We start from the raw sequence: 143329 nt of genomic DNA, 5'->3' as shown, positions 1-143329 counted from the left end.
TATGGCTTGCTTTTCGGACTTTTTTACTTTCAAACGCATTTTCTATTCTCATGATAAGTGAATGAAAATTGAAGTTTGCCTCTCCTACATCAGGTAGGTGATTCATAGCTCTTCGCTGACTTTTCAAGGGCAACTATGATCCCTCAGTGACAAGTGCTAGGGCAGGAGCCATGTCGTGCGGCTCCGTGTTTCTCAGGACTGCTGCACATTAGGCTCACTGTGGGAGACCAAGGAAATAGCAAAGGCCAGATCCCACCCTGACGAGTCAGATCAGAATCCCAGATGGGGCGGGGAAGTGGAGCTGGCTTCCTCCAAGGCATAGGTATTTTTTAAAGCTCCTCCACTGGTATTAAAGGGCAGCCGGGATTGGGAACTCCTAGAATACTGGTTGAGAGTTCAGTCTTGGAAATCAGTCAGACCCGCATGTATTACTCACTGTATAGCGATGGGCAAGTCACTTCAACATTCCTGGACTCTGTTTACTCATCTATAATGCCAATAAGTAGCATAGCACTTCCCATTTTTTTCATGTCACAAAACCCAGAGAAGATAAAAAAACAATTTATAAAGCACTCCCAAATGAGGGAGTACAAACTTCTCGGGTACTCAACCATCCGAAGGGCTGAGGGGATCAGTACCTGTCCATCCTACTTGCCTTTGAAGGCATGCTGGTGGGGGTGCCTTGCGGAGGGAAGCAAGGGGGGGATTTTACCAAGTCATCCCACCATAGACTATTAGAGCTAAAAGGGACCTAAAAAAATGGTCACTGGTTTCAGGGATTGCCTTTGGTCAAAATCCAACACCTGACCAGGATGTGCTTACCCTCCCTTTGATCAGAGGGCAGCTTGGAAACAACAGTACCATCCCTTGTTGGGGGATGTCCCCTACATCACGTGGGATGACACGCTGATTCATGGGCCCCATGCTTTCCTTGCAACCCAAGAGCCCGGCTGGGAAACAGCTACCTTTAATTGTGGCGCCTGTGCGGAATGACAGCCCACAAGCTTCTTTGCTCTTTGTCTTCTCCTCTGCAATCTGAAAAGCTGCAGTCAATGAATGTGTGCAGAATTAGAGCCAGGAGTGTGGGAACAGAGGCCTGATCGGAGAGCCACTCGAGACCGACAAGTCGACCGCTCGGCATGTTGAAGTCATTTGTCTAGCTGGAGGATTGTTTTTCCTCTTTAGGTTTATTTCATTTGCGGAATGGTTGGGGTTTGGGGGAGCTGTTTGGGTCCTGACACTTGAGCTGCTTCTGCACCACTGATTTAGAACAGACTCGTGATTCCAGAAACGCTGGTTGCCCTGTTTGCCTGCCGCCCAGAACTCCCTCCCCCTCCCACCTCCTCCATTCCATTCCCCCTGCTGCATGAAGATGAAAAACCAGAATGTGAAATGTAAAATGTGCTGGTGACAAAGGAAGGCCAAGAAGCCACTGGTTACATGGGCTTGAAAGTGGAAGCCAGGTGCACTCTCTCCAGCATTGCTGCCGATCTTCTCTGAAACAGATGTCCCCCACCCCTCCGCCATTCTCTTTTCGCGAGGGAGGCGCTGAGCTCCAGAATGGGAGACAATAGGCATTAATATCCATCGGAATGACAGCTGTTTATGACTCTCTTTGCACAGAACACGTGTCCCCCAAGCAGAATGATTAGCGCTCCAGCAGAATACGATATTTGCGGGTAATCAAAAGCGAATGGCAAACCATTTGGACTAATGGGAAGCAGGGTCCACATCAGCCTTTCTGGAAGTTCCTACCAAGAATAAATAATAAAGTGAGCTCAGAGCAATAGAGCGGTAGCCTCCCTCCTATTCATAACATGGTGGATTTGCTTAGTGTATCCTGGGAAAACTTACCTGCCTCGCCAGGGTGTTATGAGGATTAATTAATGTTTGTAAAGTGCTTGGAATTCCACTGAAGAAATGTACCTTGTCGATGCAAATTATTATCATTCTATAGTGCCTTTCATCCCAGAATCTCAAAGTGCTTCCCCAACAATTAATTAAGCCTCACTACACCCCTGTGAGAGAGGAAAGCATCATTCTGCCCGCGCTAATACAGCAGAGTTTTTGCACCTGAGTCACAGAGTCTAATGCTCAAGTTGCCCTCCAGGAGGGAGAGAGACCCTATTAACGAGCATCCCTAAGTGCTTCATAATACATGAGTCGCTAACAATGCAAGGCAAAGCACTATACCCGATACCTATGGCCATAAGGACTTGTTTAATTTTGTTTGGTCCCTAATTGTCTGGGCTGCTTGTTTTATTTTTCTCCCTCCCCTGTAAGGCAATAAGGTGCTTGTCAGATGAGAGCCCAATTAGCAGCTGTAACAAGTTACAGTGTTCTGACTGCACCCTCTAATCTTATTCCTTACCATCTGTAATGCCAGAAACAGGTTGCACCCCTCTCCCACCATGTGCATCCCCAAAGAAGTTAACTTACCTTTCACAAAAATTTTAATGGCATTATTAACAGGATGGGCAGTTCGATGCTGTGTTAGCAACCTAGAAGCTGCGCACACGTCTAACATGTGAGCATCCCAAGCATGTACTGTAATTCTTTTTTCATTACAAGTGCAATAATTCATAAGCACAAATCTCTTGTATTGGCTCCTTTTTTAAAAATCCTGGAAATCAAGTGAGCATGTGTAGCATTCCAGTGTGTGCTGGAGACAAATCAGCCTGCAGAGTCCTCACCAAGTGCATTTTGAAACGGAAATTTTTGGCATCGTTTCTGGACAGGTTTAAGACAGGCTCAGGAGGCCAATGTTTTAGTCATGAAAACCTGAAAGGAAAATCACGGTTTCCAACTCTAATCCTATCTCAGGGGTTGAGTCACTGTGCCATCTCAGAAACATCCCCTCGGCTCACCTAAAGCTTCCGATGTCTCTTGTGTTCATCTTAGAGCTGGAAGACCCTGCTTTCGAATTGGGTTGGCCACTTACTGGACAAGCCACTAGCCATTCTGAGGCCCCACTTCCTCATCCATAAAATGGGAATAACAATAGCTACCCTACATACTTTCTGTGTTGCTGTGTGGCTGGAATGAGATCATTTGTATGTGGGAGTGCTTTGTCAACCATGACAGCTAGACAAGGGTAAGTGGCTGCTAATGGCAAGAGATGAGTCATCATAAGAACCCTGCAACTGTAGGAAGATACATTTGTTCGTAGTCATAAATCACACCGAGGTAGCCATCTCTAGGTGTGGCATACCTAGTCATGCCAAGGAACATTGATAAGAGAAACCGAAGAGCTCCAAGTTTTGAAATTCTTAGGTATCCTCAGATGGGTTGTAGAAGTTGTAGTTCTGTGGGTCTAGCTTCTTTACCACTCCTTCACCCTATCCCCATCTCCTAGTCTCCTTGTTCTGGTGATGATTCCACCCCCAACACATGTAGTCATGGTGGGGCTTTCATGTATACAGTCTCATTGGCACCTCACTCTGAGAGTGGGCACACGACCCAGGTTGGTCCATCAGAATACTCCATCCCCTGGACTAAGGGATGGGCACCAACCTGGCCAGTTGGGAGTCTTTTCAATGACTGATGTTCAGATGTTGGGATAGAGAAGTCCTATTTCCACTGAAGTTGTTAAGGGAGGGAGGATGGATGTAAGTTGCCTGCCCCTTGAACAAAGCCTGCCTGGGAATGTCAGAAACATTCTGAGGCAAGAGAGAAATGATTATTTGGGGCACATGTGTTGCTATGGGGCAATGACTTAATGTCTTGACATGATTTGGGTTCCCAGATCTAGCTGTTCCTAGACTTCTGATTTCCTAGGTATATGAGCCAATAAATTCCCTTTCTACCTGAGTTAATTTGGATTGAATGTCTGTTCCTTGTAATAGTAAAAGATTTGGTTAACTGAGGCATGAACTTACCAATGAAGAATAGACAAGATTTATCAGTTCATCTTTGGGGGAAGGTGAGTCACAAAAGTCCAAACCCCATGATTGGATGAAACAGTTGTTTTGTGAATCTCTTCATAATATCTATAACACAGAGAGAAAAGGTAATGTGAAACGACTTATTTTTTTTTTTAAGAGAATATAGTCAACCTCCTTACAAGTCAGTTGGGCGTCATTAGAAATTTGTTGTCCATTCTTTGTGCCTGCTCCTTGTAATGCAAACTGCATTGTCAACCAGTAACTGTTCTCCTGATACGAGGTCCTGTGTTTGGGCTTCCCCTCTCTCTTCTTGCACGGGCCTCATCAGAAACCTTCATTCTCATCTCTTCCTTTCCATTTGCATCCTATTAGTCTCAGCAAGGTCAGTGCTGTTCTGTGGGGAGATTGAAAGCTCTTTGGGGACAAGGTTTGGACCTCTGAAAGTATAGCACACAGCCTGATACATAGTGGGATCTTGAACTTACTAATGGAGATTGGCTGTGACATGCTGCTCCTTAGATTTAAGGGAAAGCCAAGGCACAGAAGAATGACCTGATTTATTCTGAGAGCAACCTGGTCAGGCAATCAAAACATTTAAGTGTAATTGGCATGTGCGCGTATGTGTATGTGTGTATGTTTTAACTCACAGGATGTTTGTTGACTTGTTTGGGGGTATATGCATACTTGCGCGTGCGTGATGACGAGCTCCAGCTCTGGTTCCAGATGGTCTGAGTTCGAATCATGAAACACTGTGTGACCTTGGCCTAATCATTGCCTCTCTGTGTCTCATTCTCCTTATCTGTAAAAATGGGCAAAAAATAAAGTTTCCTCGTTATTGTGAAAATTAAATTGATTGGTGCCAGTAGAGCAGATAGAACAGTGCCCAGATCATAGCAAATACTCAAAAAAACATAAGCTAGTTTTCTTAAGGGTGAAATCTGCCTTATCATATGCATTCAACTCTGGGTGTACAGATACAGAATCCATCCGTCCTACAAGGCTCACTTCAGAGTTTTTCTGATTGTTCCACCTGTGGAATCAGGTGTTGCTTCACCACACTGAATCACCATCCTGTAGGGTTGGGCAGCCTGTGGCTCGCTCATGAAAGCCCATGATGGTGTGTCGCCACCACGGCAAGTCATAGATGGTGTTCTGAGATGCTGTTATGAAAACCAGTGAGAGGAGACCAGGGACACCCATCAAGCTTCAGTTAAGAATCACAGAGCTGTTCTCTTCATTCTTGTCAATGTTTTTTCTGGCTTTTTACCTTCGTGAACATTTATTTTTCTTTATCGTGCCCCAGTGGTAGGTTTTTGCTCTCTCTGTTCGGACATAAGCTTTTACGTTTTCGCTGACTTCCTTCCGCGCTAGCCCTCATCTGATCTATATTTGCATCCCTTTGCTTGCGTGAGAAACATCGTTGTTCATGAGTGTCAAATGGATGAAACTATTTGCATGGTGAGACAAGTTCATAAGTCTTCTGAGGCTCCCATAGGGTAACTTCTGACCTACATGCACTTCATTCATGGAGCTTTGAAATTTGTTCAACTTGCTAACAAGTCAGAGAGTATTTACAGAGGAGGGATGAGTCAAATGGGGAACATGAACAGATGGAGAAGAGCCCGTTGTTATGCTTCAAGAGTGCATTTCCCACATTGGAACGCATCAAAGCCTGGCGGTATATACTGCATGCAAGTCACCCACATAGTATAAAACTGATTTAATTTACTACCAAACGCTTTGTTTTGCCATTACATAATCACAAATGTGCCCCCAAAGAGACAGTATTGGAATGTAAGCCAGGGCAAGGAGCCAGCCAGACATGAGTTCTAGTCCTCATTAGAAAACTCCTTCCACTTTCTTACAAATCCTCTGTGGCCATTCTGACGGAGACATACCTGGACACCACTCTGGTCTGTTGACTTATCTTCCATTTATCTTGCTGCGATGTGCCGTTTCCCAGGCAGATTCTAAAGCATGCTGAAGATACATAAAGGGTAATGGACCTCGTGCCTTGGGGTGTTGAAGTGACGCCCAGCTCCACCGCCCCATATCCTGCCTTCTCCGTTGTGAAATCGCTGCTCTGAAAACAGAACTGAGTGCAGCTAGAGAAGGGCATGGACAGGATGGCTCTCGACACGTGTCCCCACAGGGCCTTGTTGTTAAATCTCCCACAAGCTCTAGGAGCAAACTGTCAGCGACCCACTTAGCCGGCCCTAAACACCTCAGCCGCCTCTACTGGATGAGGGAAATTGCTTTCAGGGATAGATACATCTCAAGAAAGTTGGCTACAAAATGGATTTCTATAAAGAGAATTCCATTTTCTCCTGGCTTCCATTACAAAATTGGAAAATTTGTCACACTGGGTGGGGGGGGGAATCCTCTCAGGAGACAAAATGAACATTTGGGGTGAAAAAGAAATTAACGTAAAGCACGTCTCTTGTTGGAATGCACCAGTGCCTGCTGGGAACCACCTAATGGTTCACTTTTCTTTTGAACCATTTCCAGCATTTTGTAGAAGTGTTGGAACTCATGAAACTTATACACACTGCCAGTCCTTTGCCCCCCTCACCCAAATCTATTAGAATGTTCCCCTTGGTTGAGGGTTCCATTTCTGTGGCCTTGCACCTCTCAAAACTTGCTAGTGCTCACGCCTACTAGCTGAATGTGGCATTAGGCAGCAACCTAACATTTTATTCATTCGTTCACTTGTTTATATCCTGCTTTATTCCTATAAATAATTTGATGTGGCTTACAGGGGTAAAGATGATAAATTGGTATGTTTGCATTTCAGGTTTAATTCTCCTTGTTTGCCCTAAATAAGTTAATTTTGACATTTTAATGTCATAAGTTATAACACTGAATAATAAATATTAATCTGTTTGAGTTGGAAGAGTTTGAGAGGTCAGCTAGTCCTACCTCCCACCCCATAGAGCTTCTGTCATATCCTGTCCAGTGAAATGGCGATTTCTACTTTAGCTCTATCACAAGTTATTAAGAAACCGCACAAAATTCTTTCATGAATTGGTGCCTGAGAAGCCCTCATTGGTGACGTGAAGCTTGGTGAGTGTTCCACTGAGTGGAGGAAAGTTTGAGTCTCTGTGGGAAGACTCTGTCACAGGTAACCCGTTAAGTTCCCACTGCCACTATCTGACAACAGGTTTTTTTTTTTTCTCTTAATAGGAAAACCTGAGGCATTTCTATCTTCTTTTTCAGTTTTCCTCCGTTTTAAGCTTCCTGGAAAAGCAAGAGTCTTTGTTCTCCGAACCCCAGCTCCCTCTCCGCCCACGCCCACCTCCTGATTAAAACTGCTCATCTCATGATCATCCACACTGACTCAGCGGAATTTCCTGCACTCTGTCCATGGAATCCCTCTGCCCCAACTTCCCCTTTTCTGGGTCAGTTCCCCCAGTTATTTCCTCTTTAAAGACTTTGTGAATAAGGCACAGAGTCCTTCACTTGGCCCCACAAGATGTGACTCCCGTGGGGAGAGGAAACATGGGCAGGATCATTGATCTGACAGCTTAACTGGTCAGGTGATTGTCAGAGACCTCCCCTGATCTCCCTACTCATGCTGCAGGGGCAAGGACACACCTCCCTCAGAGTGGTCTAAATTCCATTCCAACTATCATGTTGTCCCAGGATCACAGGGAGCACCCATACAACGTAAAGCGGGTTTGCATAATCCTCGTCCAAGAGATTATGCTGTCACGACCCCAAGGTCGCAGTGACTTACATGGGAAGGTGTGTGTCTCACTCTCGGCACACATCGGCATGGCTCACCTGCAGCTCAGCTCTGCTTTTTGTTTCTCCTCATGCTGGGATCCAGGCTGATGGGGCAGCCCTTGGCTGGCACCTGCCATCCTCATGGGAAAGGCAAAGGCAAAGGGCAACAGCTGAACCTCACGATGGCTCTCCAAGCGTCGGCTTGCAGGTTACACTACATCACTTCTGCTCAGATTCCAAAGGCCAAATCACATCACATGGCCAAGTCTGATGTTGAATGGGTGGAGATGTCCACTGTGCCTTAGAGAAGGCACTGTGCACCACAGAGCAAAGGAAGGATGTATCATTCTTTTGCAGTTAATGGGGTGAAAAATTGGGACCAATAACACAACCCAGCTCAGCGACATTAAGGTTTGGGGAAGAGTCCCACAGAGGAGCTAACCTGCTTATTCCAACTATACATTAAGATGGAGTTCCGCGGGTGCCTGGGTGGCTCAGTTGGTTGAGTGACTGCCTTCGGCTCAGGTCATGATCCCGGAGTCCCGGGATCGAGTCCCGCATCGGGCTCCCTGCTCAGTGGGGAGTCTGCTTCTCCCTCTGACCCTCTTCCCTCTCGTGGTCTCTATCTCTCATTCTCTCTCTCAAATAAATAATCTTTAAAAAAAAAAAAGATGGAGTTCCGCTGTCCAGATCTCTGGGGCAACCCCTCGTTGCTATTTCTTCAGGCGGCACTGAGTGTCCTTCAAGGAATTTCTTATCCCTTCTTTATGCCACACCCTTCACTTCTTACCTCCCTCCTCATCACACACACACACACACACGGTGACTGGGTCTTCCTTGCTCTCTCAAATTCCCTACATCCCCTTCATCCCCAGGCTGCCGTCCTTCCCAAAGCCTCCTCCTATGTGCCTTGGAAATCTTTAAGGGCACGAGGGACAGATGTTCTTTCCTGTTCCCATTTTCTCTGCTTGGTAAGGCAATGGGAAAATTTTCAGTCCTTGTGGTGAGAGAAGGAAAGAAAGACGTAGCCTGGGCTTGACTCTAACAGACAGATGGCTGTTATTTGCTCCCCGAATTACTTCACTTGTGGTCACATTCTAAGTAGATCAGGATTCACACTGCAAGAGTTTATCTTCTGCCTATAGGTTTCCATAAATTTATAGATGAGATTCATATTCTCCCTGCTAGCAAGGCTTTTGTACCTTCTTCGGCTAAAAGGATATCTGCCTCCTTCACAACCTTTGGTTACATACAAATTACTTTTCTGTGGACTTATCCTTGAGAGATGTGCCCCAGGGTGGCACTTTTAAGATGTCTCAGTGTGTGTGTGTGTGTGTGTGTGTGCACGCGCGCACGTGCACACGCGTGTGCTCTGCTTTTTGGCTTTTTGTTTATTTGTTTTCAGCGCTAAGTAGAATCACTTCTGCCACCCAGTCACACGGACCCCAGACGCAGGGCACCATCCACATCCATTGAACAATCGTACCCTCCCACCACCACCACATTTTCTTCTCTCTCCCAACAGTACCGTTATTTCTTTATACTCCTCAGGACCTTCACCTCCTGCCCAGAAGGTGCTATGTACAGATGAGCATTTTCAAAGTCCTCTGTCCACGTGTGCTTCTCCCAGCATCGCAGAATTTCATAGCACTGTTTAATCTCCATACATTTCAGGGAAATAGCCCAAGTTTGCTACCACACACTGACACTTTCAAATTATCTCCAAAACAACACTGATGTGCACCAGAACCTTCACTTTTCAGTTTGCCAAGTTGTCTTTCTATAGTCAAAGAGCTCCAGCCTGAACTCTGCTTCCCCACCCAGTCTCCCCTGATGATGAGCACCTCCACCCAGGGTCGGTAACAGAAAACTCTAGTGGAAAATACCTTGCGACTGGCCCAAAGCCAGACTCTAATGCCACTCAGGTATGCAACTGTCTGGGTTTTTACCCAGAAAGGTCATGACCTTTGACCTTCATGATGTTTGTATTCCTGCCCCTTTGCCTCACCCTGCTGCTTTGGGACAAAGGGCGCTAACCTATAAATGGTCAGGCTCTTTTTTCTGAAGTATGGATGACCATTGGAAATCATGTAAAGCTAACCACCTCTGAAAGAACACACATTGAGAGAGGGCTGTTGATACAAATGTCCGGTGAACTGACACTTCATAGAACCACGGAGTAGAAGAAAGACCACTTCCAGGAAGACCTATCTACCCCCTCATTTCCTAGAGGAAGAAACAGAAACCCAGAGCATTGGGTACAACTTGCTTGCAGAGCTGCTGAATGACAAAAAGTAGACTTCCTATCCCTTAAAAGAATGTTCTTTCTGGGGCGCCTGGGTGGCTCAGTCATTAAGCGTCTGCCTTCAGCTCAGGTCATGGTCCCAGGGTCCTGGGATCGAGTCCCACATCGGGCTCTCTGCTCTGGGGGAAGCCTGCTTCTCCCTCTCCCACTCCCCCTGCTTGTGTTCCCTCTCTCGCTGTGTCTCTATCAAATAAATAAATAAAAATCTTAAAAAAATTTTTAAAAAAGAATGTTCTTTCTGCTTTACCATGCCCCCTCACTGGGCTAAGCACAGTAATTTTTTTTCAAGCACCAATAAACCAACAAAAAGATATTTGAGCTATTCCTCTTTTTGAGAACGTTACATAACCAGTAATGACAACTTGTCCCCATTTGGATAAGAGTCAGTTTATTTAACTTAGTTCCCATCAGAACTAGTAGAAAGAACATTCAGTGGTTCTCCCTCCCTAAGCACAGCCTATATGCTTGTTCCTGGAGAGGTCCTGCCACACCAACAATAAACAAGTTATCACTCAGGAGCAGATATCTTACTATCCAGACACATCATACCTGGATCTTTCCATCTTGAGGACCATCTACCTATGGGATCTGCACTCCCAGATAGGTTGAAGGAGGAGCTGTCTCTCTGCACTGTCCCAACTACCCCCAAAAGCAATGAAGAGTTTAGTAAATGCTATTGCAAGATGACATGTTTTTACTATAGGGGTGATAACTGCTTTTTTTTTAATATGAATTATTAACATCCTCGTGAGAGACCCCAGTTGGACCAGCTGATGCTGATTTGTGGCATATTGTAAGATTTCTCTTTGGGATCTATTACCAAGTTCTTTTGTCGGTGCATGAGTAAACAGACCCTGTGGAGAGGTGGGGAGAGCTGGAGTTTGAAGTCCGAACGTTGCCCTGTAGTAAAAGACAGTACTTGGTTTAGAGTTTAATTTCCTCCTCAGCCAACAACTCTTTGTGTGATAAATAAGCTAACATCCCTGTACCTATAGGCAGAAAGACAATCTGCACAACTCTGGAGCAGGGGAAATCTGTTTAGGTTGCAATTAGCAAAAAGTAAAGGGTCTTGTCTGAAACATTTTGTAAGGCTCCCAGACTTTGGAACTCCTTCCACTGACAGTGGGCATCTGCCTCCTCTTTAAACAATCCTCCTGCCACCACATTTTAAGAGTCTGAGAATTTTTTTTTTTTTATTAACTCTATAACAAACAGCACAGCAGCATTTGTTCAAATGGACTTTTTCAAATTCTTTTCAAGGGATGTGGGGTTTCTCCCACATGTTACTCTTGAAAAGAAAGGATCAAAATACAAAAGCTGTCATAATAATATTTCTGATGGAATTGCCCTGGTGAGTATTTTAAAAATAGCAGCAGAAGATGCTTTGATTTCTTCTCATCATGATGTTGCAAAAGAGCCTAAATACAGCTTTGCATTTGTTTAACTGAAAGCTGCCATTTCTCAGTGTCAGTTGGATGTCGAGTCCCAAAATGATGAGCACAGTTAACTTCAGCTACAAAAAAAAAAAAAAAATTATGAGTCTTAGCATATTTCTACCAGAGTGTCATTGTTAAAATGATTCTATGAGAGATTCTGCAAGAAGAAAATCTACACAAAAACTAGAATTAGAGAAATACATGGGATGGGTGGATTTGATATAGCTCCTATTTGTCAATGCAAAAATATATATATATAAATGTGAATACATTGAATTTCTCTGGCCTGGGCAAATTCATCATTAGTAACAGGAGCAATAATCACAAAAATAATAACACAAATAAAGACCATAAAATTGTGCAAAAGTCTTTCATGGTTTTTATACATTTTGGTCTAAACAGTGGTTTCAGAACTGATTCCAAGCAAATATGCTTTAGTTAGTTCCAGATCAATCTACACCTACAGGGCAGGTCAACCCCGGGATCCTTATTCACTTCAAAAATACATGCTTTCTTCAAACAGTGTCTTCTTTTAGATTATTTATGATATACTTCGACTCACAAAAACGTGATTTTTTTTTTTTTATGTCATAGCTCAAGAGCACATTTTTGCCTGAACCAAGGTGCCCTTAATGGAAGCATAGCCATGACCATCGAGTTGTCCTGCACTGGGCAAGCAGTCGCAATGTGACTGGGCTACCAGGATGCTGATATTTCTTCTTTGTCTGTATGTGTCTGCTTTGCTTTGGGGAAGGCAGGAGGGGATGGATACGGAAGGTTGGGTGTAGCAATCCTAAACTCTGAGTCAATTTGCCTGGCCATGGATTTTCAGGCAATTAAGGAAATGGACTTGAAAATTAACTCATGGGTATGTGCGTTGGGCCTTGAGTGGGGTCCATTGACTCTTGCCCTTCTTAAGGATGATGTATCATTGATTCCTCAATGAGATTGCCTCAGTCTGGTTCTCCCATCCCAATGGACGTCAACAGGGGATCCAGGCAGGGAAGGATGGAAGACTTGGATCATCTATTTCGAATCGAATGTATAATCTTTAAAAATGATTCTGAGACTGAGAAACTTACTTTTTTAAGCCATAACTAAGGGGAAAATCTGTGTGACAGTAAGAATACTACTGCTTTGAAAAAGCTGTCTTAAGAAATGAAACCTCATAAGACCAGTTTTAGGAAGGCAGAATTATCTGGATCCCCAAGGACAAGAAATAGAAAAATTTCCCCACTAATTCTTTTCTTTCTTCACACATTCTAAAGCTTTATTGAATTACAGTTATAAATGAGAAGAAAGCAGTTTACCCTACTTGGGAGAAGAACATGTTAAGCTCTTTTTTTTTTTTTTGAAATCTTAAAGTTTCTGAGAATTCTTAAAAAAGTTCTTAGCATCACAAGGACAATATAATTTTGAATTTGGTTTGTAAGGCTGGCATTTGGGAAATATATAATAAGTTATTTTGATGCTTTGGTAAGTTATTTGGTAATTCGTATTAAGTTGCTGTATTTAAGACCTAGTGCATAAATCTCATGTTTTCATTAATTCAAAAACATTTGTCAAGTATCAATCACATACCTGAAACTGGGTACTAGTACCGGAAACTAGGATTCTCTGATGAGAACAGACAATAAATGGTAGCAATGCTACTGTTTATTCAATAATGAGTAAAATCAGGCAAGAACTATGCTCCATTGAGCCCTTGCTATAAAAATTTAATAGAATCATAGAATTTGAGAGCTTACAAATATTTTAGAGATCATCTAATTCACTACAACCCACAGAAAGAAATATATTTTCTTGTGCCCCAGAACACTTGTGTTTATGTGTATATGAAATATATATAAATGGAAACCAGTTTCATGAACAATATATACTCTGATTTTATTCTGATCTATTGCATTTTTTTTTAATGTTGATCGCAAGCTTCTAAGTTGATTTTGTAACTCACTAAAGGAACTCATTCTCAACTTTGAAAGACACTGATGTAGTACAACCCCCTATCTTAAAGATGAGAAATGGAGCCTGAGTTAGGTCACTTGCTTATTGGCAGAGGCTTGGTTCTTGGAAGGGCTAGCCCAGATTTCCCGTCTGTTGGTTTGTGGGTCCCTATCACGTTATCTTATTCTGTTTTCTTCCTAGAAACTCACTAACACCGTCTGAAATGATCATGCTCATTGTCGACTTGAGTGTTACCTGCCTCTCCCACCAGGAAAACATCCATCTTCACTCATTACTCACTATTATTCCCCCCATGCAAAGTTTGGCTTATAGTATGTGCTCAGTAAATATTTTTTGAATCAGTGAGAGCTCTAAACTGACCCTGCTTTCTATCAAGTGTGGACTCAGCTGAATGGTGTGGTAGGGCCATTGCTTTGGAATAATAACATGCCTTGTGTGAGTGAGGAGACAGCATCACAAAGAGAGAACAGATCTTGTGACACAAGGCACACACAGTGCCAGGGACAAAACTAGAACCAGGAACTAGGTCTCTTGACCCCAGTTCAGGGGCCTGAGTTAGTTCCCTCTGACATGACTGTCTTACATTGTTAACCTAATTGTTAATGTTATCGGGCTAACTTGCCCTAGAATGCTCCTCACCCCTAAAGTGCAACTTTCCCATTTTCTAAGAGCTGGGGGAGCTCAGTGCTAAAGAAGCCTCAGTCTTTGTGAGAATACTGTCAGTTGGGTATTGCCACAGGCACACCTCCAGATGTGCTGAAAGGTCAGAAATTACATTTACTTCTTCTAAATTATGACCAAACCAAATGGGAAGTGTTTTTACATCCTAGCTCCTAGCCAAATTCCAATAAAGAGACAAACTTGCTTTGTACTTTAACTTTGGGGGACTTGTTTAAAGGAAGCAAACTGCTTCTGGTCAGAGAGGGTTTTGTTTGGCCAGATTTCCTGTTTTGATTTTTTAAACTTCTTAGGAACTAAACTCCAGGACTCCATGTTAAAGAAAGGAAGAACAAGAGTGGACTAGAGAGAGCTGGTGACGTTAGGCTACAGAGGAAAGCCAAATTCTGCAAAAATGACCAGGGTTTGGAATAGCTCATATTGCGACTCAAGCGCAATTCATCAAAACTCCAGTACCCACTTGAGAAAGCCCCAGCTTTATCTGGCACGAGGTTTAGCGGGTCCTCATGGCAAGTGTGCCTTGGGCTTTTTCTTTCATAGCCCAGCTTGCCCAAAATGTCCCCTGCCCATCCCGGGCCTTAGTAAATGTAGGAATCTAACAACTGTGATGGAAGATTGAGAGGAAGTGCCTTTGATTCTAAAACAAAAGTTTTCACTGGATTTTGCTCAGTGACGTTGGGTATTGTGCTTGGGGGTATTATTCTGTCCTCTGAATCAGATTTAGCAAATAATAAATACAGGATGGCCAGGCATTTGTACTTTATCTGGTGACCCTAGACCAGGGCTTCCTCAAGTTTCTCCTGTCTAGTTTATAGGAAGTTTGGATTAGAAAGGGAAAAGGAGACTAAGCTAAAAGTGATCATATTTATTGTGCTCTAGAAGCAATTTTCCATTTCATATTATCCCAGCATAAATGTTGCCCCTGCATTCCATTCACAATGTAAAACATCAGGGTACAGAACTCCCATGAGGGCTTGTTTCTGCCTAATGTACCCAGGGGGAAAGCCTAGAAAACATTAAAGCAGTAGCTAGGAGCTTTAATGAAGTTAACCTGCTGAAACCAGGGGAGGTTTGCCTGAACTACACCTGAAAGCACTTTGATTGTGGCATCGGCTTCAAAAGAAACCCATTCCCTCATTTCTGAGCTCAGCTGCATTGAGAAATAGAATTGCACCTTTATATTCAGGCTAATTTTGCTGCCTTGCTGAGGGCTGAAAGCATTCTGAAGCATTCTAAAGATGTAAGGGAGGCGGACTGCTCCTTCCCGTCCCCACACCCCACATCACAAGCCCAAATGGACAGGGTGCTCTCAACCCTCTAGGTCCTAAGAATGTAGAGTCTAGTATGATAAATGCCTTCCAGTTCAGAAAAAGATAACCTCCCACTTTCTGCTAACATTGAGCCAATTCACGCTCTACAGGTTTGCTACAAACAAAACAAAACAAAACACCACCACCACCAACCTCAAACCCTGGCCTTTGCAAATTTCCCCTTCCTTTACACTTATCCTTTCTTTAGCTTTTTAATATAACTTCCTTCTCCATTTCCTTTCACTTTGTAGTGCTCTGCTGTTGTATATTTCTGCTTTCCTTTTCATTTTTTTTTTTTACTTTTGCTGATGTCTCACCTTAGCGTTCCTTTTTCATTTGCTTGCGCATCTCTTCCTCTTGGATTTTAGTTCTGCATGTGCTCCTGCGGTTTTCTTTTCTGGTCCCAGCTGCCCCCTAATGGTTTTCAAGATCATTACTGCTTAGGAGTAGAGAGGGAAGAAAAGAGAGCTGGAGAAAAACATAAAATGTGTTTTTGCTTGTAACTTGGAACATAGTATCAGTAACTCTGGAAGGATATTGACCCCCAGTGGGTATCAATGGGGAGGTGAAATGGAGAGGTAAATTATACAACTGGGGGATAGGGTGGAGGGCAGCTTGGGTTTTCATTGAGTACTTTTTGTGCTGTTTAAATTCTTTTTAATGATTTACACGTTATCAGTTATTCTCTTTTTAATTTAGAAAACAAATAGAATCCCAGGCTGGAGATGCCTCTACAAATTATCTTTCCTTGCAGAAAGCAAGCATCATTCCAACCACCCCCCCAATCAGGGATCCTATCCTGATACTAAGGTTGACTGGCAGCTCAGTAAACTGCGTAGGAGTAAATATGAAGGAGGAGAGTGGGAACTAATGACTAGGGTGGGTGTGAATTAACCCACCCTGAAGTATCCTCAATTGCAAAAGGTCAGCTCCCTGACTCTTGCCTTTCCATCACGACTTTCATGCTCAAATTAGCAGCTATTGCCATCATAATGTAACAATCACCTGACATGTAGATGTCTAATTAAGGCACCATAAGTCACAGGTTACAAATTCAAAAACAGCAATAACCAAAAAGAAAGAAAGAAAGAGAGAGAGAGAGAGAGAGAGAGAGAAAGAAAGAAAGAAAGAAAGAAAGAAAGAAAGAAAGAAAGAAAGAAAGAAAGAAAGAAAGAAAGAAAGAAAGAGAAAAAGAAGAAAGAGAGAGCAAGATCCCTTGTAAATCAATAGGGTTTTGATAGGATAGGTCTGCATAGAACGAAGGAAAAGGATGTGCACACATGGATGGAAGATTCAAGATTCCAAGAATCTTAGTCTATAAATTTAGTGAGAGACAGGGAATTTTCAGTTCAGAATAAGATTTTCCTGAATGGGAGAAAATTTCAGATCATAACCCTAAAATTTCCAGTCACATCACCTATAAATGCCTTGAAATCATAAATAAGTTCTTGGCTTTTGTTTGTGATTGTCAAGTGGAATCTCTTGTTTTGTTTTGGAGGTTTTGTTTGTTTGTTTTATTTTTGTTTGGTTTTCTTGAGGATCTAGAAAAGAGGTTTGTCCCAAAAAATCTCTCTTCTGAAAGCCCTGTCAAGATACCTAACATACTATTACTCACTCTTTGAGAAAAGGTACTCAATGTAAATCCTGTGATAATGGAATATCCAATTAAGCCCCATCCATGCATTAATGTCTTCTTGGGGGATAAATAGCTATTAATTTTAATTACTTAAGGTGGCTATGAAATTAAAACTAAAACAGTTTTAAGTTTATGAATGAGGATGGAGTCAGGAAACATTCCTAGCCAAAATTCAAAACTGTAAAGGGATAGAAGTCATTCAAACTAATCCCTTCATTTCTACAGGTGAGGAAACCGGTCCCAAATTAGTTAACAGACTTTTCAAGGACACTCAAGGGCAGTAGAGACCTCAGGTCCACCTGTCCTGACCTCAGGTTTCTGCTGCCCCAAACTGCTTCTCTATACCGAGGCCTGGAGCTGAGACCAGGAGCCTGGGGAGCACTGTGGAGTATCTGATTCCCAGTGAGTGCTCTGGAAAAGTCGTCCAAGAAAGCACAGATGGAGCATAGGAGGGTAGATAATAATGGGATCCAGCCCTTCTCTCCTTGCCAAATAGACACCAAACATTTTCAAACGATGCTTCTGCCCGTACTAGGATTCCCTTTTTGGTGAACAAGTAAAGTAGCCCGTAGACATGGGTGTGCGTGTCTATGGGCTTCTAGCGGAAATCTCCAGCTCTGATATTTGATTATCTAGAGCTGAGCTGTCCAATGTGGGATCTGTTAAACCACAAATGGAATCTGTATTTTTTGAAGGGATCAGAAACATGTTTAATAAAGTTAAGTACAATTTAAAATTCAGTCCCTCAGTCACACGAGGCACATTTCAAATGCTCATTCGCCATGGGAAAAGCACAGATATGTTCTTCATTGCAGAAAGTCGTTTGGGAGGATCCTGCTCTAAAGAGAAGGGTTGATGGGGACCTCTCTGAGGCACCGATGCGTCAAATGTACAAAAGTCAGTGTGGCTGAGGGAGAGCCACCTCATGCTTGAGCCGAGCAGAGTAGAGGGAGCAATGTACCTCCTTTAGTTTCCTTTGCCAAGGATTCCAGGGATATTTGAATGAATTTCGCACATTTTGCTCATCTTTTTGTTGTTGTTCGTAAGGTTCCTTCCTACCTGATCTAGTGCCCGTGTCCGAGAAAGAGATGAGAGATAGACACGATTTAGAGTAAAGGAGATTTTGATATTTTATGGAAATCTGTAAAGATTCTGGGAACCCACCAAAGGTCAGATCACGTAGAAACGATTAAGTAGTATTCAAATGTATTGAATAAAAGAAAAATGTTGTTTAAGGAGTATGGGAGGAGGGAACCCTACTGACCAGAAACCTGGACTTCACTTCAAAGAAAAGAGAGGATAAAAAATGAGGACTTATTAACTTTTAACTGAAGCTTTGCCACTGAGACAGATGTAGCTAAATATTAACTAGGGCAATGTAGTAAATTACAGATTAAGACGCAATTATGGCTCGTATCTCCCCCTTTCAGGGTGAGAGCTTGTCGATGGTAGTGCTCAGATAAGGGGAAGCACCCTGTGACAGGTGGCATCTATTGCGGAAGCATGAAACTTCTGGAGCCTTTAGATTCCGTATTCCCAGAAGGCAAGACCCAAATGTCTTATTTGCTTGCACACCTCCTGCATAGTCATGCTTCCATGAGCATTTAATAAGTACAATGTGATGAACACAGATGGAAAACCATACCTGAAACAAACCTCTAGTAACAACCAATGGTTAAGTGGGTTGGTGCTGAAAGGGTTGGATCCAGCTCCATAAACCCCATCAGGGGCCCTTGGAACATGTTCCTGCAAACCTCCCACCCCCGAGAGGTAGAGGCTCTTGGTGTTTTCAAAAGGCTCTTTGCTGTTGCTGCTAAATAAATGTCACAAGGTAAAGCTGGGAATGCCACTGCTCTGGCACTGTAAGAAAAGTGCTCTGGGAGGCTTTTCCCAGTGTTTTCCTTGAAACATCTGCCCCCCGTCTGACAACTGCCTGGAGAAAAATTGTGGAGGAATACTTATCCAGGTATCCTTCGCTGGAAGTGCATACATCGAAGGCTATGTGTAAATATAACACCTCAGAACAGAGGTTTCCAATGGCTGGCCTGTTGAGCATTTGCAGCAGAATCACCTAAAATGTGTCTTAAAAATAGAGCTTCCCAGACACCACCCTAGATCCAAGGAACCTGATTGGCAGGAAGATGGTGCCCAGAGATCTGAATTTTTAACACTTGCTCTGGGTGATTCTGATGGGCCCTCGCCCTCGGGTGTGGGGTTGTCTAGCTGGGAACACCCATCTTTCCACTGGGGTGTGGCCAGGTTACAGCTTTCTCTTAGCATCTTTTACAAATCTGTTTTATGTTCCCCACATCCCTTCCTGTCAAAGGAATGGAATGTAGGATGGGATTATCTATTATTATTTCACAATTAAGGATAATGATGTGAAATGTCCCAGGTGAGTCAGTGACGCTGACAGGAATCCCAGCCTCACTAGTTAGCTGTTTTCTGGTTGGTTCCGTGTTTCTGCTAACAAGCCCATCGTTTCTATCCATGCTACTTGTCCTTTAGTAGACAGTGTTTGTGGACTCACAAAATAATGAATAGTATGGAGCCTGGCTCCTCACCCCTGAACCTCTGGTAGAAACTAAACCAACTGCTGCCAAACCCCTGAGATTCTGAGTCTAGACAAAAATGGGCTGGCAGGTCTGAGCCCGTCCCAGTCTGGAGAATTTCCCGAGAGGTTTATTTTCCATCAGGCACATGTGGGATTTGTGTTTAGTTCCCCAGAGTCCTTGGAAGTCCTGGATTAAAGAAATTCTAAGTGCTCCCTGGGCCCGTGGGCTCTTGTTCAGAGTGGGCTGGGGGAGATCTGGTCTCGCTCTGACTCTTCCGTTGTCTGATAAAGGGTTTTGAGCTTCGGGGAGTAAAAGCACCACAGCCAGAAGTGCTCCTGCAGGTAGGATTCGCATTATTTATTGAGTGCTGCCCCCTAGAGGGTTACAAATGGTCTGGCGGCTTGGAGTCCCCAGGGCTCTGAACCAGACTCACCTGCTACCCAACTGCAGGAAATCAGGACTTCACTCAAGTGGATTGATGAGAAAAGTCTTGCAGAAGTTGTACTGAGGACTACCAGGAAATAAGTTAGCTCCCTCTTTAGGACACCTCTGAAAAAATTAAAATCCATAACGCTGGGAATCAGGTCCAGGAACAGAACACTGAAACCGACCCTTCTCCCTACCAAACTGAGACCCTTGAAGCTGCCTGAGGGGGCGCCCCAATCCTAAGATGCCAAGAGCAGGAGCCGAGTTGCCATTCTTATGGTTTCCCAATGGGTTTCAGTGTACTTTCTCTCTCTCTCTCTCTCTCTCTCTCTCTCTCCCCTCTTCCCTAAGCCATTCACCTAAACTCTGGCTGTAATGCTTTCAGAAACAGGATTCTTCCATGTGGGGCACTTGCTAGCATGAATGGCTTGGCACGTCTGGTGAGTGGTGGGGGGAGGTGATACTAAATGATTTTCTTCATCCGGGCTGTGTCACTGGAGATAGTAATGTTAGTTGTCCTTAGGTTAGCATCTTGGCAATGATAGAAGCAGGGATCTCTGCTGAGGTCCCATTAAATGCTGGGGAGGGGCGGTCTTTCTTTATAGTTGATGTTTAAACAGGGGGGAAAAAAAGTAAATCCGAAGTTTTTAATAATGTGGATGTGCTCTCAAGCCAAGGAAAGAAGGAGGGCAAGAAGAAAGAGAGAGGGGTGGGGGTGGGGGATGAAAGGTAGCCTTTAGGCCAGCCAGGGGATATGCTCCCTGGAAGAACTCACTAGGCCTCTGTTAAATGCCCTTTCAAACCAGGCATCTAAGATTAACAGTGTGATATGCGGCCCGTGGATTTACACAGCACTGTAAAATCCCTCCATGGCTTGGCTCAACTATTTGCAAATCACTTCTGATTCAATTTTGTTTTGGTTATCTCAGTGTAAATAACAGTTAAGTGGGAGTTACAGATTTTTCAAACACTAAAAGTGATAAACAAAGCTAATGGCAAGTCCAGATAAGGAGGAAAACCACCCAGAAGAATCCACAAGTACAAGCAAAGAAATAAATGGGATAGTCAGATGTGTGTGTGCTTCTTGTCACCAAAACTTTATTTTTCTTAATCTGCAGAGTGGCAGAGAAGGTATATGCAGAGTGTTATTTAGACTGTTCTTGTTAGAGTCTTTATGATAATGTAGTAATAGGTGCTTAGTGAAGCAAGACAGTTTGGAATCCACAAAGCCATCCTCAGAAACAAAGATACAAGTGTTTCCCCAGCTGTTAGCTTACAACTCCCTCTAAACAGTTTTCACACCTCCATTTAAAAATAGTTGGCATAATGCTGTTTTCTTTGCGCGCTGTGACCACATTTCCATGGGGAAAAGGTGAATAGAAGTAGTTACAGTAGCATTTTGAGGAGAAGCCTTCACGTACCCGTACTTTTGGGGACGGTTGGGGGGTATCCAATTTAATTACCTGAAGAAATGCTTTGCAGAGAGACTCACTCTTCTTCTGGTAGTTACAAGTTAGGTGCGCCGAGAGAACTTAATCCTTACCCAGCGAGGAGAGGAGTATGTTTGGGACACAACAAAGGCCCTGAGGAGTAAACGCACGAGTGTTTGGGGTTTTGTTCAGCCGGGGCTGACCGTGTGTGTCGCCGCCCCGCACTGCTGCCTGTGCGAACGCATGGCTGAGCTGCCGCCTGGTTCCCTACACCGAACACCGTACGCCACCCAACTCCTCTTGTAACGCCCTTGCGCGTGGCATTGTGCTGGCTTCTACGTGTGTGGCCTCGGAGACCGGGAATTTAGGGGGGGAACAGGGATTTCCCCCCCCATTTCCTGCGGAGTCTCCCGCGGGCGGGGACGATGCGGCCAAGGGCAGTGCGCCCCGGAGGTGCCCCGCGGCGCTCCCTCTCCCGGGCATTGCGCACGGGCGGCCGGGCGCAGCCAGGCGCGGAGGAGCCCGGGGTGGGCGGGAGGTGCGGGTGGGAGAGGAGCGACCGGGTGGGAGAAGAGCGGCTGGACGGGAGCCGCCTCAACTTTGATCGGGCCGCGGCTGGTGGGGGGTCGGGGTGGGAGGGAAGCCGCCGCCGCCGCCGCCGCCGCCCCGCCCGAGCCGGGTGCCGCGGCGCTGAGCTGTACGCCGCGCGGCTCCGCGGCTGCCTCTTTAATCAGGAACACAGAAGGGGCGGGCCCTGAGCCGGCGCGTAATCGGATAGCTCTGCCGCGGCTCTGACATCCACATGCTGCTCGGCCTGAAAAGGCTGGGGGGAGCCGGAGGGGAAGCAGAGAAGGCGAGCGAGGCACCAGCCCGCAGCCCGCCCCCGGCACCTCCTCAGACGCGCAGACCTCGGCGAGGCGCTGGGCGAGGTGGAGGTGAGGGCGGGCGCGAGCGAACTCGGAGAGGGGCTCGCCCGCTCCCTGGCGATCCCAGCCGCCGCCGCCCCGCCAGCAGCAGCCGCAAGCAGCAACAGCCGCCTCCGCCGCCGCCGCCGCTTCTTTCCTCTGACTCCCCTCGTCAGGCTGGCCGAGCGGGGGTAGTCGTTGGGGAGGCTCCCGCTAGGGGAACCCGGCGAGGGCAGGAGCTGGGCGGCCGCCTCGCACTCCGGCCGTCCGGCGGTGGGTGCCTCCGCCCGCGTGTCGGTCCCGGGTGCCGGGGGATGTGTGTCGGTTTACGCCTCTGAGATCACACAGCTGCCTGGGGACGTGTGATGCCCAAGGCAAGTCTGGGCTTTTCTTTTTATTATTCTTATTATTTTTTACGCTTGGCTTTCGGGAAATCTTCGTGATGTTGTAGGATAAAGGAAATGATACTTTGAGGAACTGGAGAGGACATAGAAGCGTTTTGTTTTTTAAGAGAGGAAACCCGTCCCCTCTTCCCAGCTTGCTCCCGCTTTGCTGATTTCAGGAGCCACCCTCCTCTTAGTGAGGTGAGAATCCAGCAGGAATAAAGGTGAAGACGGGCCGCCAGGACCCAGGAGGGAAACACTGACCATTAGAAACCTTTGCAGAAGACACCGTAAGGAAGAACGCAAGGGAGAGAAAAACACAAAGACTTAAAATTATACAAGAAATCTACAAACCCAGTTCTGGAGAAAGGCTCCTTCTCCAAAATGGATATGTTTCTTCTCACCTGGGTTTTCTTAGCTCTCTACTTTTCGGGACACGAAGTGAGAGGCCAACCAGGTAAGCCCCTGAAAGTTTTTTCTGTTCATCTCAACATCTTTTTCCCTTTAAAAGCAACGGCTTATACGGGCCGCACGGAATGGCATAGAAGGAGGCTCTCTCTATACTAAATAATTTAAAGAGAGATCCCAGCCGGCCGGCCCTACACCACCACCGCTCCTAAAACCCAACTTTTCTCTCCTGCTAGGAGTGTGTGTGTGTGTGTGTGTGTGTGTGTGTGTGTGTGTGTGTTGAAACATAGAATTTGGCGGTGTTCAGATGTCACATATGGACTGAATCAAAGGTTTAAAAATACTACAAAGCTTTTGCATTACAGTTTTTGGGATTTTTTCCCCCCGTCTTGAAGCAGAACACATCTCCCTTGAGTTTCTTCAACCTAGCCAGTGAAATATAAATCATTTGCATTCTCTCCACTTAGCTACATTGAGCAATGTTAACTGAAGGGCTTGGGAAACACAAGAGTCTAGTTTTGGTTTTCCAATGCTGTGGATTCTTTGCAGAATGTGTGGATACGCCTCAGAATCCTAGGGCGCAGGCTGATGGATCAAGTTGGCCTGCAGCTGAGCTAGGGGCTTGGGGCTGGGCGCTGCTGGCCACCGAGGCGGCTGGTCGCCCCGACTCTCTTTCCTGCATCCATGTGTTTTCTGGGAAAGTAAATGATGTTCTTTTAAAAATTATTATTAGATAAAACAGACTGCATGGCCTTCGAAGGTCTCTTACTCTTGTGAAGTGGTTAGAAACTTTTGAGTGGAATTTGTTCTCAACCACTGCCAAAAAGGGTGTGTGGACAGACTGCAGAGATAAGGACTGCAAGGCCCAGAACAGTCTGAGGCCAGTATTTGGCAGCGGGGAGGAGGGCTGGCAAGGGGCACACGGCCTGAGAAGGGATTTCTGGGTGCAGGGAATCCAGTGGCGCTTGTCCTTCCTTCCCCACACCACTCTCCCCAGAACGAGCCTCTTTCCCTCTGAGAACAGTGTCGGGAATCCGACAAAACTCTTGGAAGCTGCCACAGGTGATTGGAAATGGGGAAACCATCTCTGGAGGAAACAGGGAAAAGAGAAAGAGGAGATAAAGCCTTCGTGAAGTGCCCTTACCGGAAGGCACTTCCCAAGGCTAAGGCCGGCCTGAGGCAGTGGTAGGGCTAACCCCTTGCGGCTTCCCGGGCACCTCCCCTCCATCACAGCGGCCTCGGGGTCCTGTGAGAGCCAAAAGGGGAAGCTGTGCGCCTGGTGCTCTGGCCCTCACCGCCAACACCCCCCATTTAAGCTTGAGTGTTTATTTGAGGGGAAGGAAGACTGAGGAATGCCTTTGCTATCCAAATCCACACGCTTGCTGCCCCTCCTCCTCTACCAGAGCTGGTCTTCAGGGCCGCTGCAAAACGTGTCGGAGAGATGGGCGCAGGTCTCACTTGTCTCCCCATCCCCTCTTGCCTTAATTCTAAGTTCCCAGCTTGAAGCGAAATTAAATTACCTCCCACAGACCTAGATGCTGCATAAATTATGTATGTTTGTGTGATTCGGTGGGTGCGTGTGTGCGCGCGCGCGCGCGCGCGCGGTGAAGATGCCCACGATATATTATGTATTCAGGCACGGACTCTAGTAGGCCCCGGCGAGCGCGCGCACACTGGGGCACACACCGGCGCGCGCGCGCGCTCACATACACACACGCGCGCGCGCGCGCGCACACACACACACACACACACACACACACCCAACTTCAGGTTCCGTGTGCTTTGCGAGCGGGAGGGGTCGTGAAGACTCAGGGGCCATCTCCTACCCCAGATGTTCGCACATCTGTCCCCGAGCGCTGCGCGGAGTGTACGCGTGTGTGCGACACCCGCTCGAACCCACTCCCGCTCTGCCACCTGCCTTTCGCGCTCTCCGCAGAGCCCCCTCCCACCCTAGCCCCGGGCCGCGCTGCGTCACTTCTAGAGAAGCCCCGAGGCGCGGAGCGCGGGGCCGGTCAACCACTACGACGCCTCAGGCAGCCTGGCACCCGGGGTGGGACCTCCTTGTGGGACGCGGAGCTGGGACCCGCCCTGGGTGGATATCCTCTAGCCCCTCGAAAAGGCGATCGCAAACCGCGGGGAACTCCGGCTTCCCGTCGGAGCCCCCAAGTGGCACCCGGGGAGCTGGCAGCGGGTGGCAAAGGGTGAGGCCCTAGTAGACCTCTGACTCACCCGGTGCGCGCCTGCCGGGAGGGGGCCGAGCCCAGCCGGCCGCAGCGGTGGCGGGAACCCGTTCCGAGAAGGAGTCAGGGGAAAAGGAGGGCGGGGAAGGTGCAGGAAGGAGAGCGACTGAGAAAATAACTCGGCGGCAGCCTCTCGCACTGACGGGCGGCAGGGAGGCCGCCTGGGCTGCGCGCACCAGGCTCCCCCACTCTCTGCCCCGCCGCCTGCCTGCCTCCCTCCTGCCTGGGCTCGGGGGCTCGGGGCCGCCCGGCCGGCCCTGCCCTGAGCGCCCCCTCCTGTCTCCCGCGCTCGGCTGTGCGCTGAATTCCCCCCGCGGCCCCTGGAGGGCCGGCGCCGAGGGGCTGAGGCCCGGGGTCGGCGGAGCTGGGGATCCGAGCGCTGGCCGAACTGGGGGGGGTGGGAAGTCGGGGTCGGACTTCAGAACCGAGGGCGGAGAGGGGCGGAAAGGAGCCCTCTCTAGCCTCGGGAATGCGCGCAACTTGCACCGCCTCTAGCAGCGCCCAGCGCTCGCCCGTGCGCCTGAGCAGGTGAAGAGCACGCGGCGCGCGGGCATCCCCGTGGTGGGGCCGTGGTGGCCCCCAAGCCTGCCCCACCCCTCAGCGCCGTCTCTAACACCGCATCGATTTGTTTGGGCTACGCAGCAGAAACAGAGCCGAACGATCCATAAACATTCTATTAGGCACAAATATTCCCAGCGAAAGCAAAACCAAGGTTCAAGCCTGGGAGAAGTTGGCCGCCTCCAACAACTCCAGCCTTGTCCCCTCCTCCTCCTGACTAAGGGCACCCCCAGGGAGAGGCTTGCGGCATTTCCTCCACGCCATCCACTGCCAGAAAGTTAAGTCGCCGCTGCGGTTCTCCGCTTGGGAGGAACCTCTGCAGTCGCCTTCGCGGTCCGCCTCCCCTCCCCCGCCGCCTCGCTTCTTGCTTCTCCACGTGAGAAAGAGAAATATTCACAGCCAATGCTTCATTTTCACTGATTGATTTCTTTTTAATACCAACACAAGTTAATGGAGGCGAGGCGAGCTGTGATTAAACGGCTGCCCCCACCCTTTGCCTCAGGCTCACTGCACCGCAGTTTTTCCTACCGGGTCCCAGGCGCCCGGCTGCTGGGTGGGGGGCACCCTCAGAGCAGAGCCAACGTCCAGGGGCTGGCGGGGACGGGGTCGGGGGTGGTCGAATGAACCGGTCTCTCCTCTGGGAACCGTGGGGGTGGGGTGGGAATCAGTTTTCCTGGCAAGCTTAGGGGATCCGGCTCATCCGTGTCGCAGCTTCTGCGGCTCCGGTTGAATTTCTCTTGAAGGGGAGGGGATCCACGCTCCGGTTTACTGGCGTGTGCTCACCGCTAACCGCCCTCCCTCCGCCCCTCTTCCTTTCGGCTTCAGACAGAGAGGAGAGCCCCCTGGCGCTATCCACTCCTCATCAGCGCCTGGCCAGGAATCTCCCCTTTGCTCGAGTTAATCGTGGTGGGGGGGAGGGGGCAGGGAGGGGGGGGTCTGGGGTTTGCTCAGGAAATTATTCTGGCCCTGACAGTGGGTTTCTTCAGATGGTGGCAACTCCCAGCCCCAACATCTCCACCTATGGGACGTGCCGCTTGGGGCCAAAAGAACCCGGACCCTGTAACCAACAACCTTCCCTCCCACACACACCCCCCTCCCTCGGCCTCCAGAGCTTTGATCTATGCTTGGGTTTAAACACCATTGCCATGGACACGGGCAGACGCGGTCAATCAGCCTTGCGTCTGGAGTGGATGATCAGATAAGAGGTGTAAATTGTCTGTGGGAGACAGGTCTGCGTTCAAACAAATCCTAAAAGAGAAGCAATGACGTTCTAGGCGCCTGATAAGGGTTTCCTTTTTAGCCCCTCTCCCCAAAATGCGGGATGACTATGGGCAGGTGTAATGATTTGCAAGCAAAACTATGAACTCCTAGATTGTACACAGACGGCCTGCTCTAGGCTCTGGGGACTGGTCTCATGCCCGCATTCAATGCATGCCCAGTAAACTTTACCCCATAAGCAGCCACCCGAGGTAGTGAAGCTGTTACCAGTTGCCAACAGAGCACACAGTGCAAAACAGTGGAAAGAAGAGAGCTCCCCAGAGTGCTCCAGGCAAGCACCTTCTTGTCCAAGATGTGCCTGGTAGAATTGTGAGTGCCCGGGCAGCACTGCAGGGTTGGACTTTTATGTCAATCTGCCCTCAGATTAAGTCACAGAGCACCCAACTGGCAAAATGTAAGGTTGGAAGGCTGCAGTGACTGGAACCCCAGGCTATCTAGACAGGACTCCTGCTGTCTACCAAATGGCTCTCATCCCCTGCTGTTGAATGTAAAGTCCACATTCTGCAACCAGAGAGGTCAGCTCCTATCTTCTTTAGGATAGAAAAAGTTAGAGGAGTCCAAATGCCAATTCACATGCAATAAGGCATGAATGTAAACAAGGGCTGGGAGGGGTCTGGGAGCATCTCCGGGGAGAAACACCGGGGGCGCAATGATCGTGAGGCCCCTGCCTGGTGTTGTTCATGTCATTCAACTGCTCATTAAAGTAATCAAGAGAATGAGCTGACTTTGGGTGATCAGAGTGTGGGACAATTCTTGGTTGATAGAATTCAGAGCCAGGTTTATTGGTAAGGGTTTTCAGAATGTATTCCCCAAAAGTCCAGCTGGGAAAGACGAGGAAATAGAGATGAGATTTTCCTTTTTTAGAAGTTGGAGCAGAAGCATGATACCTTTCAATTTCTAGCACTGTTGAGAAAGGACTTAAAACGTGACATCTGGGCAGTAGTTTATGTTGTCATTAACATATTTGAAGTATTTTATCATCTGACCGTTATCTGCCACTCTGTGATCTTTGAGGCACCCTCTTTGAGTGGCAGACATAAATTTGATCCCAGAAGTTAGTCTTTGTACCCTTCCTTCCAGGTAAGGAATTCACTTTTTTTTTTTTTTAATTAACCCATTCCTGGAAGACACTGTGTAAGTTTGTCCTAGAGAGCCTACAGCGTTTTTCAAAGCTTTATCTGCCTTGATGAGAAATGGCTAAGGGGCTTAATGGTTTCATTACATAACAGGATTCAGTGAAGCTGGATTCCTGGACACAGTGGCCTTGTAGCGTGGCTGGCCCTCCAGGAGAAAGCATCTTCTGAAGGTTTAGGAAGCTGTCAAGTTTAGATAAGGCTGAGCTCCGATCCTATGGGACCTTGGTTGTATTAATAAGAAGAAATTAATTTTTAACCACTGGGAACGTTGCCAAATTATGTGACCTTTGGCAGACCAGCTGTGCTATAAAAATAAATCCCCCATTTCTGAAAATGCTGCTCCTATCCAGTAGAACAATAACAATGTGGCATTTAGGATGGGGATGAGTGAGGTTGAGGTGACAGGAGAGAAATGGGAGTTGGCCAGCAAAAAACCCTCCGTATTGTGAGACATGGTTTCAGACCTGAACATCCTATCCACACCACCCTCCCTCCCCCAAAGACACACCTTGGTTTCTGGTACACAGGGAAGAGGGCCAGGATGACAAGGAGCGGGGTGCCAGTGTATGCAGGGAGGGGAGAAGATGTTAAGTGCTTCCAGCCGTCCCCACACCCCAGCCTCGAACACATCTCTCATTGTTCACACGGACAGATTACTGGCACGCGGGAAGAGCACGGGGAGTTTTCTACACAGGGAAAACGTTTGTCTTTCCCTAAATGCCACTAAGTAAGTTTGTCATGTAGGAGTTTTGGGGGGCCCTGCGTTGGGCTTCCCAGCTTCTGAAGCACTGAAGCCCGTCTGCCTAGGTTGAAAATCCAGCTCAGCCATTGGCCAGAACACTCCATCTCTCTGTACCTCAATTTCTTGATCTGTAAAGTGTGTTTGATAGTAATACCTACCCCATCGGGGTTTTCTGTGCTATGGCAGATTACATAGAGTGCTGTTTGGTCCAGTTCTGAAAGCATTTATCTTCAGAAGAACTTCAGTGAGGTTAACTGTATCTCGTGATCATAGAAAGTACATTATAACCATTGTGATAAGTTTATGCTATTTTTATGAGTTTTTGTAATAAGTAAATAATTATCATTCTCAGCTCTTACCCCACTGAACGTTTGTCTGTGTTTTATAAGCTTCAGATGATCTCTCAGCACACTGTTCTTCAGAGAGCAATATTCTTTGCTGGATTTTCATCTTAGATTTACGTCTCCTCGTTGCGTTTCTCTCTCTCTCTCTCTCTCTCTCTCCCCCTCTCCCCTTGTTCTTTTGCTCTCAGTGTTCTCGTCTCTACTTATTTTGTTTTAATCTCTCCCCCTTTCCTTTCCTTATCTCCTCTTCCATCCTTCATCACTGCAAGTGTGCTCAGCAGGGAGCACTGTGCAGAAGGTGCTCCCCGGAATGTGCAATAACTTCTCCTCTGGCATCAAGGCCCCTCAGCAGCTGAACTCAAGAAAGTCATCATAAAGACAGAATAGCTTTTACCCAGCAAGACTCTTAATAATCCCATTTCCCTCTGGGTCTTCATAAAAGAGTCATGATCTAATCCAGGAAGAAGGGAGGGGGCTGGGAATAACAAAAGGAAAGCTCTCCCCAGTAGCACGCAGTGGATGGGGCTGCTAGCCAGCTTACTGCACATATCCAGTGCATCCCTGCTCACCGCCTCCAAAGGTCCCCATAACCAGTGATCTGGGCTCTGGCCAGTCTTTCAGCAAAGAAGATAAAGGGAATTGCAAACTACTGGGCCGAGCACTAGTAGTAATAATTGTTTTGATAAAGGGGAAAAATAAAACAGATGTGCCCCAAAGGCATATTGGGGGCCAGGGGAAGGGAGATGGGGAGGGATAGGTAGAAGGAAGACAGCATCGATTATCAGCAAACAGTTTAGTGATAAGTAGTAGTGCGCCCCTTCCTGGTGCTACTGATAACAATTATCTAGAACTCACCTTTGGGAGGGTGAGAGAGGGAGGGGGTGAAGAAACCCTCAGATAAATTATTTTTACCATCACTAGGATTAAAATGTAAATATCCATTGAACTGCATCATTATTATCCGAGGTTTAGAGTGTCTTTGGAGACCTGGTTCACATAACTCAACCTTGACTTATGACCAGGTATCATGATCCCAAACACGTTAACTGAAACTCTCAGTTCACCACTAAAAAATCTTAGCATTTAATAGCAGCTGTGGGTTGGGACGGGAGGGCAGTACTAGAGAAGCAGCACAGTTTGAATAAGGCTTCCTCAGAGTTTGTGCTAGCTGGCAATACTTTTGGTGTTTAAGTTAGTCGACTCGTAATTGATGAATTCATCAAATCTCACTGAGTCTGACTTGGGCAAGGCTCTGGGCTCGATCCTATAAAGTTCACCAAAGATGAATGAGGAAGGAGTCATGCTTTCAAGTTGCAGTGGTCCAGCGGAATGGTTAAGGCTGTCCCGAGCCCTTGCACAGATTAGAAGACGTTTAAAGAGCTTCTGTCTCGGAGGTTCGAGATACGGAGGCTGGGAGAGTACCCTTGGTGTGGGAGACCAGGGAGGGTGGAGGTGGTATGTGAGCCTTGACTGAGAGGATGGAAGGGCTTTAGAGCTTGAAAGGGTATCAGGGGAAGATGAGAGCAGAGAAATGGACACTGGGTTTATTTGGGGAACACTCAGAAGCTGCAGTTTAGAATGTGTGGAGGGAAATAATTGCAAATAAGGTCAGAAATGATTCATTAGGCTAAATGCAAGGCCCCACTGCTAGGCATCAAGGGGTTTGGATTTCATTCACTAACCAGTGGGGAGCCCCTGACGTTTCACCATAAGCCTTCGGTTCAGTTAATCAAAATAAATGAAAAAAAATTATATTACCTTTTTTTCTCCTTTGGTTTTTGGAGAGACCTCAAAATTATTCTTCCTCTATTTCCTTCCCCAAATGTCTGTTGAAATGGGCAGGAATTGTAATCCCAGATCTCTCATCAATGGCATCAAAATTGCATTTGCAACGAGGGCTGGAAAAGAGTGGACATAAATATAAGCTAATGATATTATATTGGCTGCCCTATTGGAATTGCATTTGTTTATGATATAAGATGACAAATAACAAGGTTACCACAGGTGGCATGATTCGAGGTCAGAGGAGGTAATCACATCAAACTTACGTCTTAACGATTAAATGAAGGTTCATTTTTAGAATCCAGATTAAAGGGAAGTGATTTTCCAAAGGTCCCCTTTCCAGACTCAATTCCCGGTTCTGTCCTCGGTGAATGCGCTGGAGGTGTTTTGGAAGAGGGAGCTTGCCTGGTTCCTTACTCCTTTCTCCATGCTGATGTGCTGCCTACCTCTCTCACCCTCTCTTCCCGTCCTTCCTGCCCTCCCAGAGGTTCTTTTATTCAGATTTTGAACTTTATCACTGCAAAAGTTCACAGGGATTTCCATTTGCTGTGCCTTCAGGAGTGCATCCTTCACTGCCACCCGGGCCCATAAATTGAATAGATTGCATCCCTTCCCAGTTGCCTTAGGAAGTGGTCAAACAGCCGCATTCCTGGGCTGATGGATTGGCTCATTTCTTCCCAGCTTAAGCCAAGATACAGATTTTATGAGACTGTCTTGTGACAGACTGAAGTCGCTTTGAATAAAACAAAATCCAGCCTCAGCTCACAGAAATAACTCTTAAAAAGCAGCTTATCCGGGGTTAGTGAGCAAAATTTAGTTCAAACCCCGAGCAGGGGACTTAGATGATTCAGGCAAGGAATCTGAAGAAACTTTTTGGTCTTCCTTTCTATGCATCAGTGTTGCTCACATGCTCACACACAGAACTACGTATCCACAATATTTATAAATATGCAGCTACAGACTCGGTTAAGGAAAGAAACTCACGTCAGTAGGGCTAATGTGATTAAAAGACATTTGAACTCTCCGTCATGCAAGACAGGCATGCTCATCGGAAAAATCCCAGAGGTTGTTTCAAGGCTTACCAAACAGATGAAACAGGAGTAACACCTTGAATAAACATCTTGTTCTCTAGGAGGGGAGAGAATCTATGGGTTATAGGTATAGGATCTTTTCCCCACCTCATTATATAGGCCTTGAACTTAAGAACTGGACCTGACCTTTAGGATCACTCCTCTCATTTTATGGATGAGAAAACACAGTGTCAGAGATGTTTCCTGACTTACCCAAGGCCACACAGCTTGCCAGTGGTGAGACCATGTTGAAGACAAGGCTTCTTCTTGCTAATGACGTGGCAAGGTGACAACCGTCTCTCTTTTTAAGCAGGAGAAAGAGCTGCTTCTTTACCTTGCTGCTAATAATGAAATGAAAGCAATGCCCTGGAAATAGGAGCAGGATGGGATTATGCTGTGGATAAAGGATAAATTATAGAGGAAATAAAGGCTCTTATTTTCAGGGAAAATGAGACCGACTGCTCTTCTCCACAGGACCCTCAGGGATACACAAGAAATAGATGTCTTCTAATCCTCCTACCCCTTCTCTCTCACAGGGCATTTTAAAGTAACAAGGGAACAGAAGTCTAGTTCAGTGGGTTTCCAACTGTGCTCCCCAAAGCCCAGCAGAGTTGACAAGGGAACTAAGGGGCCCAGAATATACACCCCTTCTCGCCGCCCTACCTCCTGCACCCAAGAGAGCTCCACTTCTTTCTACCTGCTTTGGACATCAGAGTTCTGGGTAGAGTTTTGTTCGAAGAGAAAACAAACACTTCTAAGAAGTTTGAAAACTCCACACTTGATTTAATCCACCCATTGAATTACAGTGTAGGAAGCTGAGACCGAGGAAGGTCAGCAAGTGAAGAATCCACTGCCCTCTTCTTGCTACTCTGGGACCCCCCTCCCCTTCCCTTTCTAGCAACTCGGTCCCGTCATCCCAGGCCTACCTCTGACAACAACCTGACTCTCCAGTCCCACATTCAGCCAGTCCTAAACTTCCCTGTTTGGGCCAAGGACATTCTCCTTCCGTTCAGCTAAGCCCAGTGATGGGACTGTTGTTTTGCTGAGGGACTGCCAGCAGGCTGTTGCCCAGCGTCACCTGGTGCCCTCGCCTGGCCGGGAGTGAGCCATTGTCATTCTAATTATTTAAAAGTAGTCACAGCAGTCAGGGCTTCCTTTCAGTGAACGTTAGTGTCAAGTGCAGGCCATACAGTGTTCCTGTAAAACAACTCCGGTTGAATTTCCTTAGGAGGCAGACCAGAGTTTTAGGTTTTCTTTTACTTCTTCTCATTACTTCCTGAAAATCAGCTATTACGAAGGAACTGGTAGTTTGTCTTCAGCTGGGTTCTGTAGAAGGGTGAGTTCCTTCTGAAGCTGGCAAAGAGCCTCAGAATTGTGAGTGGGTGGATACAAAATTGCTTTACTTGATCCAGAGCCGGGTTACCTCTAGGCCACATCAGATGGTGCTTAGGCCTCCAGCAAAACGAGGGCACTTGAGGAGGAGGGAAAAAAAGAGAGAGAGAGAGAGAACGATATAAATGTCAGAAATAATCTGACATTGACCATGTCCAATAAAAACACCTAAATACTCATCATGGGGGGGAAAATCAGACCTTCTTGACTTTAGGACTTATTATTCCCTTTCTTTCCAATTAGGTCTAGAGGTGTCACTTTAATCCCTTTATTCTTGGGCGTCTGCGGTCTGTATCTGGCCTGAGCTGGCTCATCCCTCAGGCTGCTCTCCCAGATGTAGGAGAAAACTGGCTCTGAACAGCCCGGGGCAGGGTGTGCCTTCTTCTCTTTGGGAAATGAATTTGCCCCAGGTGAAAGGTATTCACAAAATAGCTGGAGAAAGAAGTCCCTTGTCAACTCACCGAACAGGGTCAGTAGGTCCAACTTCCACAGGGTCAACTTCCCTTCTGTATGTGGAGATTGGCCTAAAGGGGTTTGCCCTTGAGTTCAACTTTCTTTTGGCTGGGCTGGACTCCTCTGACACAGGACAGAGGGCATTTATGCTGTTCCTTCTGGGACACAAGCCAGGCCGCCGGAGTAATGGATGGTAGAGCTCTTCAGAAGAAAGTCTAGTTCATTTCTCCTGGGGGCGTGTGTGTTCAAGAGACGAAGCGTCCCCAAACCTGGAACTGAAGCCTCAACGATCAAGAAGAGGTATAGAAGGATGAAGTCTGTTTTCTTTACAAGTTTTACTGATATCTTTCCAGGATTCAGTCTGCTCCAAGAAAAATAGAGGCAGAAACTGTAGTATTTATCTTGGTGGCCATGTGTCTGTGCGAACGATGTGTGATATTTTACGAGTGGGTGTGAAAGTGTGAGGGGCTGAAGTGTGACTTTCTAATATGCGTATGTATCCGACGTCTGCTCGGTATCTATGTGAGTGTGTGCTTCTGAGTGTGAGTGCCATCCAAACAAGAAGGTGAATTTATACATGCTTTGGTATTGAAGGGGTTAACTACACCAAAGCAAAGGCAGAGGTTCTAATGAGTTTTCAAAAATTTTAATAAAGTGCCTTAATTTTCTTCAGATAAAGAAAGGACAGAAAAAAAGAAACGAGTTGCTCTTTTTTCTTTCCGTTAAATTTTGACCATGGAAAACACAGACTATCAGCTATGGATTATATATAATTTCAAATTTTTTTGAGTGGGGAAGTGATTTCTCTTGGTTTGGATGAGAAATGAAACCTTCCTATGAGGAAGTTTCCTGTCTTTATTGCTGATGGTGTGTGCCTGGTCTGATTTCTAAAAGCTTGAACAGGGTGGGGGGCGGAGTTGAGGAGAAGTTCTCCTTTTGGGAGTGGCTGGAGAGAAGAAGAGCAGGGGTAGGAGAAGGAGGGAGAGAGCGTGGATGATGTAGAAACCATCACAATTATTGAACAGGAGCTCTGCTCAGGGTCCCTCTGGTGAGTTCCAAGGCGAACAGTGTGGTTTGGGGGTGAGTGTGAGTCAGGGCTGCAATTTTCACCCAAAGAGCGGGCAGAAAATCCCCTCCCCTGCTAGCCTGGTAAGAGCCGCTGGTGAGCTAAGTCCCCACACCTCTGCCCTCTCAGAGGGTCCTTCTCAGCCCGATCGCATATGCCTGAGCCAGTACCAGCGGGCCACAGTTTGACTTGCTGGAAGGTGCTGGGCGCCCCGCATGGCAGTGGCGTGGGCAAGCCTGCGGGGATTGGCTGCGGAGGGATGGGCGGTCCCGGGCCTCCGCAGGCCTCCTCTCTGTCTGCAGGAGGGCTGGGCCCATTGTCCTGCTGGACTGGGGAGGGTGCAGGGTCATTAGTTAGAGGATGATGTGGGCTCTGCTAGCCAGAGGAAATGGCCTGCTTTTGTTTTCCACCCAGTAGGAAATGGAACCTGAATCCATTAGATTCTGGGCAGTTCAACACGGCACAGTTTGAGCTCTTGGAGGCACGATGCCTAAAAGGCTACTTGTGTGGATTTGTGTGTCCCAACCACCATTGCGCGGCGTGCCCATCTTTTATGCATTTAAAGCCTGTCAGGCTGGTAATCTAAAGCAGAGGTCTGGAAGGCAGTAATGCCAACAGACATGGGGAATAGTAAAGTGCACCTGTAGAGTTAAAAAATGCATGACCCTTTCCCTCAAAGAGCGAACACAGGAGAAAGACCCCGTCCTGTAGGGTGGCTGCTGAGCCATAATACATAATTCACGGGCCCATGCTGCTCCATGCAGATGGCGATATTAAATCGTGATTGATGCTAAGAGAGGCGCACATCTCAGGAAGGTCTCCGGGAGGCTTCTGAATATTTCCAGGTCTCTCGTGCCTTCCCGTCCTCTGTTCTACTGCGGTATTAAGCAAAACCCCCCCCCATTTCCCAGGAACCCCTCCTGGGGATTACAGAACTTCACTCCCAAATATATGAGATTCTTCAAATGTCATCACCCACCTTTTCTGCCTTTGAAGTCGCCCCCTTGCCTCCTGGCCCATAGGAAGCTGTTTACCTCCAGCCAGGCCCTGCTGGGAAGGGGGGGCAACTACGCCCCCTGCAGTAGCCTTTCAAATGGCCGCGTCCTGGTTGCCGCTGGCCAAAGCAGCAGCACACTCTGGTGGTGGTGACGAGGCAGGAGGGACGGCGGGTAGAAAGCAAGGGAAAAAAAACACAAAGCACTTTTGTCGAAGCTCTGAGGTCAGAGCCAGTGAATTCTCCAATGCAGATTTTTTCCACTCGGTGTATAATGAAATAATAAATCAAATTTGTGGTGTATGTGGAATTAAATGTTTGGGGTTTTTGCTTTTTCTTTCTTAAAAAAAAAAAAAAAAAAAGAAAGAAAGAAAGAAGAAGAAACAGCAGCTAAAATCACCCTCCAGGGCCTATTCTGGCCCAAAGCTGAAAATGTTTCCTCCACATCACATGTAATTGTTACCAGGCTCGTTTGTGGGTCGGCACCACAAAACCACTATTGTCAGTTCCCGGAGCTCTTTCTTCTGGCGGCCTGGGCTGGGCTGGGAGACACCCAATGAAATGAAGGATTTATGAGATAAAGATAGAGATGAGAGGTTCGAACAAGAAGATGGACCAAGGAGAGGAGATGAGAAAAGGCAGGGGGCATGTTATGTTTGCCGCTCTCTTGTTTCTTTCATCTCAGGCCATGTAATTGGGAATGTTTATGATCATTTTCTGGAATATTTTGATTTGGGGAGTGTGTGTGATTGTGCACGTGTGTATGTGTGTGTGTGTGTGTTCAGTTGGGTGAGTTGGGGGGGATGAGCTGAAATAATCTCTTCCACTGAATGAGTAAGTAGGTTAGTCTTCTGGACTGCCATAAAAGGTCTGTAAAACAGTTTTAATCAGCCACTGGTAGGGAAGAGAAACAGGGAGAGGGGGGAAAAAAAAGAGGCTGTAGCATATTTGAAGTTCTTTGGGTTCTTTGCCTTCTCTTTCAGACTCACCCTGTGGAGGTCGTTTGAATTCCAAAGATGCTGGCTATATCACCTCCCCAGGTTACCCCCAGGATTACCCATCCCACCAGAACTGCGAGTGGATTGTTTACGCCCCTGAACCCAACCAGAAGATTGTCCTCAACTTCAACCCTCACTTCGAAATTGAGAAGCACGACTGCAAGTAAGCGCCTGATTGTACATCCGTGAGACACACACTCCTACCCGCTGCCACCTAATGGCAGCACCCCTGACCCACCTGCTGGACAGTGGCCCCCAGAGGGAAACCTCAAGATGATGTTCTCTTTCGGGGGAAATAAAGGCCTAGGGGATCCCATAGTATGGAGGAAAAGAGCCTTCTTGAGTGAAGAGTGTAGAGAATAGCGCCCTATCTTCAAAGTGGGCAGTGGAGGAGAATTCCATCTAGGGGCTGGGGGTGGACTGCAATATACCAGCTCTTGACTTTGGAATTTCCTTTCCCCCTGGAGATCTCCCCATTTCCACCACCGCCACCACATGTAGAAACCCCACCAGCTTCCTTAATGAACTAGTAGCCAGATCCCCACGTGGAGACTTCCTCTGCATCCAGCTCTAGAGGATCAGCCTGTTATTTTATGAAGCAGCAGCTGATTTCCTTACAGAAATAGAGTTAAAAATCTGAGTCTACACCGGTAGGTCTAAGATTCGCATTGGTTCTTGATACCTGTGCTGTCTCAAAGCTGATGTTACAGATTTATTTCACCGACACCCTTCTAACTGCTTTACAAATATCGCTCTATCCAGCCCTCACAGTAGCCCTGGGAAGTCGGTGCTGTCAGGACTAACATTTTGCAGATGAGAAAACCAAAGCCCAGAGAGCTTGTCAGTCCCCCGAGGAGGCTCAGCTGGTCTCATAACATCAGTCCTGCCACCTTGGAAATGTGCAGCTTAGGAGATACCAAGTGGGCATTTAGATAGCCATGAGTGCTTTAGAAATGCCTTCTTGACACCAAAGTCCCTTAAATTAAGGTGAAGGAGCAGGTAGCTTTGTAATGTCAAGAACGTGAATGTGCTTTGTACCATCTAGTGGACTCTATCTGAAAGTCTTTGGTCATTGAAACAATAGTGCAAGTTTTCTGTGCAGAAAAGAATGTACCAATGATCATGTCCTGCTCCAAATGTGCCCCTATGATGTGCCTGCCACTGGGTGTTCAGTGTCCCCTTATGATTCCTAAAGAGTCTGGACATTCCTTGTGACCAAGGCGTTGCAAGTACAGAAAAATTAATAAAGGGGCCAGCTGGTGAGAAAGGTGCAAGGGAGCAGGCCTACCTCCGGGCCGGCGCATCCCCGTGGAGGAGACAAGGCCCCCCTTGAACCAGGGCTAGACTGTGAGGCAGTGAATTGATGTCATTGTTATCCTCCTAGGACTACTTCACACCTACATAATGGTTTTCTCCTAGCAAGAGGTAGTCTGCACTGAAAACCAGAGGGTTTCTGGGATGGCTGCCTCATGTGACGAAGAGTCATAAGACGGATTTTCTAATCCCAGATCTACTCTTGACTCAGTGGATGACATAGGGTAACTCACCAGTTCCTCTTTGTCTGAGTTAAACGCACAGCCTGATAGACTCGTACAGCATCTCAGGTCTGCTGAGTCCCTGCAGTGGACTTTAGCAAGAGTTTCTGTTAGAAGAGCTCCTATATTGGATGTTTTTGCTCCCAGTGCCTTTGGCTGGGCTGTAGAAGGTTGGCACAGACAGAAGCGTAATGCACAGAGAGCTTGCATCTGAGCTTAGAGAAATTTTGACTAAGCACCTCTGTCGACTGAGGGCCAGATTCTGTTATGCTTATGCCAGCAAATCTCCCAGGGAAATTGCTAAGAGGTCATCTTATGTATATTAATATTGGCAAGTAGAGGAAGGCCTAGCTTTTGGAAGGAAAAGCTCAGGGAGCCATGTTGGGAAGTTTGCAAGGCCAGGAAAACATGCTCCTGCCCTGTTTGGGGCCACTGGGGCCGCCTTCTCCCCACAGGACTCAGCCCCAAGGGTGGAGAGAACTCAGGTTGCTGGAGTCTCTGGCAGCAAAAGGGGACAAGGATGTTGCCTCTTGCTGGACTTGAAGTAGGGGAAGCAGACAAGTTACAGGTTATCTTCTGGCTTATCATCCTTACTAAGTAGCTTCCTGTTTTTCTCCCCACTCCCCCATGGATGCTTCTAGCTTGAACTGAAAAGATCAGGAAGGTCAGAAAAAAAATCTTTCTGGGGTCTCTTTTCCCCAGTGCCAAGTTGTCAGAAAGGCTCGGCTGGGGTCAAGCCTCCACTACTTAACCTCGTCCTTAATTCTCCCTCCCCCCGCCCCCCCGCCGCCATTTCCCCTCCATTCCCCATTTCTCTGTCATTCTTGTTGATTTTTGTATTTAGAAAGACACATCCGGTTCTCTCAATCTCTCACCCTGCAAGGTATTTTTAACATTCTTCCCCGGCCATTTGCATTCAGAATAAATGAGCTTCTCCTCCCCGACTGCCTTGTTCCACTAGCTGGTGAGAGGAACAATTAACCTAATTGAAGGGTTCGAAGTTCTGTCTGGTTCCTCCTCTCTCCCACTCTGTCCAAGGAAGCTCCTGGTTTTGGAAAGCACTTACTACCAAAGGAAATGAGACTCCTTTCTCTTTTCATTTCCGGTGCATGTTTTGAATTGGCCTTGACTCTCCAGGCCCATAGCGTGGATGGACGCTTACCAAGAGAATGCCGCCTGCACTGTCCTCCCCTTGACAGGGCATAGCAGCAGCACCCCTGCAAAAAGGAAAGTGAATAAGAGCAGCAGGAAAAAGCCAGCCCCACCGTGGTGGAAGGGCCACGGTCAACACCTCTCCATCCTCCCACGTGCAGGAGTAACTGCAGAGGTTGCCCAGAGATCCAGGAGCAGGCTTGGCCTGGTGGCCCCTGGGCCCTTGGCTCTCTGTGCCTTGAAATCCACAACCCAAGGGTTGAGCCCGTTGAAGAATAAGCCCCCGACAGACCTTTTTCCTTTAACGGCCGCTTGTTAATTTTGCTTGGAAACTTTCACTCACAGCCCCAGCTTTGCCTGAGTCAGCCGTCTCAGGCCACTACCATCTGTGAGGAGCTCTCCAACTCCTCCCTCGGGCTATGAGCAGGAATCCAAACCCCCAGCACCCGCAGGCTGCTCTGTGGGCAGAAACCAGAGGCCCCCGTGGCCTGGCCACGCAGACGTGGCCAAAGGACCAAAGGGCAGGACTCAGGGCCCTCTGAGTGAACAGGGAGAAGCCACTCACTCCCTGTGGTGAGGAACAGGGTACTGCTGCTTTTCACCTGAGTCATCCGGCAGTAGGCGGGACACTAAGGCTTTAGAAACATATGTACACAGACTTGAATCTTTTTCCATTTCTGAAATCTAAGATATATGCGTTTTTTAAGAACACCCACCTGCATATGATCCACAGCTTATTCATGAGTCCTCAGACCAGCATGGCATCCCTCCGCATCCCAGAGGCCCAAGTAAAACCAAAACCAAGAGTCTGGGCCCTGTTAAGAATTGGTCATTTCCAGATGGGTGTCTTGGAAAACATGCTTCACAATGTGCACAAACCACTAGGAAGACCTAAAAGAACATTTCTTGGGCTAAAGAACCCACACGAAGTTTATAGGAATGATTTTATGCATGCATTCAGTGCGGCTTCATCTCATTTACCATGGGAGAACCGCACTCCATTCAAGGGAAACGTTTAGATACTCAAACCTACTCCTATTCAGAGTTCCAAAGGTCTTTTTTGAAAGGATTTATGATAAAGAACGTTCTAAATCCTGTGCTACACTTCCCTGTCTTCTTAAACAAAACCAATAGTAAGGAGAGTCAACTTTTCCTTGATGATTCAGGCCTCTAATTTTAAACTTCACTTTTTGAGACCGAGGCCGAGTGATGTCCAGTTCGGATCGGGGAGGTTGAGAGTTGAGTTTTTGTTGACCTTTTAAACTTTCCAGGCCTCAGTTTCCTCGCCTGCAACACTGATACGTACTTTTCAAGATTGCCATGTCTTGTCTATGTGGATACACAATGAATTAGCAACTGCATTAGCATCTTTGTGCTTTGTCACGGGAAATTTTGAGACTTTTTTCTACCAATACTCTTGCTGTCACTTCCTGTTAGGTGTATGCCTGCTTCCTGGAGCCTTCCTCTTCTGACTTGTTTTACTCTTTTATTGTGTTGTACGGATTTTGCTTCTGGAGGTCTTACTGTCCATTGGGAAGTGCTGGTTCTGGGGTCTCGGCTCTGCCCCAAGCCAGTATAACCCCAGGGCCAGCATGTCTGCTCGGCTTCAGTCGGCCAAGCTCATGGCCGAGCAGGCTCTGGGACATACCCTCAGGGACAGAGTGTGAAGAGCATCAGTGCACGGAGTCCCCGGCATCAGCTGAGGTGCTCAAGGTCTTTTCTTCTGAAACCATCCCCCCAAAGCCCACCCATGTTCTAGATATTGGAGGTGTAGGGATATTTGGCCTCGAGCTGTGTCCTGGATGAACAAGGTGCTCTTGTATTTATGGCCAGAGGAGCTCTCTAAATAGTAGTTGTGTCTATTTCTCCCAAAGTAGGGGTGATATCTTAGAGAGCTAGCAGCTTCCCAGGCTGATAAACCGACTCCAGTCAACATAGGGAACAGACCAGACCTCAATAATCTAGCCTCCCCCCACCCAGTCAATAGTGATTTCCTATGCTCAGTGAGCACCCTCCATTCCAGTCAAACAGCCAAAGACAACCTTATATCTGCATGAGCCCCTGTGAGTGCCCAGTGCTTGGACCGGCCTCCCTCTCCCCTCCATAGGGACCAGCTGAACACTCCCCTCCTCCTCCCCTCTGTTTCCTTGATTCTTCCAGTTATGGGTCCCAATGCCGAACTCCCAGAGCATTGTGTATTGCCTTGATTTGCTGGCTTGCCTTTAGTTCATGGGTGGTCAAGGTTGTATTCCGAGCATGTAAATCCTCTTAAGGGCATGGACTACATATTTCATTTCTATACCCCCAGGACACCTGGTCTTGGAGTATTAAGCAGGGGCACACACATGATCGTTTCGGTGGTATTTTTACATTTGAGTTGCCAGGACATAAGTCAACATGGCATGAACCTGCCCTGGAAGCAGACAGAGCTGTCTTCCCTATGCATCCATCTTGTGATGTGATATAATGAGAGCAGGAGGATGAGACACGGGCTTATGGAGCTGACTAAGCTCTCTGTGACTTGGCCTTTCACCAACAAAATGGCAATGGACCATGCATTCATTCGTAGTTACTAAACACCTACTATGTACCACACATAATGATAGCATTGGGAGTACAGTGATGAGTAAATCATATTCTTTGTCTTCATGGAACTAAGAGTTTAGGAGCAAGTTTGGGGCACCTGGGTGGTTCAGTCAGTTAAGCATCTGACTCTTGATTTTGGCTCGAGATCAAGTCCCATGTCAGGCTGAGTATAGAGCCTGCTTAAGATTCTTTCTCTCTCCCTCTGCCCCCCCCCCCCCCCCCGCATCTGGGCACACACACACACACTCTCTAAAAAAAAATAAAATAAAAAATTTTAAAAATATATGGTTATTGATGATAAAGCCACCACATCTAGAGCATTACCTCAAGACCAGCACTTTGCTGAGCGCTTCACATATATCATCTCATTGATCCTTGAATCAAAACAATGCAAAGTCATTGTTACTCTTCCCGCTTTACAGATGAAGAAACTTGTACTTAAAGAATAACTTCTGGCCCCAGGTCCCACCCATGGAAATGGCAGAGAAGGGATTTGAAGCCAGAATGCCCTGCTCTGCAACCTGTGCTCTTTACTCTTATGATCTACTGCCTCCCCCAGCACTGTGCATGTCCACTGCGGATATGCTGCAGGCATGATATGTGAGCCCACGGCACTGAGATCCAGCCTAGGCTGGGGAGATCAGGGACAGCTCCCTGGAAGAAGTGATCCCAAAGAAGTTAGCCAGGCAGAGCAGAGGTGTATATCTCTGGTGGTCCATGTAGAGAGCATCACATCAAAGACAAGACTGGAAACAATCTGATGCCTTAGGGAACCACAGTATTTGAAGGGCCATCCTTGTGACTTGCTGATCAGCAAAACTCCTTTTCAGTGAAGAGGTGCCTGAGCAATGCTATTGAATTTTGTTTCCTGGCCCGGTGACTTCCACCATCTTAGAGAGGGGCTGTGGTCAGGAAGCAGGAAAGACTAAGATTTTAAGAACTCTTTGCTGCTCCCACCCTCCCTGACCAGGCTCTCTACAGTTTCATACCCTATATCCAGGGACAACCCCCCTCCGGCCCCCAGTTTAATGCCCGAACCTGGGGTTTGGCCTGGAAAAATCCAGGTAACACTGGATTAAGCTCCACCTGTCAGTTTACTCCTACACAGGCTCTCTCTGAACACATGTCTCTTTCCTAAGAATAGAGAGCAGGAGGCCGCATTGCCCAAATGGAGGTGTGGCTTCAGCTGGTGTCCACCTGAGTCTCTGGAAATCAAAACAGAGTGTAAGTTCTCTGGTTCAAGAGAGTGTCTTGCACTCAGGAGAGAGCCTCAGGTTGATTACTCATGACGTGGTTATAGATTTACTGCCTGCCCAACCACAGAAATATTCTGATGCCCCCAAGGAGCCAATGAGAGGCAATATTTTTCTGTATTGCAACAACCCTGCTAATGACAGAAACAGATCCCCCTGCAGGTACATGGTGCAATAAAATGGGACGGCCCTGCTGACTGTAGCTTGGCTGGCAGCCGACCCCGGCTCACCAACCTTGACCAAGGACTCCACCCAGCAACTTCGCTTGCTGAAGAAGTGGGGAAGAAACATCACAGATTGTTCTCCTCCTACCAAGGTTAAAGAGCAGTTGGGACAACAGTTATTTTTGGCAGTTTGTTTTTAAATACACGATGTTGCAATCGCAATGCTCCAAGCGCAAGCTTCGCTGTGGATGTCCTTCTTAACGATGCATTTTATCTCCTGATTGAGAAAATCACTTGAGGTTTTCTAATACACAATCCCACTTGTTCTGCCTCTCAACCCTGGCACCTTCTCTGAACCCAGAGGTCCCAGAGGGCCAGCATCTTACCCCATGTAACTGCATGTAATTCTCCCAGCTAATTACACCGCGTGAGAGTCTGTCTTCAGAAATTCAGTGGGAGCTCAGGGTGGGGAGGGGATAAAGAGAAGGAAAGAGACCAAGTAAAGAAATTAGATTTTTCTTAAAACGTGATTTGTGTATTTTCCTATAGTCATGTGTGCTATAGGAAATAAGATGTTCTCTTTGTTTTGTCCTGTTTAATGGCAGGGGGATTGAAACCTCAGGATTAAGAGCAACTCGATAGATAATTTAATTCCATTCTTCTGCATCTGCCTGGATAAATCATCCCAGAAAAAAATGTATACATATTAGCTGCCCTTGTCTTTCCTTCTAGAAAAGAGCCTCCATAATCGACCTTCATTATAAAACCTAGGGCCTCACAACTCATCTCAGTGATTGCGGAGTAGATGGTTGTATTTAATTTACATAATCAGAATTTTTTTTTCCCTAGAAGGAAAATCCCTGAAAAAATGTTAGCTGGGTCAGAATAAAATTTTTAAAAAGAAGAAGAAAGAAAAACATGTGAACTGGGCTTACGTTTGGAAAGCTATCAAAGGACTTCACGTGATGAAAGAAATCCACATGATTTTTTTATGCTTTTTTTCCTACCTTTGTAGACAAGCATCTTGGCAGTCTCTCTCTCTCTCTCTCTCTCTCTCTCTCCATATATGTATATATATGTACATACATATACACACATGGGACTCACACAGGACTGGGTACTGCTGTTATTCCCATTTAACAGATGGGTACACTGTGAGAGTGATCGCACAGATAGTAATGGTAGGGCTGGAATTTGAAGCCCACCACCCAAAGCTGCCTTTATATGCCCGTGTCCTTGTACCTAGAGCTCTCACCCACTGTCCCCAGGCTTAGGTATTTGGGGCCTCTCTGATTTCTTTAGATAGCCTTGACAAGTCTTTTCTTTTCCCCTTCCATCTCTTACTCCTTTTCTTTGCCCCTTCCTGCCATGGGGTCATCTCCGGATGCCGGCAGGGCGGTCAAGGAGAGAGAGGTGTTTCCGTGATGCTCTGTCGATGGTCTCCGTCTGCTTCCCTGTCATCCACCTCCTACCCCCCAGGTCCCTTCCAGCCCCCCTCACCATCGCCTTCAAATTCTCTGCCATCCCCCCACCGCCTCCCTCTGCAGCCGGAATCCGAAGATGTGAGGGCTAGTAATAGAGTGTCAGCGGAGGTAATTGATTCCTCACACACAGAGAATTCTCCTGCCTTCAGTGTCAATGGCGCTGAACCAGAGTCTTGGAGGTGAGCGAGACATGTAAACAGTCCATGGCTGAGCTGTCAGGGTGAAGCTAGACACACTGGAGAGCGAGCGAGAGGGAGAACGATGGAACAAATAATTGTTTTATTGGGAAGAAAAGGAGTAAATAATATTTCAGCCCAGGAATTGGCAGTTTGAAAGGGGTGGTTGAGAGAGCGAGAAGCAGAAGGAATCACGACGCAGGTTTTAATGGAAGAGTTTTTCTTTGTCTCAAGGTAGGAGGTTTCGTCCTCACCCCATCCCCCCTCCCATTATCATCATTATTATCATTAAAATAATTACCGTAACAATTACAGTTGATGAGACCTCGAGTTTATAGAGCACCTTTCATCTAAAAGTTCAAAGTGATTTATCTATGTGTCATCCCTTTGAGAGTGGTAGGAGGGTAAGAAAGTATTTTCTTTCTTTTTTTTTTTTTTTTGTCTTATCCGCTGGGAAACTGAGGTCCAAGCAGATACAGGATTCCGTCTAAGCCTCAGGGCAGGCAGCTGGGTTAAGCGCTGGGGTACTGATGGCTCTTCTGGGGGTCCCTGCTGCCCTCCTGCCCACCAGGGCCCTTATACTTGTGCGGCCCTCACAGCTCATCCCTGCCACTAGTGCTCCCTCCCGCCATGCGCGACCCCCCCCCCCCCCCGCCCCAGTCAGTAGCTGTGCAGCCAGGCAGCCAGCAGTTCCATGCACAAAGCAAACCGTCTGCGATGCTGTGGGATAGATAAAGGTCCTTCAAGGTCTGACTCACACTGCTCCCATCCTGCTAGGAGACTTCCTGCAATCTGGTTCCCTTTCTTGTAGAAGCTGCTGTCCTTTCTAGACGTATTTCTTCCTAGTCTTAGGGAACCTCCAGCCAAGAGAACCAATATTCTGACACAATATTCCTGAACGTTTGCTGCTTCCACACCACCCCACCCCACCCCACCCCCCGCCCACAGATGCTGGCCACTTCTTGCAAAATACAGGGCCATTTCTGTGATGAGGAGGGGCAAGTGCTTTAAAATGCACAGGGCGGACCGGGCTTTGCTCCCAGCACAGCCACGGCGCCTTCACGACCCAGCCGTCGAGGAGAGCATCGTTCACCCAGTGCTGGTTGGAGAGGCGGAAGCTGTTCTAGCTGACTGGCCACTGAGTGCTATATTCAGAATCTCCAGCCTGGCGTGGCAGCAACCTTCCTGCTTGGACAGTAGTGCAGGCCCATCATTTCCACACCAAGGTGCTTTTCGCACAATCGTGACAAGTCTGCCTCTGGCGCCAGGAGAAGCCCTGAGCCCTTGTAACCTGAGGCTTGCAGTGAATGCAATCCAAGGACAGGGCCCAGCACACCAGCCACGTACTCCCCATTGGTCCCCTGCTTAGATTTCTGCATGGTACATTTTTCAGGCAAGCTTTGTATTTTCTAAGTTTTGTTATGGGGGCCGGATGCCAGCAAAGAGGGACAGAAACACGACTGGGAGCCTACACCCCTAGAAAAATGTTTTTCCGATGCAGTGATTGATTCCCTGGTGCCTGGTACACCTCATTCCCAGCAGGCTCCCATTTTTTGGACAGATGGGAAGGTTATGATTTGCTCTCACAATTAGAGCCTCTGGGAGCCAGGGTTAGTGAGCGCCCATTCCAGAGGGAACCATTTGCCTGGCCAAGTGCAGGGCTGTGGCTGCCAGCACACCCAGGCCCTGGGATGGTGTACTCTGATTTCCCCTTAGTGGGTGCCAGTCACTCCCTGCCCCTTCCAACCAGCCCTGGGAGGCACAGAGGCATGATCCCTGTTCCCATTCATGAGATGAGGCACACCGAGGCATGTAAGCTTGATAGACCCAGGCCAGTGTAGGCCCGTCTGGCCTTGCTGGGTGGGGTTCCCCTTCACATCCAAGTGCCAGCCTGCTGGTGAACAGACATAAATTATGGGCTACTCTTACTTCCTCCTCTGCTAACCAGGGGCCCTTGAGCTAACTGCAGAGAGTGAGGATTTTTTATAGATGTGTATGGCTGACGGAAAAAAGACCCAACCGTTGTGCTGGAAACTGCCTGCCCGACAGCCTTAAACTTCACATTGGCTCTGGTTGCCGAGAAAATCCTTCCTTACATAAGCAAACACGTTCCATCCAAGCTGGTCTGCAGAGCGCTCGCTGGTCCAGGAGTGGACCAGATCTGTGGCCATACAGCCTCAGGAATGCGCCTTGCTGGGGAGCCAGGTCAGTGGGGGAAGCGGTGTTCAGCGAGGGGGGCCAGGGGAGAGGTGCTGGGGGCTTTGTTGTATGCCCTTCATTCTCTGAAAGTTCATCCACAGTGAGACTTATCAGACACCCTGTCTGCAGTGACCTCCTTCCTCACGTTGCGAGACGTTCTTGGCAGCCTGCTCCTCTAGGAACAATGAGATCGGCAGGGCCCTCTCCATCATCCCGGGGCTTCTGTGGAAAACAACCAGCAATTATAAATAGACATTATTTGTATTTCCATTTTCTTGCCTTCAAGGTTTTCTGGAATAATTCCTTCAGTTTGTTTTGGGTTATTTTCTTCGCATACTTCCTTTGCCGGGTGGTCAGATTTCCTCCTTTCTGAGGCGCCGTGAAGACCCTGGCTGTGTGGGGATTTCGGATAAGCTCCAAATATCAGAGACGGGTGGTGGGAAGAAATGAGGGAAGAAAAGGCAACTGCCAGAAGTCGCCATTAAAAGGGCAGCGGCACCAGCCCAGAGAGGCAAACAGATGTGAAGTCTTGGCTCCCTTGGAGTCCTTGCAGCTATTTAGGAAAGAATAACAATAACAACAATAATAATAATAGTAATAATGCCTAACATTTATTTATTGAGGACTTACTATGTGCCAGGCACTATGCTGAGCTGTTGACACGCGTTAACTCACCACAGTGAAGGAGGTCGAGTCCCCAGTTGTTCAAGACCCACCAACCGGTGGGGGTGGGGGGGGTGGCGGGGTGGGGAAGGCATGGGCTGTTCTGAATTCGGCATGACAGGCTGATTCCAGAGCTCAGAAACACGAGATTGAAAGGAAATCTCAAAAACTCAGGTGACTGAAGCACTATTGATGGATTTGTATAGGAGGAGGATTTTTAGAAACCGCCATCCCTAGCATTGAGGTTGGTGGGGCGGGGGGGGGGGGGGGGGGCATCGAGACCGTCTCTAACTTTGTGACTTTTCATTCCTTCCTCGTGTGTTTAGTTCATGTGTATGTAACCCTTCTCTCCTCTATGTCTGCCACCCTGCTTGGTAAAAACACAAGTAATGGTAAAAATAGCCAGTGTCTCCCAGGGACTTTTGCAGGCATCTAGCACTCTTCTGGGCTCGTATGTACCTTTGCAGTCCTTCCAACAGTGCCCAACAAGGTGGGGACCATGATTATTTCCACTTTATAGAAGAAGAAACTGAGACTCAGAGAGGTTCAATGCCTTGCCTGCACTCATGAGTGCTGGAAACAGCTGGGTCTGCCTACAAAGCCCGTGAACCACACTTCTCAGAGTACACACACACTCATCGACAGATATGTTTCTGTATCACAGTAATTTAAGATTCTTTTTGTCACAGACCTAGGAAAATGTGCATACACACAAATGCACAAAATTTCTGCATTTGACTATAGGGGTTCCCTCACCTACTGAAACTCATCTGTGGGCCCTACTGGAAATCCATGGGTTTAAGAATATGTGCTCTAGATGATACTTTAAGAGCTTATAAATACACAGGATACTGTTTTCTCACTCGCTGGACCATATGTTCACATATGGGTATATATGTGCTTATAAAAATACTTCACTTGCAAAAATTAATATGTTACCCCATCTGAACACTTAAAAGCTAGATTTCAACTGGGTGAATCTTGAAACCCTGAATTCCAAAACCGCTCACTGCTTCTATCGGTGATTTGTCTAATAATTTTGGCAAGTCCTATAGGCTTTGTTTAAACAAAACAGCTAAAGAAAAAGAGCAAGATTCTGCTAAGTCCCTAACGGAAACCAAGCGGTTTCTTTATACCCCATACCTTCTACTGCTGTTGTACTGTGTTCATCTGTTATTCTCACGGGATGGAGGTGAGGTCTGTATGCCCAGGAGTGAGACCGCCTGGGTCTCTGACCTGTCCTTCTCACGGGACCTTGAGCTGGTCATTTAGACTCTCTGAATCCCAGTTTCTGCATCTGTAAACGGGTGGGAACTGTAACGGAGTGTGGTGTGTATTCAATGCGGATTAAATGAAGTAAGATCTACACGGGGGTCTGGCCCATAATAAATGCTCAGTAGATGATTGATATTTCTTCCGACTGATATTCCCATTGATGTTCCAGCTTCTTCTTAAATGGGTGGCCCCGATGAAAGGAAGAAATTCAAGGAAATGGAATTTGCTTTAAAAAATCTGACCTGACTGTGAACTGATTTCTCCATAAAGGCTGGATTTCACTCTTGAGCCAGAGACCAGGTGACCTGGCCATGGGCCCGACTGGGCCAGAGACTTGGGCCTCGTGCAGACCTGCCCAGAGCCTCTTTGTGTCTCAGGCAACTTCTTCACTGGGAACTTGTACGTGACAGTGTTGTGTTTTCCTCCTCTTTTCCCTGCAGGTTTTAATGTAAGGATTAATAAGACAGTGTTTGTAGATGTTTTTGAGCTTCCCAGAAGAAAGGCACTCCAGGAGGTGGTAAATTCTCTGGCCTCCATAATCCACTCATGAAATATGGAACTTTGAAAGTGTGAGAAAAATCTCAAATCACTTTGACAGCATTTTAATTATAGTTGATTTGTTTGCCGCTAATAGTGAAAATGCTGTCAGCATGATTTGAGATGTTTCTTCCACTCAAAATGTTATATTTCGTGTTTTCGAGTCATGAGGCAACATTTTGGTTTCCAGATAAAACCAGAATAGCTCAGGGAATGTGGTGGAGCACAAAGGCAAAGAGTATAAAACGGACCAAATGTATCCAACCCCTCGGGAAACGTCGTCATAGAATGAATTCTTCCTGAACTCACCAACTGTAGGCCCCTCATTTATTTACTCACACCACAAAAAATAGTGAGCCCTGCTCTATGCCAGGCACCATGCAAGCCATAGAAATATACAGCAGTAAAAAGGCAAGGTCCTTGCCCTCGTGGTGCTATGTAGTGAGGACACAGATTAACAATAAACAGGTGTATTGACAAGACCTTTGCAGATTACAATAGCTATAAAAGCAATAATATGGCAAGGCAGAGAATAAGGGCATGCCGTCTGAAATTGGGTGGTCAGGACAGGCTTCTCAGAGGAGGTGACCTCTGCACTTAGAAGAAGGAGACGGCACCAGCCACAGAAGAAGGTAACGGAGTATCACAGGCAGAGGGAAGAGCCAGTGCAAAGGCCCAGAGGCTGGAAAGAGCTTGCCATGTGCAAGGTGTGAGGTCTTAAAAATTTATGATACCAGTAGCATAAAAGGAGACATTGACTGGTTGGCAAAGGTTATGGCTTCTGGACTCGGGCGCGCACAGGTGCTATGATGTGTAGACCCAAGTATCGTAGAATGGGCACAGCACTCTTCCCTAGAGCACCCAAGTACTCCACCTGTGACAGAGAAATCTCCTCGCAAGCAGTTCTAAATGGCAGTCCTCCAGGGGTACTCTGACAGGCTGGACACGATCTGGCCATTTGAGAAGTTGTGGATCTTCTAGTACAGGCTCGGTTGGCTAACCCAGCCTTTGGGGGCCTGCTGGGAAGTGTCAAGCGTGGATAGAGTTATGGAAACTAGAAAGCCTCTTTTCATGTTTGCCTAGTGATGAGAAGAAGAGATGAGACTGTTGCTTTTTCATACCTCTCCCGTGGACTCTGAAAATTAATTCCACCGTCAGGATTCCCACACCCCAAATGTGGGTTTGGGGAGAGAAATTAAGACTTTGAAGTCGAGGAAGAACGTACAGAAAATGTTCTCTAGACAGATGCTCGACATGCAGATGTCGGGATCTGTGAGGAGAAAAGTAAAAAGGCACCCGGGAGCCATTTTGGAGAGAAAGGAAAAAGGTAGGAGTGGAAATTGCTACTTCAGCTTAGGAAAGTAAATAGATGAATAAAATAATAAAAGGTAGTGTTAAAGCTTTGGAAGGAATTTTTTTCATTTGAGGGAGATTATGAATAATGAAATGCAAACACAGTAGTTAATATGTCCGTTGGCTGGTTTATGTTTTCTTCTGGAAAATGAATAATGTGTTCTAAGAGGAACGGCCTTTCAGATTATCCTCCTTGACTGTCCTTGGGGTGAGTCCCGAGTTTGGACCCCAGATTCCTTTACCAAACAAAGGCTGGCTATCAGTTGCTAGATGCGGAGCCGTATTTATTTCAAGGCCACAAACTTCCTAATCCCCCACGAGCTCTTCCAAATGAACCTGACAACACTGAAATTTCTAAGGAGATTTACTCCAGCTGTAGCAAATCCCTAATAATAAAAAATTTCCCCAAATGAGTCAGTCACACAGGACGTAAATGAGACGTTCTCTGTGAAGTCAGCATGTCATTCAGTGTGTGCCCTTTATACAAAAAAACCCAGCCAGAAGACCGGCTTGTCCCCAGAGCAGAGCCCAGGCAGTCCAGGGGGGCTGGGGGAGGGAGGGGTTTAGCCACCAAATTGTAATTTGGGGTCCCTTTCCCCTCAAGCAAACCTGATAGGAAAATCCAGTCTTTCTAAGAAGTTTAAGTAAGGGCTGGTTATTTGCTTCCCAAAAGGATTCACCAGAGGGGTCCTTTAAATAACAAGCCCAGAAAGAAAATTTATAATATGATTGATGTATATGGACCTTTTTCAAAAATGTATCCCTTCGCTGTATGTGTACATAAATACGTAAGGATGTATTTGTAGCTGCCAGCATTACAAAAAAAAAGATTTGGGGTGGTATATCCACTGAGTAAATTGAGGCAAGTTTACAGCTATGGCATTTGCTAGGGAGCCCGGCTTCATCGATGATTGTGTTAATCCCCTAAATTACTGCATGTGTGATTAGGCAACCAGATAGAACCCTCCCCTTCTGATGATCCAGCCAGTGGGATGTCTGGGCCTCTCTTTGTCCTTTTCGGAGAAATTGGCAACACAAAGATTGGAGATATCTGGTTATCTTCTTTAAAAATACCTTTAAGTATTTCCTGGGTGTGGGCCACGTCCCTGGCACTGTTCTAGGTGACCCAACACTGTGACTTATTTAGTCCTCACTACACTTCTGTGAGTCGGATGGTGATGATGATGATGATGGTATTTACATTTTCATCTGCTACATTATGAGAGCTGGGTTCTTCTTCTCTGCTCTCCTGCTTTGAAAAAAATTCTTTTTTCTCTTATTTTTTCTTTTATTCTACTGTGTATTGTTTATTTGTTATTGAAGTACGGTTGACATACAATGTTATATTAGTTTCAGGTATAGGACATAGTGATTTGACAACTGGATACATTCCGTAGTGCTCACCACGATGATGCAGTTACCATCTGTCACCGTGGGAAAAAAAATTCTTAATGGAAGCAGCTTTATTTTATATATTTGTGGCTTATTAAGAAATGCAAGCTCATTGTAAGCGATTCAGATAATAGAAAAGAACAAAGAAGGAAGTAGAAATTACCAATTTCTACCACCCATATATCTTACTACTGTTAATATTTTAGTTTATGTAGTCTTTCAGACTTTTTTCTGTTTGTATATGGCAAGAATATAGATATTTTAACACATTCCTTTTTAAAAATCTGTTTTTTACACTAACAATGTAGCATGGCTATTTTCCCATAAAAACAAAATACCTAGACCTACAGCACTATCAATCTACTATAGCAGTGGAGTATTCCATTTTATAAATACACCAAAATTGATTCACCCACCCTCTGTTGTTGGACATTTAGATATGATGCTGTTTTTTATAAACAAAGCATCTTTTCACTTTTCTTATGCTTTTTTTTTATTATATCTACACTCACAAAGATGCATATACATCTTTGTGCAATTGTCTGATTATTTTCTTAGGAAAAATTCCTAGCAGTGGAATTGCTGGATTAAAGGGTTTGTCACATTTCTGCCAAAATGCACTCCAAAATGTTTTAACAGATGTTCTGCTTAAACTGCACCTCTACTCACTTGCTGTATATCTTCACCTCAGATATGGGTGTGAGGATATGACAAATCATGGCTAACATTTATTAAGCAAACACTAACGACCAGGCTGAGTACTGACACTGAGTACTGACCAACCATCCTACGTTGGTCATTTAAATCTCACAACCACCCTAGGAAAAAGGTTCTAATATCCCTATTTTGCTGTCATTTTCCCCATTGCTAAGGATCAGAAAGGTTAAGTAACTTGCCTGAGGTCACCCAGCTAAACTGACCTAAACTGGGATCCAAACCTAGTTCTGTCTGCTTCTGGGATTGGCCACGGCCTGGCAGGGGGCGGGGGTTCAGGGGGTGGATGGGACTCTTCCATCCAGGTTCATACATTCACTACTCCAGGTGAACTGGGTAATATCTGCTCACTGAACACAACTGGCTTCTCAACAGTTGTGCACCCTGATGGGACATCACCATTACTCAGCTGAGAGTGACTGACTGGCCAACACTGCTTACCTCAGTGTGGAAATACTAAGGAGGGATTTTCTAGAAGGTTTGGGGAATTTCCTTTGAGAACAAACTTAACTGTCTTTCCACTTTTGTTTTGGAAGTGAGGAAGCACATTTTCAAAGTCAACGTCATCACCCAAACCAAAATCACCGATTCCCAATTCTCAATCTGTGGCTCTCTCTCCAGAGCTCCTGGGAGGGGGGAGACCTTGCCATCTTGGCTTCTCCAGACTAACCAGCTTCCGTGATTCTTTTGACTATAGGATTCCGGCCCTCTGGGGTCTAAGATTGAACTAATCCCGGTCCATTCCCTACACTTCCTTTGCAGTCCTATTTATTCATAAGTGGCTGTGCAATCTGAAATATGGCTCCTGGGGGCTGCAGTGAGGCCTCAGGCCACTGCAGCTTAAATAAGCCGCTTCTGCTGGCAGCCAGCTCCCACAGACCCTGTGTGTGTGTGGCAGGAGCCTGCAGGCACATCCCAGGGAGGGTAGCTTTTCCCTCTCTTTACCCAAAAAAAGAAATTTCTTACATGTTGTTTTAACAGGTTGCTGCAAAATAAACAACAGGGAGGGAGAAGGAAATGGGTGGTTGTCGGTAAATAGTGGTACAGTGACCAGCAGTTTGCAGGGAGCTGGTGGGGAAGGACTTTCCCACCTCAGCAGCTGAGACCGCGGTATTCACTGGGAGCCCAGGGAAGGAGCATGGAGTTGGCACGGTGAAGACCGCCAGAGCACACAGCAAGGCCCAGAATGTTGCCTGTACAGATAAAATGGCATCCCGTGGTGTGTACGCCATCCCGTGAACCGAGCCGAGGATGTCTGTCTTTGATGAGTCTTCCCCAACCTGGGGCCAGGTTGATTCCATTTTAAATGAGCTCAGGCCTCAGTGCAGGGATGGCAGCCTGCTCTGCTTCTTGCCGAGGCTAATAGTTATGTGCTCATAGACACTGGGTCCCCGGGGATTCACCCCCTGCTTTTGGAGAAAGGTTTTTATTGCCTTATCTAATATGATGCTGATTCCTTTTAAAAACATGCTGTTGACTAGATGCTGCAGAGGTGAACTTGGCAGAGTCCTGTCAAGAGGGAGGGGCCCATGCATGGGAGTCTTTGTCACCAACAATTAAAGATAAGGGAAGAGGGGGTGACCCAGGAGGAAACTGAAACATGGGGGAGAGGGCGGGAAAGTAAGCAGATCTCAGGAACATCCCCAGTGTGCCTCGCAAGGTGCCTAGCACCTTCCTTATATCTCTCATTTCATCTCCAACCCAGCCCTCTGAAATGGATATTTTTATCCTCATCTTACAGATGAAGAAATTGATCTCAGAGGGGTTAAGTAACTTGCAGTGACGCAGAGCTAAGAAGAAAAGACAAAGATCCAGAGAGATCATGGTGGAAATAAAAATGGTGCTATGGAAGGAAGGAAAAATGCTTCTTTGGAGATATTTGTTAGAAGGATGCTACGGTTCTCATGTGGGCAAGAAATAAGGGCTTAAGGGGCGCCTGGGTGGTTCAGATGGTTAAGGTCTGCCTTCGGCTCAGGTCATGATCCCGGGCTCCTGGGATCAGCCCCACATAGGGCTCCTTGCTTGGCGGGAAGCCTGCTTCTCCCTCTCCCTCTACTGTTCCCCCTGCTTGTGCTCTCTCGCTCTCTCTGTCAAATAAATAAATAAAATCTTAAAAAAAAAACGGATTAAAAAAGAAAAGAAAGAAAGAAGGCCTTAAAATCTAGCCATCCACTGAGGCGCCCATTCTCTCTGTGGCTTCAATAGGGCAAGGCAGCTTCCTACATCTAGGTGGGCCAGTCTATACAAGCAAACCTGAGAGCCCTTTGTTTATCAGTCTGAAACACCTGACCGTCTAGGAAGGGCGAGCGCAGGAGCTGGGGTGAGACAATGGTCCCTTTCCTCTCCTGAGAGTGATCTTTGCTCATACGTGCCCCTTTGTACCATCCTCACGTAGGTATGACTTCATCGAGATTCGGGATGGGGACAGTGAATCCGCAGACCTCCTAGGAAAGCACTGTGGGAACATCGCCCCACCCACCATCATCTCCTCGGGCTCCGTGCTCTACATCAAGTTCACTTCCGACTACGCCCGGCAGGGGGCAGGCTTCTCCCTGCGCTATGAGATCTTCAAGACAGGTCAGTGTGGTCGTGGGTGGAGAGCGGGGTCCTGGGCGCCCCCGAGGAGACAAGCCGCCAGCATCGGTGTGTGTCCAAGGGAACTGTGTGATGGTTATTTGCGCATAGATGGAGCCCAGTGAGACAGACGGGAAGGGTTACAAAAGTTGTTGGAGTTGGAAGAGAGACTCACGGTGACCCTGGACACAGCCCGAGATGAAAAAGCCCGTTTAACTTATGATCCAACTTGAGAGGGCGCCTTGCATGGTTAGTGCTGGGTGCTGCCCACCAGGCAGACAAGCATTGTTTGTGGCACCGAAAGAGGAAGGAGCGCCAATTATATAGAACAACAATACTTTTTTTTTTTTTTTAAGATTTTATTTATTTATTTGACAGAGAGAGAGACAGCGAGAGAGGGAACACAAGCAGGGGGAGAGGGACAGGGAGAAGCAGACTCCCCGCAGAGCAGGGAGCCCCATGCGGGGTTTGAACTCCCTAGAGCAATGCTTTTGAAAAGAACTCAATTTTTGTGTGTTTTTAAAAATCACAATAATCTTCATGGGGAAAAAAGCAAAACTTGGTCGAACTTCCTCCTAATTACTTCATGGTTTAATGTTGCCTTTATCCGGAATTTCATGGGCAGAAGGACATAATCTTTTCAGTGTTGAGAGTCTCTAAAAGATCTTACCAGTGGGGTCATATGGTAGCTTTTAAATTCACATGTGGCTTATCAGAATTCCCCTCGCTGACCCATTTTACCTCTTCCACCTGTTGACCCCTACTTCCTAAATGCCAGGATAACCGCCTCCTGAAAAGCAATCAAAAAGATAGAAAAAGAGACAGAGAACACTGCACTTCTTTTAAGGTGACTTCCCGCTTTCCGTTAGGCCCACCTTCGATTACTTTAGGCTCTGAGAACATGGCCCCATCCTTATTTCCATAACTGGATTGATCTTTTATTCACAAGTTGCTGGTTCAGTATCTACACTGACACGCTCCAAGCAGCATGCCCTTCCCTCCAGGGTGAGAGCTCATTGTCTTGAGGCTAAGCGAGGTACACCCTCCAGGTCTCCCCTCACCCCCAGCCTGCTCCCCCACCTCATAGGCTTCCACCCCATCTACGAGTGCGGCCCCTCCGAGCCTGTGTTTTACAACTCGTGGACGGAGTCTGGCGCAAGGGGAGGCTGTCCGCCTTGTCATCGAGAGGCCCAAGTCCGGCGCCTGTTGAGTTCAGTGTAAGGGGACCTATTCATATATATTTTCTTTTCACTGAACAGTTCTTGAAAGGAAGTGGTAGCTGCTGAAAGCACTTTTTATATCCACTCTGTCTAAATATTTGTCAGATTTGTCTGCCTGAGAGCAAGAACATAGAATCCAATGAAGGGGTGGGCCGAGGGAACTGTGTCAAGCCATCATCGAGCCAGAGTGGGAGCACAGAATGTCCCAGGGCACAAGTCCCAAGAAAGTCTGTCTGTCATGGGTCATCACGCTCCCAACCACATGAGATCATAGGGACCAACAATCTGTGTGTCCAGTGTCCCAGGGGCTGTTGTGAGGCTCCTGAATGCCTCGATCCATATTCCCTAGAGTCCTGCGCAAGATTCCGATCAGTCAGTCCACCAGCTCAGCTGGAACGTTCATCATACCCTCTTCTGCTGGGGAGCAATGGGGAGGGAGAAGATAGAAAGGAATAAAACAGGATGTTTGCTCTCTTCTAGTGAGCAAACAGGTATGTAAACCCTCACACGTAACAGACGCGCAGTGGATGTCGTTGGGTGAACATAGGTAAATAGCTACGTAAATTGAGAGGAAAACTATAATATGAGGCAGTAGGAGTCAGCACTGAGTAAGAGTACAATTAACATGCTCCGGTTATGAAAACGAGGGCTCCACTGAGTGGCTTGGCAAGGGGGGCATCTGGGAAGTCAATTTGATAGCCAGGTCCCCAGTGCTAACGCCATCACTCAGCTCCCCTGTGCTGACAGGAAAAGGAAAGCAGCTCTAAGCAAGGTCTTCCGGGGAGCTGGCCCAGGGAAGTCTCAGCAAGGGTGAGCAGGACCATTAAAGCTCATCTCTGTTTCAGGCTTCCGGACTTAGTATTTCCCAAAGGATGGTGCCCTGAGTCTCCGGAAAGCCGCGGTAGGAGTGAATGTGAACCCTATCCACGATGCACATTTGAAGGGTTGAGGTTAAAAGTTAAGACGCCCAGGAGGGTAGCATAACAGAGCACTACTGTTTTGAGACCTCTAGTCTGTGGATGCCTAGACGCAAGAGCGCCAGCCCATGGCAGGTGGCTTGGGCATGGAGCAATGGGGCGGGCTACTTCAAGGACCAGGATGGCTAAAGGAGGAGAGAGATTCCTGTAGTGGGAGATAGCCCCACCGACAACAGTCAAATCTCTGGCGGACCATAAGAAAATGAGAACCCAGTGGTCTTCTTGGGGGCCACTGTCTCCTCCCATCATGCCTGCCTGAGAGAACAGCTCTCGGCATGAAAATCAACCCTGTATACAACACATACGTGTGCGGGCTACAAAATTCAAAGCTGAGAAGTCAAGGAGGATGAGCATTCCTCCAGGTGCCATGCCCTCGCTGCCCCCACATTTCCACTGTCGGAGTCCTGAAAGAAAATACACAAAGTTTACGTCATCCACAGAACATGAAAGAAATGCGTGAACATGCTGAAGAAATCCAAACAAACACAGCTATGTTTGCTAGTCAGATTCATAAAGAGAAAGAAGGGGGACTGTAAACACAGACACACAAAATAACCGTACCGAGGACCGTGGAAGCCTGCGACTGCACATTGCCCTGGCTGGGCTCAGCTACAGAATTCTACTGACAGGCACAAACCCGCAGCTCGGGTACAGACAGGGGGCATGTGGCTAGAGTGGGAGGTTCCTGTGTGCCCTGAATGAAGTGGTTTAGAAAAGAATCAGTGTAATACCAGACTATCCACATATAAAAGAGCAAACCAAAACAGCTTGCACACTTGAAGGATCTCAGATTGCCCAATCATGAGCATAATAGAGAAAGGAATTTTAAAATAACTCTAAAAAGTAACACTGGACGCTGAATCACTGGAAAACGTGGGTTTTTTTGTTTGTTCGTTTTCTGATAACTCTTTTGACCAAAGTTCAAGATCAAGTTTTCTTTCCCAGTATCCAGTGACATTTCAGAAACTGAAAGCCCTGGGGTCATTCACAGATAGAGAAACCTTAGAGAGTGCCCCGTACTCCTCCTCCCTGAACCGAATTCACTTTTCAAGGTCAGGCCAAGTTCTGTTGGGATAAATCCACCATGTTTTAAATAGCTTTATGCATACAGATTCTTCTTACGCTTGCAGAGTTATTGTAACATTGACAGTGGGAAAACACGAAGTGGGCATTTTTCACACTAGAGTCCTTTGGTACGAAATCATTCACTGCAGCCCAAATCCCCCAGCTTGCGTGGACAGTCTTAGCATTGAGTGAACTGGAGTATTTGTTGACTGAGCTTTTTTTTTTAACCTTTAATTCTTTTAACGCATGGCAGAAAAGGATCTTGGATGAGCTCAAAGTCTGCAAGACTCCACTTTTGTCCCAGGAGGGTCCCCTCTTTTGAGAGCTCCTCTCTACTGTTACTGTTCAGCTTCCTGCTTTCTGACACTTTGCCCACAGTCCAAACTGTGAATGGCGCAATTACAGATGAAGACACCATTGTAATGGACAAGTTTGATTGTTCTGCGCAGAAAGGATAAAACTGTTTTCCTTCCTTGTTTAAAATAAGCCAGAGGATATACCCATGTATAGCCATGTGGCAGAGAGAGATATGCGCTCTTTTTGGTGGCTTTTGTGTGTTTGATTTGCCTTAAAAATATCCTATTGAAAAACTCTGACCACTCAAATGCAGGACCTCAGAACCCTGGAAACTGTGGGTACTTCAGAATCCCATAGGCTCCGGACCTCCCTCGGGCTTACTAGGCGTCCATGGTGGAAAACTTTGTCCCCCGTGGATGGGAGGACCCAAAGAAAGATTCCACCAAAAATTCCCCACTCCCGGGGGGGAGGGGGATTCCCCTGGCCTTGAAAGGGAATGACAAGAGAGCAAACCCGAGGAGGGAATGTCAGGATGCCTTTTCTAGCTCTGAAAGCAAGTCGTGGAGAGAAAGTTAATTTCCTCTGGCTAAGTGACCCACACGGAGGAGGCTGCACAATGGCAATACACACTAACCTTTTCAAGATTCCTCTCAGCCCCGCAAAGACCTGCCAGCTGGCTTGGCTTTGCCCAACCGCCTCATCCCGGCCCGTTGAGGAGGCCCTCCAGAGTGTGGGGTTGGACAGTCAACAAAGCTGGGGGCTCAGTGGTAAACAAACTGGGGAAAGGCCGTCCCTGCTCAGCCCTCTGGACCTGGCTGCCCACGGGGCCGCCCTGCCCCTGACAGAGTGCAGAGCCTCCAAGATACAGATGCGGTGCTTAGGGAGCATTTTAGAATCCTGAAAAGGTTAGTTCTCGCCCCAGCTGTCGCGTGTCCCCACCCTGCCAGGGCAGAGCGCTGGTTGCTGGTGGGAAGGGCAGAGGGGACGGATGGGTAGGTAGGGATGTTGGAATTTCCCGTCTGATGCTAAAGGACAGTCCCCCCTTGTCCCACATATTTGCATGGCACCTTTTCTAAGTCAGACCCGTGCACTTCCCAGAGAGCCATCATCAATAAAGAGGCCCGTGGAGGGGCCTGCTCCAGGAGCCGCCGATGAAGACATCGCTGCGGGCAAAGATCAGTGTATTGACATCACACAGTTATATTTCAGCGGGATTCCCAGAGGACATTTCCTGCCAGTAAACACCTGGTTTATCGAGTATTTCTGTATTTTTTCTTCATGCTAAAAGTGCCTATTACCCTCCTCATAAATCCTGCTACCTTTTTTTAATTTTAAAATCAGAACGTAGTGAAATCAGTTGTGGTTGTCCGGCCTTCACATCCACGGCATTGACCGGTATCACCTCTGGCCCGGGGCTGCTCCGTGGGCCCGTGGCCCGGGCTGCAGTGTCCCAGGACCGGCCTGAGGCCCGCCCTGCGTGGAAACCCATGAGGGCCCTTTTAATGTGACTCCACCTAGAGGCATTCGAAGATCTGGTGGCTATAATCCTCTTAGAGCTCCCAGTGCCGGCCAAGCCCGCACAGGGATGCGAATCTGTGCCGCATTTAATAAGAATGCCTCCCCGAGCCCCAAGAAAGCAGCCACAAGAGCTTCGGAGAGAAACAAGGCCATCCCCACCACAAAGGGACCAGAAGCCTTCCAAATGTCAATACACTGCCGCATTTTTCCAAACTTGCTGCTGGAGCGGCCTTTAACATCCCCAACGCCCTGCTGTGATCCACCAGCTACAAAAGTCGATTGTTAATTGTCTGGCCACTACAGAGCAGCTCGTTTTAATATAGTCATGACATGAATGAGACCCAAGCTCCCCTTTGCCCCTCCCCTGAGGCACCTTGGATCTTGGAGGGAGAAGGGGGCACTTAGTTGGCTCTGGTACAATAGGGGCTAGTGTTGAGGTCAGCAATAAATAAGGGGTAACATTGTTTTCCCTGCTGGCAATCAGCAAGCCTTCCTTAAGGATTGAAATAACTTACATTTCTGGAGCAAGCAGCTGAGTAATTGAGAAAGAAGACTCTGTTCCTCTTTTCAAGAGAATCTCTCTCTTTCTCTCTTTCTCTCTCTCTCTCTCTGAATCTCACACACACACTTCTTTCTGACCCCCCTCTACTCCCCAACTCCTCAATTGCTGTTCATCCTCTATTATGTAGAGCACGCCATCTCTCCCCCCCTAATTTCTCTCCTGAAGGGAGTCTGGCTTAAAGGCTTGAGACGTGGATGTGAAGAGTATGTTGCTTCAAGGGCCACTCCAGTGGAAACAAAAACCTTATGAGGAGGGGGATTGGGGCTCAAACATTTAACTAACCCATGTGACAGAAGCAGCAAAGAAAGGCATCTTCTTCTCTTTCCGTAATGCTACCGTTCTCTTTTACATACAGGCTCCGAAGATTGTTCCAAAAACTTCACAAGCCCCAACGGGACCATTGAATCCCCTGGATTTCCTGAGAAGTACCCACACAACTTGGACTGCACATTTACCATCCTGGCCAAACCCAAGATGGAGATCATCCTGCAGTTCCTGACCTTTGACCTAGAGCACGACCCTTTGCAGGTGGGAGAAGGAGACTGCAAGTACGATTGGCTGGACGTCTGGGATGGCATTCCACATGGTGAGCGACGTTGCCGTCACGAGGCCCTTCTCAGTAGCTTCGTCTCTGCCTATGAGTTCCTTTGGTAACAATAAAAAGAGAGAACAAAGACTTCAAAGCTCCTTAGGGTTTGTGTATGACCCATGATGACTCTCTTTCTTATTCTTCACCAAGGATGATTTCAGAGAAATTGCAGAAAGGCAGTTTCCTTTCTTGGAAATATTTCTTTGGAGAAGGATGGGAGGAGACTGAGCAGATGCTTGGGTGAAGATGAGAAAGCCTATGGGTAATGTTCTTTTCTGCCCCAGGTTGTCAGGATTTCCCTACAAAGTGACTCTGTGACCACCTTCTCTGCCCAAATAGGATGCTAGAGCCAGAATAACTGAGTCTGGATCCTGGCTCTGCTATAAGGCAGCTCTGCAACCCTGGGCAGCTCACTTAAACCCTGTGTCCTAAACGTATAAATACGCTGCTTTCATCATCGTTATTATGACTATGACTTTACTAGTATTAGAACAGTCATAGACGTCAGAAAGGCCCAGTGGAACTGGTACTTCTCAGGTGGAGACCAACGTAGGTCTTTATAGTCAGTATTGGTGAGAAAACCAATCGTTCACTCTCGTAGTCAGCCTCAGCGTTTTGCCCTGTGGGGGAGGCTTGATGACTAAGCAGTTTCATTTCCTGAGAAGAGCATAAGACTAAGTCAGAAAACTTGGGTGTGAGTCTCAGCTCTGTTATTTCCTAGCCGTGTGAACATGGAGCAGTCATGTGACCTTCCCGCACCTCAGTTCATTCTTCTGTAAAACGGGCATTATCATGATAGCTTTCCCGCCCGTCCCCAGAACAGAGTGAGAGAAGAAAATGAGGCCAGGTCAGGGAAAATACAGTTGTCCCTTGAACAGGGAAAAAAGTACAGTCGCCCCTTGAACAACGCGGGGATTAAGAGGGTCAGTCGCCCATGTAGTCGAAAATCCACACATGACTTCTGACTCCCCAAAACTTAACCACTAATAGCCTACTGTTGACCAGAAGCCTGACCAATAGTATAAATAGTCCACGAACACATATTCCGTATGTTATAAGTATTATATACTGTATTCTTACAATAAAATAACCTCGAGAATAGAAAATGGTATTAAGAAAATCATAAGGAAGAGAAAATACATTTACAGTACTGTATTTGTAAAAAAAAAAAAAAAAAAATCCATGTGTAAGTAGGTCCATGCACTTCAAACCTGTGTTGTTCAAGGGTCAACTGTACTTTTTAATGTACAGGAAAAATGTTAGACATTGCTCTTAAAACCTATCTTTGGTCGTTCTTTTATGCCAAGGCATAACCGAAGGGTGCTCTGTGGAGTGACTTGGTGATTGTGGCAAGGGTGAATGTATTGAAAATGGTGTTTGACATTTCCATTTCTACTGACCTGTCTTTGTCCTGCCTGTCCAGTTGGCCCTCTGATTGGCAAGTACTGTGGGACCAAAACACCCTCCGAACTCCGCTCGTCAACAGGGATACTCTCCCTGACCTTTCACACAGACATGGCGGTGGCCAAGGATGGCTTCTCTGCACGCTACTACCTGGTTCACCAAGAGCCACCAGAGAGTGAGTTGGCGAGTTGGGAACCTCTGTCCTGTCCTTCCATCAGGGCTGTGAGATGTACGGTGGAAAGAGGCTGGCCTTTGGGAGAAGAGAGGGAAATTCTCCAGAATTTGTAGTAACCTCTGAATTCCGGGAATGGGGGCTATATCCTCTTGCTAGGCAGAGATTAATAAGAGTCGAACCCATGTCGGCCAAGTACTCATTTCTCTAGAAAGTAAGTATGTGCACCAAGAATTAGTGATTCCCAGTGTAAGTCACAGGACCATCTCCCACTTCAGTTTTCTCATCTGTGAATGAAAGGGAGGTGAGTTAGGATATCTACATAGAGTCCTCACCCTGGGCTAACATTTTTTAAGTCTTCTCTCCCTCTCTAAGCCTCAGTGGCCATTGTCAGAAAACTGAGCAATTTGTAAACCTCCTTCATATATGTATTTTACATTAAACATCTCTGGCCCTGGATAGAGTTTCTCTCACTAGACTGGTATATGCTTGGACTTCCACATCATGCTTGAGTATACACAGTTTCCAAGCTTCTACCGTGTACCAGGTACTGTGCAAAGCCTAGCTCCGACCCCAGCTGTCCTGGAAATGCCCTTCTAGACCTTGAGTCTCCTGCCTCCATCCACATCTACTCTGAACTACATCTTCAGATCAGCTTCTCTAGGACACGTGCTTCAGATGTGCTGCCATTTATACTTAGAGACCCTAGTGATAACTTTAAGTCCCAAAGAAATACTTTAGGGAGGACTGGAGCTGGGGAAATCTTGCCATGGTTATAGACAGCTTACCATGTGCATACCCATAGACATGGCAGCCTGGCCTACTGGAAAGGCGATGGGTTTTGCTCTGGGTTTTGCTTTTGTTCTTCTTCAAAGAGCTCATGAAGTTTGGGTGACAGGAAAACAGTATTGCACATTTGCACCAAGTGCTGCAAATGGCCAGTGCAGTCACGGAGCTCAAGGATGGGTTTGATACCTGAAAAAATTGCTGGTCTTTGTCAGACACCTGCACACGCAGATACTGACCAGTGTGTCTACAGTATCCATGGGAAGGACAGCAATTGACCTAATGGTGCGTAGCCAGAGTCAGTGACTTCCAGGTCCATTTGCCGAGGCAGGTGGCATAGGGGAAGAGAGTGATGTGCCCATGCTCAGGGAGAGATGTCCCAAAGACGGGTATTCACTGCTCTGTAACGTTGGTCTTCTGTGCCAGAACTCGACACAATTGAGTGAAAGAGAGAAGCAGAAGTGCCTCCTGGGTGTTTATGAAGAAAGCAGGCTTCCCACGATGTATCAAGCCCACCCAGATTGCCACGAGTCCATCACACATTTACCTGTATTTCAGTAACGGTGCATCTGGCGTCTGTGAGCATCCGTAGCCTGCAGCACCAACAGTTCTTATGCTTTAGATTGTATTTTTAATTTGTATGATGATTCTTATTTACCCACAGTCTGACTTCTTTTAGGTCCAATTTAGTTTCTTTCAAACCCAGAGGGGTTGTCAAGCTCTATGACTTGGCAGAGTTGTTTTCAAAATGTGAGTGTATAATTAGGTCTTTAAGATGAGGGAGTTCTGCAAGGACTTGTCCCTAGAAGGCAGCAACATTTTGGGGATCCCAGGAGTTTGAGGTTGAGAGACAGAACTCTGCCCTTGACCCTCTCCCTTTCCCAGACTTCCAGTGCAATGTGCCTCTGGGAATGGAGTCTGGCCGGATTGCTAATGAACAGATTAGTGCCTCATCTACCTACTCTGACGAAAGGTGGACACCTCAACAAAGCCGGCTCCATGGTGATGACAATGGCTGGACCCCCAACTTGGATTCCAGCAAGGAGTACCTCCAGGTACTTACTCCGATACCAGAGGGTGTGCCAAGTGTGAGTGTACCGGTGGGCGAGGGAGGTGGCTCGGCTGGAGTGGACAGAGGACACAAAGAAAATAAACACAGCATACTCGAGAGCTCCATTCATTCATCCATCCGAACACCCACATGTACCAGGCACAAATAGACGCAGCCAGGCGCTGTGCTAACTGCTGGGATAAAATGATGATAAGACAGATACTGCCACCCCTTGTGAAGATTACCAGGCCTTGGAGAAGTTGTTTGGCCTGGATGCTATTTGCCTCTTAGTATAGATATCCAAGGAACATTCTATAAACAGTTCCAGATCTTCCTCATTCTTGGCACAGGGAGGCATCAGAGACTTGGTCGGGGGAGGGCTTTTTCCTGAGGGCAGACTTGTTGAGTTGCTAGCTGAGCATGGCAGCTTCTCATGATCTTTGCTGTTTGGAGGGAGCCCTGCCAGGAAGGTTTTTCACATAGCTATCAGAAGAACACATGGGAAAATGTCACTACCGGGAATGAAGCTCTAGTTGCCCAGATGCTCTGCAGTGTCTTTTCAGACTATTGTTTGCTTTCCTTCTGAATAAGACTTGCAGTGTATGTTGAATAATCCCCCCTAAAACTATAGACTGGTCCGGTTCTCCTCCCCCAGGAAGAGCGAGCTACTAGGTCCACGCTAGAGCAATGACTGCTTTTATGACACACACCGGACAGCCTTGTGACCCATTGACAAGCCGGGCCTAGTTCTGACGTGACGCGATGACCTCTGCTCTGAGAAGGACATGGCAAAGCAAACAACAGGACAGGGAGAAGTACACTTAGAAACTTCCAGGGAGTCCACACGGGTCCTAACAGCACAACCCTAAGGCCATTTGTCACTATCTCTTCTCTGCTGCTCCAAAAACCCTTCTCATCCTTCCTGCAAAGCTTCCAGAACATTCTCTTTTATAATCAATGTTCCATAGATTCTACTTCTTATTTTTGGTCCTCAACCGTAAACTTTCGTATTGCCCTCCAGCTGTTTATCGTGCACATATACAGCACTGCATACTTCTTTTGAATTGTGTAATATGCCGAGCACATATTAAGTACCAATAAATGCTTCCTGAAACAAATTTTGCCAGTGAGTGCTGGCTAAATTTTGATCACACGGAGGTTGCCATTAAGAAACACTGCGGCCAGCAAAAGAATGACATCCAGCAATTTCCAAATGGGTTTGGTGTTATGGGAAGAGAGGTGCCTTAAAATGTGGGTCATCTTCCTCATCAAGCCAAAGGTCAGGACTTGGTGCATAAGCCTAATTGCTTGGGCAGACTCTGGATGCCCTTTGACCCTTTAGTGACCCGAGGGACTAAATACACAATGGAGTGAGGGACCAAGGGGAGGGGAGGCGAGGCAGCCCTGAGCTGAGACGTTGCAACTAGGGCATCATAAGTGAATTGGCTTGGACTGGACTGGAGTAGGGTGGAGTGGATTTAGCCATTGTTTCTTTAAACAGCATCTGCTTTTACTATGCAGGGCAGGCTGTAGTTCAATAAGAAGAGGTCACAGTTCTAGATGTTTGAGGATCCCTTTAAGATAAACTGAATACTGTCCGTTCACATTTGCAAAAAAAGAGAAAAAAAGAACAATCATCAGGTACAATTTCAAAGGTGTCCAATTTAGGGCCAGATAAGTTGAGTTTGACCATCCAGTCTGGAATTGCAGACTGATACTGATCGCTCTGATTCTGGTGGATCACAGGTATGAGTCGAAAGCAAGTGCGACAGTTCTGTCCTTGGGAGGAAAGCAAGAGGTTGCTGCCCTCCTGTCAGGAGCCGTGGGTCCCTTATTCCTCCTCCCCTCTTCCTCAGGTGGACCTGCGCTTTCTAACCATGCTCACGGCCATTGCAACGCAGGGAGCGATTTCCAGGGAAACGCAGAATGGCTACTATGTCAAATCCTACAAGCTGGAGGTCAGCACTAATGGGGAAGACTGGATGGTCTACCGGCATGGCAAAAACCACAAGGTAAATCCATTTCCCTCCCCGCCTCACAGGCACGTTGGGGCATTGGGGTGTGCGGGAGCCTGGGGCAAGAGGAGCTGCCAGGCGACCCCACAGAGGGGACGAGGCCTTGTTCGGTGAGGCTCAAATAATTGACGGAGGCATGGGAGGCGGTGGCCCTGAAAATCTTCTTTCTTATGCTAAAGCGATTGGAAAACACCGTTTCTCCAACAGCCTGGCTTCTGTGGCATGTGGCACTGCACAGAGAGCGAGCGAGCAAGCGAGCACGAGCTTGCGGAGTGCTCTCTGACTGCAAATGAAGGAGAAAATGTGTCCCCCGTCCACGCCTCCCCATACAGGATTCATTGAGCATTTATGGCCTGAGTCCCTTCCACATGCTGGGTTAACAATCACAAAACCACATGAAACTGTGGTTCAGGAGTTACCAAGGTCTAGAAATGAAAGGGCACAAATCCTGGGAGGAATTCACAATGTCCTGAAGAAGAAAGAAGACAATAAATAATGAGGAGAAATTCAATTTGTCGGGGATGGGATCTGAACCGGCAATCATGCTTGGCAGCAAGGCATTGAACTCTCCCGGCTGGTGCCCTCAGTGTCTGTGGTTCCCGGAGGTGTGTCCATGTGGGTGATGCGGGGTTTTTGTTGTCCACACGGATGAATGTAGGGCGCTCGGCTTTCATAGGACACACGGCATCCTGGCGGTGAGAAGGCCTGCGGCCGGCACCGCCAATCCTGGTTATGGGGTGCACTCGGCACATGGGGGACTCATTGGGAACGCCTGGTGCTCTTGCCCGGGCAGGGGGCGATCTCTGTCACGCACTGGCTTTCCGCTCTGGGAGGACAGTGCCCATCCTTCCCTGAATGGAAGTGGGAACAGGCAAAGGGACTCTCCTCTTCCGTGCTCCCTTTCTGCCAGGGCCCCTGGCCTGTCGAGCTGGGAATTATCAAAACAGGATGCATGTGACCAACCCAAGAGAGGCCAGAGATCTTTTCCAAACATGGCCTCCTCAACTCCTGCCACTGCCCTGAGGTTGCTTGCCCTCGCTGCTGAGGCTGGAAATGTTGGACATGCAGAGAAGATGCGGCACTGATTCACTCAGGAAGTATGAGTTTTTAAAGCAGTGGATTTTTTTTTTATTATTATTACTAAAATCGCCATAGTAACGTGGCACCATTTATCTGCAAATCACAGCTTCTGGATATTACCAGGTATCTCTCTCTCTCTCTCTCTCATACATACACATACACACACACACACACACACACACACACACACACACACACACAGTTTCTTCATTTCACAGACAAAGAAAGGTGAGGTATTTAGCAGGCAAAAGACCTCCCCACCTTGACATGGTCAACCAGGTCCGGCTTCTCCTTGACTTCTTTTGTTTCAGTTGCAAATATCACTTGGAAAGGGCGAGGCTTAGTTGGCCCTGGATGCTGGGGGCGAGGGATTGAACCCTCATCCCCCTGACGAGCTTGGTGCAGTGGCAGTATCATAGCCGATGCGGTTTATCCGAGGCGCGATTATTGCTAATTGAAAACTCATCCCCCCGACGCTTTCCCATGCCTTCTCTCCTCACCCACCCTTTTCAGTACGAAACTGGTAGAAACAACTGACAGCTCAGCCAGGCAGGCGAGGGCCAGTGCTGAGTAGGAGTGGGTCCTGGGGGAGAAGGAGAAGGTTCACCTGACTGCCTCCCTGTGCAGGTTCAATGACTAAGCAGCACTGGCCAGAGGGATCCTGTAGCATAAGCTGATTTTAAAAGCACGCAGATGGACTGGGATGCTATTTAAAACACTATTTGTAGGAAATCTGCTTTTGGAAATACCTTAGCACTGCACATTTTGACAGAATGCTGTCCTCCCTGGCTTTATCCCTGGTATTCGTTCTGCAGGGAAGATATTCCTGGGAACTGAATTTAGCTTGCTGGGCTCCTTTGGAATCATTCTCAACTTTTTCATATTGGATATATCATTCTCTCTCTCCCTCTCTCTCTCTCTCTCTCTCTCTTCCACCTCCCCTTCTCACCCTTGGCTAGATTTCTTTCCGCAGGAGCCAAAGGGTAATTTCATTTTTGTTTTATTGTTGTTTGGCTTTTTAGTGAATCAGTCCTGCCCACATAAAAAGCACTGGGCAGAGGAAAAAACCCTTTCTCTCCCCATTAGATATTCATTCTCTGACTACCTAGAAGGAGGCAGGAAAACGGAAGGCCTGCCAATTAGGCGTTGCCCCCTCCCCTCGCTGCCCTGCCCCACTGCGGGCGCGGTGGGCAACGAGGGAGACCTGCCCGTCCGCCCCTCTGGGGGTGATCTCCGCTCGGGTGGAAATAGTTGAGTGAACCGTGCCAAATAGATTTGTCAGGTCTGCTGCAGTTTGATTTGCTGCCACGAAAGGGAGGTGGCTGAGGAGGGGAGTTGGGGGCAGGGGAGGGGAGGGGAGAGGCTTCGTCTGTGCCACGTCTATGCCGGCCGCTACCACTGAGCTTCTCTCTGTAGCCACTGGCTGGTGGGCTCCGTGCTAAGCTAACTGGGGCTAGGTGGTGGGCTTGCAAGCACAATTCAGACAGCAGGACCTGTGAGCAAAGCAGAGCGGAGGTAGAGGCGGCCGCGTGCTCCACTCTGCGGTGCAGGGGGAGGGTTTGCAGACACAAATCCGTGCACAGGGTGTGAAGAGGGGATGGTGATGTTTGGGGCAGAAATGGGGGAACTTGATTTCAATTCCCTGGTCACTGTCAACACCAGTGCTATGTACCAAAGACCAGGGAATTGGGAAAATCGGAGAAAAACAAGATTAATGAGTGCTGAAAGTGGTGGGGGGTGGCTATGCAATTTCCTTGCAATACAGGATTTATGCTGTGGACCCAGGCTGGGCTGAGGCAAAGCCTGGGCCTACAGGGGAATGACTTCTTACGGCCAGAAAGTGAGGAAGACTAAGGAGCCCTTTTCCAGCTTCCCCCAGCCTGTGAGCAGCCTCTTCTTCGTCTCTTTCTACCTAAAAGGTCACGATGAGGTTGCCTCTGACGGAGGCATTTGGCTATCGTGGGGGGTATTGCAAGCATCCTCCTGGCAAAACACGGCCCATTTACACAGGCCACATGTACAGCACATCCCCAAACCCTTATCCAGTTACACATGCCATAAATATGGAACCTATGATTTTCCTATAGGGTGGGCCCTCCTTATGCATATTTATGGTGTAACCACAAGGCAGAGCGCTTGTCCGCCTGATGGAGCCCATATCCAGCCCATGTGCTCCCTTAGATTATACAAATTGCTTCACATACATTTCTTCAGAAACCACGAGCAGAAAACTACTGCTTTTGGTTTCACCAGCCATATTAATAACACCCCTAACATAGACATCGTGTTGTAAATACAGTATTAGAAGCTTCACATATGTGTCTATAATTATGGGCACAGTTATGTACACACAAGCCACAGGAAGGGCAGGGAGAAAAATGGGAGTAGCTGGAGGCTCGAGGCCTTGGCCGGGACCCTGCTCACCTCTGAATGGCTAGTTCTGTGGGTGTACACTGGATGGAACATGGCCAAGACTAGTGTCAGGATGGGGGACAGAGGCCGTTGCCCTTATATGTCTAGGCAAAAGGCCTTGTCTTCATTTCTCCCTTATTTGGTAAACGTGGGCATCTCCTTGTTGACATAGCCCTGGTTACCTTGCTGTTAGTCACAGTGCTGTTGGCTGTTCTGATGTATTTGGAAGAAATTTGGGCTCAAAGAGAGAGTCTGTGGAGGTGCTAAATATATCTTGATGGCCAGATTGCGGATGGAAGGATGGCAACAGGGATGAGGTCCAAGAGTTTTCAGAATTACCCTGTAATGAGTGGCAGAAATGTGCTAAATAAGCTCATCCCATTAAGGCAGTGATGGCCTCCAAGGGGATCGGGGAACCTCCAGGTACCACCTCATTGGCTGCAGAATGGAACACAGTTTCAAAGACTGGAATTGAAGCTCTTAGAGACAGAGTCATTTGTTCCGGGAACATGGGGAACTGTGGAGTCCCCTCGAAAGGCACCTGGTCACAGGGCTTTGATCTCCAGGAAGATGTTCCCCGAAATCTGATCCAGGCCTTGCTGTCATCTCACATCCAGAGGGAAGCCAGCTTCCTAGATCTTCAGTGTAGGGGTCTAGAGGTGTGCATTTTCCTGGAGAGCCTCCATCATTGTGGAGATCCAAGGGCAAAGCTGTGCTCGTACAGCATGGCTTAGCATGCCCAGCTCATCAGTTTGGAGTTCGGGCTACGTCCTAGAATCCCGAGGATGTAGAGCTGAGAAAAGTTGCTTCACGTTTGATTTGGCCATGTCCCTTCAAAACACATACACACCCCACTTCAAAACATTCTCTGTCCTCTATTTATTTTCTAAATTAAAACAAATCACTTTAAAAGCCATTGGAGAATTTAGAACCCTCCTCGAAATTATCAGAGACTTAGGAGGAGAGAGAGCAGTGTCAGAAAACCAAACCCCCCAAGTCAGTCAGCTAACAGAACCATGTGGCGTCTATTTTCAGATCTTCTTAGAGGATGCATCGTGTGACCCTGGAAATTTCTCTTAATAGCTCCTTGCCTCAGTGTTTCCGCCTCTGCCCAAACGGAATGGTGCTGTAGCTTGTGTTGGCAGGGCACCTTGGGATCTGTAGATGGAAGGCTCTCTGCAGATATAATTAATGTATTAGACCCACAAAGCTCTTCTTGAGCAGAAGCAAGTTATCAATTTAAAAAGTAACAAGGCCCCATGGGATATTTATCTGCCTCTTTTAAAATCATAGGTCTGGAAGGGACCTGATAAGTCATCCAGACCTCTCTCTGCATCTGATGGGTCCTGCACTCAAGTTGCCTCAGATAAACATTACCCTTCTCAGTTTCATTCTTCTGTTAGGGATGCAATTATTCCTCCGATTAATAACTTAGAGTTTCCAAAAAGTACTGTGTGTTTTGTTTTGTTTTGTTTTGTTTTATTTTACCTCCTGGTGGATGACTGGTTTCCCCCTATCCTTTTCATTGCAGTTTTGTTGACTATATATAAGATTACAGCAGTGACTCAAGCTGTCAGCTGGGAATGGGCATCAGACTTCAGAAGTCATGCATCTGATTGTATCATCGAACCAGGGTTCTATATATTCCAAAGAGGGCCAATGCCCTTTTGAAATTCATATCCCCCAGTTTTTCTGCCCCCCTCAGTTATAACTGAGAAGAATCCAGGGCCCTAGGTAATTAAGTTTGTCCCTTATCCATTTGCCATGGGATGAGCTCAGACCTTTAGCCTCTCCACTTAGGAAGCCCAAGGGGAAATGTCATTATACATAAGCTTGGAACCTTTTCTCTCTCAGGTTCCCATGGCTGGCTTCACCCAACTCCCATGGGTGTCAAATCGTCCCTGGGAGCTAAGGCTAGCCTCCCTGGCGCTTACGGCCTCGATGCCAAATTCCCAGTGCTTTCCATCTCACGGCTGTGCACTGAGGCCCGTAGGACAGGGCAAGTGAGCAGGGGATGTCCAAGGACACAGTGATCTTGCTTGGGCTGGAAACACTCTCTTTGCCCTCACTCCAGTGTTCCTAGATGAGCCCTGGGGTGAACACGTCACCATTTCCCTGCTCTGTGATTGGCTGAGGTTGCACCAAAGAGGAGTGCAGATGGCAGATAGGCTCAGGAACCTTACTCGCTGTACCCTTTTGCTCCCCCTTCTGCCCACCTGCAAGTTAGAGGTGCCTTCTCAAAAGATGTGACGATGTCACAAGAGGTTTTCAGTATGGAGACCCCTGCTGACCCGGTGAGAACATCTGTGTTTCTCCCCCCACCTTTACAGGAGGACATTGGCCATTCCCTTCCAGTGCTCTGATGCCCCATCTCTCCTCCAGCCCTGAATCCCTGAGCTTCCCTCCCCTCCTCTGCTCTCCTCCCTGGTGCTTTCCCGTCTCCAGTCCCGAAACCCTAATCCTGTTAGTATGCTATGTTCCAGGGCTCTACGTCTCAATGGGGGTAACATAATCCCGCAGTAAATCTAACGGGTCCCACAAGGCACACACAGATGGGATGTGCACATCCCACCCACCTCCACCGGCCTCCCCCGCCCTACACCCCATGACATGTTCCTGCTCCTGTCTCCTCCGCATCAGCAGAACTGCCTGATGACAAAAACAGCCCTCAGTAAAGGGGCAGGAGACAGGAGGGCATCATGGTCAGAAATGAGCATTTGGTGGTTGGGGAACTTTCTCTGCCCTACCCCCATCCTCACCCTCCCTTAAGTTCTCCCCTACTCCTCTCTCTCATATATGTATATGTATATGTATATGTATATGTATACACATATATATGAGACACATCCCTTCTGACTCTGTGTCTGGCTAAGTTCCCACATCCACTAGAATGAAAGCAGCTTTAAAAAAATTTTTTTATAGTCTTTAAGGAGGAGTTTTAAGAGAGAAATGTCGGGGCCATGATTTACAAAAAAGAAAAAAAAATGTCCATTACCTTAACATCATTTTCCCCACGTGCAACGCACCCCTACCCTGCCCCCCACCCCTTGCCTGTTTGGTGCAACAAATTAATTAAACAGGATGGCGCCCATTGATTAACAATTTAGTTTTATGTATGGACCCAACAGCTGGTTTTAGAGAAAATGCTGGGGAAGGGGGTGAGCGAGAGAGGACAGGCATTTGGTTCTGCAGTAAGGATGAGTCAGTTCAATTGTTTCTGAGAGAAATTTTTAAAATGTGCTATTGGTTTCCCCAGTTTCTGCCCTCTGTTCTGCTACCTCTCTTTTCTACCTGCTTTGTTCTCCTCCTCCTTGAGTGTCTGTGCCAAGTAGATCGAAAAGGAGAACTTTGGATGCAATGAAACATTTATTAGTAGAGAGAAATATTTATTTAAAAAAAAAAAAGGAAGAAGACCATCTCCTGCACAATTTCTACCTCAGGGCTCCAGCACTATATTGTCTTTGAAAAATTTCCTGCTTTCTTTGCAGTCCCTGGAGCTGGCCACGTTCAGATATTTACAGCAAAATAGGAATAAACCGTAGGTCACACCATAGGTAATGAAGAGACAGGCGTGTGCAGACTGCATACCGAAGCCCTACTCAAATGGGAGGCGGTGCACATAATGAGAGCCTGCATCTGTCGGGTGAAGGGCCCGCCTGGTGGAGGAAGGTTACGTACAGCCAGCTCCCACCACGAGCCCGCACCGCAGCTCTGTGCCGAGGAGCTCAAAGACTGTGATGGACATGGAGCGTCCACGCCATCCCGGGCACCTAGACGCTGATGGCAGAGATTACTGGTGTACAGGAGAGGAACTTGGGCTTGGCAGCAAACCCCCCCTGCCCAGAGGCCTCCGAGGTAGGCAGGCCAACACTCAGTGCTAGAGTCACTGCATATTCTTCCAAGAAGACTTAAGGACAGGGCGGCAGGGACGGGTGGCTGTGACAAGAAATGGGGTGGAAAAAGAGAGAAAAGATGACCTCAAAGCCATCAGGGCTGCTTTCGGCCTAGACGTTTCCTATTAGATGACATGTATTATCTTCTTTTATTTTACATAGTATTAGAGCCCATGCCTGAGGAGCTCATAGGCACGGTCCAAAACATGTTGATTTTTTTTTCTTTTCCTGGGTGGGGTATATAGTCACCACACTGGGATGTTGGATAGCAGCCAAGTTAATTGGCAGATGTCCCCTCCCCGCCAGAGGTGCAAATCAGAAAATCTTTGAAGTGCTGCCGGTTTCAGATTCTGTCTTTCTGAAAATATACCAAAGGTCTCAAGAATCAATTGGAAAGTGTTGGATTATGTTCAGAATTCAGCAAGGCACCAAATGGATTATCCAAACCACTTTGTGCCCTGAACTGCTTTTTAAACTTGGTTTGCATTTGAAGAAATCTGTGTTCAACATACACACACACACACATTTAATTTAATAATTACATCAATCAACACCATCCTTACTTCCTAAGAAAGCTATAGACACCTTGAACACACTTCTGGTTTTCTTTTGGGTGATAAAGCAACCATATTAGCATTTTGCTTTTAAAAATTAACAAAAATGCATACCATCTGTGACATCCAGCTTTTAAAGCAGATGTTATAATGTGAATCATCACATTTGGTATATGCTTATTGGGGTGTACCATATGCTGACGACCCACTGAGTTTTCTTAGCATCATGGACACCTCACTGTCAAGTTATGGCCTGAAAATTTGGGCCTTGGGAGTCAATGTCTTTCACAGCTTGAAGCCTCCCCCATTGAACAGAGACCCATGTGTTACTGGCTTCCACTCTAACATCGGTCCTGGGTGCTCTGCAGGCATTGGAGCCAACAGGGAGGGCTGGTAGACCTTAGTGTCTATCTGCAAGCCTGCTATCAACTTCATTTTCCTGAAGGAGAAATCAAGGTATCTAAGGATTATTGATTTGCCTATAGTGATTCAGTGAGTCGGCAGGGAATAGGGAATAAAACCAATTTCCTGGCATCATTTTCCATGCACACAACCCCTTACGTTGCAATGCCTAGACTAGAAGCCAAGAATCCATCTCCGAGAATTTGATCAGAAAACATATGAAGGGTGATTCTGAAACCACAGAAGCATTGAGAAAGTCATAAAGATGTATAATATATGATAGCATTTCCCAGCTATAAATAGGAAGATGCAGGGAGAAAAATAGAGACCTTGTAAATCCATTGGGTCAGGAGAAATAGAAACTGCTTAATATTTCATTAAAAATGGATTTTCATAAATTGCACTTTGATATCTTTGGGTGAAAGACAGTATGTAAGGACTAGGGTGTTGTTATTCATCACTTTTCATTATTAATAATTGGGACTGTTACTGAGCGAAAACATCAACAAGGTATACTCTCCCTCTGAGTGGGGCACTCACCGTGTGTCCCGGGCACTCTTTGAAGTGTATTAAAACCCACAGCCCTCGTCCACCAAAGCACTTAGTCTTTAAGGGACCCTGGACAACTAAAATGCCCTTGACAAAATGGGCACTGCTGGGGCAGTTCTAGTTGGAAACTCTTATGCGGAAAGCCTTAGAATCTGGGGGCCAGAAAGGACCTGACAAATCAACTCATTTAATAGAGGGAGAAATTGGGGCCTGGGGGAGGTGGACATTTGCCCACACTGATGAGCTCAGCAGCCTGTCTCCCCAGGTGCCTGGTTCAGTGGTGTTTGGGGTTTATTCCCCCACTCTGGTGAGAAGTGTATAAAGAGTTTAATAAAATAAGCTGGTACTCCTTCAGCAAAGGGTCCAGAGAGCAGGGGCAGATATGAGTGCAAAGTCAAGAGCACACAAGAAACCAAGAAGGAAGCAGACTCAGAAACCCAAAGGACAATTCGAGGCCATGTTAAACGAGCATTCATTTGGTTCAGGGCCAGGGTAGGAGCGGAGTGAGCAAAACAGGAAGGCAGAATGAAGCTTTGTGGGGGGGGGGGGGGGTCAGCCAGGTAAGTGGTCTAAGCAGAGAGACCGTGTCCTCACCTCCCTTTCTGACAGGTGTCACTGTACACAGAGATCCAGGGGGCTCACCCAAAGCCTGTGACCGCGTGCCTCTGTGGGAAGACCAGCCCCCTCACCGGCCAGGTACACACGCATGTGTGTGCACACGCCCCTGCCCACGTGCAGCCACACTCACGCCCGTGCCAGCCTCCCAAAGGCAGTCCAAAGATAGTCATTTCCTCACTGGGGCGGCAGGGAGAGGGGGAGGAAAGGTTTCTTAGTGTTGTCTGCCAAGGCTGAGAAATGAAGGGGTCAGATAAGATAAAATTGGATATTAAAAACACATAAGACGTGCTGTGTTTCTAAACGGTACCAGCGTGGTGTATATGCTGTGGATTAGCAGCTGTGTTAAAGTTCAAATCCACTCAACGCTCCAATTATGTATTCATATGACAAATCCAGCTCCCCTCCCCAGATGAACCCCTTCACATCTCCTGATGGCGGCCACACACAGTCACCCTCACCATCCTCAGGGCGCGGGCCAGTGGCGGCCCCTCATGGCTCACAGCACCTCCCCAAATAAGCAAAGTGCTGCATTTGCTTCTTCCTTGCCAAAACAAAACAAAAAACAAACAAAAGCCTCTGCCTCATGCTGAATTCTAAGAGAATTGATTAATCTCTTTCCCTTGGATTCAGTGCCTTCATTCCTTGCCTCAGAGCTGTGGAGCTCTTTATAAGCTCCCAAGAAGCCATGGAATGGGCATGGCCAGGCTGGGGCCTTCCTGGGCCCTGTCCCCTCCCTCGGTCGTCCTTCTCAAAGAGTAAGATCACAGAGGCTTGGGCCCCTCTCCCCCCCCCCTCCATCAGCCTTCCCCCAGGTGTCTGACTCTAACCCTCCTTCCTCTTGTTTGCCTGGTCTTTCTTCCCTTGTTCTGTCTTCTAGCCCCTTTTTGTCCCCAGTCACTAGAAAGGAAGGAGCCAAATCAGACATGGGAGTGATGGGTGGTCAAGCAGTTCTGCCCCTTGTCCCCTGCAGTTAGCAAGTCAGCAAAGGAAGGAACTTGGCCTTAGGATGGGCAGGAGGCTCCCTAGTGAGGACAGGGAGCAGCAAGTGGGGCAGGCTGGGTGGGAGCTCCCCTGGCTTCGGTGGGCTTAGCACCAGGAATAAGGGGTTTAAACTGAGTATGGTGGGCCAGTGAAAACCTGTTTCCTCCTCTCCTTTGCTCCGTCTTAAGCAAGCCACTTCCCCTGATCTGGTTGCAAAGGTATAATGTCTCTTACCCTTCACCCCCACCATCAGCGGTGTGCTATTTAAGGGCTCTAACTTTTGACCTCAGCAAGTGGGAAATATGGAGGGTTCAAGGTTGCCAAATGGCAGAGTTCCTAGTTACAGTTCATGGGAAAGAAAGGACCACGTTGTTAATTAGCTCTAAGTGGCTTGCAGCTCATTGCTGTTATCCAGAGCTTTCAAGTCAGGATTATAAACACACATCCCTGAAGAGTAACCCCACCTCCATTCGGCCCAGGCTCAGAGACCTTCAGGACTCCAGGACTCCTCACCACCAATACAAACACTGTGAATTTGTTAAAAGAGATGAGAGCCAATGTAGGAAACCATAAGCCTACGATCCATCTCCACAGGGGCTTTGGATCCAGACAGACATCCCTGAACCTCCGTTTTCTCATCAAAAAAGCAGAAATAATACTTACTTGCCAGGGCGTTATAGATGTAATTGTGTTTACATGGTGTCTGTCTCAGGGGTATTGGAACAGAGCAGTTTCCCCAACCCTCTGGTCACGGCCCTGTCAGTGTCCACACACCTGGCCTGTTCTAGGTATCAGGAGCTCAAGTGTCTAGTCCCTCGAGTCGATTTGCAGAGTCTCCTGGTTGTTATAGCTGTGACAGCTATGATTTAGAAGTGATGCTTGGTTAGTGGGTCTGTCTCCCCACCCTTAGCAGGGAAACCAAGAGAAACTCACATATACTTGCACCAGCTACTATTTTTTTTTTTTTTTTTTAATGGAGAGCACAGAAAAGCATAAGGTCCATATGGCAGTTATTGATTTGGGCCATCTGGTAAACTAGGACTCGCTCCTACCATGTTGGCTTAGAAGCTCCTCCGAAAAGCCTTTCCTCCCGTAAGAGATGCACTGGTCAGATGGGGACAGGGATGGATTTCATTACGGGGTGGGACCACAGGGAGAGGAAACCAGGGCAGGACTCTGAGAGACTATCTGCAACCCTGAACGTCCAACAAAGACCAGAGGGAACCAAGAAAGTGTTGATTGACACAGGGCCCTGAGGAGTAGATGCCCCCCCCCATCATGCTCTCACCTGTTCACGGAGCAGGGAGGCCTCTAAGTAACTAACAAAACAACTGTGAAGCACTTTATAAAAATACCTTGTAAATATTCCTATTATGCCTGCACCGTGAGGGAGGGGGAAAATCAAGTTCAAGCTAATGAGGTCTACTAGCCCTAAAAGATGACCCTTCTGCTCCAGATTTAAGGCGCTTTCTTCTGCTTGCTCTCAGCCCAGAGGCAAGATTTTTCTTTCCTCTAAAAGTTTTTGTGAAGACCAGTTATTGTTTTCAAGTTAGAGCAGTGTGAGAAATTTAATTTTTTTTTCATGGTGCTTCTAAAAAAGCCCCAAACAACAAACACACTGATTATTACAAGCTTGAGGGGAAATAAGGTTCAATAGAACTTTTGCACCCCCTTCAAAGGCTGGGTGAGTGGCCACACTACAAGCAGGGATTTTGACAGTGGTTTCTCATCTAACCGTACAGGTATTCCAAGCCAACAACGACGCAACAGAGGTGGTTCTCAACAAGCTGCACACGCCCCTGCTGACTAGGTTCGTCAGGATCCGGCCCCAGACCTGGCACTCGGGCATTGCCCTGCGGCTGGAGCTCTTCGGCTGCCGGGTCACAGGTGAGGGGGTGGGTGTGTGACCTTTCCAGAAGGCTCATTTTCACCTGGAGCTCTGTTTAGCAGTATCTAATGCACCCTGACTGCAGACCCTGTCTTGCCGGATACCATTTATCTGTGCATCTGCTCATTGGCTGCACAAGTATTCTTGGAGGCCTGCTGTGCAACAGTCCCCACACTGGGAATGGAAGTGGACAGGGGAAGTGACAAGCAGATGGGGTCTCTAACCACATGAAACTTTCAGGCTGGTGGGCAGCATAGATCATAACCAGATCAAGTACTGGATAGTTTAAACTAAGATGCGTGTATGAAGGAAAAGGACAGAGTGCTCGGAGAGAGTGGGGGACCTAACTGACTGTTGTTTGGAAGTTTGGGGATGGCCTTTCTGAGGATGCGATACTTAAGTAAAGGTTAGTCTGATGATGATAGAGGGGAACAGCATTTGGAGCAGCAGGAACAGCATGTGCAAAGGGCACAAGGTTGTACAAAGCTATGATAACACATGTGGAAGCAAAGACCCCAGGAAAGTTTCCATGCTTGGGAAAACAATCATCCAGGAAACAACTCAGGGCTCAGCTGAGCTTCACTGCGCTCACGGCCCTGGGAGGCTCTGGGGGCCCCGGTGTCACCGACAGGGATTTGAGAGTCCTTGGCTAACAGTGTGGGATGCTCAGATGTGCCAGGCCCTGTGCTATGACCGTTTATGTAGTAACCGATGGAGTCCTTGCAATAACCCCTAAGAGGTAAGTTCTGCCGCTAGCCCTCTTTCAGACCTGGAGACAACAGCAGTTGAATCATTTGCCTAAGGTCAGACAGCTAGTAAAGGACAAAGCAGACATGGACCCAGGCAGTCTGGCTCCCAGTCTGGCTCTTAACCATGGTGCTTGAAATGCTAAGAAACCAGTGCTGACTTCCAGTGTGTGGTAGTTGGGTTCTTTGACAGCTCACCATAATGGGAGGTGCTGTCCGGTAAGCAGGGTGTGGCCACGAGCTCTTGCGTCTCCCTCCCCTCCACAGATGCCCCCTGCTCCAACATGCTGGGGATGCTCTCGGGCCTCATCCCTGATTCTCAGATCTCGGCCTCCTCCACCCGGGAGTACCTGTGGAGCCCCAGCGCCGCCCGCCTGGTCAGCAGCCGCTCGGGTTGGTTTCCCCGGATCCCTCAGGCCCAGCCGGGCGAGGAGTGGCTTCAGGTGGACCTGGGAGTGCCCAAGACGGTGAAGGGCATCATCATCCAGGGGGCCCGCGGGGGAGATAGCATCACTGCCGTGGAAGCCAGGGCATTTGTGCGCAAGTTCAAAGTCTCCTATAGCCTAAATGGCAGAGACTGGGAACACATCCAGGACCCCAGGACCCAGCAGCCAAAGGTAGGCCATTCCTGGAAGACCCGTAAACCCAGCCGCAAACAGGGACATTTAGTTTGGGGGTGCTCACTTCCTAACTAGACATCACCACAACCCCTGGGTTCTAATAAGCAAACATTAGCTGGGAGATTACTTTGTGCCAGACACCCTGCTAAATGCCATATTTTAATCCTTCCAACATCTCTAGAAGGAGGATCCTTCTGTCGCTCCCATGTTAGAGATGACAAAACTGAGGCTTGGTGTCACCCCCGGGGTCATGGTGTATATCATGGAGAGCCACGATTCAGACACAGTCTGACTCCAGAGCCCAGACACCTACCCGCCACCCCTCACTGCCTTTCTGTCAAGTTTGACACCCTTTACACCCTCTTTCAGATGATGTTTCCTTGGAATTGACCAGACATCTAAAAAGGGATGTAGGTTTTGGAGGCCTAAGTATAGACACTTGGGGATTACTTCCAAAAACAACTGTTTTCTTTGAATGTCGCCGCACTCCTTTGTATTTTCCCAGTCTGGATTCTGCTTAGATCTGTCCCACCTCTCATACTGAGGCCGGGAGAGGCAGGAGAAACTTCCCAGGCCAGCATAGCCCACTTTTCCTGCCATCAGGGAGTAAGGGTCAGCCCTCAATGCTGGGTATGGAGGAGCCCCCAGCAAGAGGAAAAGACATCATGTCTGTCCCTCTCCAGGTCAAGCTCGGGGGGAGTCAGGCATTCTGATCCTAACTGCTGAGTTACCCTCGTTTGAAAGGAGGCCTCTTTTACCAAGGAAGGGGGAATTTCATGTCTCTATTTGGTCCCCTTTGCTCAGCAAATGTTTCCATTCTTAATGTAGAGGCACAGGCTGGATTGGAGGCTTGGCAATGCTGATATAAACACCCAGTTCACACTTTAGGGGCCTGGAAAGGCTCAGGACTTGGTAACTGGAAACCTCAGTGGACAGAGCAGAAGTTGGACCATGGGTTTTCCCGGAGAGAGCTGACCCTGGCTCTACTCGACCCATTCTGGGAGCCTGGGAAAGGAGATGATCTTAGCCAGTACCAGGGCCTGCCCTCCCCATGACAGCGCCCCCTTTTGAATTGTGGGCATCCTGCAAAGGAGGTAGTCCCTCAGCATCCCTAGGTGCTGATCAGCCACAGCCCCTGGCACATCTCCACACTAACATCACCCTAATCAGTGGCTCCCACATGTGCTCTGGGTTGCGTCCCCCACCTGGCTTGGACCAGGAGAGCCGCACTATCCTTAGTTCGTGTCCTGGGGCTCTAGGTGAGCTTTGTTTTGACAGAATTGGCTCTGCTAAACAAAGCTTTGGGGGTCATGGTCTCAGACTATCAATGTATGATGAGAGGATGTTGTTATTAGCCTGGAGAAGAAGATGGTCACTCTACCTTCAGCCTTTCGGTGACCTGGGAACTATCAGTCAGCTGGGGCTTTCTACATAGACTTTTAAGCATTACAAGAACTTTTTTTTTTTTTAAGATTTTATTTATTTGAGAGAGACAGGGAGAGAGCATGAGTGGGGTGAGGGGCAGAGGGAAAGGGACGAGCAGACTCCCCGCTGAGCGGGGGGGCCTGACATGGGGCTCCATCATGACCTGAGCCGAAGGCAGACTCTTAACCACCTGAGCCACCCAGGTGCCCCTACGACAAGAACTTCAAAGCCAATGGGCAAAGCAGCCCGAAATTCACTTGTCTTCTCTCCAGCCAAGTCCATTCAGAGCCTAATTCTTTCCCGAGTCCACAGCCTCCAATCCCAGGGTAGAAGACAGAACCTAGCAATTGCCACTTTCATTTGCTCCCTCTTTTCTGTGTTTCTGGGACCCTAACCATCTTCCAAATGAACCAAAACTTTGGTCTGAGGATGGAGTTCCCATGGGTTGTAACGTCCAGTGAGTCAACTACGAAGCTACCTTCTGGATGGATGGGCAGGGCAGGGAGGAGACGGGGAAGGATAGGAAAGAAGGGGAGGGGTGGGGTGGGGACCCCACAGAAGAGCAGCTGAGTGGCCTGTCTCCCCTGCAGCTGTTTGAAGGGAACATGCACTATGACACCCCTGACATCCGAAGATTCGACCCTGTTCCAGCGCAGTACGTGCGGGTGTACCCCGAGAGGTGGTCTCCAGCAGGGATTGGGATGCGGCTGGAGGTGCTGGGCTGTGACTGGACAGGTAAGGCCTGCTTTCCCACTCCAGGTCTCACTCCCATGGTCGTGTGACCCTGGCTTCCCAGCATGCCCTGGGAGTAGGTAAGACCATGAGGTGGATGGGCAGAGGGGCAGCCCTCCCCGGTGAAGCTCTGTCAGCTCGAAACCCCACCCACCCCAGGCCCTGTCGTGTTCTCCTGCCCTCAAACCCCAGGCACTCCAGCCCCTGGACAGGGGACAATTTCTCAGGGGATGTGCTTTGTCTTTTTTAAAGGATCATTTCAGTTCCCCAACCCCAGTCTCTCAAAAACAAATCATCACCACACACCACCCACCCAAATTCAATTAGACCCTGACTCTTCGGGCCAGGAGGCTGTGGCTGTTGATTTAGGGAAGAAAAAAACCCCTCATGATAATAAAGTAATCGGTTTATGTCTGAATCTGGCCTCCAGATGTCAGTGGCTAAGAGACTTCATTTTCGTTTCCAAGCCACATCTGTAAAAGGCATTTATTTGCTCAGGAGGGACCCTGTTGTAGGGGAGCCGTTAGGAGTAGAACTTCTTCCCCGTGCGCAAGCGGGAGCCTTGCTCATTCTCCCCCCCACCCCACGCCCCTCCCACCTCACCCCGCCACCCTCGGCGGCCCGGGCCCAGGGAAGACCTCTAACTCTTCCTTATTGCAGGTAAGGCCCACTGCGCATGCCCATCCTCCCTATTTCCCAGAAGCACCCTTGTCTTCTGAGTCAGCCCCCCCCTTCCTCTGGGCACCTCCTTGGGCAGAGCTGGCGCGAGATCTCACCTGAAGCTGGCTCACTGCCCTCCAAAAGGAGCTCAGGGGAGCCACCTGAACCCAGTGCGAGCAGGAGCGGCAGACAGGCCGAGCTGCCCCACCTCTGTCCGCCAGGCCCCCAGGTATCTCCATTTTCCTGTCAGTGCCCTACCGTCTCCAGCTCCCCCAGCAGGGCATCGGGAAGGATAATAAGGGCATGTCGGAGAAGTGCCTCTGGCGCCCAGGGGGGAGCGTGCTGCATCCCATGGCACAGAGGAGGAGCCCCGTTGAGGCACACAGGCTGGAAATTGGGCCCACATTAGCCTCTCTCACCTTTGGATTGAAGGCAGCCCCAGCGAACACATTTAAGAGGGAAGATACTTTACTCCTCCTCACGACGGGGAAAGGCCAAGTTTCCCTGCAGGCTGCTGAATGTGAGTCACCTGTCTGCTTGCAGGTGTGGAAAACTGCCCCTCCAGAGTGATACAAGCTGGCTTCGTTTATGGCCTCTTCGAAATCAAAGGGTTCGAGCTGCAGGGGACCCAGGAGATTCTAAAAGCCAGTGGCTTTCAAACATTTTTGACCATGATCCACAATTTAAAATAAATTTATATCACAATCCAGTTGGCTTGCAAGCACACACTCACACAGTGCATGCATACGGGTTACGGTGTATTGTTAAGTGCTGGACCCTGGGGACAGATTGCCAAGTACAAGCCCTTCTTCTGCTGATCTCTGGCTGCATGACCTCAGGACAAGTTCCTTAGACTCTCAGCATCTTGGTTATCTCAGCTGAAAAATTGGGATGATAATATCTACACCCCCTAGGGTTGATATGAGGATTCAGTGAAATAATGGATATAAAGTACTTAGACTGCTGCCTGGCACCTAATAAACCTGCAATAATACGTAAACGCAACTGGAACGAACGGTCCCCAGATCAGTGCTCATTTTCCCCATGTGAGCGCACTCTGACATATTATAGTCCACATTCAAAAATGCTGATCATGACCCATCACATTGATCCCACAACCTACAAACGAGTGTGGCATACACTTTGGAAAAAAAAAATCACAGATCTAGGCCAACGTCCTTATCACAGGTGGGGAAACTGAGTCCCAGAGAGAGGAAGCTACTTGTCAGAGGTCTGCCCCTCTGCGCCACGCCTCTCCCGGGCTGGCCCTGCTTTATGACCGGCTGGACAGTTGCTAATGCCCTTTTCCTTTTATTGCTCCCCCCGCCCCAACCTGGTCCAAATTACCCTGGCGATGGTCAGCAACAGGTTTCTCATTTCAAAGTCCTGCCTGGCCATTCCTTGGAAGATCAGAGTTGAGGCTTCTTAGCCTCTGCCCAGCCTCCTTCCCTTTGAAGTCGCTGACATCTGGTTTCAATTGTAAGGGGAACATTGCAGTTTGATGGGCAGTTACCCCTGAGCTCCCAGGAAAGCGCAGCGGACACGGCCTGCCTTCTCACTCACTATCCTTCACACACCCCGGTCTCTCCTTGCCTCCTCAGACCCCTGTGCCCCTGGATTTAACGTGATCTTTACCAACCAGCTACCTAACCTTCCCAGAAACTGCTCTTGTGGGCCACGTGACTTTTTTTGCTTTTCAAATTCCCATTCCTTTCTGCGAGGCGTCCCTGGTTCACTTCGTTCCTACCCCAAAAGGAGAACGGGGAAAAATAACAGGGCTGGCCTGAGTCACTGCAGCTAAATAATTTGACAGGGCTGCTTCACCTGTTAGTTTGTTTGTGTTCCAAATGATTACTTCTTGCTTTGCTGCCCATAGTTTGCTTTACAATTGAGTTTGAGATTCTATGACACAGTGACAAATTTGAACTTACAAATTAGGACGCTTCGAGGTTATTTGCTATTTACTGTGAGCAAGAGGCAGACACGGCAAAGGGAAGTATGAAAGGTTATGTGCGTCGTATTTAATAGCAGAAAGATGGGAAGTCGACCGTGAAAAAGCTATTCAGCGTATTTAGCAATTTCCTTCAGCTCCTGGCTTTATTAAATGGTATCCTAAAGTGTGCCTGACAAAGGCACCTAATCATAGGAACGTGTATAGAAATGGGAGGAACAATGCCCGAACTTATTCGGCAAGTCTCTCGTTGGAGGGCAACTGGGGGCTGAAGACCCCACCCCATGAGGCAAGGACTTGAACGCCAGTTACCAGAACCCCTCCTCGCCCCACCCAGGGCGTGACTCACTGTTTCATTCATTTCATAAATAGTTGCTGAATGAATGACTGGTGTGAGCAAATAGACAAGTGAATGGATGGGGGAATGAATCACCTAGAGCCTAGGTCAGAACTGACTGCCTGCAGCCAGGTTTGGCCCGGCCAAGTTCTGTTGCATGCTCCTTGTTTTAATACTTTGAAAAAGTTGCCAACACGGACAAGTCTAGAGACCTTCCATGGGAATGGAACTGACTTCGTGCTGGAAAAAAAAATTTTTTTTGCAAGATCTGGCCACGTTGGGCCCCCTCCCTTCAGGCCTTCAGTGTGCTGGAGCCCGTTTGGTGGCGTCCCTTGAATCAGGGCATGCGAGATGCCCTCTGCCACCTTCCGTCCCGCAGTGAACTCTCCCCAGCCCCCAGTCAGCCGTCTGGCTTACAGGAGGTGCATCCAGGAAGCCTTTGAATTTGCCACACCCTGACCTAAAGGCACAGCCGCAGTTACTTCCGGCAAGTGGAGTCTGAGTCCCTTTGGGTCCCTTTCCGTCCAGTTTTGTGCAAACACGAACAACAATGGCTATGGTTGTCTGTCTTCACTCATAGCTTTGGCTGTTGTGCTTCTGATGATCTTGTTAGAGGCGGGCCTCCTAGGTCAGTTAGCTTTGGTTCAAAAAAGTTCTGTCTGAGTCAGAGAAGGCTGAAAAGTGGACGTCTCTTCCACCTAAGAGCAGGGGTGAGCCGGGGCAGTACACAGGAAGCTCACGTCATTAAGCACTGAGACTTTTTCACTGTTTTGGATGGGCACCACTCGTGTGTGTGTGTGTGTGTGTGTGTGTGTGTGTGTGTGTGTGTGTGTGTTAGCCTGCCTTAGGGTCTGCTTCGCCCACATCCCTCACAGTCCACCTGGCCTTTTGTGCTGGCCACAGGGCCTTTGCTGTGGAGTCTGCGGCAGGGACATAGGTTTGTGTCCCTGCCTGTGTTGTGGCTGTTCCTGCAGCTTAGGGGACTATTCTTGTTCAACTCAGGCTGTGCTTCTGACTTCACTGACTCCAGGGACGTGTGTGTGCGTGTATGTGTACGTATCCATCTTCATTCCTTACCTTTTCTTCCTCCTTTAAAAGCCCACACTTAGGAGGGAAACTGAGTTTGGGGTGTCTTCCTCCTGCTGGGTTTCAGTGCAGGCTGCCGCGTGCCGCATTCACTCCCCCGTTTCTTTGTCCTTATGCAGACTCAAAGCCCACAGTAGAGACACTGGGACCCACAGTGAAAAGTGAAGAGACCACCACCCCATATCCCATCGATGAGGAGGCCACGGAGTGTGGGGAGAACTGCAGCTTTGAGGATGGTGAGTCATAGTTCATCTGGGATGGCACAGTGCCGACAATCAGAGGCAGTTGGCCTGTGGCTGGGGCGGGGACCTGGACGTCCCCTGATCAAAGGTCAGGGAGGTGTGGGTAGTCAGGAACTTGGGGCAGTGGCCATTTACAACCCATCTAGAAACATTCACATAGTGGAACAACCAACCAGTGACAGCCTACAGGCATGAACCTACTGGTCATCAGCTGAGATAAGGGTCCATCCAGAGAGGACCCCTCATTTGAGAAGCCTCCCTTTCTAGCCCTCACTTCGAATCATTAGAATCCTCAGCCTCTTTGTACTGAGCTGTGTCTCCACTATAAAGTCAGGTGAAGATCTGGTGGTCATCGGGGTGACTTGGCCCATGGAGCGCGGCAGTCAGGTTAACTCAGCAGTTAACCATTCCGTGACCGCATTGCCCTGTGTCTTCACCCACTGCTGATTGAGAAAGTGTAATAATCATGGCTTCAGAAAATGGCACATCCCATCCTCCATGGGGGGTGAGCACAGGTCAGTGACAAAGGCAGGGAGGTGCAAAGGCACCTCAACCCTTCCTTCAGATCCCAGGGGCTCCTCGTTCCAGATCAGCCTCTTCACATGGGAGCTCTGTATCACCTTTCTTTCATCTTCTGAACGCATCTGGGTGAGATAAAAACAATAATTGGCAGAGCCCAAAAGGACGTCACCTTACCAAGTATGAGGACATTCTTAACAAGCCACAAATTTTGGAATACCTGACATTTTGGGCTAGAATTTAAGGCTCGACAGCCTCCACTTACAGTAAATTACTGATCCTCATTAGACGTTCATTAGGCAAAATGAGGGGAGATTGGTGGAGAGACCTGGGGAGACTTGGAGAGACTTGGTGGAGACACAGCATAGCACCGACTTGGTAGGTAGATGGCACAGTCTGTGAGGCCCCGCGCCCCGCACGCGCGCTGACACCACTCCACTGATGGAGTGGCTGCCTCCAGAAAGTGGCTACAGAGGAGAATGGGAGGGAAGCCAGACATAAATGCTGAAGTTGTGTGACTGAAAAATGATAATTTAATGCATATGCTTTTAGGAATGTGTTTTTGTATATTGTGTGGGCGGGGCAACACTATTGGTCAGGGTGAGCTGAATACAAGATTCTGACATTTTAATGAACTTGTTTTTGTCTTATGAAGAGGAGAAAGAGACTTGGAGAATCTTCCAAGACGCGTTTAAGATGGTCTGCGAGCTCGCGGTGGAATGCATAGGGAGTTAATATAGGGCATCGGATTAGCAGAGCTAGCTTGGTGGAGGGCAGGAGGAGGGGGTTCTATCTAAATGGTGATCCAGAGGAAAATTTAAGAGTTCTGCTGTAAACTTTCAGAAGTTTAATGTCATTTCCCCGTTTATAGTGGTTTGTTTCATTTGAGCTTTCTTTGGTGGCTCCTCCCTATTTTTTTTTTTTTTTTTTTTTTTTTTTTTTTGCAGAAGGTTTCTTTGTGGAATTTGGTTCCTGAGACAGAATATGCGTGTAAACATGAGAGAGGAATTATGGTATATTGAATTACTCCATATTTTTTAATGGAAAAATAGAAATTCAGAAATTGTCAGGAGCAGGGGGGGTAAGGGCTAAGGGCTGACTTTTCCAAGCCACAGGTTGTGGCTTCTGTAATCGATTCCATGTGTTTCTCCTTGCCTTGGGCTGACTTTGGCCAAGGGTAGGCAAACATGAAATACTCCCTCTTGAGATGGGGAGGCACAGCCAGGGCCCAGGGCCTGGTGGCGGTCTGCCTCGGTGGCCAGCAGCGCCCTTCCCCTCGCCCCCATGGTGTGAGCAATTTGTCTCCACCAGGCCGTTGTTCCCTGTAGACTTCCTAACCTGCATTCTAGGCCTTCCCCACGGAAATTCCTCTCTGGGAACCCTGGGAAGGGAAGTGAGAAGGCCAAAGACCCCACTTCCTCCTGGCTACTACTGTTAGCCAGCACTTTTCCGCTGTCTCTGCAGCCGCTGCCGGCAAGCATCCAGATTTGGCTTCCCGTTTCCTTTCTCCCACCTCCACACGCCCGCCCCCGCTTCATCACATCTTTGGCACCAGCTCATAGTGGATTTTTAGAGCTGACTGGAGCCTCCAAAGAAAGTCTTTGGGTTCAGTCTTCCGGCTTAGGTGGACCACTGAGCAGACAGGGACAAGCCATTGTGCGGTCACTTCTGACATTTCCATGAGGAAGGCACTCCCTGCTGCCCCTGGGATCCTGGCCCGCAGATACTCGGTGCCATGTGAGATTATTTTTGCCCCTGGCCAGTGCTGAGCAAGGCGGCCGGCTGCTCTGGCCCCTTGCTTTGCCCTACCATGCCAAATCGCCCACCTGGCAGTGCTGCCCCACAGGGAGGCCGAGCTGACCCTGTGTCCTGGCACGGAAGACCTATCACAGGAGGTGAAGGGGGGGACAAACAAGCCTTCCTTGTTTCAGAGCTCACTCTCTCCTCCCTGGCCAGCACCTCCCTGGCATGTCAGCCTCTCTGGATGCTAATGGGCTGCCCCATCACTTGTGAGAGCCAGGTTGGCAGGAGCCAGCCTTCCACTGAGGCACTGGGGAGACATTCTTCTCTGGCACTTAGGGAACAGCAATTTTCCCATTTGTCTGCTCTCTGAGGTGGACAGAAGAGCCTGATTAGAGCCTGAAGCCGTTTGGTGGCCTCATTTATAATTGCTTACTATGGGAACCACTGGCAGACTTGGCTTTCGGGCCTGGGAAGGATGAGACCAAAGGCTGACCCAAAAGCCAACGATCGCCAAGATGAGTTAAATGAATCAGCAAAGGGAGCCACTTCTTTCTCTGCCCTCCACTTAGGCCTTGCCAGCGCTTTGAATAGCACCACTGTGGCCGTTGTCCCAACCCATTTCATTTGCGTTCTTTGGGTTATCCCCCCCCCCCCCCGCTTTCAGACAAAGATCTGCAGCTTCCTTCAGGATTCAACTGCAACTTTGATTTCGCCGAGGAGCCCTGTGGTTGGATGTACGACCATGCCAAGTGGCTCAGGAGCACCTGGACCGGCAGCTCCAGCCCAAACGACCGGACGTTTCCAGGTAAGCCAGCGGCAGATTCGGAGAGGAGAGAGTTACGGCTAGCCTGCTGCCCGTCTTGAAGCCTCAGATGCCCTGACAAGCGTCGTAACTTCCCACCACAGAGCAATCCTCTGCTCCGTGCCCACAAACCACCACAGTCTTTGCTCACAGCGTCTACCCTACAGAAGAGCTGGGTCGTGGTTCCTAGCCCTGTCTTGTGATTCACAGTGCAGCCCGGAAGCCGGGAGGGAGCAAGAGAGGCCAAGAGGAAAGAAAGAAAAAGAAGAAAGGAAGAGTAGTTGGGAGGTTTCGGGAGGCGGGATGAGGCGGTGCCCCCTTGTCACCATAGCTGTAGTGCTCCTGGCCGACATCACAGAACCTCTTGTCCACTCCTAAAACGTTCCTAAAATGCCTCCTTAGGAAACCACTGGCCTCCAGCCCGACGGATACTTCTCTGAGAGTATCCTCACAGTGGTAGCAAACCAAGCTGAGGGGCCAAAATGCTGCCATGCCCGTGGGGTTTCGCAGAGCTGGCTGGCACTCGGCTTCTGGAAGAGTGTTGCTGGAAGACAGTCCCCAACACACTGTTCAGCTGCCCTTTCTGAGTGCCGGCTTTGGGCAGCCTCTTGGGGCACTGTGGATGGAGAGGGCTTGCCTTGAGCCCTCCTCAGCCTGCAGGAGCAGGAGGGGTCTCCTCTGTCCACCGCAGCATGTGTTTACAGCAGGGTTCTGGCCAGCATTGAACCACCAGCTCCCTGGGGACGGGGGAAGAGAGAAACCCTGCCTTGTAATATTTGCCACTTTCAGTGGCGTCAAGCGCCCCCCCCACCACCACCCCGTGGTTATGCTACTGACACGTCACCAGAGGCAAAGGTGGGAAATATAAACAGCCTTAGATCGTTTTCTGCCATCAAACAGCTCGGATAGATAGGAATGACTTCAGGAGCATAGAGACTGGCAAGATGGATCCAAATACTGAGCAGGTGTTGAGTTCTGAGAATTTATGATCTTTCGTTTTTAATGTAACTTATTTAATGGTAACTTTATGTCATTTAATTTTTAATAATGACTGCGCTTAACAACTGCCTCGCAACATTCCAGAAAATTTAACAGCCGGCTCTCGCAAGCCAGCACACGTTGGCTCTAGCCCACCACACATTAGGTTTTCATTGTTCTGCACCCCTGGCCTGGACCTCGGAGCCCCATAAGCATTTGAGAGCACAGGGGTCCGTTCTGGAAATTGGTAGATCAAATGTTGCCTGACTGGAGAATAAAAGGGGGAGGAGGCCCCCCTCCTTCTGCAGGGTTCCGCAGAGCAGCTCTGCTGCCCCTCAACCCCAGGGACTGGCGGTGTCCCCTGCCCCCAGGGGACGGCAGTGGGCGAGATGCCAGGAGAGTTTTGTAGGCTGGCCTCCTGACACAGCCTGCACTTGCTTTCCTGGAGGGTCACAGCGTCTGCTCTGGAGAAAAACATTTTCATATTTCAAGTGTTTATCTCTTCAGCATTTGAGTGCTCAGAGAGATTAATATCTGAAGATCACCGTGGCCTCGGGCAACAGGAGAGAACACTTACCCTCGTCCCGGTCTTAATCACCTTCCCCCTCTCGTTCACTGCAATAATGTTTAATTAATATAATGAGCCTCCTGCACGTTGGAAAAAAAAAATACTTATTTTTATAATCCAGCCTGGATTTTTCATTTCATTTCCTCTCCTTTGAGACCTGGCCCAATTAATTGGTTGTTTTTCCCAGCCTCCACTTTGTATCTGAACATACAGAAGGTTTGTGGGGTATGCGTCAGCGTGTGTAGGCATAGTGTGTACTTGTGGGTTATGGGTGTCTTTATGCATCAGCATAGGTGTTTCTTTCTCAAGGTGTTTGCGGGTTGCGTGTGTGTGCACATGTCATGCGTTTTATGTGTAGATGTTGGTGTGTCTGTGAATATGTGTGTGCATGTGTTTGTATGCATGTCTTACATGTGGACCTCTGTGTGTGTGCGCATGGTTGATTGTGGTTGCAGTGTGTATGTGCGTCATGCGCGTGCATGCGCATTGCGTGACGTGGGTATGAGGGGGCAGCTTGGCGGAGGCACTTTGAATGAAGGGACATAGATGACGCAGCATGGGGAGGTTTACTGGCTCTTACTCAGCGACCGTCTTCAGGTTCTCCCTAAGAATTCGGCCTTCTCCCTTGCACTCTTCTGAGCAGATTTTCTCTCGGAGGCCAGCCCTGTCCAGGCTACAAGGCCACCAATTAGCAAGTGACACTTCTGAGAGAGCTTCGGTTACTCTCCATCTGAGCCTGGCCTTCACCTCTGTCCCTCTGCCCATTCACCTCCGCTGCTCCCTGGTTCAGACCTCACCCTCACCTGAGTGCCCCTTCTGCTACCCTGGCTACCGGTTGGAAATTCTAGCTCCTCATTCCAGTTGATTCATTACACCCTGAGGTCTGGGAGGGCTTTTCAGAGCAAGCTCGCAAAGCAGGCAGAATTCCAACCATGGGCTGGATGGATGGGGACAGAAAGAAAATTAGGGCCATGAGGAACTCCTCGATCTAATGTTATTTCTCCCTGAAGATATTGAGAAGGAAAATAATTATTTTCCTCTTCCAGAGGAATCCCTGAAGTTCAAAAAGGTGGCTCTTATAACCTGTCTCCAGAAAACAAAATCATACTGTTGGTTTCAGAACCCTTCCTTCTATCCTCTGATGATTTTAAAAGTCACTTGCTGTATTTGCTACTTTCCTTCTCCTTACAAGGCTCGATATGGGGCTTTAAGCAGGGGAGGATAGAAAGCCCTTTCTGTTCAGGGTGGTCCTTTCTTTAAAAAAAAGGGGGGGTGCCCGAGGGGAGCAGTTGGGAGAGGGGAAACAGCTGTGCCCGATCAAGGGCAGGGCAGATGGTGGACCTTCCAGTCAAACCCAAAAGCCCTGTGTCCCCCACACTTCGCCACTCCACAAAGAGGAGACACTCTTTAAGAGAAGTGTGCCATATGTTTTATCCCCTTATGGGAGAGCTAAGCAAAAGTAATTGCGTGTAGGAAAGGAGGTGTCTTCATCGAGCATGGGGGGTGTCGGGGAATAGCCATGTTGAAATATCATACACAGCCTATTTGCTTAAAAGTGTCTGTGGAAACAACTTACATTCCTTAGATATTTTCTGATTTAGTTCTTTTCTCATGTTCTGTTTTGTCCTTTTTTTTTTTTTCTTTTCCTTTCAAGTCAGCAATTAGTTCTGTTCTTTTGGCCAGTGGTAATAGTTGCTTAAGGCTGACAAGACACCACTGGTTTCATGCCCCTGTTTTTGTTTTTCAAAATAGTCTTTCAAGCCGCTCAGAACCCCTTCTTTTAGCTCTTTGCTTGTAGCTTATAAGCCTGGAGTGTGTGCTCACACCAGCCCCTGGGGACCCTGTCCCGAATTCAGTGACCCCTGGTGGTTGCAGAGGAGCCGGCCCCATGTCCTCTGAGAAGCCACTTTGCCTTTTCTCTGCAGCTACAGCCTCACAGAAAATGTCTTCCCTTGTGGGAGCCATAGTATTTTCTAGAGACATTCTCAAGTGCGATGATTGTAAACCCAGTTTTGAGGATGATCAGATTCTTGTGTTTCAGGGACAAGGTAAAAACTCTGAGATGCCATGGTGAGTCCGCCTGTCTAGAGCTGCACCGTTTAATATGGTAGCCACTAGCTATTTTAATTTTAGTTAAATATAATTAAATACAGCTACAATTTTAGTTCCTCATCTCAGGGGCTTGGTGGCCAGGATATATCGGACGGCACAGATGTAGACCGTGGCCGTCATCACAGGATTGTCTTGGTCAGACCGCGTAGGCATCTTTTGGTATTGACGTGTGCGTGATCTCTGGGGTCCTTGCTGATGCTGCTTCCCCACAGAGGGGACCGATGGCAGTGTAAACCAAGAAGCAAGTAATTAGGTGGACATGCCTTCTCTGTGGTCCCTTGGTGGGAGTGTCCAGTGGCAGCTACTTTTGTCATTATGTCGTTCAACCTCAGTGAGCAACCACAGTAAGGTAAGCAAGTAGCATAGCATTAGATAGGGTAGGAACTATTTCATTTGACCAAAAAAAAAGGAAATACTAAGTAATACAAATAATGGTAATAATAGTGGTAATAATAATAATAATAGTTATGGTTACTATTATTATCATTATTATCAGGAATGAGACAAGAAGACTAGCGAAAGAGCGGACCTTGGCAGGTCAGCTTCCGAATCCTCAAGTGTGCGGGCTCCCTACCTGTGTGTTCTTTTATACGTCTGTTGACCTCATGAACTATGGTGACAGTAGTACTTCATTTCAATCACTCCAAATCATGGGAGTGATATGACGGAAACAGGCAGGGTGCTGGCTGGCTCAGCCGGTAGAGCATGTGACTCTTGGTCTTGGAGTTGTGGGTTCAGGCCCCGCACTGGGCATGGAGCCTACTTAAAGTTAAATAAATAAATAATAAAAAATAAAACAGGCAATGCCTACTTGTAACAGTACACCATTATGAAAAGACAGAGCTTTGGCTGCCTAGCACTTACATGTTTACTCTGGATTCAAAAACAAGCTCAGGACAGAGTAAGAATACAATGTTCTGAAATACTTGAATGTTGTTAATGGTAACTGTTCCATCACATGTCAGTGGTAGAGTTATTAACATATCGTGGGGCTGTTTTGCTGCAGACTGGGCCATTTATAAACTCCATGGGAGTAGAGGACCAGGACGGTGATTCACTGAGGGATAGGTGCGAGAGACTGAGTGTGTGTGGGGTGGGGTGGGGGTGGGGGGAGGTAGGTGGTTGCAAAGAAATTACAGAAAAGAATTGATAAGTGAACTTGCTCATGATGGGTTTGCTATTTGACAGGGAGCTAGTAGTGACCCTGTGAATGAAAAAGCAACTCTCTCAGAACTCGAAAGGCCTCCCCTGTAGGTGGGACCAGGGCATCAAAGGATCCAGACTCTGCATTGGCATTAGCTTGAGTTGCTGTTGGAAAGAGGATGATGTGGCAGGACACAGCCACTGCTCATAGCCAGACGAGAGCTTCTCGGGCTCAGGCTATGGGAGACAACTAAAGACCAGGAGCAGTTTGGCTAAAAGAAAGCCAGTATTCAAAGAATACCTTCGCCTGGAAAAGGAAAGCATAGAGGCTCTTCTTTAAGGAAAACAGGAAGGAAAAAAAACTCTGACTTTATAGAAAAGACAGCAGTGAAGAGACGCTACTATTCCTTTTTTAAAATTTTTTAATTTAAATTCAATTTAATTAACATATAGTGTATTATTAGTTTCTGAGGTGGAAGTCAGTGATTCGTCAGTTGCATATAACACCCAGTGCTCTTTACTTCAAGTGCCCTTCTTAATGCCTGTCACCCAGTTGCCCCATTCCCCCCCACCTCCCCTCAGTTTGTTCCCTGTACTTAAGAGTCTCTTATGGTTTGCCTCCCTCTCTGTTTTCCTCTTATTTTATTTTTCCTTCCTTCCTCTATGTTCATCTGTTTCGTTTCCCTTTTTTCTGAAAGTCATGATTGGCTGAGTTCCCCAGCAGTGTGCAGATTGGTAACGAAAGGGCAGAATGATGACAAGACTGCCTCAATTGCAAAACCTTCATGAAAGCTGACATACAAAAATAAAAAAAATTAAAAATAAATTAAAAAAAAAAAAAAGAGCCAGCTCAGGAAGACCAGACCTGAGACCTCAAATGTTCACAAAATGGTCAATTGTAAACCTTGAGAACCTCCTGCTGAGTTCATCCAAAATCAGTGTTTCCCTTAACCGGTTGTTAATTTGAGGCCCTTAGCAGAGATAGACAGACCTTGGGAGGCCAGCTGAGGGGCTGACTCATGGTTTAAGCATGACCTATACAAAGAGATTACATCTCCTGCAGCACTAAATATTCTTTCAGATGGTTGTTCTAGTGGGAGGGCAAGATGCGAGCCAGGAGATGTGTGTGTCGGACAGATGGTGCGTTTGGCTTTGCGGTAGCCAGGACAATCAGACCGGTGATGTACTTCAGGGTTTGGTAAGGTGTGGACACAACTGATTCCATTGCTTTTGGACCAGCCACAGTCACGTGTACACATAGCACTCCTGCAGCTGAAGCCAGATGTGGCCATAAATCGCCAGGTGAAGTATCAGGAGATCCTTTCTAGAGACAGCAGCAGGTTAAAATGCCTGAATGACCCTGTTCTCTGCACGTCCTCCCTGCCCTTTTGAACTCCTGTGGTTGGTTCCCATGTGATTATTTTCCCTGTGTCATGGGCAACAACAGATGTTTTGAGTCAAGGACCTAGTCACAAAATGCCTCCCAAATATGTCAGGTCCAGGAGGAGAGGGATTGTATCTCTGGGACATTATTTCTTCCCTCTCTTTCAGCAACTGAACGTATTTCCTTTCTATTGTCTTTTTGTTGGAAGCTCTCCATGGCCAGCATCACTGCCCTCGGCTACGAGAACAAGAAGATAGTCTCCAGCAGGCAGAGCTGGTCTTGAGCTGCTCAATCGTCATGTCTGGGGACCTCTTAACAATCCAAAGGGCTTTTCCTTGAAGTCCAAGTCAATAGCTAAAGCCCTCCGCCCCCTGCATCATGCCAGCCCTTTGCTCTATCCACCTGATTTCTATCTAATCAAGAGCCACTGTGTGCTTACAACTTTCCTCTGTGTTTGGCAGTGGTAGGCCATAAATTAGAACATTCTACACAAATAGACTTCACTCATAGCACATATGTGGGTGCCGTGACTTCAAAGAACTGAAGCACTTAGCTTAGAGGAGCATTAGTGTAGACCTACCCCCATGACTAAAGCCCCCCAAAGTGGACATTTGAAGAGGCAAGGGCTGAGTTTCCCAAGAAAGCGAAGACTCGGGGTCTGAATTCTTCACGAGTGAAAATGTTTCCAGGTCAGAGGACAGAAATTGGCAGTGCTCCATCAGGGATAGAAGGAGGACATGTGTCTCAGTGACAGCAGGAAAACTTAAAACTGAATTTAAGAAGTTCCTGACAGTTAGGGTTGTGACCCAGAAAACACATTGCTGATGTGGCCTAGGAAACTCCTGCTCTGGAGAATTTAAAGCAGAGAGTAGACAGCTGTCCTGGGGATGTTTTCAGCGTGGTTCCTCTGGGCAGCCGGGCTGACCCGATCTAAGCTGTCTCTTGAGGTCCCACTCTCATTCCAGAATCATGTAGTATTTTATTTCATCTCCTATACAGTGACAGGAAAGACATGTGGTAAGCAGCGTATTGTGCACAAGTAGGGGCCAACTGATTGCTGGGGTCGGAGCGTCTTCACTGCCCTCCGGCCAAACCATACTTCCTTGTGAGTCTAGGACTGGTCTCCCCAGGTCATTGGTGCTCTTTTGGCCCTTTTTCTTTCTTAAAAAAAAAAAAAAAAAAAAAAAAGGCAAGACATAGGAGCCAGTATGTGTAATGATAATAGTAGTAGTAATAAAGATCAGAGCTTTTATTGAGTGCTTACTGTGTCCCTGTTACTATTGAGCATTACTACGTCCCTGTTACCATGCAAAGCATTTCCCATGGCCTGTTCCATTTCCTTCTCCTCACAGCCCTCTCCGGTAATGTTCTTATTAGACCCATTTTACAGACAGGGAGACTGAGGCTTTAAATGATGGGTGAGCCTTAGACGAGGGTTCCAGCCCAGATGAGCGGCCACGCTCTGGCGATTCTGCTCCCTTGTGTGGTGCTTTCAGCTAGCAGCCGTCTCAGACACGTGGCTTCGAGTCTCTGAGCCTCCATTTCCTCTCTGGTAAAAATGGAGAAAACAGTACTTGCTTCACAGACCTAGATTTCACAGGGAAGATTATATAAGAAAAGGCAGAGGATGTTTCCTGCACAACTGCTGGTACACAGTAGGTGTTCGGCGAACACCAGTTCTGTTGCCCCTGCCTGTCCTGTCCCCTCCCTGGGCCCTGCCCCGTCTTAGCCATCCCTTCATGACGTCCTGCTTCTAATCAGGCCCCCTCAGTGACAGGCAGGGACGTTTTGTGGCTCAGCGTCCCTCTGACTGATGTCTACTGCTAATTCCTTAAATTTACATATCATCTTTCTTCCCTTGAGCTCATAGCACTTAACAGACAAGTGGGGCACAAATGATTTAACTAAGTGAAATTCAGAGGCCTGCTTGTCTTGAGATTCTGCAAACTAGTGGATTAGCTTAGATGTCAGCACTGAATTATGATCCTTCAGCTGCTCGTGCTTAGCACGCCACCAGCATTAACTCCCTGGTCTTCCAGTGGTCCTTTAAATCATGCGGAGCGATTATCGTCTTATTGTGAGAGAGAGAGAGAGAGAGCAGAGGAGGGGGAAGGAGGGGAGGAGGGGGCTAGCTGGGGCCCGGGGCACGGTAGCCTGGGAGACCTTTGGCCTGATGGTGCCTGAAGTTTTAGCACCAGGATGGGTAAACAGAACAGACCCAGATAAAATCCACCTCCACACACATTTTACTTACTAAATTCTAACCATTATGCTATGAATCCCCTGCCACTTAAGAATGTAAATTCACACAAGTGACAGTATTTCTGCCAAGCAAATTTCAAGCAGCAAGTGGGTCTTATTTGTGAAACTGTGAAGGAAGAAGGCTGAATAATAAGTCTCTGAAATCTGGTTTCCTTTCTATCTGAGGTGGAAGCAGTCAGGGCTTGGAAATTATTGGAGCACAGGAGCATCGGGGTTGGGGGGGGTCTCACTGGTGGCTCCACGGTGCATCCCCAGGTCACCCTGTTATTATCAGCTCTCCTCACCTTTGAAAGGGGCGTTGGCTCAGGAGAGTGGGAAGGAATTGTGAAGAGATTATCTAAATCTGTGGGATTACCAAAGGCTAGCTGATTCTCCCTCTGTTCTTGTGTCTTGTGAGAATATAGAGCCTCATATTGTTCCTTTATCTGTGTTTTTGTCATTCATTCATCTGTGGGAACAAAATTTTCTTGAGTAGCAGCATCTATATATCACCGTTGAGGGGCAGGAAGAAGAAGCAGAGTATTAACCCTTATATGTGTAAGCCTGGGACTCTGTCATCTCACTGGAGTAATGGGAAAGACACACGCGAACCAGTTAAACTACAGCACGAGGCAGTGGGTGGTTACCTGCTGATATGCATGAGAAATGGCCTCGAGTCTTTTTAAAAACAAGGTAAGATCAGTGGTACAGTCAGCAAAATGTTCGAATTGTGGAGACAAAAGAGGCATTAGCTGGAATGTGCCAGAATGGGTAGGAGAAGAACTAGCGAAAGAGGTGGGAGAGGTAGAGTGGTAGGGGAGGGAGGGGTGGCAGGAAGGAGAAGCGGGAGCAGGGGCAGGGGTGTGGTGGGGGGGAAGCCCAGTTTGCCTTGAATAGAGTGTGATGATTGCCCGGACGTGGCGCAGGTACCTGGGGGCACAGCTGAAGTGAAGAACCCACAGGAGAGGTGGAAAACCTGACGTCAGGTCCAGCTGTACTCCTTACCACCCTCTCTACTTTGGACGAGTCCCTTGAACCTTTCTGACCTCCATGTCTTCGTCCTGTGCAAATAAGATTCAGAAGATAGAGCTCTCACAAGCATTTAGGAAGGATTAGACCAAATAATGCACGTAAACGTGCTTTGGAAATCTGCAAAGCATTCTGCAAATATGACTTATAGTTATTATCATTAATAGTGGTGGTAACAGGATCTGATAGGAGAAGCGTAGGGTAGGTTTGGAAGATCTTGAAGTGTCTGGTTGCGGCACCCGTGTCTCCTCCCTTGGCAGATCACCACCTTTGGAAATGTGTGCTGTGGACAGCTCCTGGTTATCTGTGCCTCCTCTGGCCTTGAAGGGGTCTCCTGTTGTGGGGGTATTAGACATGTGGTTCTGGATGGTTAAGGAGACAAACTGGAATCCCAACTATGCATCCTGAACTGGTCTGATTTGACTTCAGGGAAGGGTAGCTTCTGGAGCAGTAATCCTAGAGAATCTAACTGGACGGGCTTGCGGGGGGGGGTGGCAGGAAGGAGGGAGAGAGATGGCTGTGGGAAAGAAGGAAGGCACTGTTTTGGGGCCAGCGACACGCTCATTCTTGCTAGAACAACAATGTCAGCAGGGGTAGCAATGGCAAACCAGTGGTCTAGAGAGTAACCTGTTGATTCCAGGCTCTGAGTTCTTGCCTGTTCTCCCCTGACAAGCCCAGGCTGTTCACGGTCCCTGGTGAATAAGAAAGGTGGGTGCATGTGTCTCAGATTAACATGATGGGTCTGATGTGCTGGCTGTGCGGTGTGAACATTCCCCGCCACCTTGCGGAAGTGCTCGGCATAGGATGTGTTGGGGCCAAAAGGAGGCAGTGAGATTGTCTTCTCAAATGCCACCCTGTTTTCTGTACAAGTGGCCAGAATGCTCCTGTGTACGTTGGGTTTGCAGGTGTAGGCCCCCATACCCGCGTCTGCAGGGCATGGGGTCTGCAAATGGCAACAAGACCTCCGTCTTCTGCATGGTGTCTGATGTATTTGCAAACTAATCAGCCAAAAGGCCCATCCTCCAAACATTTGGTTGGATGAAACCTTAATTTCCCATCCAGTATATATTCTCTATTAAACACGTAACCTTCATTAGTGATGATGACTGTGCCTGTTCTCGGTGGAGCTGTTTCCTGGCCTTCTGAAAAAGGCCAATTCTGGCCTCCCCAGGTTGGAAAGGGAAGGGAGTAAGGTGTCTGATCCCCCTGGCTCACCCCCACCCCTCCACTGCCACCATCCCTTCTTCCGCTTGAGGTCGACGCTGGCTTCCGACAGTCGCTAGAGTCCAGGTACCACCTAGTAGCACAGACGGTTTTAAATGTCTTCCATTTGGCCAGTGCCCAGCCAAGATGACAAAGGCTTGAAGCATAAGCCACCTGGCTAGAATCATCTTCCAGTCTAGCAGCCACTTCGCCCCCTTATAATTTAGTTCATTAGGATGCACTGGCCCTTTGGGTAAGCCAATGGTGAATAAGACATGGGTGTGGCATCTTCGGTTCTAGCGGGGGGAAGACAGGCACAGACACCACCAGCCAAGACGTAAGGCCAACTGCACCAAGTACCATCTGTATACAAAGACACAGAGAAAGTGATACGGAGAAATAGGCAGGAAAGACCAACCTGACATCAAGGCTCCCGAAAAGGCTTCAAAAGGAAGCAGCTTTTGAGCCAAGCTCTTAAAGAAGCTTGAGAAGAAAACACAGGGCCTGGAGAACAAGGACATGAGTAAACAAGACCCCCAAACTCTGGTTCTGGCTTTCTCCGGGGTGGGGGCAGAGCGGCAAACGGGTCTCTTTCCCCAGTGTAATGGGAACCTCTGGGTTTCTTCCCCACAGATGACAGGAATTTCTTGCGGCTGCAGAGCGATGGGCAAAGAGAGGGCCAGTACGCCCGGCTCATCAGCCCTCCCGTGCACCTGCCCCGAAGCCCCGTGTGCATGGAGTTCCAGTACCAAGCCACAGGCGGCCGCGGGGTGGCGCTGCAGGTGGTGCGCGAGGCCAGCCAGGAGAGCAAGCTCCTCTGGGTCATCCGCGAGGACCAGGGCAATGAGTGGAAACACGGGCGGATTATCTTGCCCAGCTATGACATGGAGTATCAGGTAGGGTGGTGACGGGAGGTGGGTGATCCGGGAATCTTTGTGATCCGTATTTCAATACTGCAAAGGGCCGTGCCCATTCATCATTAGGGAACGTGGTTAAGCGCCGCTGTTTTCATTGTGTTTCTCACATTGCCATGGCAACTAAATGACACTCTTATTTGTTATTCAAAATGTGCCTATCTCTACACCCAGACTTGGTTCTTTGTTCCTCCTATTGCCTTTTATATTGCTGAAATCTTTCCAACAAATGTTTCTTCTCTCCATTTTAGTTTAAGATTGCTATCAGGTAGGCTGACAAAGGGACACAGAAGCCAGGGAAATAAAACACAAGCCAGCCTCCACACATGGGGGAGGAAGGCTGCCGAGCCCCCTGCACTCCAAGGAGAGGGGAGAATCCTGCCAGACCTGTCCCGGGGCAAGTGGGCGAGGGAAGGGGAGGGTGGCTGTTCGCACTCAGTGGCCAGCAAACCAGAAAGACTCCTCAATGAGTGGTTCCTCTCCCCACCGCTCCAGGAGTTGAGCTTTATTATATCCGCCCCACAGAGTGAAAGACTGAGGCACAGATGGGTATGCACAGCTGTGGCTGAGGCTTGGGTAGGAGTAGACACACTGTGGAAGAGGTGACTGAGAACCAGCCAAGGCATTAACCTGCTCCTCCCCAGACGAGAAGCAGCAACAGACGGCTGGTGAGGCAGCCAACTGCTCGCTCAGCTTGCCAGAGGACATGTGCTCGTTTGCAGAGAGAACCTAGGGAGGGTGAGAGCAAGGAATGATTGAAGACCACGGAGCAGAGGGGCTTCTGCTTGCAGCCGGCAGTCACTCCGGAGCTTGTAAGGTGTCCTGAGTTCTGCCCCACCCCGGCCTGCATTCCCATTTATAAACCTTAATGCACTGTATTGTAAGGACCTGTTTGCATTTTCGTCTCACCCGTCAGATGGTGAGGATCTCTGGGCAGAGGTTGTACTTACGCGATTTTGTAACCATCCTTGTGCCTAGCACAGAGTAGGTGTTCCGTCAACTCTTGGTGAAGGAAAAAATCCTTTCCCTCCTAGTTGTAATAATGGAGCCATAAGACAATGCTATGCCAGAGGCAATCCAAACCCAGCGTACTGTATTTCTCACCTTACCCCACCTCTTATGTCCTCTGAGTTACCAAATACCTGGATTGGGCATTTGAAAGATTTATAAGAAAGGAAGCTCAAAAATGGCTAGGGACATTTCAACCCTCCTTCAAACATGTCCTGATTCCGGTCCTTTTAATCAGTGTGTTCCAGTTACTGGACAACACTGCCCATCACCTTGTTACATATATTTTTAATCCCTTCAGATATGCATTTGATTTGAACCAACTCTTTTTAAGATTTCAAGTACCATAGCCATGTGGTCAACAGATGTGCACCAGGTACAGTAACACACACACGCACTTTAAGCTGCAGTTAACAGAAAATGGGAAGTCTTGGCACTGTTTGACCCGGGGGTTGACACGGCTCTTGCTCTTCTGGCTTCTAGATTGTGTTTGAAGGAGTCATAGGGAAAGGACATTCAGGAGAAATTGCCGTTGACGACATTCGGATAAGCACCGACGTCCCACTGGAGAACTGTATGGGTACGTGAACACCTGTCTCTTTGTGGCTCTTCCAAACAAGACACCAGGGGCTGGGATATACAAGAGGAGGCAGCACACCATTTTCAAATCCAGTTGTACCCCGTGGGTAGAACAGCAACGGTCTATGCAGGAGGGTGAGGAATGAATGCAGTTGTAGCTTAGGCTGCATTCAGGATGGGAGGGGTGTGAAATGAGGTGAAGTCTTCTAGCTCCTGTTCCCATGCAGAAATAGACATGCACTAAGCATATGGAGACTCAGGGTGGCAAGACCCCATCATCAGACTCCAGCTTTTAGCAAAGAAAATGCTAGAAGATGAGCACAGCTGCCAGTCAGAATTACATGCTGCAAAGCTTTGATGTTTTTAGTGGAAGCCTTCACTGGTGAGCAAAAATAGTACATAGGTTATATCAGACTGATAACACAACTACCAGGTTGTTCCTTTACATGAATGAACTGCAGGGCACAAACTATGGCAGGTGAGGTAAGATTTTAGAGTTTGCTCCGAAGCTAACAGCTTCAATGCCCAAGATCCCAGAGTTGTAAGATTCAGCATTGCATGCCAGGTGACCAGCACAGGAACGACACCATGGCTGTCCCTTTGGACAGAAGCGCTGAGCAGCCAGCCCACAGAAGATGCACACATTTTACCCAGGTCACCCCCAAGGGCATCCTGACCGTCTCCCATGGGAAACATGGACATTTCCAAAAGCAAGAGGGAATCCTGAGAAGGAATGGGACCTGCTTTTACTAGGCAGAGTGACTGTAATCACTCACCGAGAGCTTTTCTTGGCACATGGGTCCTGGATGTGTGTGTGCCTGCTGATGTCAGAAGCACCTGGGGACCACCCCAGTCCCTTTAGGCCCCAGGCATCTAAACGTACTCCAGGCTCTGAGAAAGTAATCAGCGGTAAATGATTACAATGCTTTAGAGACCCATTGCTCTATAAAGAACCTTTTGTTCCAAAGCAACTTTGGGACTCTCTCACCCCGCTCCCCAGCCCCTGTGATAATGATGTGTTAGACAGTCTAGAGCATGAGGTGGACATGGGGCCACTTTCCATGGGGTATTACAAAAAGTCATCTCCCTCATACCTTACACCTGCCCCATTATTTCTTCCCCTTATCTAACTCAATATTTTTTCTTTTTTTCCCCCAGAACCCATCTCGGCTTTTGCAGGTGAGAATTTTAAAGGTAAAAAAAAAAAAATTTTTTTTTTGGCATGTCTTTTTCTTCCACCCATGTGATGTGAATTTGGTGTGGGGAAGGAACCTCCAAACTTGACAGATCTCTCAAGAGAAAACAGACACCACACTTTCCCACCACTAGATGGCACCAACAACACCTGTAGATTCCGGGAAAGAGGATTGAGATCTTCACTGTCTCTTGTTTAATTAAAGTTTAGAAACCTATAATAGAGACAAATAGGTTACAGATAAACCTCTCAGCTTTGTATTGTCCAACGGGGAGCAATGAGGCTGAAAATGCACGAGTAGTGAGAAAGGAGAGGCTGTGGGGGAGACTGAACAACAACAAAAATCAGTAGTAAATTAAAAGTGAAACGAGGTGGCAATGATTTATTTTCGCCTGAAGATGGTTTCTTTCCAGCTGCAGGGCACCAAGACAGCGGTCGCACTGAACCCCCAGTGAGGTACAGTGGCAGGCGGTTTTGCGAGCGTAGAAAGTTAGGGAAAAGACACAAGGAGTGATGATCCTGAGGAGAAAGAGTTGCAGATTCTGGAGCTGGTGTCTGGTGAAGGGGACGAGGAGCCATGTTTGCCTCCTGGAGTCAGAGCATTTAAATACAGGACTGAAAACCAGAACAGGACACTTGCTCCCTAACAAAGTAAAGAGCAGAGCAGAGAGAGACGAATCTGGGATGCCGGCCTCGTGGTCGGAGCGAGGGTGGTGGTGATAGTCTGTGCTGTGGGGGGCAGTGGGGTTCACCTCCTGCCCTCCTTGAGCTCCAGTGACTTGACACCGATGAAGTTTCCACCCAGTTGTCCAATGCTGAGTGTCTAGAAGCCCCTCAAAGGGTTTCCATTCTGTTGGCCTGGGTGGCGGAGCACACACCAACACTCCCCCTCACCTGACCCCTGAGGGTTTTCATACAAACAGCAGCGAGGCTTGCTGTGCCCTCTTTGTACCGGCTGGCCTTCACCCCGGGGGTGACAGCATTCCAGAGATAAGGGAAGTCATTTTTATATCCAAAGTCTAGACTCGTTATCTTCGCTCTCATTAATCTGTCCAGCTCCTGGCTAGAAAGAGATGAATTCCCGGTTTGCCACCTAGATGCGCTTTTGACTCCAAATCATCTGGCCTAATTTTCCACTCATCATCCTCTAAGACGATGCGGGGCGGGGGTGGGGGGGGGGGGCGGTGTGGAAGAAAGTGGCAGGAAAGAGAATGACAGACGGACACAGAATACAATTTCTTTCTTTCTCCCCTGTCCGGGCCTCCCAAACGCCATCCCCGTTCCCCACGGCACATGTGAAAGTATGGAGTGTGTACCTGGGCCTGTGTTGATGCTCTTCGGTGTGTGAGATTTATGTTAATACGGGTCCAAGTGTGGGGAGGGAAGCTGAGATCCGAACTGACTCACTGGGATCACAGTTGAATTCCAAGTTCTTGGAATTCCAGGACCCAAGGTAATGTTTCTGTGGGGCAAGTCAAACCTGCTCGTTAAGACTCCAAGCTCCCGGGAATGCTGGTTAAAGACTGACAACGGGCATGCAGTGTTGTGTGTGAGCCCGCATGTCCGAGTCCATGACTGACAGGTACAGGGGCTAAGTGCTTTGCGTCTTAAGAGATTCAACAACACAGGGCGTGTGTGCCGTTCTTGAGGCTCTGTTTACCGTGGGGCTTCACAGTCCGGTCATATTCCCTTGTACAAAATATATAAATAAAATATCATCAGAGCCGCAGTGCCCACTTAGCCAAAATAAACACAGGGCTTAGTGACTTGAAGGTAAGCATCTCCGGCGTGCTGCCGATGGGCTGATTCAGGGGTTAAGCAAAAGCAGCGCATGGGAGGCATGGATTGGCCCCTGACTGTTGTCTCTGGAGAATGCAAGCGTTTTGGAAGAAGGAAACCAAGTCTTGAGGGGCAGAGACTTGGCCAAGGAACGTAGAGTCAAGGGCAGGATTGGAATTGAAAGTGGACAACTTCTATCACATGGGCAAGCTGTACGCGGAATTCGGAGGCCGTAGCAATGTGAACTCAGGGCCGGTCTTCTTTTGGGCCAAGGCCCCTTTGACCTCAGAATGCAACTCTGGGTTTTGACTCAAGCAGGGTCTTCTACTGGGGAGAGGAAAGGGGATGACCATTTGCTCTGTCTAACCTCGTGAGTGACCGGCATAGCGTACCTTTCCTGGTCAGCGGCAGCCCCAGTGGGGGTGTGGGTGTCCTGGGATTAAATCAGCCTTTTCACTCAAAAAGGGAAACAAAGAGAAATCAGGTTTGGGCAGGCAGGATGTGGAAAGTTGATGGTGTAACGCTAATAACAATAGGCAGTTACATTGTTAGTACTTTTTTTTTGAATCCCGGTTGTTTTTCTTTTCCATTATAAATTAAGCATGAGACAGAAGCAATCTCATTCTTTAGGAGAAACCGATGTGTACTAGGAAAATCTTTAAGGAAATGCAATAAAAGTGGCCTCTGGGCTGGGTCTTATGAGGTATTCTTGATCTTTTATATTTGAAAGTGTCTTTCATTCTCTGCCTCTTACTCATTTCTTGCCATGAAACATTTTCTTTTTATTCCAGTCACCTTGTGTTTTCTGCTTAGTGTGTATTCTTTGATTGTAAACCAGGGTGTGAGTCCGTAATGAAGAGAAACAAGCCGTAGAGAAAAAGAGAATGTGTAGAGAAGGAACAAGGAGGAGAGAGAATGAATAAGCTGCGTTGTCATGTGATTTGTAAGAAGACTTTTGTTGTTGTTATGAGTCACATTTTAAACAATGTAGCCTGGGTGTGCATTTTTTTTCTTCCTTTTTTTTTTTTTTTTTTAAAGCTGTGGCTGTAAACGTAGTGCCATCATGTATCTTTTTCTAGAATTTGAGCTTTAACAAATGAAAAACTGTATAAAGGAAAAAAAAAAGAAAGAAAGAACCAAAAAGTGGCATAATTAAGATGATGGATTATTTCCTCTTAACTGATACTTTCTTTTTTCAGTAAAAGAAAAAAGAATAATAAAGAAGCCAGTAAAAATATGGAAAGCCCATGATCAGAGCTCTGTAGTTGTTGACCAGGTGGTTATTTTTAGTAGCTCACAGTAGAAGCAAGAGGTTTTATTCACATTAGAGGCTGGGGACTTTGAACAATGCAGGACCAGAGAGACTGGGTCTGGTACCTTCCCTGTTAGAGACACATGGAAATCCCCGGCACGGGTGCACCCAGGATGCGTGGTTGTTACAGTAGAGGATTCAGAACCGCTATGTCTACCACTGATGGATGCTAAAAGGAACATCAGTATCTCTTACTAATGTCTGTGAGCCTGGGTTTTATGTCTCAGGCCAGTTCTGAGAGCCATAGGGCCCGTCTCTGGGTTTCACACTCCACAGTCCTGCTCCATTTTCCTCCAGTTAAAACCAGGAGAAAGTGAACATCTCAGTCATGCGGGAGACCCATCCTGGGGTAGCAACAGAGCTGGCTGGGGTTTGCCTTGGGTTTTAAGTTCTGTTTCTTTGGTGCCAACTGGTCCCTCTCTGCCCATCTCTCCTCTTTTCTCCTGATCCTCATTCCCCCACAGGCCACCCCCCAGAGGCGTCGCCCACCAACGTAGTGTCCCCCATCCCAGGGCGCAGGACCTGGGGTTGGCCTCAGATTCCCTCTCTCCTTGGCTTCCCTGCTCTTCTCTCCTAGAAGCACTTCCAAGAGAGGGTGCGGGACGAAAGGCAGAGAAGTATTCCTGAAGCCTGCCAGGGTTCCCAACAGGCAGCTGTGGTGTGCGATTCTTTCTCCTCGTACCCACCACCCCCCCACCCCCGATGTCTCCAGCTGCCAGATTAAGGCTAGGTGTTGCTGAGCAAGGGAGCATGGAGATGAGATGTGTGTAAACCTCGTCACTGCTTGGCTGCCATTGCTTGCCTAAGGGGACACCGAGGCATTCTTTGTGAGGTTTGCTCACGCAGACTGCCTCTCCTGTCACAAAGGGGGCTGACGTGCCCCTCCCTGCAAGCGTGCCTTCATCTAAACAGCTGCCAGCGTCACTTTCTCTAAGGGGAGAAGAACAGGTTTTTTTACCGACTTTTCCTCTCTCCAAGAAGTGAGTGCCACCGAAGAGAAGGGTCCGAAACTGGCAGCCACCGATCTGAATTTAGGGGCATTTTGGAGAGAGATGGGAGCTCAGTGCAGCGTCTCCTAGCCTCGTGGAAGCCTCCCGAGGACCGCCCCCCCTCCCCCCCCCCCCCCCGCCCCATACACTGCTCATAAGGCAAATAGAAGAGCCATTTCTCAAGGAGATTTTGTACTTTAACATTCTTCTTCCAAACAGATGAGTAGGCGTGACCACATTCTTCTACTATCTTCTGTGAACTCTTCTAGAGGAGGCAACCCATTTTGTTGTTGTTGTGTGCTTAATCTCACAACTAAACAAGCCTTGTATCTGAAATACTCCTTCCCTAGCACCTCATTTTCAACCTGTGCAGAAAGGACTCTGAAGATAGGCCAGGCCTAAACAGTTCTTATTTGCCCTGAGCCTTTTTTTTCTTCTTCTGAGAGAGATGCCTCACCATTGGTGGCCTTCAAAACATTTCTTTTGGAGACCTGGAGGACTCCTCCAGGTCCAGAGGACATTTGATGAGCTTAGCTATGGGAGATGCTTTCTGTTTACCATGACTCAGTGGGAACTTGACTGAGACAGTCCTCAGACAGGTTTGGACAAAAGTCAGGGGCAGAGAGGGAGAGGACTACGTCTGTCCCATCCCAGCTTGGTTAGGACGGGGCTCTGCATAATTCTTCTGTAGAAGGAGAGACCGTCAATGTGTTGGGTTTTTGGAGACTCTGTGTCACAGGTCCTCAACTCTGCCCTTGTAGCACCAGAGTGGCCATGAGCACGAGGTAATAAGGGCGGCTTTGTTCTAGAATGGACAGAAATAGGCAGTGGTCCAGAGAGGTTATCTGAGCCCTGGGTTCCTGCCCAGGCCGAAGATTCAGTGCACGTGCTTCTGGTCCTGACCCTGCTACTTAGCAGCGCTATGAACTTCCTCCGAGGACTCTGCTCCCTCTGAGCATTTTACTTTGTGCTCCTCTGCCCTCTTGCTCAGTTTTCCTCCAGATCAAACCAGGAGAAAATCGCTTGTCCTCTCAGATCCTCAGGTCTCCCATCTGAGGGTCACGAGGAATAAACAAGGTGACTCATGGGAGGCCCGAAGCCCCACATCCAGCACTCAGGAAATGACCACTCACTCTAGCTGCTGTTCTGGCCACGTTCCCCAGTGGTCATTAATTAGTAACCCTAGTTGCACAATAGGAATGGAAGGAGCGCTACCCACTGTGTCCTTGTTCCCCCTTGGTCTCCTCCTGTGCATGGCTTCTTACAATGTATTGTTTGTCACAATTCAAATTCTTTGCCTTTGCGTTGCCCCCTTTCCTCCAGGGAGCTTAGAACTGTTACAGATGGAAGCCTGCTCAACCTTGCAAATACACTTGGCGTTATTGACTATTTAAATATCTGTTTCTCATTATCTCACACAATGAGAAGACTTTGTGGAGAATTAGAGGATGGTAATTAATGAAAAATAGTTTGAGAGTTGAAAGCATGTTCCAGTGGGGGGGGAGGGGGATGTAAGTGGTAAGAGTTAGTGCAATCTAAAGGAACGTTCAGGTCGGCACGTGGCCAGCTCTGGACAAGGCTAGAGTCTTCCCCACACTCTTTCTCCCATGTTGGGGGACCAGCCCGGGCTCCTTTGTTGCAAAGCAATGGCCCGGTCACCCCATGTGACTGAGCGGACAAGTGGGGCCAAAATAGAGCCACTCACCAACCTGGGGACCTGGTACAGGTGACATTTGTCTGAAGGGGGCCCCTTTTTTGCAACTTCACCTAGAGGCACGATATGAGCCAGCCAAATCACTAGCACTTTCCAAGGATAACTGCTATGTGAAGTACCAGTGGGTCATTAATGTTTTCCGGGGAATCTGGATGTTGTTTCAAATACATTCCCGCATCCATCCATCCGTCTGTCCATCCATCCGTCCGTCCGTCCGTCCGTCCATCCATCCATCCATCCATCCATCCATCCATCCGTCTGACATTCGTTGGATTGCTGCTTTGGCAGGACATTTAGCCCCTACTGATCTGTCACCTTTCTTTCCGCTGTCTGGCAAAGCAGAGCCTTAGTATGCAGCCCTCGAAGGCTGCCGCAAAGCCAGATTCTAAACCAGCGATCCGCCTGCCTGTGGGAGTTGAGTCTCTTTAGCTGGAGAATGCTCTGAGAAACTCTGGCCCCGACTACGGGTCACCCAAAATTGCCTGCGAGGGATGAGGGGAGAACTGTGAAACGGATCCTCTCTTTTCTAACCCCCTTAACATTACAAATGCAACTCATGTAGCATGCTTTCTCAAAACAGTTGTCCCAGGAAAACATTTAAGGAGCTAATACACCGTCCATCGTGGTCTGCAAAATGACTTTTGCCATGAAAATTTTCTTCGTGTTGATGATTTAGGGGGAGAGGAGCATTGGTAGGAAAGGGGAAGCGGGTCTTCTACCAAATGTGGGGTGAGTCTTCCAAAGCAGAGCAGAACTGTGAGGCCAGAGGTCTCGCTCTGACTCTGACCACGTACTTCACGTATTATGACTTCCCCTCCCCCCGGTGGGCCCCCAGACCCTCCCCACCATGCCCCAACATTGTCGCCATCACAAGAAACACTTTAGGAGTAGCATTAAGGCCCAGCCCTGGCACTCTGAGCCTTGGGGGGAGGCAGTGTATTTAATGTTGAAAACCAGCATCTCGACTGAAGGAAAGCGAGCCTTTGAACCTGAGACAATGTGATTTGGAGGGAAGGTGGGCAGTTGTGACCGTTTCCCACTCGACAGAAATGTGTGCTCCTACCTCTGTGGTCTGGTCAGGTGCTTCGTTCAGGTGGGGAGTTAATCCCTGGGGGCGAATCCCCTTCCTTTCTCTCTCACTGTGGCACCAAACCGAAATCAGAAATCAGAGGCAAACCCAAGGATGCCCTTTGGGGAGAGGGGGTTGGCGCCGGGAACGTCGGCCCGTCCCCACACACTTTGTTGTTTCTCGTGCCTTCTTCTGAGCCCACGTGCAAATCCAACAGCAGGACGGTTGCCAGGCAGCAGATACTCTTGGTGACCTGAATAATGAGTTGACACCAGTTCACTGTGGCTCGCAAGCTGGCCATTTCAAGGAGCCGTTTGCAGCGCCTTGCTTTCTCTGTTTCTGTGCATAATTTTCAATATGGTCACAAAGATTGACAGAGAGAGAGAGAGAGGGAGGAGGAGGGAGGGAAATAAGGAGCTTTCTCAGCTACAGCAATGAAATTATTTAAAGACAGAAACGATGTGGGAACAAAGAAAAACAGAGTAGGTGGTCATGAAGAAGACAAGGTAGAAAGGGGAGAGTGGGGCTGTTGATGGCCACCGGTATGTCTTCAGTGTGACACATCCCCGTCAAAGCTCTTCCTATACCGCGGCACTGCTGAGGGCCCAAGAGGCACCAACAGATCCTGCACCTTGGCAGAAGAGGATCCCTCACACGGGGGGAGCCAGTGAGTAAAGCCTGGGAGGGTGGGGAGGCTCCAAAAGTTATTCCAAGAAAAAGGTTCTCATGTTTCTCCCACTTCTGAGAAAACATCAGAAGGTCTGACCCACCCCTCAGCCAATCCCCAAATCAAAGAGAGGCATTCTGGTGTTCAGGCTGAGGACTTGGCCACCACTGACCCCCACGTAGGAGTCTTCACCTCAGAAGGTCTTTTAGTCACAAGCGCCTTCTTTGTGCATCCCCTGAGGTAGAAATCAGTGGGAGAGTGAGTTCTTCTGCTTGAGGGGCTCCAGGTCTCGTGGGGGAGGCATGGAAGTAGAAATCCGCCCTGGCTGCCCCTTGAGCAGAGAGATCCACCCACAGCGTAGGACCAAGGGTGGATAAAGAAGGCATCGGCCCCTCCCAGCCGTGGCTCTCCCTGGGGGATCCCCGGGTTAGATAGGCTGCACCTTTGTGGCCACCACCAGTTGATGTAAGCAACTAGGGATGTAAGCTTTCATAGGTTAAGCATGCATCATTTTTCAGAAGTAAAGATCATGTCTGGTTTGGGCAAGCTCCAAAGCTCCTAGTCCCATTCTGGGCCAGATTCTCATCTGATGTAAATCTTTGGGAGAATCAAGTTGTAGCACTGTTTTGCATCAAGTGGGACTCTAGCCAGTCTTTCCCCAGAGTTACCCTGGGCTTACATCTGCTATATCATCTCCATGGCAACCAGAGGCTGGCCAGTGAATGTGGTTGCCTTTGAAATCCTCTGCTAGCTTCTCTTCCCTCCTCTGTCTTTTCTGTGATTAAGAATGATCTTCCTGCCTTGGCTCTCACTCTCTCTCTCTCTCTCTCTCTCTCTCATACCCACTATCATTTGTGCCCACATTTTTTTTGTTGCAACGTCTTTCCAATCAGGTTTTAAGATCCTCTATCCAATAAAAAAAAAAAGAAAGAAAGAAACGAAGATGTGTTAGTCATGGCTTGACAGTGATAACTGACCTGTTTAGACAAGACCAGGCTGATTTCAATGGGCATGGAAGCTTTGGCAAACCAAAGTGGAATTCACCTTTAAGTCTAGCCAGCCTAATTAATACACTGTCTAAGAATGCTGGCCAACCAGACCAAATATTTCCACCCATTCAGAGAATCAGCCTTACGGAATCTCGGAACTCATTTCAGCATCATTTACTTGTGTGCATTCATGTGTGTATGTATGTGTGTGAATTAATACCGCTTCTATCTACGATAGAGTAACTGTGGTTTAACAGAAAGAAGAAAAGAGCCTTGTAATCATGCAGCTCTTGGTTGACTCCCATACTTACCTACTTACTTGCTGTATAACCACTGTTCATTTAACCTTGCTGAGCCTGTGTTTAGACTTCATCTGTGAAATGGGTCCGACAGTACCTATCTCATACGGTTGTGAGTAGGAAATAATATCAATCATTTAAAAGGGCTTGGCACAAGCGAAATACTCAGTACCATCTTATTCCCCTGTCCCCTTCCCTATCCACTCCAAAGCATGTATGTGTTTCTTTTTTTTTTTTAATTAATTTTTTGATTAGTCTGCATGCTCTCAGCCTAGCAACACTCTTCTGTGTCTCTCCACCAGGGGGCACCCTCCTACCAGGGACCGAGCCCACAGTGGACACGGTGCCCGTGCAGCCCATCCCAGCCTACTGGTATTACGTAATGGCCGCCGGGGGCGCCGTGCTGGTGCTGGTCTCCGTCGCCCTGGCCCTGGTGCTCCACTACCACCGGTTCCGCTATGCGGCCAAGAAGACCGATCACTCCATCACCTACAAAACCTCCCACTACACCAACGGGGCCCCTCTGGCGGTGGAGCCCACCCTAACCATTAAACTAGAGCAAGACCGCGGCTCGCACTGCTGAGGGCCGAAGCAAAGGACAGCACCCAAAACAAACGAGAAAGACTGCAAACACGTTGCCTCGATTTTGCACTTTTTTCTCCTCGCCTAGTCTCTGTGTGAACTCTCAGACATCTCTCTCTCTCCTTTCTCTCTCTCTCTCTCTCTCTCTCTCTCTCTCTCGCTCTCGGGGCCCAAACCCTGTGTGCTTTTATTCCTCCTGACCATTGTCCTTGGGTTCTTTTTTTTTCCCCCTTTTGTTGATTCCAAACCAACCACCCCCAACTCTAATGCTGCATCTTGGAATATGAGAAGAGATACACCCCTCAGCACTTCACAACTGAAGGCTCAGCTGGTTTTCTTTCAGAGACTGGTTCCCTGTTTCTTCCCCTTGCCTTATCCCCTACCTCCTCTCGGTGGGCAGTCTGCCAGGAGACTCGAGAGGAAACCTGGCTCTGTGTGTTTGTACATAGTATACATTTGCGTGTGAATAGCTCTGTGTGTGGGGGGGGTGTGGGTGTGAGAGAGAGACTGGCTCATTGTGGGGGGTAGTGTGTGTGGGTGTGTTCAGAGAGGACCCCCTTTAATTCTTGTGTTACTTCTCCGGGGGTACATGTTACAAGAAAATAATATACTGTACTAGTTTTGTTTACTTGGAGAAGAGATTGAAGCTTTTTGTTGCCTTATCTAGCTCTGGCTGGGTTTCTGTTGGCTACCATTATCATCTCCAGGTACCTAAAAATCTAGAGGCCACATGAGATGAAAGGTGGCCCCTCCCTTCCCTGTCCCCTTCCCAACCCATCTGACCCAAGAGGAAAGTCCCCCCAACGCACTCAGACATGACCCGTTGTCCTGTCTCCTGGAGTCTTTGAAGTAGCAAGATAGCAGGCCTTCGGGTGTGTGCAGAACCATCTCGACTTCCAGCCCTGAAGCAAATCTGTCTCATGTTGCCTTATAAAAGAGAAGCTCATAATGAATGTTTAGCTTTTATCAGTTAAGTCCAATCTTGGAATAAGTCATAATAACAAATCTGAAACTGGCGTAGGAAAAGCAGTAGCCTGTTTTAAGTTGGGAACAGGAGGTGGAGGACAGAAGGGAGGAGAAGGAAGGACTGAAGTGTGGTCTTTTAAAAGTCTCCTCACTCGGGGGGGTTGGGGGGGTTGTTGTGCCCGACTTGGGATAGAATTGAGGAAGAAGGTTAAAAATCATATTCTTTGGTATTCTATTGGTCACTGTAATAGTATTTGTAAAATATGGGGGAAAGGGATCATTTGCTTTCCTTTCGTGGTGTTAATGTGTGCCTGAATCTATAGCCACTAAAACGTAAGACTGTCCACCTGACTTATTTAAATATTATAAGAAATATAAAAAAGTAATCATTTTTTTTCATGTGTCAGTATGCTACCCCTTAAAGCATTCGTAGCATCTGGCAAATACACTCTCATAGGCTGGCCTGGCATTTCCAGATGTTGCTGCATCGGGAGAGGATATAATGAAAATAAATCTGTTGCTGCCCATGTGTCTTCTCTAAGCAACGCAGGGAGAGGGATGTTGGAGATAAATTGCCTAATGATATTGCACAAAGGTTAGATTCAATAATGAAGTCAATATCATTGATAGGAAATGCGTATTTTAATGAGACGCTCAGCGAACTGGGGCTCAGCCATGGGGGTGTTGATTTCTCACCTTCCTGCTCGGAATCCACTGGGGAAGGATAAGATTCTCTCCAAAGATGGTTGCCTGGGCTGAGAGCCTCCAGGTACCTTCTGAGAACAAAATATTAAATTTTTTTTGGCTGCTTGGGAGAGAGAGACTTTTAGCATTCTTTCAGAATACACTGGCAGATCCCTCCAGCACACACTCACTTTCACATCTGGTTTTTTTCATCCTTCTGAAAGAAAGGTGCTCTCCCACTCTTATTCTATTTCAAAGAGCTACTCTGTCTCAACCACAGCAGCGCTGCCAAGAAAGAAAAGATGAAAGGCTAGAGCATGAGCTACCTTGAGATTTCAAGTGTCCTACCCCAGCCGAAGATGGAAAAAGAAGCCAAGAGAGAGGGGAGGGGAAAGGGCCCAGCATACCGTGTGATGAATTCCATGCCAGTCACTAAGGGCTTTTTATCTCAGGTGTCCACATCCAGTTGTGCATTTGGGGCCAGGCGTTCCCTTGAAATGATTGACGTCCCTGTAGGCACCCCGTGAAGGGGCATGGTGTCAGGAAATTACACCTGGAAAATCCAGCCAGTGTAGCAACTGTCTGAGTTACTATATACCCTTGAGGATTTCCCTTCTTTAAAAGAAGATGACAACAACTTTGTGCATTTGCTGTGTCTTTATCTGATGCCCCGTGTGGCATCATCTTTATGTACATGCCATAGTTGAAAATATGAGACTGCTCAAATCTTTGTGAATCCCATGATGCAGTTCAGCTGGGGATGTCACATCTCTCTCACTCTCTCTCTCTGGCCCAGCAACTTTCATAGTATTATCCAGGTACTATGCTCAAAGGGCAGCTCTTCTATAAAATCATGCTTCGCAGCTTTAGAAAGCAAAATTCTGTATTTCATAGAGGGTGGGGAAGGATCACTCTCTTCTAAGAAAAATAGACTGGACAGGTGAATGCATGCATGCATGTGTTTAGAGTTGCTTCTCAGAAGACAAAGAGGTGATAGCAACTATTAAAATATAAATGAATGAATGAATGAATGAATTGAAGGTCTAGCTTGGGCTGGTTAACATTTTTGCCTTAGTAGAGGTTCCGTCTCAACAGCTCCAGGAGGGAAACCCATATCTCTGGGGGGAAAAAAAAAATCCCTTCCTTGATATTATGCTAACAATTGCTATCCCCCTAATTGCTGGTGAAGGTAGAAAAAAGAAAAAAAAAATCATAGCATTGCCCATTGACAAAACAGGACACTGAAAATAAAATGAAATTGTCTTTTCCCTTATCCCACATTTTTGGGATTAAAGCCAGAATAGGATAGGAAATCCAGTAATATTTCCAACATTGATACCCCATCTTTAAAAAGACCCTGTCTTTCAAATGAAACTAGCAGGCAAGCAAACACCTAAATAATCGAAAATTACCAAAGAACAACAACAAAACAAGAAAACTTAAAGATTTTTACTTTCTATTCTTATTCCCTCTTCCTGTAACTGTGACATCTCTTGCATTGCTCAGTTGCCTGTGTGTCAAAATAACTTGTGGACATTGGAAACTATTTGAAAATGTATTGTGTGGAATGTAATAAAATGATGATATTTTTATACAAACATCTGGGCTTTTTTTTCACTTTTGCCTCTGAGAACAAAGTTGAAATGTAGGCTTTGAACAAATTGATGTTTCCAAAGTTTGCATATCGCCTTCTGAGCTACAGGGCCTTGCTGTGGGAGGTAGGTGGGTTTTCTTCCTTGAGGCTGAATGCCAGCTTTTTCTTCTTTTATTTTTATTACTGCTTGTTAGGAGTTTTATCCAATTTGAGCAGCTGAGCCAACTTTTATGATTGGTGTGGGATTTTGCAAAAGTTGCTAAGTGCTAAATTGCTCAGTGTGATTCCACAAAATTTTTCTTGATGGCAAATCCCTGGAGATTGGACTCTCCTGTCAAGGGGCCGCAGGGGGAATGGGACCAGTGGAGCTGAATCATGTCCTCGGTCCTATGGAGACAGATAGCTTCCTCTGGAGAGGTAGCAGCGACATCATACCCCTTGCCTACCAAATTATTTCTTCCGTGGGGACATTGATCTCCAGTTTATGAGCACTTTCCCAGACAAAATGGGAACTTACCACATGTTCAAGGCTCCAAAATATTCCAGACTTCATTTTGGAGCAAGTAATGAAGATAATTATATGATGACTATGAACCTGGAACCATCAGGCTGGAACAGTTTGTAAGAGGAACTTTCTATAAAAACTTCAAGAGGGGCTTGGGGAAACTTATGCAGAAAGCCAGATCGTGTTGACATGTATTTTTCTTCGCTTCTCCTTTCTGAGTAGTTAGTGATTAGTTATATAAAATATTTCTATCAGTGGGGGGCTGGGGGGAAAATGTAGGAAATACCACCTCCCAGCTGTTTAATGCTTCTAAATGGTGGTCAAGAAGAAGTTGAAGGATTTTCCACCACCCCCGACTCATGGGGTGTATTAAGAGCATTCCATCAACCCAGGAGCCTTCCTCAGGGGTCGAAGAACCATCCTTAAAGGTCCTAAGGAAAGGGACATGTCCAGAAGACCCTATTTCCAGCAGAGTCCTGCTTTTTCCCCTCGAAACCCAGATTCAGGAAGGAGTTGTGTTTTGTTTTTTTTTTTTTTTTTTTTACATGTGTAAACCTGTCCAAGTGGTGCTGAAAGGAAGCAGGCTTTGGTTTTCAGATCTTACAGGAAACTCTTTTCGTACAGATGGCTCAGTATAAATGTTGCTATCTGTCCTCTGAAGGAGAATAGAGTAGAATGCCCAAGCGTTGTTTGTTACTCTAATGACAAAGCATAATTACCCTCTTTGTCTAAATAACCCTTGGGTTTCCTTAAAGCCATTTGTTCCCATTAGTAAAGGAGAAACGGAAAGCATCTCAAAAGTACTTATTTCAGGCAAAGACCCAGGCTCAGTCAACATTTTCCTGAGCTCCAGGACCAAATTTGCCAGACTAAATTAAACTAGCCATCCCTTACGCTTCATTAGGATTACCATTTTTGGAACCACCTTTGAGCATCTCATCGTTGCTCCTCCTGCTTTGGTTCTAGTCCCAAGGCTTATTCTAGAAGTATTCTATCTTCCCCAAAAGGACAGAAGACTGTTAGGGCGAATCTTAGGCGTCGAACACACAGCACTGTTATCAGTGTGGCATTTCAGACCGAGCTCAAGCATAAATGTTACAGAAATTGTGTTTCCATGGATCATAAATACCAGATGTCAAGGCCCAGTATGTCTTTTTCTGGCTCCTACCTGGCCCTTTATGATGGTTTAAGTGTGTGTTCTCACTGTTGAAGCAAGACACCATCCCCCTCCCCAGCCCAGATCACCCAAGCCCAGCCAGTCTGCAGCGGCACTGCGTTCATTTTCCTCACCCCTGTTCACTGACTTTGCAATTGCTTTGCACAAACACTGTGGCCTTTCCGTAATCTTTGATGAAAAGAGCTTCGTTTTTAAGTTTCGATTTGTCTGCGTCGTGGGCTACCCATCTGAGCCAAACTGCGGATCTGTAGGTGCAGCTTATTTTCTCTCTTTAATTGTGCACATTGCTGGGGCTCTCACAGCTGTAATTTGCCTTTCATCCACTTCAGTGATGGCCCAAAGAAAACACAAAACAAATCCAGCCAGAGCAGAAGGAGGGGAGAGGGGGACGCCAGCTGATGGTCTTACAGTCGGCAGGGAAAAGAATCGCCTTACATAAATAAATTAAAAGCTAAGAATAGTGTAGGATTTAATTAAGCCTGACACAGATCAGGTGCACTGAAGTATGTCTAGAGGTGAGATCTAATCAGAAACCCACACCCTTAGAAGGCGTCAGGCCACATGCCTCAGCCAGAGTACCCTTGCGCTATGTGGGGGAGTTCCGTCTGGCCTCAGACCTAAGCACTGAAGAGATATGAAATTTCCAAAAAATAAAACCCCTTTTAGCAGAGTATGGCACCGTGGAGAATCTAGGTGCTTCCAGGTAACCAGCAGAAACCACTCTTGCCCCTAGCCCAGTGGGCAGAAGACCCAGAATCATTCTACTCTCTTCTGGGTAAAGTAATTGTTCTTGGGTTTTGCTGTCACTGACCTCCAAGAGCCAAAAAAAAACTAAAGGCCCATGGGCATTGGACCAAGAAATAGGAAAGGCGGTTTGAAAAATCAGCAATGGACATTCTAGTAGCAGTCTGGGTGTTGAGTAGGGAAACATCTTGTTTTGGAGGCTTACGACCAGAGTGGTTATTGATCCTGAAAGAAGTTGCTGGGGAAATTTTAGGATAATAACTGCCTGGGTTTCTCACTCTCTCTTTAACTTACAAGTTATACACAACTACATCCTGGAAACATGCAAATAACACAGAAGAAGCAGAAGTCCATTTCCTTGCTAACCAGTCTCAATCTCTTCTCCAAAGAGAGTAATCACGAGAAACAGTTTGAGGTATCTCTTTCCAGGCTTTGATTTATACCATGACAAACATGTATATTTGTGTCCAGTTAGTGTGGTTTGGTTGGATCGTGGTTTGGTTTTGTTCTGCATAAATGATTTCACAGCATTTCCTTTGTTGGACAGCCTTCTTCCTTTTCCTTTAACAAAATCTTGACAATACTTCAGTCCACACCTCCAGACTTACCCCATCCTTTTTAGCTCTTGCATAGCATCCCATATTGTGTTGACGTACCATAGTTTATTAACTGCTCCCTTACCTGTGGGCATTTGGGTTGTGTCTAGTTCACTTTTTTCCCTGTTATAAACAATACCATGATGAACATTTTTGAGGTTGCCTCTTTGTGCACATTTCTCTCCGACAGAATTTCTGGGTCAAACAGTGTGCCTAGTTTCATTTTAAGGGATGCTGCAAATGGCTGAGGATTACCTTTCACAGTGCATCTGTCCCCATGTGCAGGATAGTGGATCTCTAGTGGACATCCTGGGTTCTGTCCCCTGCCACATCTGCACAGGCCATGTGATCTCTGTGACTATCTCTCTTCCCTAAAGTGGGTGGAGTGCTTGCCAGAGAAGACTTTAGATAGTTTTAACTGCAGGGAATTGTAGTTGTGGGGACTTTTTTCAAAAACTGTCCATTGCTGGAGGATGTGGGCCTGGCGGTACATGACAGCTCACTGGAGCTGTGGCCGCCGTGGCACAGGAGTTAATTCCATGCCTGGCTTCTGTAGGCAGAGCCCTGTTCTCCATGATTAATGAGTTCTACTTGGTTTCTTCAAAGAGGGACTGTGCTGTGCCTTGCTCTTATTTATTTATGTTTTCTACTAAAAAATTCATGTAAAAAAACATCCTTTAAGGTCAGTGCACCGTATTGTGCTGCAGACTAAAATATTCCAGCAGCCACAAGCAGGCCCACAAGCCGACAGAAAGTCTCCAATCCTTGTGGCCTTAGGACCGAGGCCCCCACACTGGGCCTGAGTGGAGCAGGCTCTCCGGGCCAAAAGGTGGTGTCCAGCTTTCTTCCGAGGAGGTTCGGGGCTGATGTGACCCAAGGAAAGTCACCAGGGGGAGTGAGGTGGTTTTCTAGTGGGAGGTTTATATGTGCATGCCAAGCTGCTGGCCCCAAATGGCTCCAGCAAGGAGTGGCAAGTGGAAGAGAAACCAAGGGGCCTGTTTATTCAAAACACCGTTTCTTCCAAGAGCGTCACCCTGATTTCTACTATGTGCTAAGACAAAGGGTTTAAATAATAGGACTTTGACTCTGAGCATAATGGACAGTGTCTACTGCCATATATGGGTTTTATGGGCTTTTTCTCTGACCTGCCAAAAAATCCAGGACGTCTGCCTCTTGGGCATGGGGTTCAAGTAGATAACTCGGGGTGGCTCAAGAAAGAGAGCAGCATGAGCGCGAGGTATGGATGAGCTAGAGATATGTCACTGCAAACACGCGTACGCACACACACATGCACACACGCCTTGTTTTGTCTTCTAATTGTGCAAAATTGAACTCTTTAAAGATCATTAACTAACATACCCCCTAAGCAAGGGCTCCGATCCAGAACTGGAATGATAGTATACCATGTCTTGGCTTTCAGCAATCGCGCTTTCTTTGTCAGGTAGCAGGACTCATTAACACGACGCCTGGACTGGAGTTCTCTGACTTGCTAGAGGGCAAAGTCCTATTCTCAGCCAGCCATCCCCCATTATTGAGGCTGCATTTCAGCAGACTGTTAAAGAACCATTTTGTCCCTTTGTGTTTCCTAACTGCCACCCAGGGCCTGGGAGAGGGGGTATGAGGACCTCAGGGGCCCGTGTGGACTCCCCGTTGCTCTGCGTAGGCAGTTCTGACAGTGGGCACTGAGATGCGGAGAGCAGCATTAGGACCTAGACAGGGGCTGACGTGGGTTGTAAAAGCAGCCCCCCCACCAGGGAACCTCATCAGCCTCGGCCAACTGTAGACCAAGCAGGTGAGCTCAGGAACAGTGTTCATGGGAAGTCCAGGCCCACCACACTGTCATGGCTCTCTGGCTTTGCAAATCCTCATAAGGCCACCATCCCCTCCTCTTTCCCCAAGCAGGACCTGTCTCCGCCCATCTGCCTTTGTGCCAGATATTGCTAGTCTTCAACCTCCAACCTCCCCTTTCTGCATCATCCCCCTCTCCTGGGCGCCCCCCTCCTACTCTCCTCTGTCACTGTCACACCATCACCAAACCCTTTCTCAGAAAAGCGTGGGGCAGATTCCCTCAAAACTCAATTGGTTACTTTCCTCCAAGGAGTTGCATTCTTACTGGAGACCAAATTATTCTCTTATGTGATAATTACAGTCCTTGGTCACCAGCAGGCTTCTGGGGGAAATCACCCCCGAATGGGTAGAGAGAGGTACCTTTATGGAGCCCCTAACATCTCACAGAATTGTCGATTCTTATGTTCTGAAGAAGAGCCCAGCTTTTAAGTATAGCAAACTCCCTTGGTGAGATGCATAGGGTGTTTTCTTCAGGGACTTATGAAATATGAGGGGAAGATTTAAGAAGACATCTTTGATCACATGGGGAGCGAACGCAGTTTTGTTTCTTCGACTCCATCCTTTCACTCACCCAGGTCATAGGGAACTATGACACCTGAGTGCTGTTCCCAGTATGCACCCTTCCTGAGCGTCAGGATTGGAGGAGAGGAGAAATGTTAAAGCCCACCGGGGGAGCTCTCTGAAATGTGAAAATGTAAGACTTTTATCTCAGGAAAAAATAAGATTGGGGAGGGACACCTCTACCCTGAAATTTTATAGTTTCCTCACCTTCCTACTCTAAGAAGGTAGCCAACAAAAGAAGAGCCTATTTCTTGTTGACACGTCTACCTATAGTCATGAAGAATGTCTCTGATTTTTCCAAGACTTACGGTGGAGGACAGATTCCAGAATTTTCCTCCATCACCGTAGCTGGGTTTTTCCAGCCTGCACAATTGTGAATCCCATCTTTACAGCGAAATATTTCTCTGGCTGCATTTTTCTTATTTTCACACCATCGTTGGGGCTCAGTGGAGCCCTTCTGGCCTCAGCTGCTCATCCGCCTCCACACTTGAAAATATTATTAGGTCATTTCACAGCCTTCTCATTTGCAGTTGGTATTTCCAGGGCTTTTTAGTGTTTTCTCCTAGTTATTCAACTAAAAATAATAAAAAATAATGGCTAAATTCAAGTTCAGACTCCAGATATCTCAAACCAAGGCCCCCATGTTTTCCAGACTGAAACCGTTTGAAAACTCCAAAATCTATTTTTTCCATGACTTTGCATATATTTGGCTGTCAGCCCAAGAGAAAAAACCCATGATAAAGGATCTTCTGGTGGTGTTTCTAAACTGAAGCCAAACCCGGCAAGGGATAAATGGCTCTCGAGTACCCTGACTCCCTAATGGAGGAGCTTTGGCAAAGTTTTCATCAACATCTGAACTCTTGGCTCCTTGTAGCAACTGGGGATGAACAAACTGAATTAGGGAAATTAAGTGTGGTGGGGCGGGGGGAGCTTCAGCCAATACTAAGTGTTAAACTGAATTAAACACTTCGAAAGGCCAAGAAATAGCTCCTAGTCCTTCATTATTTCTCATTTATTTCAGTCTCGGTGTTATATCTCCTGCTGGGATCAAAACAAAATGGCTGAGAAAATTTTCTGAAGACTACTCCCATCTGAACAGTCCAGTGATTTAGCTGGCTCAGGGGTTTCAAGAACTTGGAATCAAATTCAGCAAGGGTTCTAAGTAGCCAAGAGCTTATCCCACATAAATCACAGCCCCAAACAAGGTGTCGAAAATGTGGCTTACTCAATTCACCACTGATTTGTTCAATGACTTACTGCATTTTTCGACCCTCCTTCCTCAATTTCTTCCTCTTTAGAGGCGATGACACCTGTACCTGTGAAAATGAATGATTTTGATGATCCCCTTTGTGTAAGAGACTCTTCCAATCCTTGCTTTAAAGGCTGGTTGCAGTTTGGTGGGTTAAGTGGCCATGTTATCAACTGGTTTTATCAGTTAAGGTGGAGGCTTAACACTTGGGGCATAATTTACCCTCTTACTTCCTTGATTGCCAGTTAGCAGGGCTGGTTTCTAAGGCAAATGAGCAAGTATCGAAAACAGGGGACCTTGTGGTTTCCCCTTTACCTGTCCTTTTCGTGGTCTTCTCTTTCCACACACACACCTTAAGATGGCTGCCTTCAGGGAGCAGCGACCCAGGAGAAGACAGACCTGGGGGGAAGACTGAGGCAATGAGTAGTGTGGGGCCCTTTTCTGTGGGAGTCACCTTGTCTGCCTCAACCAGCAGCTTCTTGAGAGAGTCCTCATCTGAAAGGCCCTCTGACCTTTCTCATTTTCTTCCCATAAGACACAGAATTCTAGAGCAGGGAAGAACGCCAGTGGTTACTTGACAGAAGAGCAAACTGAGACCCAGGGGCTTTCACCCAGGCTCTCACACCCGGGGTGGATCGCCAAACTCAGACAAGAAGCAGGCAGCCTGTTCCCAGTGTAGTGCTCCTCCATAGCCCATGCTGCTTCCCCTCAGATACACAGCAACCAGGCCTCCACCGCTCGGAGCTGGCATGGAAGGAACTCTTCATAGACAAGTATGTTAGTTATCCTGAAATTATCTACATTCAAGTGACCCAGGAATGGGCTGCCCTAAATAATTTATCTAAAAATAACCAGTGGTTTGGGGCAGGCTTCTCACTCCCCGAGCAATCTTTCGAAGCTCCTTTTACGATGCAGAAAGTAAACAGAACAACGTCAATGCCAATACACTCGCAGAAGACCACAGCCTAGCAGAAGTTGGGAAAGTGAAGGTGGAAAGTTTTCTATGAGTACCTGCAGAAAAGCAGTCTTAACTCCAAAGAATCTTCATGTAAGAGGGGAAAAAAAAAAATGGAAGAAAATGAGGGAGAGTGGAAGATAAAGCATGTGTGCATGTGTGCATGCATATACAAGGCGGGGAAGGAGAGGATGGGAAGGAAAGACCGAGAGAGGGCATTCCTGTTTGCGGCCTGAAGCATGCTCAGTGGGGAATTTCCCGGCTGCAGGTTGGAGTGTTGGGGGTGTTTCCCCTGCATAGCATGTGTGGTCTGACCAGGCAGCGTTCCAGACCCTGCAGGGAGAAACACATCTCCTTAGAGTAGGTTTGTAGGTTTGGTTTGTGACCCGGTATGGCCTTTCAACTTTTTGTGCCATAGTGTTGCAATTTACTGACAAGGACACTTGACAGTCTGTGACTCTTCTGGTGTGGAGGGAGTTCCTGGAACAGTGAGTGAATGTTTTCATAACTAGCCCCTACAGGCCTCTTGCCCTGAAAAATCAGGACTAGAGGGAATGGGTAAGAACTTGAATCACTCTTCACTGTGTACCTAACCCACCTCTTGATGGTGCTAAGGGGAGGGGCTCCTGGGGAAACGGGACTTTGCAGCCAAGGCTTCTATCGCAATATGAAAACGACCAGATTTTGTTGAATTGTGTTGTTTGTTTTTTAAGGGGTGGCCACTCTGCTCACTTGATGACTTGAACTCTATGAAAGTCCTTTCCAGTCCTGCATGAGTTCACTTCTTCCTTTGACTCTGCTGGCTCCCAGCAGCTGGTCAGGGAGGGGGAGGAGCAGAGACCTGACTCTCGCAAAGGGAAATCCAGGTGGAAGATCTGTAGCCAGGCATGGCCATCTCTTTGAATTCCTTAATGGATCAGGTAGAAGTGAATTCAAGCCAACACCAAGGGATCGGTATATGAGTGAAAAGACTCAGGTGCTATGTTTGGAACCATTCCTTTCCGTAGATAAAGGAGCTAGAACTCCCCAACCCCTACCTCGCAGCAGCCTCAGTTCCAAAGCATCCTCCTCCCCACTCGCATGTTTCCCTTCCTGGCAGCGGCCCAGCCTCATGTGTCCAGTCCCCACCCTGGACGCCTGCAGCACTTGGAGTCCCCTCTGCAATGCCCCGCTTTCTTTTCTGCTGTTATGGCATGGACGGGTCTTTGCTTCCCAACCATGCTGAAGGGCCTTGATTGTAGACATCTGGTCCCATACATCTCCATTTTTCAAAGTCCTCAGTGTGGTTCCTGGGCACCTTGTAAATCCCCTTTATAAGTGATGGTTGGTTAATTGGTTGGTTAATGAAGACGGCCCTTGGAAGAACAAGGTAAATCAGCCTTCCCCCCTCTGAGTAATGCCTGTCACGGAAACCATGAGCCTCAAATTTCAAATCAGATTTTCGCATTCATGAGAAGTCCTCCTGAGTTCCCATCAAAGTGGTGAGCCAGCGATGCAGGCAAACAGCCAGAGAGTGTATATCCAGTCAACTAGGATCCGTTACTAGCCTGTTAGAAGAGGGTCGTGTTGATATGGTGGTAATTGCAGTGTCCTGTCTATATCCAAAGAACTCACTGGGTGGGGGTGGGAGGCCTCCTCTGGCCCTAACACAGTACTGAGAGTCAGAATTCAGGCTTTGGAGTCAAACTGGCCTGAGATTGAATCTACACAGGGTCCCAGAGGAAATCGGGTCATGGGAGCACAAAGGTTGAAAGTGGAAGTTGTGTGGGTGGTAAGATCCGTTCCTGATCTGTGTTATCCTATAGGTGTGGCCCATTCCACTCTCCCTCATCCATCTCCCACTCACAGACACACACACCCACTGAACCAGAGTCCTAAAAGGTCCTCTCCAAGTTTGTCCTTTACAAAAAGAACAATTCAATTCAATTCCGAGTCCCTGGTCCCTACATGCTTTTGCTGTCTTTTGCTATCAGGGCGGTGCTGCCTCCCCTTTGTGTCTTGAGCTCACCATTTCTCCCTCCTCTCTACCCTTGCCTTTTCTAGCTAGAACTACAGGGACCTGGCGGGAGAGCCACACTCCTTTCCTGCCAACATCCTGAGGAAACAGGCTCAGGTTTACCTATTGGGTTTAACAGAAAAGGAAAGTGGCCCGTGAAGGGCAAAGGGCCTTTTAAGAAAAAAAGCTCTTAATCAAACACAGATATCAAGAATATTAGCAAGGGGACTAGAGAAAATTGCTATCAAAGTCAGTTGCTTTTTGTACAAATGTTCCCTTTATTTGGGTTTTCCCCAGTGTGCCATTCTTTCTTTAAGGCTTGGTGAACAGATGCGCTTTTGAAAATGTTGATTAACTTATCCTTTTGTCGACCCCTTCCCACTCACCTAAACTCCTGGGAGCAGTGATTATACAAAAAGCCAAGTCAAGCCTCTATAGTGTTCTTCTTCACCTTGAGTAGCCTTTGATTCTCCAGGTGCAGAAATCTCAGCCACATCTGGGCAATCAATTTCAGAGAACCTTAGAAATGGACCAGTTCTTGCGAGGTCATCTCATCCAGTCCTCTATCTCCAGAGACAAGAGGCTGTGATCTCCTGGGGCGAAATGTTCTCATACTCATTACCATCCTTTTACCCTTTATCCTTCAAGATCAATGCCACATACACCCCTTTCCAGCCATGATCAATAGTGTCCTAAGAGTTCTTCCCTGAGGGTATGAGATGGAGCAAAATGGCTTTCTAGCCTCCAAGAATCTGTCACATCCTTGGCAGAAACCAAATCCCTAAAAGCAAGAACAGGATTTGGCCCAAAAGTCACTGGCAAGAGCCCCACAGTTTTTGTGCTAGGCAGATTCCCATATTCTTATCCAGTGTTCTGCATCTTTTAACCGTGAAGGTGTTAAGGCATATGAGCAACCCGTCAAAACAATTAATTGTTGGAAATGTGATGGTTTTCGTCCATGTTTGTTTGTTTCATGAGGTTAAAAAAAAATCTCCAGGTTGACTTTCACAAGCTCGGTTTGATCCCTATGACAGACACCACCTGCCTCTTGTTGATTCATATTCACATCTTCATTTCAAGGAAACAGCCTGCATCGTAGGGGTCTGGAGAATAATGCAGGGGATGGGCATTGAGGTGGGGAAGCTGGCGTGACCTGCAGGTGCCAGTTGCTGTGCTATAAACATGCCAGAAACAGGCTGGATTTATGGCAAATCAGTGCCACATGGCATTGATCCTTTCAAGTGGGGTCTTGGCAAGTTGTTTTGTTGCATCCCTTGCTGGCGACCAGGGGGATCAGAATGTGCTTTAGCACTTTGGTCAGGAATGAGGAAGACTTCTATCTAACATGATTAAAAACATGGCCTCCAGGAAAAGACTGAATTTCGAGCATGGCAGTGATAGATCAATCCTCAGTTCAGGTCACGGTCAAGTAGATCTTCTCTGAGATGTGCTGATGAGGGAAAAGTTCAGGCTGGTCTGAAGTTCGTTCTTTTTTTTTTTTTCCCTCTTGTTTGATAGTTTTAGCTGTCTGGAATTTGGGCTTGGCTTAAACCTGGATTTTTAGGTATCAATTTATAGTGCTGACCTCAAGGTTGTTCACCTGACTTGGGGTTCAGTAAAACTCCTAAAGGGCCCATATGCTTGCTGGTGCCATCCTGAGCTGATGGCCAGGGCAGGCATAATTAACTTATGAGAAAGAAAGAAATGATAAATCACCACGTCTTGATTCTCTTCTTTGATGTTTTACCATTTTAAACAGGTAATTTTCATTGGCTCTGATTTCTGTAAGATGGACAGCATAGTGAATAGAGAGACTGTCTTTCCCACCTCCCCCCAAAAATTATCATAAAAAAAGAAAAGATAGCGATAACACTGGAGAAAATTCACAGTAAATTAACTTAGCTCTATTCAAGCCTGGGCTAGTCAGATTGGATGCCCGTGTTTGACCTATTCTAAGCCATAAAGAAACCCAGTAGGAAAAGTAGACTGAGGAGGAAAGATGAGAGAGATTAGCACAGATATGTGGAGGTGGTCAGGCATTATGACATTCTTTTCAGTTCTACTTCTACATTAAAACATAAGATGATGAAATGTGACTTTGTTAAATTACCATACATTTATTTGAAATCCAGAGGAGATAGACCCTCCTAGTATATGTCTACTTAGATGCATGCATATGAGGAGGGTCAGTTATACTATATAAACATCACAGTAATAGCAACTGATGATGGGCATGCCAACCAGGTTGCCCTGGATAAATGCAAACCTATACTGGCAATGAACTACAGTCATTACAACAACACAAGTGAGGATTTTCTTGGCGCTAAAGACCTTTTTTGTTTCTTTTCTTCTGGTTGCTATTAGAAACAAAGACAAATCATTTGAAGGGGAAAGAATCCAGTAATGTACACACTAAATGATCTAGAAGTAGATGTGATTCTTTAGCTGCCTACTGTACCAGGGAGTCACTCTGAGGAAGGTTGCATCTCTGCCTGTTAGCCATGGCGATAGAACTTGTTATAACTTGATTTGTTTTCTTTTTCTTTATAGTGGACATTCCAGAAATACATGGGAGAGAAGGCTATGAAGATGAAATTGATGGTGAGTATTGGTATGATTTAGCAGATAATCATGAAATTCAAGTTTGGTTATAAAGACGTCAACAAAAGTAATGCCTGGAGTATTGGAAGGCCAGAATTTAGAACTACCAGTCAGAAATGTAAGTGAAAAGAATCCAGAGAGGAATGACGAAACCACCAATTGCTTTGTCAAGGTCAGATTTAGAAATTTAGAAAGTTTATTGAGTTCCTTCTGCCTAATCTGAAACAGGTCCCCTACGTAAGGCAACTTTTGACATTGATGGACTTAAAATCTGGATAAACCCTTTAGAAGTAAAAGCCAGGTTCCTCTATATGTGTTGCTGCTTGAACCCATTCACCTCTTCCCGAAAAAGGACTTGAGAAAATGAGTATAAATGTGAATATTCTCCTAGGCTTTCTGTGGTTTCCTGTTCCCTGACTTGAGGGGAGCCTTTCTCACACTATCCAAGACTCCAAGTTGGGGCCCACTGCAAGATTTAGGTTTCCTTTCTACAATGCCCATCTTGTATTTTCATGCTTACTAGAAGCTCTATTCTCCCCCTTCAAATACACATACTTCAGGGGGCTGAAGCAAGAGCCTTGACTGGAGGGCCACCGAGCAAACATGTAGATATAATTTCTCCCCTTGACTCAGGGCAGCACGGGTCTCTCTGGACTCCTCCGAGTGCCAGAACTGATGTCCAAGAGAATCACCAAGGTTTCCCTCAAAGAACAACTTTAGACCAAGATTGATGCATTTAAGAAGAGCAGTTTATAGAACAGCTGCTTTTAACCTGACCTTAATCAAACACTTCAAGTACAGTTATAGCAACAGAGTGACTAACCCAAACAGCACCTTGTTAACTCAATGCAGACTCTCCTGCAAACCCCCATCTAGCACTCCTTTTATGGGCAAAGCTGGGGAACTGGCCTCCAAGGAGAGGCTGCTGTAGGTCAAGCAGCTGAAGCTCTATGATGCACACAGAGAGCAGGGTGTGAGGATGCAGAAAGCCTGAGTCCTATTCCTAGTTTCACTGCTTGCTAATTCCGGGACCTTGAGGGAGTTACCTAGCCACCTAATTTCTTTTAAGAAAAACCTGAGTTTCTTCATCTATTAAAAAAAAATTATAATAGCACCCTGCCTTCTTCATGGGATTATTAGGAAATCCCACAAAATGAGCTGTGGATGTGGTCATGCGTTGGCCACACTATGGAAACCTGAGTATATTAGTCTGCTAGGGCTGCCATAACAAAGTACCACAAACGGGGTGTCGTAAACAACAGAAATGTATTTTCTCACCTTTCTGGGGGTAGAAGTCCCAGATCAAGGTGTCAGCAGGGTTGGTTCCTTCTGAGGACCATGAGGGTTATAGATGGTTATCTCCATGTTTTCAAGGCAATCTCCCATCTGTGTCTGTCTCCAAATTTCCCCTTTTAATATGGACACCATCCATATTGGATTAGGGTCCACCCTAATGAGCTCACATTAAGTTGATTATTTCTATAAAGACCTATCTCCAAATAAGGTCACATTCTGAGGTCCTAGGGGTTAGAACTGCAACATATGAGCCTTGGGGGATGTAATTCAACCCCTAACAGTTAGGTGAGATGTATGTCAAGTGAGGTGTGGTGGCTCAGAAAAAAGTCTGCAGCTCAGACGGCCAGGGATGCTACATTGGGAAACGTGTCATGTAAAAAATAGTCTCAGCCTGTCCTTTGGTTTAACTTGAAGCAAATGGAAGTGGGGGATGAGGGGGCAAAGAAAGAAGCGTGCCCAGAACACAGGACCACCCCAGTGCTCCAAAGGCACCCCGAAGCTTCTGTCAAAATCCGAACTTCCCTAGTAGGAGTTAAATTATTTAAATATCAAATACTTAGACCATACTAGGTATGTGCTGGACACCAAGAACTTTACAAATATTAATTCATTTAATTCTCCTAGCAACCCAGTGAGGCATACATAAGAGTACCCCCAGTTTATAGAGGAGGCAAAGGGGGTTAAATAACATGCCCAAAGTTACACAGCCAGGATGTGATGAGGGTGGGCTTTGACGCCAGCCAGCATAGTTCCACAGTCCCCCCGACTGTCCCCGTGCTCTGGAGACCCTGTCAACCGGGCTGGGGAGGCTCAGTTACTTCACCTTGAAAGGGGCAGCGCCCGCAATCTCTCGTGTGCTTTATGTCACAGATGAGTACGAGGTGGACTGGAGCAACTCTTCTTCCCCGACCTCAGGGTCTGGGGCCCCTTCGGCTGACAAAGAAAAGAGCTGGCTCTACACACTGGATCCCATCCTCATCACCATTATCGCCATGAGCTCCCTGGGTGTCCTCCTGGGGGCCACATGTGCAGGGCTTTTGCTCTACTGTACCTGCTCCTACTCGGGGCTGAGCTCCCGCAGCTGCACCACCCTGGAGAACTACAACTTTGAGCTCTACGACGGCCTCAAGCACAAGGTCAAGATGAACCACCAGAAGTGCTGCTCCGAAGCATGACAGATTGCATCCAAATCACATCTGACGTTTCATTCCAGCAAGAGGGGCTAGTGGAGATTACATTTTTTTTTTTCCTTTGGAAACTGAATGCCATAATCTCAATCAAACCGATCCAGAATACCGAAGGTGTGGACAGAATGGACAGACGAGTCGAGGGAGGTGGGGAGATTGTGGCCGCACAGGAGGCTAGGACCCACCTGGGAGCGGCGCAGCTGAGTCATTGCTGGGACTGAGACGGGAGCTCGTCTCTTTGGGGTCACAGTTCTATTTCGTTTGTGAGTTTGTTATTATTATTATATTTTATGTCATTGGTCTGTGAGCAACTCCAAGAGGCAGAAGAGAAGAATGACTCTTCCAGAATGGAAGCAGAGTAGTGGTCAATGGTACCCTGCTCTCTCGTTCTAATCAACATTTGAAAAGCAAAAGGTCTTTTCAGACTTTTCATCTTTTAGAAAACAAAAACAAAAACAAAAACAAAAACAAAAACAAAAAGCCGTCCGACTTATCCTGCCCTCTGATCATCTTATGACTCCCGGGGTTTGCTGTGGTGTAGGTCCTTCCAGCCAATCCTACAAGCTGCCATTTCCAGTCCTAGCATTTAAGTAGGATGTTGTTGCCTTTAACTTTTTTTATCCAGGGGAAAATTGCCATTTTAGGGTCAGCATGAATAGCTCTTTCTTATATGTGATTTAAAACCAGAAAGGAAACTTCACACGTCGAAATCCATAGAAGCACCTCCATGTTAGAAGCGGACAAGCCTTAATGTGCTTCGTGACTAGGAGCCATTCATTAAATCTAGACCCAGAATTTGTGGCTGTGAGGCTACTGCCTGGGGCCTCTGGTGGTGGTTTTGCTTTTTCTTTTGCCTCCTCCTGGTTCTTCTAAAACATATACATACATACACACATACACATGCACACACGCACATTCGTCAGGTGTCTACTCCCCAAGACGTAGCATTGTTGATTATCTTCAGAGATGGAGGGAGGGCACAAAGACAGGCTGTTAGTATGTTTTCTCCACCGGTGAGATGCAACTGGTGACCACTGGATGAAAAGGAGAACAGTGGAGAGGGAAAAAGAAGTCCAGCTTCTGTGATTGTGTCATGGCAAAGGCTAAGCAGACTCTACAGAGACATTTTGATGAATCAGTCTCTTTGATAGGCTAGTAAACATTAAGTTTTCCTTGGGGTAAGAGCCCTCACCTCAGCATTTCAGGAGAGTCAGGTAGGATGTTTGTGAGCTGATTTTAACCAGAAGTGTGCAAGTACTATGGACCAAAACACTAACAACACTGCTTCAACCCCAGAGAGATCTATGTTCTTACACACACACACACACACTTTATGTGTTTTTTTATTAAGTGCCTTGAAACAATGAAGAAAAACTATTTTCCCTCTATGTAGAAATCAGTGAATATCATAAAAGTAAGGCATTCCTTCTTTCCAAACCCCCGTGACTCCACCGCCGGTTCCCCTAGCTCACCGCTGATCCTATTAACGGATTGAGCCCTGCTGCCTGAGAGGTAGGCATAGCCCTAGATGACTCTCAACTACTCCAGGACGGGAGGCATCAAACTGTGTGAAGGATAAGATTGTCCGCGTCAGGATCCAAATCTTGATATTGTAGTAATGCCTAAAGATTGCCTGTGTGCTGGAAATACATTTGAAACCCAACCAGTATGCCCAGCCCATTGCTTATCAGTGGTAAACTGCCAGACCATTTTTGCTGCTATGGTCACCCACAGTTTCATTTGTCTCCTACCCAGGTGAAAGGAAAAGGGTGAATGGGACTGGCTGGTTCCTTTCAATGTTAACTTATGGAAATGCTAGTTCAAATGGTAATGTCACAGTGTTTTGTATGCGGAGAGGGCGAGTCCAAACCAACAGCTATTTATTCATATGTGTGTGTGTCTTTGCAAGCCTTTGAGTTCTCTGTATCTACTGTGTATGTGAATGGTCATGTGGGACTCCGTGATGTTGTTGTGACTTTGACCTAGGGCCCCCGAGTGTAACTGCTGATCTCGGCACTCGTTGGCACAGTGGTAGGTAGAGGTGAAAAGTAAAGCTGTCAAGCCCAAGGGCTTAGCTTTAGGACCCCCCCCCCCCCGCCCCAAGCTGGGCATGCAGCAGAAGCAAGTTCTTAACGCTTTATCAAAAACAAGTTTTTAATTAGCCCACCCTCCTCTTCGACTTCCCACGTAGCTCAGTGTTCAGGAAGCTAGCAAGTCCTAGGGATTTCCAGAAGTTGCCTGCAGAAGAAGAGAAGTTCAAAAGCTTACCCTGGGGGTCCTGGCCCTCTCACGCTCTGTGGGTCCTTATACAGTGCCCCCCACCCAGGACCAGCCCTGTCTTCAGTTCACCTCTAAGTTACGCAAAAGCCAACCTGCATCCCCATGACGGTCCTCCATCCATACTCACCATTGGCTGGTTTGAAGCCCTGGGTGGGCCCTGCTACACAAAAGCAGGCCACCCAGGGCTATGTGTAGATACCTCACCAACACTGGAGACTGGTCTGTTGTAAGACAGAAAGACAGTGGGGCCTGGTTCTAACTCAGCCAGGGGGCACCCTGGTGCATTTGTTGTCTCTATCTGCAGGTAGGCTAGCTGACCTGTCTCCTTGAGTCGTTCCCTTTGGGAAACCCAGCTCACAGTATTGATCTTTTTTGCCTTGTATTGAATGACACATTACCTCCACGCTCTCCCGGACTAGGCAGTCAACAGGGCCACAGGCTTGCTTTCTCTCTTCAGTGGGGATGGGGAGTCGACAAGGATGAGGGTCCAAGGAATGAGCATGAATGCAAGAAAACAAGGGGAAAAGTTAAACGGTCACACAGAAGGTTAACTTTTCCAGGGTTTGCAGTTAAAGGTATTCGACCATTCGCTGGCTGAGCCAGATCACGGGAACTTGAGAGCTTTTACTGTGATTCTTCAGTGTAAAAAATAAACAACGAGGTCAAACTGTGTTTATATGATTTGTATAAAGCCTTTTTAAGATTGCTATTTAAATAAACATTATACCAAGAGATATTTTCTGCATGTTTTTTGTTGGAGACAAAAAGACTTGGGTTTAGGGTGACCAAGTCATCCCAGTTTGCCCAAGACTTTCTCTTTTTTTTTTTAAGATTTTATTTATTTATTTGAGAGAGAGAGAATGAGAGATAGAGAACACGAGAGGGAAGAGGGTCAGAGGGAGAAGCAGACTCCCTGCCGAGCAGGGAGCCCAATGTGGGACTCAATCCCGGGACTCCAGGATCATGACCTGAGCCGAAGGCAGTCGCTTAACCAACTGAGCCACCCAGGCGCCCCTGGGACAGTGTTTCTTAACCCTTCTTATGGAGTTAGTAGGTGGACTGGCTGGCTGGCTTTTTATAAAATGAAAATATGATGGGGATGGGGGTTGGGCTACCTGGCCAGGTGGGCTACTTTAACTCAAAGACTTGGCTGGTAGATTTCTGAGACTGTCATCCCTGTAAACCCTCGTCCTCCCAAGACATCGCCAATGCCCTGCAACTTTTGACTCTTCGCTGCTTCCTTCCTGTGCAAACATTTGCTTGTCGGTATCTGTGGTGATTCTAAGGTCTGCGGCCGTGCTTCTCAATCTGTGGCCCCTGGACCAGTGGATTAGCATCACCTGGGAACTTGTCAGAGGTGTAGATTCTTGGGCTCTGCTCCAGATCTACTGAATCAAAAACTCTGGGAGGAGGGCCTGTGTTTTAACGAGCTTTCTAGGGGCTTCTGGTATACTTTCAAGTTTAAAAACCTCTGGTCTAGGAGAAAGGAAAAGTAGTCTGGCCTCCCAAAACCATTAGGGATCTTTTCACCTGTGGGTTTTTGGATTTGAGACAAACTAGACTTTGGCCCGGGAAAGCTAAAGGAGGCCGAGTTCACTTCTAGGTAGTACAAGTTCCCAAGAGAGGAGGAGGGAGAAGCTTTATTATGAACTTCCGACACATACACACATGAATAGGAGTCAACAAACCAAATTTGCCCCCATCTGGGGCTCTCTTCCCCCCAGAAAGGAAATTTGGTTCAATCATTTACTCAGGAAATGTTTTTGAGCACTTCCTGATTCTGTAAACTCTTGGAGCTTACACTCCAATGAAGGGGACCGAAAGCAAATAGCCAAACACATAAAATAAGGATTGGTTACATAAATGTGGTGAAGGCAGTAAACAGGTAGCTCTGATGGAAAATTACTAGACAGTAAAGGTGTAATATCTGTGTTATGGGTGAGTTTGTATTTGCAAAACACGGCTCTTTGTTACTGATGTTACAGGATTTGCTGTAATTAAATACAATGGTCTTTTATAGTCAACATCACTTACCTTAATGAAACCTAATGAATCTGAAATCTACTACAATATAGTTCTTTAAAACTCCTTTTAAAAAGAATTACTAGGGTTACTCCCACTAAATGGTTGACCAGAGAAGGCCTCTCTGAGGAGGTAATATTTAAGCTAAAACCTGAAGAGATAAGGAGGAGCTGGCTCAGCCAAGTGCCCGGGAGATGCTTTCCAAATTGAAGGAACAGCACTGAGAGATCCCCAATGTGGGAAAGAGTTTGCTGCGCCCCTAGGAACTCAAAGCAGTGGGAAAAGTGTGGAGAAGAAGCTGGGGAGCAAGGTAAGACCCTTTCAGGCACGGGGCAGGGGGCGGGGGAGCACTGTCTGATCCATATCACTTTTCGGCTTTCCTTAGTTTATAGAAAAGACAGCTCCCCCCGCCCAGGCCCCTCACCCCCACCCCCACTTTCTTCCCACTCCTCACTGACCAGTCAGGTCACCACAGTCAAATTTCTGCAATTTCCCTCTCTGCCCCTCTGTGATCTTTATGATATCATGTGTCTCCTGAGATGCTGGCTTCTATCATATTACTGACCCTAGTAGCAATAACAAAGGTTAAAATGAAAGCAAATTTTTACTTTCCTTTAGTTGAGCTTTTGGGGACTTTTAAAGCCCTAATAAACTAATAGTATCTCCTGATCCCTAGCCATCTAGTGTTTACATAAGGTCTTTTTTTTTCTTTTTCCATATCTGCATCCTTCTGGAAATGTTTATACAATCCTCAGGGGAGGGAGTGAAATGAAGTTGGAACAGGCCCATCCTTGAGGGAAACAGGACCCATCTGGATGCTGAGGTGCCCTTGTCTCTGCAACGTTGGTGGTAGCAATGGGGGAGGGAGGGGAGCCTGAAGAAGAAATGGAAAGATGACTCCATTCCAGTTCTTACAGGCTTCCGTCTCTAATCCCAGGCTGAGCTAAACAAATTCCTGGGGAAGTGTTCCCCCCACCCCACCCCCGCCCACCAGGAGACTGGGTATGAGATGAGGTGATGGTCAGACTAGGAAACGCTACCTGCATGGGGCCTCGGAGACTCCTCCCATCCACCTGTGGGCTTCACAGTAACTGTAACTCTCGCTCCCTAAGAAGCCTAAGGACTGAGAGGCAGAGGCACGGCTTGCTTCTGAATTTCCACCTTTCAGAACATCCCAGGCCTTGCAGCCTGCAAGGCTGGGCCTCCTCATTCCTTAGTTTGACCCTCAGAGGAGCTCCTGGAGGAAGAGCATGCCTTCTGTGTTCTCCCTGAAGACCGAGGTGAGAGACCTGTGAGGGAGGTTCTGCAATTGTTTCTGCAGCTTATCCAGAGCATAACACTTGTTTCCTCTCTTTTCCCTGCCAGAAAACCCCTTCCCACACCTGTGAGCCTTCCCTCACCCCCTCTCTGGCCCTGTGGCACCGGGTTAGCAGCCCCCCCGCCACTTCTCCATGGAGGACCCGGCCCAAGCAGGTCCCACACAGGGTGCAAAGAGCCTGAGGTCTTGAGAGCCAGAGGCCTGTGTGCACATAGAGGGGCCCAGAAAAGCCCTCGACCAGCAGGGAGGTAAGGCCCTGGGCCAAGGACCTGGGACGTGAGGATTTGGGGTGCTCTCCTCTGGGCCCCTCACCAAACCAGCCGGCCTGGGCAGCTGCAGTCAGGTGTGGACCCTCCCCCACCCCCATTCAAACCCAGTCCCCTGGAGCCCTGTGTAGTTCTGCTTGCAAAGTGCAGGCGGCAGCCTCCACAGCCCCCACTCAGCACCGTCTGCGGGGCCAGGTTGCCGTGTTCTGGAGCACAGCTCTGCTAATAAATCTCCATCCTGAAGCCCTTGACTGCCTCCGCTGGGAACTGAAGCGCAGCCTTTCCGAGCGCCCCGCTGGCTGCCCCACCGCCTGCCAAGCTTCTCACATAACCGCATAACCGCCCTGGCAGGGCCTTGCCTCAGCCGGCAGACAGCATTTCTGAATGTGCCCTTCTTCTCAACCTTTCCCACCCCCTGCCCTCACCTCACGGCTCCTGAGCGCTCACATTTCTATTCCCAGCCAACCATGTTTCAATCCTGTGGGAGTTCAAAGAAACCTTTAGGCGGTTTTGAACTTGGCAGTGCCCTTCTCCCCTTGAACGCAGCCGCACCCAGGAGGTGGGAGAGGTTTGGTCCCCGAGCTTGGGAGACCAGGGTTCTCAGTTCCACCTCAAGTTCTGCGACCCCGGGGAGGTCACACACATTTTGGCTTTCCCATCTGGGAAGAGGACATTGGGCTAAACACACGCTGAGCCCCGAGCTCGGACATCCTCGGCATGGAATGGCTCCGTTTGGTTGTCTGACTGTGTGTCGTACAGCTCAGAGAGGGCAAAGCTCTGCAGAGCCTCCTGTCCCACCTTCTCGCCGATTCCCTTCCGCAGAGGCCCCAGGAGCATATCCTCGGGCTTGATTCCATCGGAGCTGGCCCCAATCCAAGCTTGTCTCAGCAGAAGTGCTCTCTCTCTTTGCCAGAGCCCCTCACTCATAGCAATTTATGTAGACATGGATGTGCTTACTTGTCTCCCACTAGCTCTTGAGAAAAGAATTTACGCATGACTTCATTCATATAGTCGACACATTTTATAGTAAATGCCTACTATGTGCCTTGCTAGGTGCTAGGTAGGGGACATGGTCCCAGCCTTCAGGGAGCTTACAATCTAGAGAGACATAAGTGAATCAAATAACCACACAAATCCATCGTAACAACCATGGCAGGAGCTATGAAGTGACGTGTGGAGAGCTATGAGTGTGTGAGCGGTCAGAGAAGCCTGAGCACCACAGCCAATGGAGGCTGAAATCCCAGGGTGAGTCAGATGAATGGGAAGGGCAGGGGGAGAGCATGTCAGACGGAGGGCCAGCATGTGCAGAGATTTGGAGCCCAAGGGAAACCTGGCTGGAGCAAAAGTGGAGGGTAAAGAGAAGTGTCTCATTCACCTTTGTGAATCAGGACCTCCAACTCATACTTGGCATTTACCATCCAAACACAAGAAGTGTTTATTGAATGAATGAATTACTTGTATAAATTCTCCTTTCTGACAGGCATCAAGCTCCCCAGTTTGTGCAAACTAGAGAAGCTAAGTGTTTTATTCTTCCTCATTGCTCCCAATCCTTCACGATAGAGGAAACCGTGAAAGTAGGTTTCCTAGAGTCTGCACTGGGAAATTATGCCCACAAGTTCCAACATGGAGATGGGCACTATTTCTGTTTAAATATGATGATTTAGGTTAAATATATTCAGATTAAAATGCTGTTGAAAAAGTTGGAGGCTTGCCAGAGTTAACAAATTAAAATATCCCATGCAGCCAGTGTGGAAAACAGTATGGCGGTTCCTCAAAATGTCATACATAGAATTACCATGTGATCCAGCAACTCCACTTTTAAGTACATATATCCAAAAGAATTGAAAGCAGGGGATCAAACAGATACCTGTGCACCAACATTCACAGCAGCATTATTCACTACAGTCAAAAGGTGGAGACAATCCAATGTCTACCAACAGATAAGTAAATAAACAAATTGGGTATAGCCGTACAGTGGAATATTATTCAGCCTTAAGAAGGAATGACATTCTGATACATGTTACAACATGGGTGAAATTTGAAAATATTATGCTAAATCAGACACGGGAAGACACATCATATGATTCCACTAATATAAGGCACCTAGAACAGGCAAATTCAAAGAGACAGAAAGTAGATTAGAAGTTACCAAAGGCTGGAGGGAGGAAGAATAGGGAATTACTGCTTAACGGGTACAGAATTTGGGATGATGAAAAAGTTCTGGAGATGGATAGCAGAGATGGTTGCACAACATCGTGAATGTACTTAATGCCACTGAATGATACACCTAAAGATATTTAAAACCACTAATTTTTTTGTTCTGTATATTTTTCCACAATTTAAAAAAGCAACTTTTCTTTTTTTTGAAGTCCCTTTTTTTTTAACTTCTAATACTTGAGACATAATTAAACTGAAAAGTTACTGATCGTTTATCTAAATTTCAGTATAACTGGGTATCCTGTATTTTATCTGGCAACCCTAATTGAGGGGCTTCGTCTTCACCATGAGCTTCCTAGAACCTTCTCAGGATCCAGAGACCATTGTTTCAAAACCAAACTCAGTGTTTGTGGTCTGATAAGAATGAGTGTACAAGATAGGCACAGGAAATCAGGAGGGCGCCTGCCCTAATTATAGACTCAGCCCTAGAAAGAGGCCACAAAGTGACTCCCTCAGCCCTCACTCGCTCCATCAGTGAAGAGGTAGAGATTAAAAATCTTGGTTGGATTTCCCATCTGTTGTTTAATCATCATGATCCACAAATGCAGTAAAAGCTGGTTGTAAACCCCTTCTTATGATTGACCACGTGGCTAGAATTACAGTTGCAGATGGCGATGCTCTTTCGTATGACTCAGACGATGGCCTTGTCCCCCGCCATCAATACGTCTTCACACCAGAGTTGGTAAGAACCCATGGGGTGCCCAGATGCCTAATTGTACCACCGCTTGCACCCATGTCTTCTCGACGAAAGAAATTGCCTGCACAGCTCATCATGCAGCAAGAAACAACAGGTGCAAAAGGCAAAGGCCACTTTGGAACCATTTGGACCAGAGAACATGGCTCAGTATAACAAGAGCACCCACAGACTTGGCACGCCTGCATTAATCTGCCTGCGAGCCGGGCCTGGAAGCAAACCACAGCCCTGGAGTCCACGGCTGCCGTTCCAGGTGGTCCCACCTACTCCTCTCAACCGAGACGAAAGGCAGCTGGGGAGGGCATTTCACGAAGAGATGGGTCGTGTCCAATTCATTTTTACTAGGTGCTGACAAGTCACTGTGCAAGTCTGGAAATGTGTAGCACAGCAAAAACACACGGGTCACAATGCACTGGTGAATGATTACCAGAGGAGAAATTCATTACAGGCTGCTCTCAGCTCCCGTCACATAAGGAAGCATTACATTAACAAGATGGAAGGTCCCTGCGTGTCCCCTCCCCACCACGGCCCCCACTGCCACTGCCTGCCACCCCACTATTTCAATTTGTGTTGCATGGTGGGAGCAGAGCCCAAAGGCGGGGAAGTTAATTCAGCTATCCTAATCAAAAAGGGGGCCACAGTGGCAGCCAAAGCCAACTGAAGCAGATTCATGCACGCTCCATGAAATTATTTATGTCCAGCTTGCGCCAGCTATGACCGCTGTAGTCTAGCACCTATCTATGCCATTAAAACAGGATGAGGATTTTTTTTGGGGGGTGGGGGTTGGTCCTATAACTTGCTTTTCATCCTGGGTGCACCTGTGTCCACAGGGACGTGGATGTGCCTGGCCATCGTCCCTATTGGCCCCCAGGTTCCCTTGCATTTCTAACCTTCCCTGACATACGGAAGGAGAGGAGAGGACCTAGCAGGTGTTAGTGCAGAGCCTGTGCTGGACACAGCTGAGTGACCGAGATGAATAAGACACGCTGGGTTTGGAGCCGCTCTGGACCAACAAGTTCTGGGGCAACGGGAACAGGGAGTCTCTATTTTGTGGTGGCCAGGAGGACATGACAGATCAAGTGGCCTTCAAGTCCTTGCTGTCCAGTGTCACATGCAGTCACTGTCTAATTCCTCTTTCTAATCTCTCTTCTCCAATTAGCACTCTCCACATGAAAGAATCACAGGCCACAAATGGAAGGTTAGTGGAGAGTCAACAGCACGCAGACCGATGGGTCAATAGTTCTTCCTTAATGGGATTTCTGCTCCTTCAAGATGCCATTCACATGCCGAGGGGCCAGCCAGCTGAATCTGCTTTTAAAGTCAAATGTGCAGCCAGGCCCAGAACAGACAGGCTCTGCCTGGGAGGGGGCTCTCCACAGGTGCCTTCTGCAGAAGCCCGGAAAGCGCAGTACTCTGGCCTCACCCCTACGCCAAGCTCCTCACTACCGAGAGGCCAGGTCGAGCTCCTGTGGCAAATGTCACCCTACAGTGGCTGAGCGAACCCCAGCACGCTTGCCAGCTAACAGGATGCTGCGCATTCCACCTCCCTTGCAGCTGGCCTGGGCTGAAAGCTGCCGTTTCATCACGCAGCTTTCTCCGGGCTGAAGCAACAAGAGCGTACCTCTCCCAGGAGCACACCGTGCACACGTGCCCTCAGCTTTCCCCACCCTGGGGAAACCTTCAAAACCGTTCAATTTGTCTAAGCCCCATCCATCTTTAATGTCAGAGTCTACATTTTCTTCTCACTTCCTTTTTCAAAGCAGCCA

General features: G+C 47.6%; 1 protein-coding gene and 1 pseudogene across 4 annotated transcripts; both read left to right on the top strand.

Moving 5' to 3' along the window:
• The first annotated feature begins 22152 nt into the window (after positions 1-22152).
• NRP2 (neuropilin 2) lies at positions 22153-134090 on the top strand. Of its 4 annotated transcripts, none has more exons than XM_028112125.2 (17): positions 22153-23096; positions 37086-37263; positions 55979-56160; positions 62152-62382; positions 63809-63964; positions 65633-65802; positions 67655-67810; positions 80045-80189; positions 81204-81553; positions 83572-83716; positions 87867-87983; positions 90916-91056; positions 102345-102607; positions 104117-104213; positions 105371-105406; positions 130233-130283; positions 132450-134090. In XM_028112125.2, exons 1-17 carry the CDS (start codon positions 23024-23026, stop codon positions 132752-132754), a joined length of 2796 nt encoding a protein of 931 aa, XP_027967926.1. In that variant the 5' UTR covers positions 22153-23023; the 3' UTR covers positions 132755-134090. The 4 variants fall into 4 exon arrangements, with proteins under 4 accessions (XP_027967926.1, XP_027967930.1, XP_027967929.1 ...); XM_028112126.2 differs by having other exon boundaries at positions 22154-23096; positions 105371-105391; XM_028112129.2 differs by lacking the exons at positions 130233-130283; positions 132450-134090 and adding an exon at positions 114528-115123 and having other exon boundaries at positions 105371-105391.
• Positions 69287-69365, top strand: LOC114216032 (U4 spliceosomal RNA; annotated as a pseudogene).
• Positions 134091-143329: the final 9239 nt, after the last annotated feature.

Source organism: Eumetopias jubatus, unplaced genomic scaffold (assembly GCF_037043125.1).
Source record: "Eumetopias jubatus isolate StellerSeaLion01/CBP00866 unplaced genomic scaffold, mEumJub1_p1.0 scaffold_3, whole genome shotgun sequence".
Lineage (NCBI taxonomy): Eukaryota > Metazoa > Chordata > Mammalia > Carnivora > Otariidae > Eumetopias > Eumetopias jubatus.
This window is presented reverse-complemented; position numbering and strand designations above follow the sequence as displayed.

Excerpts from the sequence above, each read along its gene's own strand:
- NRP2 (XM_028112125.2), top strand. The coding sequence starts at position 23,024 with ATGGATATGTTTCTTCTCACCTGGGTTTTCTTAGCTCTCTACTTTTCG. Across the intron at positions 102,608-104,116 it reads GCTATGACATGGAGTATCAG|ATTGTGTTTGAAGGAGTCAT; the intron begins GTAGGGTGGTGA and ends TCTGGCTTCTAG. Across the intron at positions 130,284-132,449 it reads CTATGAAGATGAAATTGATG|ATGAGTACGAGGTGGACTGG; the intron begins GTGAGTATTGGT and ends TTTATGTCACAG.